The 131141-nt window shown below is 41.7% G+C and overlaps 3 protein-coding genes and 2 long non-coding RNA genes across 6 annotated transcripts; 4 read left to right on the top strand and 1 right to left on the bottom strand.

Annotated features, from left to right (window-relative positions):
- Positions 1-9544: 9544 nt before the first annotated feature.
- tcf7l1b (transcription factor 7 like 1b) lies at positions 9545-40035 on the top strand. Of its 2 annotated transcripts, none has more exons than XM_086313829.1 (12): positions 9545-10554; positions 10682-10754; positions 10872-10999; positions 27968-28051; positions 34615-34750; positions 34990-35092; positions 35692-35775; positions 37570-37710; positions 37821-37983; positions 38080-38187; positions 38378-38429; positions 39037-40035. In XM_086313829.1, exons 1-12 carry the CDS (start codon positions 10369-10371, stop codon positions 39525-39527), a joined length of 1749 nt encoding a protein of 582 aa, XP_086169955.1. In that variant the 5' UTR covers positions 9545-10368; the 3' UTR covers positions 39528-40035. The 2 variants fall into 2 exon arrangements, with proteins under 2 accessions (XP_086169955.1, XP_086169956.1); XM_086313830.1 differs by having other exon boundaries at positions 9547-10554; positions 37824-37983.
- A 3676-nt stretch (positions 40036-43711) lies between these two features.
- Positions 43712-49031, top strand: tgoln2 (trans-golgi network protein 2). Its single transcript, XM_086313827.1, has 4 exons — positions 43712-43942; positions 45940-46664; positions 47132-47215; positions 47301-49031. The coding sequence occupies exons 1-4, from the start codon at positions 43879-43881 to the stop codon at positions 47304-47306; spliced, it is 879 nt and encodes a 292-aa protein (XP_086169953.1). The 5' UTR covers positions 43712-43878; the 3' UTR covers positions 47307-49031.
- Positions 48898-51350, bottom strand: LOC147317147 (dual specificity protein phosphatase 18-like). Its single transcript, XM_086313828.1, has one exon. It carries the CDS (start codon positions 51348-51350, stop codon positions 50679-50681), a length of 672 nt encoding a protein of 223 aa, XP_086169954.1. The 3' UTR covers positions 48898-50678.
- Positions 51351-53121: 1771 nt separating this feature from the next.
- LOC147317146 (uncharacterized) lies at positions 53122-57422 on the top strand. Its single transcript, XR_015131809.1, has 3 exons — positions 53122-53658; positions 54132-54617; positions 55176-57422. It is a non-coding gene; the product is annotated as an uncharacterized LOC147317146 (long non-coding RNA).
- Positions 57423-70863: 13441 nt separating this feature from the next.
- Positions 70864-71502, top strand: LOC147317145 (uncharacterized). Its single transcript, XR_015131666.1, has 2 exons — positions 70864-70997; positions 71412-71502. It is a non-coding gene; the product is annotated as an uncharacterized LOC147317145 (long non-coding RNA).
- The last annotated feature ends 59639 nt before the right edge of the window (positions 71503-131141 follow it).

The following is a 131141-nucleotide window of genomic DNA, read 5'->3' as shown; positions in this document are numbered from 1 at the left end:
CCGCTGATTGTGTGTGAAAGTAAGTGACTGGGACATGGGGGGCTGTCCATCCTGCTGCACAATAAACAGTTTGTTTCCCAGGAGCACCCCTCATGTTCCTGTTGTTGGCTCCATCGGCGCTCACTGGGAAACGTCCCGGCCTCTATTGTCTGCAAGGTCAGAGGTCACAGGATGCTCCTAAAGGCCCCAAAAGGGAGGTAAGAGGTTGGATAGTGAGGCGCCAGCACAAACGCACACACACACACACACACACACACACGCACACACACTTCTTAAAACAAAAAAAAATGTCAAAATCGCCTCTCTTTTGCCTCCCTCCCCTCTCTTGTCAATTCTGAGTCATTATCAAGAGTTTCAGGAAATGAAATCAGGACAATGCTCCAACTCACTATTTCATATTGAACATCCTGATTAGTTTGAGCGCAGCGCTCTCTGTTTTCTGTTTCTCATGTGCATTCTTCGCATATCTTCAATGGACAGTCAACACACCTTCTCGTGCAAAACTTGGAAATCGAATCTTAGCAGCGAACGCAGGATAGTCGTATCAAGGAAGAAAAAGAGTCCAGAAAGGGATTGTTGTACTGTTTTCATTCCTTTACATACGTTAACCTCAGATGGATCTTAAACAATGGCTGTGACATGGGGCAGATGCGTGCCCCCTGATTGCATTAACCTTTTAAGCAGAACTTCATGTCAGATGCAGGTTTTTTTGCTGCTCAATTAAACACGTCAGCTCAGAAAAGGAGACAGTTTTTGACAATACGATGCCCGTGAGGAAACATCTTATACGTCTCTTGACACTCGGTACTGAGCGATAGCGGAGGCTGAGGTTTGTGTCCGTTTGAGTTCCTCCATTTATGCAGCAGCGTTGCTGTAATGTCGTCTGTGAAGTTTAGTTTTAAAATGTTTTGAGCAGTAGTCTTTTATTGCACATTAACCAAAGAATTTCTGGGGCCTGTCCAGAGCCTCAGTGCACTGGTGGAGTCGATTGATTAGACATGCTATTCTCTGGACATTTATCTTCTTTATGAAGCTGAGTAAACCAGAATTTTGAGCTTTATTCCAGATGATTGTTGCAAAGCTTTTTTTTTCTTTTAAATTTGTTGTACTGTATTTATTACTTTTTCCTATTTGTGTTATTTCAGTCTCTGACATACTGACACCGTGACGTGCTGTAATGTTTGGATGGTAGGGCCAGAATTTTGCACAAAGAAAACGAAAGCGTGGATCCATCCTGCCTTGTATCAACGGTTCAGACTGCTGCTGGTGTAATCGTGCAAGGATTATTTTCTTGGCATGCTTCAGTTACCCAGATATGGGCACATTAATATTAACTGAGCAATGTTCAAATGCCACCACAGCTCAGCTTAGTACTGATGCTGACCATGTCCTTGGTGTACCCATCACCTGATGGCTGCTTCCAGTAGGGTGCACAGTGTCACAAAGCTCAGATCATCTCAAATTGGTTTCCTGAACATGAAAATGAGTTCACTGAACTCAAATGGCCTCTACAGTCATCAGATCACAATCTGATAGTGGAGCAGGAGGTTCACATCGTGGCTTTATTTAAGCTTTTGTAAAGCATCCTTGGGTTCCTTGAAAGGTGCTATTCAAATCTCAGTTATTATTATTTATTATCAGGGCTGTGCAGCCAACAAATCTGCAGCAACTGTATGATGTCATCATGTCAATATGAACCAAAATCTCTCAAGAACGTTCCAGCAACTTGTTGAGTCTAATAAAGAGGCTTGTGAGAGAATGTAGCAATATTACATTATTGTTACATCCTAACCCATGCATTGTAGAAGTAGGTCTTTATAGTTACATGGTTAAATTACAGGCAATTATATACTGTGTAGCAGCTTAGTATTAAAAAAAGGAGTCATGGTGTAAGTTTCCGTTGCCCCTAAAACGTTCATCAGCAGTGCGTGTTTGTGTGTGTCAGTGTAGCATACTTAAAAGGAGCTAGCTCTGGTGTATTATCATATAATATTACAAATTTGTTCTATACGTTCTTCCTTGCCGTGTTATTGTTTGTGGGAAGGCTCGCGCTGTGTGATGTAAGATGAGAAGGTGCTAAAGGTAACATGAGAGACAACAAGCATCTTCATTTTTCAACCACGGGCAATTATGAATATAATGCTCATAGTTTGAGTTACATGTTTTGAATCTTCGTCCAAGCCCGAAGCCTGACCCTTACCTCGCCTTGCCCTGTCATATCAAGTTAGGCCTTATACTGGAGCTGGGACGTGACAGCTGGAAATGGTTTGAGGCTCTCCGGATAGTTTGTTTTCAGAGCAGACTGCGGGACTGGATGAGAGACACGTGTAGGTTAGCCTTTCCTTGTAGTTCTTTTGTATCTCAGAGATAGTGTCGCTGCAAAAAACCCGCATTGTAGCATATTTGGTTGCTAGGGGGCATATGATAAACTGATTTGCGCTGTCCCAGCATCCCAGTAACATGTCACTATAGTTAAATGACCTCTTCTGTGTTTTTTGAGCTCTTTGACCTGTTGGGGATTCATTTCCTGGTCTGTTGTTCTTCTCAGTCTGCAACTGGGGTTCTGGCATAATTTGCGTTCTCACCTCCCAATCCTTCTCAGATGGTGGGGTGCTTTTCCTTTCTTTATGACCAAATAAATCAGACTGGTGCCAAAGAAAAAAAAAAGGGATTAAAATTCCCCTTTTGCTGTCTTGAGAAGCCCAGCTGCACTGCACTGTTTGTTTTCCACAGCTCACAGTGCAGCTGCAGAGTTAAGCATTACAGAGAGGTGGGCCAAAGCAAAACAGAAATGACTTATTTTTATTGCCACGTACCTTTCCATTCACTGAGTGATAACTGTATGGTGGAATTAGAACGAAACAAGAGCAGCAGTCTGGTTGAGATAATTTTAATATGGTTAAAGTTGCTCTCTGTTTACAGGTAATAACTTCAAGGTGGTTTTGTTCACTCTGAGGACTTTTTTTTTTTACAGTAGGCTTTCGCTGTGCTGCTAAACCCTCTTTTCTGACCACAGTCTATTTCAGAAGACACACTGCACCAGCCACACTTAACTGTATTATGTAAAAAGCGCAAGAAGCAAAGAACACAAATAGTCACTGTCGCCAGACACAAAGAATGACAATAACCTTGACTTTATGTAAATATGATATTAACTCTTACAGTGGTCTATTCTGGAAGGACTCAGCGAACGTACAGCAGCTATTTTAACAGCTGCAGATGAGCGCCTCACCGTTCATAATGCAGAAAGATAGCGGCGCAGATGCATCAGGAGATAACTCAGGAAGAAATGTGGTGTAGCAGGTAAGACGTGTCTGTGATTCTTTGTAAATGCTGCCTGAATCTGCCAAGCATGACTGTCCAGCAGGTTTTATAGAAGCTTGCTCTCTCAGGTGTACGTGATCGCTCAATACCCACCTTGACGTCAGAGCAAGTTTTGCCCAAAAAGATATGGGGTGGTGCTCTTTACTTACCCAGCCCACTTTGTGCAATTTCTCCCTCTCAAGCTTTTTTTTTTTTTAAATAGTCCTATTTCAGAGTTCGGATGCATCTAATAAACATGACTCATTTCCCCTTAAACAGTACACTGCTAGAGCATCTGCTGCATTTACTAATAGCAAAACATAGCACCTATTTACCCTCTGTGTTCATAACAGCATTAAAGTACCTGAAAATTATATCCATACTTTCCACAGATAGCATCTATCCTCCCGCAGCTCACAAACAAGAACATTTTATCCCAAATAACACAATTTAACTCTTTTTATGTCGAATTTGTGACATAACTTGTTGTTGGACACAGCATTTCTCTGGCTTGTGAATGCGACTTTATTAATTAATGTAAAATGCAAAAATTCACATCTACAAGATCCAGCAGAGGGTTGTGCAGGAATACTGTGGAAGAGAGATTCAGATGATGGTTTCCAGATCCTGTGCATTATTCTGACTGATCTTGTCCTGGATATGGTCATCCTATAAGTAGTTGAAAAAAAGGAGCCATAGAGAATACACTAATAATGAGCAATCCATGTGAAAAACAGAACTTCACGAGGACTGGGAATAACTTATCTTCTCCTCTGGATACTTGCAGACAAAAACCAGCAAGGACGCTAAAAATATGCAAAAGACTTGTGGTGCAGTTTCCCAAGGCCAGAGAAAGGAAATAGACTGACAGTTTCTCCCTGACCCCTTTACTACCCCCGTGTAACCTCCTAACAACCCCCACGGGGGATCCTGTCTCTATGTGTAAAACAGACAGTCAAAAAAGCATCCTGGAAATTCTAGAGCCACAAAAACAAGGGGACATGAGGAAGTCCAATAAGCTTGTATGTTGAGGGCTCAGTCGGGAGATAATCTCGAGGCCACACAGAGCAGGCGCCAAGTCTATAGAGCCTAAAAGCTCCACTGCGCAGCACAGCAGCGTGGTCATTGTTGTCTTTGGAAAGTAAGCAGCTCTAGTAAAGGCCGGTGGTGTGAAAGCCACCTCTCTTCTTGAGTGTCTCCTTCAGACCCTGTTGTTGACATACAGGGCAGGTGCAGCTACTCTCTACAACTGCATCGACTAGAAGCCCCCACCACACACACACACACACACACACACACAGCGCACACAAACACTCATGCACTCACATACACATAGGGGACTTGGTATCACAAGACAGGGTTATACGGACAAAGACAAATCTACCATTTTCTTTAATATCTCTGCAACAATCAGCAAGGGGCTGCTGAGTTAACACAGGGCCCACAGAGATGAAAACAATGGCTGGATTCTTCTGGCTTGAAGATGGCTATGGGAAATGGCAGGGATGCCAAGGCTGATAAGTGACCGAGGGGCTCAAGTTACTTCCAGCTGTCTGCTGCCATGCATGCCTCTGTGGAACGTATGGTTCACACATAATGCAGACCATTTCATTTGCGTAATGCTCATAAAAATCTGGCGGATGTATTAAATAAAGTCAACAGGCTTTTACTCAGGCAGGGCTTACATCACGGGAACTATTCCCCATTCCCCCCCGAGGAGCCGTGCAGTGTGTCCCAAGCTAAGAAAACAGCGGCCTTGCATGCAGCAATGTTAACTGAATCAATAAAAGGAGGGAATATCAAGCAACCTGAATGCAGCATCTGGAAAGAATCTGACTCAGATTATAGTAGCTAGATTGTAGGACTGTACACGTAAACAGTGTATCTGTAGGCATTGTTGGATATGCGTTTGTGTAGACTAAGCAAAAAATACATAAATGTGTATCTGTCTTCAAGCTGTTAAAATTTATATATAATCAGTCGTGTAAAACAATATTATTATTTTAAATATGGGGCTATATTTTTGTGTTACACTTAAAAAAAAAAGCAAAGAAGAAAAAAAAAACTAGAGCCACACTGCATTAGCATCACCTCAATACCAGTGAGGGCCTCTTCCTGTCCATTTGGAAAATATAAGTACATTTTCAAGCTGCTGCACACTCCAAAAGGAGAGTGCTTTTGGCAGGCTTTGAAGTTCTCAGAAATAATGCTCCTTAAAAGCATCCTCCACAATACAGAAAAACATGAACATGGATTTTCAGACAAGAGGTGCGAGCGAGCACTTCTTAGCGACCATGTAAATCTCAGCTGGAGGACTTGGACATGTTTGATGTTTTTTAAAGTCTGATCATCTTTTATACTTCTTGAGAATATCTCATTATAAAGTTAATTTAGTCGCACGTTTATTATCTTTGCTAGAAAAATATGTTAATTTGGCCTGCGCCTCATTGCCGTCATCTTTTATAGCTCGATCATATAGAAATGAACAGAGTCAGCAGTTGTTTCATTAGGGTAGGATTGATTGCTTTTTCTTTTTTCTTTTTTTTTGGCAGGAAACTCTGTCTCATCTTGAAAACAGGACTCTGCTTGAAAAGGATACTAAAAATGCAACAAAGCGCCAGAGAGAAGGAGAAGGGCAGGAATAAAACTTTGCAACACAGTCTTTTATTTTCCCCTCTCTGCACAGTTTAGTGTTTCAGTTACACCCTTTAGGCAGTAAAAACTGTCATCTAATCATATCCTCACACAGTCTTAAATGCCATATACGCCCATACCAGCCTGGAAAGGGGACCTTTCTCTGGATTAAAACGGATATGAGGGTATTTTTGTGAGATCCATGATTGCACGAGGCACTCCCATCTAGACTTAGCGTGATGACTGAGGAGGTGAGCTAATATAGCATAGTGGTGATGCAAAAGAGTTGTGCAAGTTCATCTGCTTTTGGATCCTGCCCTTTGAAAAAAAGGAGAAAAAAATCCTGAAGTGCTTAGTGTTTTTTTTTTTTTTTTTTTTTTTTAAGTCTGTTGATCCTTCTGCAATGTGCAACTGTTGGTGCATGCTTAATTTTTGCACACTGCGGTTCGAGTGAGTGACACTCGCTGAGTGATTTGTAAGCTTTCTCTTCGTGGGTGAAAATGCTCGGCAGCAGATGGGCAGCGGCATGTTTTTACGCAGCGTAAACAAAGCATCTTCTTTGGATTTCGGAATCACAAATATTAAGATACAACATCACATCTATTATAACTGTTCCAGATTCCTGTTGGACAGTTTTCTGTGCTCCAGTTTCAATCTGTAAGAGACACACACACAGACATGGATGGAGACATTGGGGAGGGTTGAACTGATTAATGGAAGAACATGACTTGGGTACGCTTCAGAGACAATCAAATGAGCCCTAAATCTCCTGAAGTGAGATAGATAGAAGCACTGGTAGCACATTGTGTGATCTGACATGTCCTCCACACACTTTAACTGGTATTATTAAAGAACTTGACAGCGCGGGTTTGGCCTGGCAGGGCATGTTGGACACACTGCAGCAGATCAGATAGAAGACAGGGGAAATGCTTTAGCACCTCTGAAACAGTGAGGGGGGTGCGGTGGTGGTGGTGAAACAAAAACGTAATAAGGAGATGGGAATTACTGCTGAATTAAGCACCACTTTGATTGGGAACTGATTGACCGATGGTTGGCAAAACATGAAAGAATGACCTTGAATTCTCCAGCGCGAGTATGGATTGGCACACAGCATCTCTCCATCTCTCTCCCGCCTCCCCTGCTTTCCTCTCTCCACTCTCATGTCTGTCAAATACACACACACACGCACACGAACTACCACAAGTATAAGCCTACTCTGACAGAAGCGCATACATGTGTACACTACTGCTCCCTCTCGGCTTTTTCACACTCTCTTTAGTGAGAGTGGGGAGGGGGGGTTAAAAAAAATGAACACGCAGTCACGTACGACATGCCAGAGTCGAGAGAGCAACTTCAAAGTAAGGCAGATGCAGGGACAGCACCCTCTGAATAAATTTTCTGGCCACCAGTTGATCTGCCCCCGGGCTAAGATTGTGGCTGTTCGCATCTCTCCTGACCCCTCATCAGCTCTCAGTTAAAACCGATCCCGCTCCAACGAGGCAGTCGTACGGAGAAACGGGGATCCGTAGGTTAAAGTCAGAGAGATTAAATCTGCTTTCAGGTGCTGAGGGTGTGAAGAAATTAATTTTTATCAAAGCTGGATTGTTAGAATTTCGCAAAAAGGAAAAGAACAAAAAGAGAGATAGTGGTGAACAAATCAGCATGAAGGCCTTGGCACTATCACAAAACATATTAAAGATAGCTGACGTTTATCATCTTGCAAATATACTCGATGCTGTCCACAGTTTGACCGAGTGTGCTTTATTATCATGCTTGCTTCAACTATTGTGTGTGTGTGTGTGTGTGTGTGTGTGTGTGTGTGTGTGTGTGTGTGTGTGTGTGTGTGTGTGTGTGTGTGTAAGGTTGTCATTATTTAAGAGATACTCCTGTTGGGCAACTGCTTATGCATGTCATTATTATTTTTCTGTGTTGACTTGTTTTAATATTTGATTTCTTTATTAATCATTCATAAGGCTATGGGGCACAAGTGTTGAATTATTGTAATTACACCTGCTGGGACATGCATAGTCTATTGCATCTTTGACACGTAATATCTTTAAGGGGGAGAAATCTGTATTTTTCCTCCACTTTAGGTTTTTTTTTTTTGAGAAGGGGTATAGAAATATGCACACCAGAAACAAAGGGTGTGACTAAAAGGCTGCGAAACAGACTTCGGATAAACAAAATCATCAACTAACCGAAGCACAATTTGGAAAATTCACTCATACTTTTTTTCTGCATACTGTAGCCTCCTACATTTTCCACCCCTTTAAAAAAAAGCAAGGATCTGTAGCCCTGAGGGCAAATACTCACCTGTGTGTGTGTGTGTGTGTGTGTGTGTGTGTGTGTGTGTGTGTGTGTGTGTGTGTGTGTGCAAGTGCACTAGGTGCAGTATGCAACTACAGTATATGTTGCTTTTAACCGAATACAAATACACACACACACTGACAAGCACATACACAAACACTCAGTAGGAATCTGGGGATCTAATGAGGCCCGTGGAGACAACACTGCTGAATTGTCAGTCAGCCTTCAGCTTGCTGACACACAGTCAACAACATCAGTGACTGCTTTTCACAAGCAAGCGAAGAATGTCGAATTGCATCAGAAGTCAGGAAAAGTCTGAGGTCCGCTGGACTTGGAATAAGAAATGCCAAGATAACGTGAGGCATAAAGAAAGAAAAAGCTCCTGAAGAATGAAACCACTTTCCTAAGTGTGTTGCACCTCTGGATAACTTTAGCAACTCTCCATACTTTGCGAGAAAAACAAAACAAACTCAGCTCATTTCATTTGTCGTGGATTTAAAATTCATCCCCGTGTTTAAGATTTGTGAGGAGGTTACTTCATATCTTTTAAAAAAATGTAACCACTTCCCTTGTTCTTCCAAAGCTTGCAAAACCAGGCTCCAGTCCTGTTCCTCAAATCAACAATGGGGCAATGTGCTTGAGAGAGAGAGAGAGAGAGAGAGAGAGAGAGAGAGAGAGAGAGAGAGAAGTGAGCCAGGCATGTCACAGGAGGCCTGGATGTTCAGAGCCTTGTTGCCTCACTGTCATGCCTGGTAGCTGTGCCGTAATAGGCCGTGCTTTATCCCGGGTGTTATTGCGCTTTATTGTTTCAGGGCAGCGCAGACGTGCAATTTAAATAGAAGCGTGTAATTACGAGTTTGTCACTAAAAGCTGGCCTGTTATTTCCTCCTTCCCTGATGGAGGCGGCGTGGTCTCTGCTGCTTACCTGAACAATACTGGGAATATCATCTGGTCGCGTCACACGATAGACTGCTGCTGGTGTTTACTTAAACTATTAAAAGGCGATTAGGGTGACGCGCTGTTTGTGCTTTATTCGCATGTTTAAAACAAAGCGAGTCCACCTCGTAATTTGTCTATAATAATAATAATAATAATAATAATAATAATAATAATAATAATAATAATAATAATAATAATAATAATAATATATTGGGGTGGTGATTTATTTTTGGTCACGCAGCCCTCCAGTTAAAATGCCCCCCCTCATCACTTCATGGTCTGTATGGAGACTGCGCATTGGTGGCTTTAGGGTTAAGAATAGCTGATGTAGCCTACACGGCGGTGAATGAAGTGTCGGTTTTCAGCGCAAACTCCTCCTCTACGGACGGGCTTGCGCTTTTCTTCCACTTGAACAACCAAGTAGTTTTCAGAGCGCATTCCCCGGCAGCAATGTGGAGGGAAAGGGCGAGCACGTCCAGCTGAACCTTTTGTTTTTTTATACTTTTGCACGTCTTTTGTTATTTCTCTTTTTCTAGTTATGAACTTTGTTTACGTTGGGGGCCCACATAACAAATTGTCGGTTCTCGGGGAAAGCAAGCGAGTCCGAAGTGGAGAAAACTGCAGCCCGTGTCGTTGTTGTTTTTTTCCCCTTTTCTTTCCTCATTTTTTTCTTCTTTTTAAAAAAAAACTTGAGCAGTTCTCTTACGCATGGATATTAGGAGATGAAATCGGACGTGTTGCTCGTTCTTGAATAACCTCGCTGTCGCGCGTGCTGTAGTTTATGTGGTCTCCGGACTCTTGTAGGAGGAAAGAAAGTCCCATTCCTCAGCGGCACAAAAAGTAGAGACACACAGGGACCGTAAGTTGTCCACAACCTGCGAAGGAGACGAAACTTTGCCAAGTTTGCGGCGCATCCGGCCACCGACGCCAAGCTTTCATCGATTTTTTCTGTCGCTGTTGCAAACTTTTAATTGTGGATTATTAACTCAAGGCTCGACATGGCGCACGGGATCAAGTTCAGAGGATGAAAAAGGAGTTTTAAAATATGAACATTTTCTTGTAGTTTACTGCTCCAGTGGTTCGCTTGGACTACGCTGATCAGATAAAGAAAGAAAAAAAAGAAGAAAAGGTCAATTGTTGCGTTTGTTTTTCGTCCTCCTTGATACTCTCCACTCGTCTGCGAAAATGCCACAGTTAAACGGAGGTGGTGGGGACGATTTGGGGGCCAACGATGAAATGATATCGTTTAAAGACGAAGGGGAGCAGGAGGAAAAGATCTCCGAAAATGTGTCAGCGGAAAGGGATTTGGATGATGTGAAATCCTCCTTAGTGAACGAGTCGGAAAACAATAGCAGCTCATCAGACTCGGAGGTAAGTGCAGAGCACATTTTAAGTGCTCTCCGCGGGGCTCAGCATTAAAAGAAATGGGATTTAATAGCGCTGAAAGTTTCACTAGTTTCCCCCCTCCTCCTCCGTCTGTGTCTAATGTCCGTTGTAGCAAGCAGAGAGGCGCCCCCAAACCAGACCCGACTCAGAAAGTTATGAGAAAACAAGAGACTACTTCAGCGAAGGTAATGATAACAGTAATAATAATAATGATGATAATAATAAAAAGGAACTCTGGGTCTTTTGCATAGTGCAACTGGTAATTGTTGTGTCTTGCTTAACCATTTTCTTTATCCCTGCAGCACTGAGAAGACAGCAAGATGGTGGCTTTTTTAAGAGTCCACACTATCCTGGCTACCCGTTTCTCATGATCCCAGACCTCACCAATCCATACCTTTCTAATGGTTCGCTGTCTCCCAGTGCAAGAACAGTAAGTGTCTCTGCGGATGTGTTTCCCTCCCCTTGCTCTCTTTTCTTTGTTCCCTCTTACTCTGCAAAAAACTTTGGCCGTGCGTAAAAGTTCCTTGTGCACAACTCAGACCGCCATATTCCCTCCGAGTGGCCTCTCAAGGAGTACTAACTACTTCTTTGTTCTTTTTGGGGATATAAAATTCTCCCTACCACCCACCCCTCGCAAAGGCTCGCATATGAGAACTTCTTATTCAGATGGAAACCTCAGACACGTTGCTCAGTCTTTTTGAAAATAAGGAGCAACTTTGACAGTCCCTTACAAAAACTGTGCTGCAGCTTCACACTGGGTCTTCATTATATACTTAATAGTGGCCTCGCCTTACTAAAGCTGATGTTATCTAAAGTGCTGTTATTCCAGGGACTTGTATTTTGCAGTGCAGAGGCTAAAATGCCATTTTAGAATCGCAAGATATTCTCGTGTTGTTTTTACTTGCACCACATTTCTTTCTAATGTTTTTAGCTTCAGTGGCATTTCTTTTGATAGGCAGGCTAACTTCTTCTGTTGGCCTGCATATTAAAAGCTACTCTGCAAAAGGGGGGAAAAGGCTGTTGGTCAGGTCATATCCTACAGTAACAACAATGTAATACCTCACTCTGACACACACGGGAGGCATTTCACTGCACTGTGTCCCCCGACAGACGCTGTCCAGAGACTTTAAATGTCCAGATAAGGTTGACAGTCTTAAGCAAGTGTTGCTGATGCAGAGTTTAGAGTGTGTCATTTAACCTGTTGCATTGAGGCATTCCCAGCTTGTGAAGTTGTAAACATTTTATAGTGTTTAATACTGATTATTGGTTTGGTTGCTGCTTTTTTGTTGTTGTTGCAATTTTTCTTTTTTTGCAGTGCTTGGCTTCAAACATGACATTTTCACACAGCAGTGGGTAGCCAGTTAGTAATGCTGTGGACACTTAAGGTCAAACAGACACACATTTTAGGTAGTTTAATATTTGGAATCGGGAGACTGTTAAATGCAATGTAATTGGTGCTGCACAAACTTCCTTGAAATAATCTCTGCTTGTGAGCTCTGTTTTTCTTGAGATTGTCCATCCCCCAAGCCATGTCACCCCCCCACCCCAAAAAAAGGAAAAAAAAAAACAAAACAAGTACTTTCGTTAAGGCCTGGCAGGCATCTGACTGAAAAGACCCAGCCCCCCTTCCCTCCCCCTTTATCCTTTTCACTGTTCCTTGCCCACTCCCCTTGCCTCCCTGTACCTTCCATTCAATTAGAAAGGCGTTAGTTGACCATTGTTATTCTGAGCAGTCTTGATGGCTTCATTGGAGGTCTCCATTGGGGCTCATTAACTAAATGGCTACTCTCCTCACTCCATGTGATGCACGCTATCTTGTAGTTTGTCTATGTTGTTGGTTTTGGCCACCAGACTTTCCGAGGAGTGACGTCACAACCCAAGAGATAAACGTGCTCGAATAGAAGTGCATTAGAATACGTTTATTCCCCCCAAAGGAAACTGTGGTAGATGTATTTGGTGTAATTAAGAAACAAACCTAACGGCTTCAACTCTGTTATCTCGTCCCTTGCTTTGTTTTGTCATGCGTGTCTGGTATGAATGCCTCTCTCTTCCTGGTATTTTCTCTAGGAAAACAAGAGCGGAAAATTAATACAGCTTATTGCTTGTGGCAAAGTAACAAATAATTACAGGGGATTTTAAATTCTGAGGTATAATCCTCTATATTTGAAGAAAAAAAAAGAATGGGGTCAATAGGACAAAGTGGGCTGACTGTGTCAATCATCACTGTGGCAGAAAACAAGCAGGCAGACAATAGCTGGCATACTTAGCGGTCGTCTTAAGGTCTCCATATTGTACTGGGCTTTGGACTGGCTTCGTGGCTTAAATGTCGTGAATGTGATTGGGGAAAGGCTCAACGTTTTTCTTTTTTTTTCACCTCTCATCGCGAGAGTCTGATTTATTTACACCTGTGGATCAAGTTTAGTGCAGATAGGTTTACAGAATAATATTTATCACACATTTTACACACATGATGAGCTCTGCAGTAAAGCTTATCACGAATAATCATTCTGTGGAATATGCAGATAGGCTAGTGAGATTAAATTTCTTCCTACAGGGCAAATGAATTTGTTTTGTCACCTCTCCCGTCTTGACATAAAAACCATCCTGGTGCCCGCAAATACTTTTATGATCTTGTGCAGCTTGGAACGCCCTGCTGCTGGAACTGCCACATTTGTTTTACAAGCGCCCAGCAGTACGCGGTTGTACTTGTGCTGCATGAGACGCATTAAAGTTGCGTCTCTCACACAGATCGTGTGATTAGTGCCAGGCAACAAAATCCACCGTTTCCATTTCCTGGTGCAGACTAGGCAGCTTTGATACCTTTGAGCGTAATGTAAATGTTTTTTTTTTTTTAGTTTTGTATGTATGCAAGACATTCATTTTCACATTTGCATGAAACTATTTATAACTCCTACTTGTGCTCTCCCAATCAGCTGTTTTTGTGTAGTAATGCTGCATGTGCATTCAGTGCATATAATAGACGTGAGGTGTTGCTCAAGAGTTGTCATGCAGTAATTTTACTCTGCAGTCTTGAAGGTTTTGAGCCCCTAACTTAAAAAAAAAAAAAAAATTGGGATGTGGCAACCCTATCATGAGCAATGAGAGACAGGCCTACATGGGATCAGCACAGAGTTCCCCTGAGGGCCAAGCATAACTGATTTAAAGCCTGCTCTGAGCTGACATTCCGCTGTAATCCACTGAGAGCTGAGGAGGAGGTTTTATGTTTGCAGAGATGTTCCACCAGACCTCTGCCTGCTGTGGGGCGCAGGACCGGAGCATTTGTTTTTTTAAATTTTTGTTTTGTTTTTTTACCCCTCTTTATCAAAGTTATCAGCACAAATCCAGCTAAATGTTTGCCAATTCACTGATTTGCATTGTGATCGAAGACTGTCAGATTTAACTTGGCGAAACACGCACTCCGCTCCACGCCACCGCCCCTTGTTGCCTTCATCAGCACTTTTAGATAACTCGGCCACTACATCACCATCATCCTCGCCGACGAGCGAAATGCCTCTTGTGTGTGAGAGGTGGCGAGAGAGTGTGAGCGAGGTTAGCCGCTCAAACATATCTTCATCAAATACACGGTGGGACACTCGAACTCCCGAGCATGATTGTTGAATAGAAAATGGTTTGAGATCGAGATATGAATGGAGAGCTTGTATAAGTCTGGACATGTCAGTGGCTACGATTGCATGCCGCATTGGCTCTCACCACCACCGCCACCCCCCCTCAATTCTTTCTGGTGCTTTTGGTGCTTAAAATGTGCAGACAAAGAAAAGTCAACACAGACATTGTCCCGCTGAATAAAAGGGCCTCTCCCTGCATAAGCAAAGCCTGTTTGTGTGGAGATGTCTTTTCATCAGGTGGCTCACTTGGCATTTCACTCACCTTGCTGCATGTGTGTGTGTGTGAATGAGCAAACATGCAACCATGCGTGCTGCACGTTTGTCTGTGCAGAGCCTGTGAGCGTCAGGAGGGTTGGGGGAGTGGGGGCGTTCAGGTGATGCTGTGTGGATATTTTGCAACAGAGGGAACAGTGTACGGGGCGCTCACATTCTCACAACGCTCAGTGTTGTATTCCTGAATGTTGGCGTGCAAATATTTTTATACCCAAGCGCTGTGTCAACACAGCTAACATTTTTGACTAGGTTTATAGTTTTTAAAGGATTTTTTTCCCTTCAAAGGCAAACACATCTACATCAATTTGGTGGCACTATCCAATTAGAAGGAGATCTCGATCGCCCGCAGAAATGCCATCACTGGCTGGGAGCTCTCGCCTGGAGTCATTTTGATAATGAACCCTCTGCTCGGACTTAAAGGAATTGAAAAACAATCATGATTTAGTTGCAGAAGAAGGGGAGAGATGTTTACATTCTCAGTTTCCACATAATGTGTGAATTGGTACATATTTCACGGCTGTATTTCTCAGCAATTAGCTTTTATATTGCACAGGGGTAATCAAGGTCAGTTCTAATTAGTGCAACACAAACCAGTGCAGCTAATAATATGTTGCAAATGTTCCAATTTACACAGAAACTAACCAACAAATCAGTAGATGTTATAACTTTATACCATCTCCAGCAGTGTCACATGCAAATCTTTTTTTTTTGGGGGGGGGATGCATGCATCTGGCATTTGATTTTCAGCCCACGGATGCTTTCTTCCTACCATCCCTCACACACAACTGTGTGAAATGGTGTCAGTCCTGGTCTCTATCCTTCTCTCTCTAATCTCTGTGGAAAGCATGAGCTGGCGTCAATTCCTCCCGCTACCCCATAGCCTGCTGGTTCACTACCTAACCCACCCACTCGCCCGCCTGACATTAGAAATTCTGTTTATAGCGTTCTCTGGCTTCTCGAGCGCGGGGCCCATCAGGAGCATCTCAGCACCCTTTGAGGAAAGGATAACCAACATCTCCCCTCTCCAGCCGCAGACTCCCCATGTTCAGTGACATCAATGAATCCCTTTGATGTGCCAAGATGAATATGTGTGCGAGTGTTTTTTTTTTTTTTTTAAATCAATTTATGTGTTTTTCTCGTTTGCTGCGTTTGGCCAGAACTGCTGCTCAGTTTGGTACACTGCTTTTTCTCCTTTAAAAAGACCAAACAAAAAATGGGAGAACTTGTGTTTAAGTCGAGATACATTTGGCCAAACAGGTGAACACGTCTAGCGCTTCGGAGCGCACGCCGATGTCTCCGCTGTTCTAGTCTCGGAACACAAAACTCTTGTTGAAGAGTTAAATATAGGCGATAGGCGTTCCGGTGAACAAATAGAGAGTCATGTCTACACATGTCCTTACTTTGCGCTCAAACAATTGCAATGCTTAGCGGATAATCTCTGCATCATGAATCTATTGTGAGACTCAAATATAGTTTAGTTAGAAGCAATGGAAAACCAAAGCTTGCGTTCTTTGTCACTCATTTTTTTGGTTAAACTGTTACATATTAAAAAAAGCTGTTCTTAGTGCAAATTAAAGCTCGCATGAATCGTGTGCGTGTCTCTGTCCTCATAGAAACGGAGAAGGAGTTTTATTCTTAATACAGTTTGTCAGAGTTGGAGTCGGAGCAACTCTGTCGGATACCATTTTTAAATGACTAAATTACCTGTGCTAGACAAATGTCGGATGATATATCGGTCGGGCCTTAATTATGCCTGCATCTAACCATAATTATGTTTATGATCCAGCCAGTTGAATGAAGGTGGATTAACTGTGTAATCGCTTGTGTAATACGACAAAGAAAGGAGATGAACTTGTGATTTTTTTGTCTGGATTGGTTAAATTAGTCTTATCGGTTAACACCTCCAGTACACTGCTTCTCAGTGAAAACTGCAGATAAAATCATAATGATCCCTACCACAGCAGTCTAACTGGTAGATTAGGGTAGAGTGACTGTTTCTTTATATAAGTGTTTGTATGCCCATGCATACCCATAACCACTACTGTTTAGGTCGCATAAAGAAATGTTTTCCCTCTATAATTGTACCTTAAACTCCTCGCTAGTAAAATGTGATTGTACAGCAGGAAGACAAAAAAAAAAGCTCTAAACAGGGTTTCATCAGTCTGGTATTCCAAGCAGCTGTTTTCAGTTTAAGCACTGCAGGCAGCAGCAGAGGGAGAGGGAGCAGGCATGAGGAGAGATTGTTGATGAGATGTGGTGGTAGAAGCATAAACTGGGGCAGATACGGGTGCTGCTATTCCTTTGCCTGTTATCCTGTGGTGGGCTGCCTTCCAGACCTTGAGGCACTCACTTATCTGAGGGATTCTGTCTCCCACAGAGCACAGCTTCTTCTTCGTAGACCACAATGCCTTACCATTACCTTACAGTCACAACCCAGTCAACAACAGCAGGAGGATATCAGATCATGTGCATGTAGCATCAGTACTACTGAGATTTACACCAGGCCTCGCTTCGGTTCATATGCTGGGCACGGAAGTGCTCTGTGCAGCCCAATAAAGGCATGCGTATGCGTTGTACCAGTGAGGCTGTAGTGTCATACTAAATTAAGAAGTGGATGGACATCCTTCCAGAATGAGGTTAGTTGACTGCAAGCAGAGCAGCTGTTCTTCTGGTTGAGGTTATAAATCAGCAATGCCGCTTCCCACCGAGTTAAATGGTGGAGCAGGTTTGGGAGTGCTGTTGGAGCTCGTAGCCCACTGACAGATACATGTCACACATCCGCACGTTGCACCCGTACACAACCCGTGACCTGTTCCGCACTGACATTTTAAGAGTTGCTTTAACCCGTGCAGATTTTCACTTTACCCATAAAGCAAATGCATCTCTCACTTTGTCACGCATTTTAAGTTGCCGCATGATGATTTCTTGCACGTTGTTGTATTGAAATAGACCAAAACTTGCACGCGCTTGACTATAGAGCCATCGCTGTAACCGATAAGACTGACGCGCCATCTGCAAACTGAATTTAGCTCTGGTAGCTCGTAAGTAATGGATCGTATATGTAACTGTATAAATAAAGACGGAGAGCTAGTGTCACGTGTTTAATACATTTATTTAGACACACGCATATTAGCCTGGGGTAAATGTATGTCACAGAAGCATTATTTCACTCTGTTGTTTAAGCCATTATTGGAACGTGTCCGTGTAAGCTTTAGTGGTTTACATTTTACCATTAAAAACTGTCTGCAACAGTACTTGTAAAAGAATTTATGCATTGCCACTTTATTGCAACAGTGTTTTTTAAGTGAAGTTTATAAAATGTTCATGAGAGCACGCCGATCTTAGATATCTAAAAAACAACAACCAGGAAACCCCATAAAGTTTGAATTTGAATTTGTTTGTTAAATATCACACATTGACACTTTTCCCATGAGATCAGGCTGCCTGTCCTGATATTGGTATTAACTTAACCTTTGGGTGCCCCTCTCTTTCCCCGTTAGCCTCATAAACCAATTGTACTTGTTAAGAAGTCACAATGTTCTGCGGAGCAGCAAATTAGATTAAAGCCGAGCAAAGGCACAAGTCATCGAAAATGTGTAGCCTCCTTATCTCGGTCCAGACTTGTGGATCCTGTTAGAATAAACAGCAGGAGCAGCAGAAGCGTCTGATGGCCTGAGCTGTTTGCATCGCTCTCAGCCACAGGATATCCCTCTTCCCTGACCTTATCTGCTCAATTTAAAATTATGAGGTAATGTTCTTGATTAGTTATGAGTAAGGGATGTGATTGAGGGCCTTGTGCTCAGCAGACATAAGACACTCTTTACAGATAGCGGGATTCCCCTAACGCCTGCCCTCAGATAATCAGCATGATTAGGTTGCTTTGTGTTGAGAGTTTATCATTTGATATACTCAGCTTGGGTGCTTCTTTAAAGAAGTAAGTGTTGGCATGAGGTTGATCTTGTATCAGATGATAATCATGGATGTGGGGTAGGGTCAGGATCTCCATCGGAACAATTCCCTACATATTTGACTGACTTATTTGCTTCAAATGTAGAGTAGCTACATTAGAAAAAAAAAAAGATCTAATCAAGCCTATATGACATGGAATAGGCCAAGGAGCCCTTTTGTTTGATTTGTACATGGGTTAGAGGAGCTGGCTATTGGAAATCCCTGAAGCAGGCTTTAGGGGCAGGTCTGATTCTCGTGTGAAATGGGAAGGCTCTATAGCTCTCGGCTGACTTGACTGGGGCTGTATGGGTGTGTTGGCAGGGGGAGCGCCGGTCATGAATAGGGTCTTTGACTACCTCAGACTTGCCCTGAAAGGCAGGACAAAGACCCTAGGGCAACGGCTTAGAGCCTCACAGCTGAGCTACAGAATGCTTGGCCCAGTCTTCCTCCCTCCTTGCCTGATTTAAATACTACAGTGGCTTTCAGCATTCTGGCGACGGAGCGATCGCATTCACCGCAGCACATTTACCATCAACTTTTCCCTCTGTTTTTGTTTACAGTAAACCAATGCCAGAGTTGTTTACGTAATCCATTGTACAGAAATCCATCAGAGGTGCGGGTGACTCTCTTTAAAACTGCCTGAAGACGGACTCATGCTGTTCATATTAAGCAGAATTTATTTTGCTGCAGACTAACTGTTGGCATATGTGTGTACCACTGCTAATCACAGCTCCACTCAGAGTTGTTAATTATGGCGCATTTTTGCCTATCCTCATGCAAGATGGAGATATTGGCAAGTAAACGGGATAAAACTCGCTGCGCACCTCTTAATCGCTCGATTATTTTTGACAGATCTGTGTGACTCTTCAGCTTTCGAAATTTGCAGATGGAGAATAAATAGCCATAAATCTTTTCTGCAGAGTTAATGGGGTTATTTGAGTCCTGTCCAGACACTCTCTCCCCACAGAGTGTCTAGTTTCAGATGTCACTCAGAGCTTTGTTTGCCCCCCTGGGTGAAGGGTTAGAGGTCAAGGTTCAGGGCCAGTTGGCTGAGTGGCCGCGAAAGCTCAGGCTTCCCCTCGGCATATCCGATCCCCTCCTCTACATCAGCCCAGCAGCCACAATGAAGGGATCAGTTTGCAGCATTTGTCTTTCCTTTTCATTACCCGAATGATTTTCGACTCATGTCAGAAGTGTAATTAAAAGAGTGCCTTTCACGGTTTTTGCAGTGAGTGGAAAACCATTCACTGCAATGTTACTGCGCTTGTTGTGAAGTTTCACTGCTTTTCCTGTTTTGTCCATTATTACCCCCCAAACCTCCCACCAATCTTTAACTGGGATTATTTGCATAATTTGAACATTTCTGTTAAGACCTTCTTAGCCTTTCTCAATTAAGAATCACACCTCAGCACAATCTCACCCGGCCTCAAATAATATTAATAATAATAATAATAAAAAAAACCTTCTCAGTTTCTTTGTTCAAAACACCTCAAAACTTTCAGCCTCCACCCACAATCTCAACTTTTCTCCCTGCCCCACCACCGCCACCACCCAAACATGTCCTCCAGCCAGGTTTATTATGCCGTTTCACGCAGACCAAAATTGCAGCTGCATGGAGAACAATCTGGAGCACATTAGCTCAGGCGCTGTGATTTATAAATTGTTTCTCAGGCCATAAATCCCTGCTGTAATTGTGCACAAGCACCCCCCCCCCTCTCTCTCTCTCTCCAGTCACCCCCTCCTATTCTCTCCCTCTCTCTCTCTCTCTCTGAGCAGCTTACAGTCCTTGGGTTAACATTTAATTGTTTGCAGAAGTGTGCAGCTTGGATTGAGTGGAAGCTTGTTGCATTGTGGCACAGTATCGCAGAAACAGTTCTCCATGAAAGATAAACTTTCCTACTTTTTTAAAGGCTGTTTGTAAAACCGACTTTTTTTCCCTGTCGCATGGTGTGAGCTAAACGTTCAGAATGGGATGCGAGCGTTTTTGTCTTCAGCTCCCTGTTACCGTGGTTCATGCTCTGCATTCCTGAATACTATGTAATTGTAAGGGGGCCTCTCCTCAACCCTGTCCCAGGGAATCTGATATTTACAGCAGCCCCTGATCATAATCACCTTGCCCCTCTCATTAGATTGCATTGAAAGTGAAAGATAGCAGCAGCTGTATTGTTTTAAGTAGCATGTCCAGCCTCGAGGTCTCAGTGGTCTGGTTAATGCCATGAAGATTTTTTTTTCTACAAAAAGTTGTGACAGCCTGTATGAATTAATATTAGTTGCTCAAAACTGGACATGTTTTCCCAAAATATGTAAAAAGTGATTTAGTCAATATTAAAATAAACTGATATTGGTTCTCTGCTCATGTTCCTGCTTCATTGTTTTGCTTTCAAGAGACCTGGTGAACCTTGAAGAGGTAAAGGACCTAATGACCCATCCTGCCTTGTGATTCCTCTATAGGCTTTTCTTTACACCGTGAACGTGTAGGTTTTGTCTGACGGGTTTCAAGCTTTTCAGAGTTTCAGAGATGTAAGAAGAGCCCTGCATGGGGACAAAGTTATAGACAAGCCTATTGCTAAATCGTGATTTAGCACTCAATATCAGCACGATGAAAATGAAGCTTGCAGACTGTAAGGAAATGACTTCTACAAATGTTTCAGGTATTAAAAAAAACAAAAAAACCCCCGCTGGCAGTCTTCCAGACCTCCCTGCAGTCTGCTGACAGTACGCATAACTAATCCCGGGGAATGTCATGGCAATTTTGTGCTGTGTCACACATTGTGGAGGTTTGAGATTGCTTTTACTGTTCGATTCAAAAGCTACATTGTAGCACATGTAGCAAATTTCTTTCTTTTGTGCCAAATGATTTTTGAATATAGTTTGCATGACTGTTAGAGCTTAAAAACAGCGACATATAGATGGAAATGAATTGATTCCACGTCAAAGCGACTGATTCCACAGCTTTGCCACCTTAAATTATATGGCCTCAGTCCCTCTCTGAGTCCCCTGTGTTTGAGGACTGACTGTGGCTGAAACATACCTGTGGCATTTGAACGTACGTGTGTGTGTGTGTGTGTGTGTGTGTGTGTGTGTGTGTGTGTGTGTGTGTGTGTGTGTGTGTGTGTGAGTAGGAGAGAGCCGGAGGAGAGTGGAGGGAGTGGAGTTTGCAGTGGGGTGATAGGGATGTCAGGTAGTAAAAACTGAGATGAGGCAGGGCCCAGAAGTCTGCGGGGCCTGGAGATTTGCGCTTTAGCACTCAAGAGAGCAAACACAGGAGGCATCTGCAGGCAGCTGTGTGTGTGTGTGTGTGTGTGTGTGTGTGTGTGTGTGTGTGTGTGTTTGGGGGGGTGGTTAGGGGCTGCTGCTGCTCAGGACAGGGGTTGGGGGAGTGGAGCTGGGTGGTGGTGAAGAGACAGAGGGGAGGGGGGTAGGACTTGCAGAGTGAACACAATCAGCCCTCTGTTTTCATAAGACTTGTGGTATGTGAGAGCAGAAACAAATGTGTTTAATTTAGGCTCCTTTTTTCCCTCCTTCTCTCTCTCGCTCTCTCTCGCTTGCCTTCTCCACTACACCCACTTATGCCCACCTCAGTTTTTCAAAACTGACTGCCCCCCTTCACGACGCTTTGCTGCCTCTCCTCTAGCCCTGTCAGCTACTCTTGGGAAGTTAAAAAAAAAGAGAGAGAAAAACAATTGTGCTCTGTCAGTGAGAAAAAAAAGGTGCACTTTTAGACGTACGTGTGTTTACTCTCGGAGGCTGGGGGTAAATATTTATTTGCAATTTCTGGAAAAAGAAGAGAGGGGTTATTTTTATGTCTTCCCTGTGTATTTGGGAGTGATTACCACGCTGTGGTATTTGCCCCGTTCAGCGCGAGTGGGTGGGGGTGCATGCAGAACTTATTATTGCCTCCTAAACGCCTTGGCAAGAAAACGCAGCATTATATTGGTAACCCACGCTGTCTCCGGTCAATTTGTGTTTGGTCATAAATGAAAAATTCAGGTCTCACTTGTGTGTCATTGGCGTAGTGTTGACACACACACACACCTAGATTTGATTTCTAAGTCGAGCTTTACTGTAAACAACCAGCCGACTGCTGGTAACCACGTCGTGTTCTGGAGTTAATTATACAGACGTTTACAGCTGTGAATTTCAATGAAACGAGGCTACTCCCCAAACAATAAAAACGTTGCGTTCCTGCGCGACTGGACAAACAATGCCGCGGGTCGTTGAGCAGAAAGCATATCTTGGACATTAGAGGGCTAGCCTGTCTTGACATCGGATCATTGTGACATTAGCAGGGAGCCGTTTGTGACAATCGAAAGCAGATCTCCAAAGGTGCAGAAAACCACATAACTGACTTCACATAATTAACTTTGAATAGCTTTGCACCCTACTCTCTGTCTTTATGAGATGGCCTTGCTCTTACCAGATGTATAATTATTTTCTCCTGCGTCTAATTACACAGTGAGTTTTTATGTGACCTGCTGTTGTGCTCTGTAACAAAATTACTCACTTATTCCTGACTGTACCCTCACTTTAGCTTTAAACGGCTGATTAAAATGAGCTGAAATCCAAGGAGGAGAACAATGGCGGCTTCATTCTAACACACACATTGCAGTTAACGTTGGTTACACTCTAGATGCAGGAAGTAATAACTCAGGACCATGTCATGCTCAAGGAAGACAAAAAAAAAAAAAAGAGTAGCCTCATGAAACAAATAATTGCTTGAGTTGCAAAAATGCAAACGCCTGCTTAAGTTGCAGCTCACTCACTGAGACAGAATGTTAAAGAAGCTTTTTATGGGGGTTTGTCTTGGCCTTGTATTCTGTTAATGCTGTTTTATTACTGAAACAGCAGTAAATTCACTCCAAGGACTTTTCAAATAAACCCGGTTTGCTGGTGAGTTTGGCCTTGTGCAGAATACACATGAGGTAGTCATATGACGGCATCGCTCATTGAGTAATTTAAAGCTGAGACCTTTTGAGAAAAGCGCAAACCCACGTATCTTGCCTGTTTTCGGAAGAGCACGTCATCGCTGCGTACGTCTGACATACAGTGCGTATCCTGCACGAACCGTCTTGGAAATGTCGGAAGAAGCTTGACGCTGCGCTGTCAGGACCTCCCCGGCGCTGCCTCCCTTCATCGCTTCTCGCTCCCCTTTTTTTGCACTAATAGTTCTTTTGTGTACAAGAGCATGTTAAGAGGCCAATGAGCCTGGCCTTAATAGGCCACGTCGTCATAGAAACCACAGCACTCTGGATGTCTGACCTTTGACCCAGTTTTTCTACTGGCTGTGAATAAGAGTGCAGGACGACCAACCGGGTCACAATAGAAGCCTGGCAAACTGAGGGAGTGCCCCTGTCATAGTCACTTAACTTCATTCCTCTGTGGGCTAATGGACACTTCAAATGTGGTAGCCATTAGCAGCATGCTATTTCCAGTGCAGCAACACGGGCTTCTCACGGTTAATGTAGTATAAACCAAGACGACAGGCTTCAACCCCAAAAGTTTTTTATGGGTGCCTAATGTAACTGTATTTATACTCCATGTATTCTGCAATAGAAATATCACCATAACTTACACTCTCACCAAACTAGGTTTTTTTAATCTTCCTCTAATTAACAACCTCCCTACCACCGCTACTAATGCATACTTACCTCATAGTGGACCAGTTGAAAAGTCCACATTCAGTGCAGGCAGTAGCCTCATTCGCAGACGGTATTGCGGGTATTACCAGCTGAGCCGCTTGTCATTTCCCCATCAATTACACGCTAATTAGCACAATGACTTCCAAGGTTTGCTTAACAATTGTCTGCGTAATTGTCCTTAATGTCGACAAACAATGGCGCTTAATGCAAACTCTGAGACAAAGGCGGGTGCTACCTATCACACTTTCCTTTGTGCCTTAAAGTCTTTAATTGTGTTTCATGCATAGATCAGGTTTAGGTGTCAATAGCCCCGCGTGGAGCAGGTGATATCAGCAGAGAAAACCTGGGAGGGACTGTTCCTGCCGGGAGCCTGACAGGGTTATTGTCTGAAGTTGCTGTTCATATGGGCCGGGGGGACGGTAATTAACACCTCAGCCAAACAGCAAGCTGTGTGGCCCATTTGTTTTCTGTTGGGGAGGAGGGTTAAAAGAAAACAATGGGGAGGAGTTCTCCACACAGTAGGTGATTGACATTATCTGCCGGGGTGATCCATGGAGGCATTCCTGCTGCTCGGCTATTCACCGCAAGTTGGGCGAAGTCGCTTTTACAAGCACCAGGCCGCGTCTGAGCTGCCACTTTATGCATATTCGCTCCTTTATTTGTTGCCTGTCTGACTGTTTTTCTGTTGATTTGAGTGAGTTAATCCAATTGAGCATATCATGCTAAATGGTAAATGGAATTGTGCTCATATAATTCTTTCCTACTCCAGCTGACCACTCAAAGCGCTTTTTGCCACAAGTCACATTTGCCCATTCGCGCACATTCAAACAGCGCTTCATTTTATGCCCTTTATAACTAAGTAACATTTGGTGGGGGCGGGGGTCCATGTATTGAGCCACTTCCTGATCCACCGCCACCAATACATATGCAAAATCCTGCAATCCGTTTTAGATAATATAGCAAAATTAACATTACCTAGATTTACGCTTAACACGACTCCTCAGTGCGACCTTTAAGTTAACAGATAGTTGTTAGCAAAAGTTTGGATTTTTTTTTCTGTCCCTTTGGCAGACTCTCTGACTTAGTTTGACAGCAAATGTCCAGACATCTGTCTCTTCTCCATGCTCCGCTGTTGGCCTGGAGTATGGCAGCGCACACTTCAGAGATGACAAAGACTCTTGGCTGTGTTTTCCTCTGCTCTGTGAGAGCAATGTAACAATTAGAACCCAGCTCTGGCAGGCCACATGCCCCCGAGCATATGTTGTATTCTCTGTGTTCAAAAACCCAAACGCCTCCAGTGCAGCTTTTTTGGAAAATTTCAGTGGCATCACTGCCACCTTTGTTGCATCTGGGTCCTGTAAAAGTAGCACATTCTACTGATGTCTATTCTGAGTGTTGGAGGCAGCAGGGAAGGCTGGAAGACAATTAGAGAGTTACGAAAATGGATCAGCTAAACTTCACTTTAGTTACACACTTCTTTCAGTACTCTGTCCGAGTGTGCTTACCAGAGCTTCCAGCCCCCATGCTGAAATAGGCATTGCTATGAGACCTCAACCATATGGCTGCGTTTGTTTCTAATAAAATAAGGGCGCGTGTAAAGCATTTCCAAATGTCTTGCAGTTTAATTTATATTAGGTTATCTCCTGTTTCACTCTTTTACAAACATCTAGTACCGCTTAAGCCACGGCATTTGAATCAGCCACTTAAAAAAATGCTGGCTCCTATTCTGCAGTGCAAACTTTCTTCTGACACTTTACCTGTTTTTTTTTTCTCTTTCCTTCTGCACTGCAACACAGAGAAAGTTTTTGCTAAGCAGCATGGCCCCCAATTCCTCACCTTTTGTTTCCAGAAGCAACTCACAGACTCGAGCACCCTCCCTCTCTCCCTCTCATGTATGAGTGAGCGGTGTGTAGCTCAAAGTGTGGACTGGAGCTAATGTGACAGTGTGCGGCTGGCATTACCTGGCTGGATGTTTCGGGGAGTGTGTGAACAGTTGCTACATAGGGCACACTGGCAATTAAAAGAAAAGTAGGTGCTCAGAAAAAAGTGCCCGGGGGCATGTTCCTCAGTCCTGGCAGAAGCTGTCAAATAAGGGATGGATTGGGTGGGAGAGCTGGAGTGGGCACGGCCGGGCCAGACCAAACGCTCACAATAGCGCTCGTTTCATTTGTGGAAGGACTCATGATTGACATAGATTAGACAGAGAAAACTGCATTGTTTTGGATTTTCTCTCCGGAGAGTAGCATTCATTAGGCACTATGCACACAGCAGAGTAAAGTTTCAATAGGGAGCTAGCAGCCTTTAAAAGCAACTGCCTCCTGACAGTTGTATGGACTTGGGCCCATTAGTTGGAACCTACGATTCAGCCTTGAGCAGTATAGTGAAAATGAAGAGGGCTGATGTCAACTCCAAGAATTTCCCCCCTTTTCGAAGGGGAAAAAAAAGGTCCCCTCCCCCTACCTTAGTGCTCTGTTGGACCCCAGCTGTCAGGAAACAATACCCTCTGCCTGCTCCGACAAACTAATTCCTGAAAATGTTTTTTTTTTCTTCCCTCCTCTCCCTTTTCCCTCTCCTGCCATAATGTCTTTTCCATTTTTAACCCACAGCCATCCAAGCTTCCTTCCTCCTTACAAACCCGGAGTGATGAATGGAGTTTTAAAAATCAAAACCTGAATGCATGACTCCTCTAGTTTGCCTCTTTGTCATCATTTATCCTGCACCGACTTTCAGAAATGGACAAAGCTTTGCATATAGTCTTTAGCTGATTTTGTCCAGCTTTAAAAAATTTATTTTTTAAATGTTTTTAAGCGACGGGTACTATTAATGACCTTCTTTATTAGCAAGATGTTTCCAGTGGGCGGACTTTTTTTTGCACTGGAAGTCATACATGGAGTCTTATTTATAAAACAATGCTAGTTCACTGCAGACTGATAACAGTGGATGCATGGGGAAATTGCGCAACAACATGTGACAGAATTTATAACGCTACCGAAACAATGACTTGCGAAGGCTTTATGTGTCAACTCGACATGGGCATGAATGAAAAACAAACAACACTACCTATAAAATAAAACTCTTGATTATTTTTAAATTGTACCAGGGAGAAAATCCACATGCATGACAAGCTGCTGTATCCGGTATTTAAGCTGATTCATAAACCAGATGGTTGGAGCTCTCGGGCTTCATGCTATCTTCATTGCTGTGGGACAAAAACAAAATGCTCAGTTTGTTGCATCGAGCAGTAAAACCTCTTCTTGAGCGCATTTCTCACAAAGGGAGAGAAGAACAGTAATAATCTGACAAGCAGTTGCAGATTTCTGTCTAGCAAATGCCAGAAAAAAAGAGTATGATTACTTTCATATTTGAAAAAAGTGTGGAGAAGAAAGAAACGAGCAGGGGCTGCGATCAGGTCAAAGGGCCATACGGATTGAGGTGGGTAGTCAGGAGTCTTTTGCTGATCTTTAGATGGTTCTTCCTCTTCCTTCCAGCTGTCTCTTCCCACCCGCTCAGCGATGGGCGCCCACAGCTGGCCTCTTGTTTTTCCCTGACAAACGGCAATTTCACAGTCCTCCACCAGTCCGTTGTGTTCACATCGCTCTTCCTACTCTCCGCTGTGCCAGAACTCACTGTCAGACTCCAGCAGCACTGCGGGTCTCGTACAGGTGTCTGCTGGAGATCTCTGTGGGTTTGACACCATTTTATGCCACTTTTGCACTGTGCGGAAAAAAAGATTGGTCTGCCTACACTCACATTAGAGAGTGACTTTTGCACACGAGACTCTATTTTTGAATGCGTTTTGTTAAATCCATATATTTTATTTTCAGTTTTTTGGTTGTTTTTTGTAACCCCCTTTCCCTGTAGTGTGTACTTGCTGTGGTTCAACGCTGCTTCTTTTTTTTTTCTCACTTGCAGTACTTGCAGATGAAATGGCCACTTCTAGATGTCCCCGGATCTGCAGGACTAAAGGATTCTCGCTCTCCGACACCTGGCCATTTAGTAAGTAAATCTCAAAACAGAACAAAATTCAACCCAAACAACGATAAGATGTGCAAGCGGGGTTCGACTCTGAATTCTTGGCATTACCGATCACTGACAAACACTTTGGATTGCTGCACGTGCACGCTGCAAGTGTCGGATGTCTTCCGCAGGTTTGCTTCAGTGCGTGCGTCAGAAAGATTGTGGAATAAGTTAAGTGCTTATCAGACAAATCATATAAATGTATTGAGGGAATCAATTTACTGCAAGCCGTATAAATGCTTTAATCAGACCATGAGCGTAATGCGATTATTCACGATAATGAAGTTATCGTGTGCATGCAAATCTGCCAGTTCCCACCCATCCATGTGCAGCTTCCCACCACAGCCTGCAACACCCGCAGTCCAGCTGCTCAGCAGCCTGTCTGTCTTTACCACAATAACTCAGTCTGCAGCATAAATCTCTCAAGTTTGATCCTCCCTGCCATTCCTCAACTTTCCCACACAGGTGTGAGCTAATCATGATGGTGTCTCACTCGGGTTAGACAATGCGGGGTCTCAGCAGACCTGTTTGGTTTGTGGCTTCACTGAGGGATGTGTGTGTTTTTTCAGATGGAAAACACAAGATAACGTGGAGCCTGAAGTTTACTATCTAGCATCTCACCTGCATGATTGTATCAGGGCGTTTTCTGGTTCAGGAAGCCAATTTTTAAACAGTGCAGAGAGTAGGAAGCCATTGTCACTGCTCTGTAGTCGAAAACAGTCGCCGTGACTCAGCCCCCTTGACCTTAAATCCTGACTAGACATGCTTGCTGTGTTTGCGGTTGATCCTCTGAATCCTGTAATTGCACTGATGCATTTGACAAAGTCCTCATTGAGAGCAATTAATGGGAAATTGTGAAGAAAACAGAGTTTGCTCATGGGACTGCAGTCCTGACTTTATGTCTCAATTAAAGATATTCTATTAGGAAAAATGCTGACCTATCAGTGACCCTTTTTGGTTTTCTTTTAGACTCTAAGCAGCTGCTTGGTGAAGTTTTGCTGTTTAGCCAGTACTGAACACTATAAAATTGTCTGAATCCCCATTGTAGTGAGCAATAATTCACAGAAATGAATGCGATGATGGCAGTTGGATTAAAGGAAATTAAAGAACGTTGACTGAGGTTTAGTTCTGCGGTTGGATTGTTTCTGTTCTGTCCTTCAGTAGCTGTTGCTACTTTTTATGTGACTCTATTGTGTCTTGTGGCCTTCATGTCTTTGAATGTCATTAAACCAGAAAAGCTAGTACAGAAAGAAACAATGTAGAAGTCTGAGAATGTGAGGGATCGTTTTCTGGCAAAAACTGTCTGAATACAAAGTATCATTTGTTTTTGTGTATTTCTCTTTGGAAGTTTGGAACATGTGTTCTCTTTTCTTATGCATTTAAATGTTTAAAAAATGTTTTTGTATATGCACAGCAGAACTTGGAAATTGCCTTTAAATTCAACATCTGTACAAGCTCTGTACTGGTGTTGGCGTTGTTAATACTAATACTGTTAAGACGGCTGTAATGCACGGGCGGTGCGCTGTCAAATGTCACGTATGAAACACTTGTGGAAAAAATAATTATGCTTTTTTTTTCGCTAAATCAGTGTCAGTGATGGGGAAGTTCACTGAAAGTGTAACTGCTTTCATTTTGTCATCTAGATGAGCAAGTCGCTACGCTCTATCTTGTGACCTGGGACCACAGGGTTATTTGATGTGGGGTGGGTAGATCGAACGCTGGGTACGGCGCACTGTGGGCACTGAGGATAAAAAGTGAAACACCCCGCTGTGCCCTTACCACCCCCCCACCCCCCCCTTCTGGGCCAGGTGCCCACATACTCCTCTGGTGTGCTGCTGCTGACAGGGAGCCAGGCTGATTATGTGCTCATTACTCCAGCCGAGGAGAGAGAAGGAGAGTGGGAGGGGAGCAGCAGGCTGGCTCCCCAGGCCTGCAGGCTCCCTAGGCCCCAACACTGCACTAATGAGAGCAGGGGGAGCGGATGGGCACACACGGGGGGCCAGGGATTACTGCCCAGGGCCAAGAGGAGCCAGAGAGAGAGACCCAAGGAGACGCTGAGGAGACCCCAGCAGGGACTCCTGAAGCGGACCTGTTCCCTGCGTGTGTTAGATTTGCTTCTTTTTTTATGTGAAGATGGACCACCACAGTTTGGATTATCTGCTGGGGCCTGCTTATAGGGATATGCGTATTCATGCATTTTAAAAGCATGTCGACAACTGGGTTCACTGATAAGGTTTTTGCAGTCTGTTATGGAGAGGCCTGCTCAGTCAGGCTCTTCTGCACATTAATAACTTTTAGCCAGTTGCCACATGTTGATATGTGAAACTTTTTTTTTGGGGGGGGGGGGGGGGGGGACAATGCACTTTCAAATTTCTACCAATCGGTGTTGCCAGAGCAAAATTGCTTTGACATTTCTGACGATTCTGTTGGCGTGAATGAAACAAGAAAAGATGTTGGTGAATAGAAATTGTGTTCGGTGGGTCCGGGGAAAGACCATCTTGCCACAGATTGGGTCCATAAGGCCTGTATGCTAATCGGAAGCCTGCTCTTGCCCGAGATCCTCAATTATTCAACAGACAGGTTTGTTTAGCATTCAGTTGGTATTGCTTTTGGTAGTAATGATGATGCTGGGGTTGGAGGACTGGGAAGAAGGGAACAAGCTTTTTTTTCATGAACATACCACAGCGTGTCTTTCGCGCACACACACACACATGCACACTCGAGTGAACCCCAAAAACCCCCATTTCAGCTCCTGTGTTCAGAGGCTTGCCTCATGAATAACGCATCAAAGGCGCTGCAGGGCCAGGTGATGCAGTATGGAGAACTTGTCAGCCCATCAGTAGTGACCCAGCTGGAGGAGAGGAGAGGAATCTTCTATAATATATCGATTCCCACTTTGCTAATAGTGATCACAAGCCTTGCCGTACTTACTTGCAGTAATTCATTCATTAGACCTGTTGTCTGTCTCATTACTGAATAGTTTTGTTAATCTGTTTTACAGAGAAGCTGTGACTTGTTAATCAGACAGAACTGGCTGTCTGTCCCTCAGATGCTTACTGGATTACAGCACACTCAGTCGTCAAATATGGGCCGATCTGCGCTTGACAGAATCGCCCTCTTTGTTTCAACATGGTATGGAGTAATCACGGCACCAAGGGGCCTGATCCTGTCAGCGTATCACAAGCTACTTAGTCACCGAATTGTTTAAATGAATCAAAGTGGCATGGTAGAGAGCAAGATTCCAGAGATGCCTTTTTGTCTTCCCACATGCGTCTGGTGTAATTTCTACATCTATGGGCTCTTAAAACATTTTAAGAAGAAATATTAAATAAAAACGATACATTTTTTTCCCTCCCCAAAGCGATACACATATTTGCCTTCGACCTATATTCCTTTAACAGACCTTTCACTGGGAGTCCGGTGAGATTTTCTCGTTTTGCATTAGGCAGCGAACAACCGAGATCCATGAAATCAAAGGCTTTGGGAGGACTGTACTGAATACTGATCTAAGGTCTGCAGTCCTGCTGGGCCACTGCAGAGACAGGATCCTCTTCAGAAATGTGATGAGGAACCAGTGCTTTGATTCCAGTCGAACTCTTTAGAGGAGCGTACTCAGATCGAGTGCGGCAGACTGAGTGAAAAGATACTGTTTATTAGTGGCCGATTCACCAGAAAGTAATGTTACTGTCTGATAATTTACAAATATTTATCGCTGGTTAGGCTCCAGAGAGATCTGTCCGTGTTTACAGCCATATTTATGGTGCTGACTTTGCTAGCTCTCTTCATTTATTTAATGACTGCTGAGGATGTTCACTCCAGTAATCTGATGCCGTATTATTCTAACCTAGAATTATAATGCCGTTGACCTTGTCAGAGGCGATGACCAGTCGCAAAGGCGCGCACTGCCTGTGATGAATGGCATACTTTTTGGAGTGGCTGATTTTAAAGACACACAACCGTACGACACGGTCAGTCCCCTTTCACGTCCGCTTCCTGTTGGCGTTGACAAACAAGGCTCGGATTTCTCAGCATGCCAGGCATTCTTTTCACGCCGTCTTTCCTCGAGTTTTGAAAGGCCTCTGAGCCTCCCACCCAGAATCGCCGAGCATAAAGACACACAAAGCTGCGGGGTTATTCAGTTTGTTCTAAGCTCTCTTCCCCATCGGCTGTTTGCCTAGTAATTCAATTCAGATGTGCAGGATCCAAAAACATGTTTGCTTGAATGAAATCCACTCCTCCACCCACACTGACCAAGGACTGTGCTTTTCTTAGCACCGTTCCAAGTTGGACAGCCAGGCTAGGTGCTGCCACCTCGGCCTTTTTAGCTTTAAGCCCTCTTCAGAGACAGACATCTTTTCTCTGCACCGGCTCCGAAACTTTCTGCTCTGGCTTTTTTGTTTTTTGTTTTCCCCCCCATCTCTCTCTCTCTTAAACCTTCCTGTTGCTATTTCAGATGAGCAGCTCCGAGTGTTTTTACTTGGATAGATGAGGGTTATGCACCATTGCAGGCATGTTTGGAACAAGCACATCGATGTAAAGATTTGTATCTTTCTGGCGTAGACAGCGTCTGTATGTGTTGTTTGTATTTAAAACGTGGCTCATGACTCCTGCGGTTTTCCTCTTACACTTGGCTTGTGGATAATAATACTACGCCTATGATGGTTTTCACGGGCTTGAGGAATATTACCCCGGACATAAAGCGAGCCAAAAAAGGCACTGATAAACAAGTTGTTTGGTTTTGAGTTATGATGTCTGAGTTCTGGGGAATTTAATTAATTTAAACTAGCTTACAATTATGCTGATTTCTATTCATTTAATTAAAAATATATGTCGAAATAAAAAAGGAATTTGCTAGCTCAAGTATCCATTTTCATCTCTAACAGAGAAGCTCTAACAGGTAGCATGTAGGTCAGAATAGTTTTGCGTCCATGGAAGCTGCACACGGCATTTCTCTCTGCATTTTGTCAGGCTGGAAGCAGCCTGGATTTGAAACTAGTGCCTTCAAACTTAGAAATATGTTTGGAGCGCCCGATTCATGTATTCCAAGATATGAATTATTAATGTGTATCATTTCAAATTCTCACTGAACTGCTTCCCAAAATGTGTTGGCACCCAGGTCTAGAGGTCTCAAACAGCTCTCACAATATAGGGAAATTCATAAGTCGGCATATTGTACATGAAGTGGAACAACAAAGCACAACTCAAATATACATGACATGTGGGACCGAGGATTTTAACCTACTAAGTCAACACCATCTCTACCACGATCCAAAGCCCTCCGTTCTCCGTATGCATTTACCTCGCGTCCTCCAAGTCTGGAGACATTTTAAAAAAAGAGAACTCTTGTGGAAAGTGATCTTAATATAGCCATGTTTAACACCAGTAAATATTTTCCCCACTCCATCTGGCATTACCTGAATCAAAGCCTGCTTTAAACAGGAGAAACCACTTTGCTAAAGACTTTTTTTTTTTAAAGAGGAAAAGGTTGGACCTTCCTTTTTCTTAAAAAAAAAAGATGCAGAGAAAAAGCTAACATTTGGAACAATTCTTAGCAGCGTGAAGCAAGAGAGCATACAGGACTCTCAATGCAAACCTTGTTCCCTGGCAGACCACGTTAGAGAGAGAGACAGAGGTTGGGAAGGGGGTGGGGAGGGATATTGAAGAAAGGTTAGCCTGGAGGAACAAGACTTCTTTCTCCCCTCCCACCCCTTGACCCTCCCTTGTGACAAGTTGAGCCAACAAGTGCTCTATTCAGCCCTGCAGCCAGGGGAAATGACTGCTAGGCTGAGTGCTGCCTAATGAAAGTAGAGACGCTGGTTATTATTATTGTCTTCATCATCCCTTTCTTAATGCTGGTCAGATCTCACAGAGGATGTGTGCTTTCTTGTTTTTTCACAGTGTGTGAAGCATTGTGGAAATAAGGGAAAGACATACTCTGCGTGTTGCTGGCCTTTCTGCTCGTCACCACTTATCTGAAGTTATACAGAATTTTAAGTGGTTTTCCAACATTAGCAGCATTTGTAATCCGCCCGTGGTGGTTGCTGTCAGACGGAGTGGGAGATGATGGCTCCACATGTTTATGGTCGTTTCGTTTACCTTAGCCCCATTGTGTTTATTTGCGGCTTGCTGGTGCGACTTTTGGACTCGGTGGCACCGTTGTTTTTTCTTCTTGGACTGAACAAACAGTTCTCTCCTCAGCTAAATGGCCGTAATGATCTTGGCATGTGTCCGCGAGGCCTTTTTACTGCTTCTTGGTGCCGGTCCAGATTGCATCACAGGGCCAGTCACACGCATAAACTGTGATGTTTACCATGGAGGGCATTCACAAATTATGGCCTATTTATGGCGTGCATTTCTGTTGTACAATAGCCAGCGTGAATCATGCACTTATGGGAGACAAAATGTTTGCTTCAGATACAAATATAAATAATTCTTTGATGTGTAAATAAAACACTAGTACAGAAAAACACATTAGTGTCACTCTCTTCAATCATGATGTCAGGCACTTGTTGCTCACCTTCAGCTCTCTGTGTCTCCTTCAGTCCAATAAAGTCCCAGTGGTACAGCATGCTCACCATGTCCACCCGCTGACGCCCCTCATCACCTACAGCAATGAACACTTCTCCCCTGGCACGCCGCCATCGCACCTCTCCCCAGAGATCCTTGACCCAAAGACAGGTAAAGCATCTGATGGATGGACTAACCTTCACATGGAATCTTTTTGCAAGGAAAAGTGGCGATAAAACTACAGTTGTTGTGTTATAATAATATGAAATTAAGCACTGAAATGTGCACGGATAAGTGCACATCTTATTGGCTTGAAAGTTTCGCGCCTTAAAAACAATTTGGCATATATTGTGGAAGTTTGATAGACTTTTTTTTTTTCTATTAAACTGATCTTTCTGTGGCCTCCGTAGGTATTCCTCGGACACCTCACCCATCAGAACTGTCTCCATACTACCCCCTGTCTCCTGGTGCAGTCGGTTCCATTGCACACCCTCTCAGCTGGCTCATGCCACAGTACGTTCCTTTCATTGTGATCTGTTTGCATAGCCAGATGTATTACTTAGTTATTTATACATATCATATCTCTTTTAACTGGCTGCAGTTACATGTGCTCGCCTAAAAAATAGATTTTTTTTTGACGACCATCTTGCGTCACGTTCTTGGAATGAGTTCGCTTTGTGGGCGCGTCCACCTGCTGTGATGATGCATATTAACAGACCACCAGAGATGTTAGCTAATTAGCTGCGCTGGCTTAGTGGCCAACTTTCGACCGCTTCTCCCTGATCTAAAATTTAAAAAAGCGCAATAAATGATTTATAAAATTCAAGTCAAGCAAGGAAAAAAATTGTATTTCTTGTCCAGAAAGTTTTTGATTGCTACACCCAGGTTTTAATGCAGCATAGAACTATATCATGACAGTATCATGACAAGACAATTTATGAGCATTTATTGGTTTTGCCATGGGTCCTGTAATCAATTGCAGCGGTGCTGTTCCACAAGCAGGGGATTTGAGTTGATGAGGGGAGGATTAGTGCTGATGGGTTAGCTGTCAGCTGTGTTTGATCCACCTCACTTTGCAGCCTTCGCTCACTCCGTGTACCTCTGTCTCCCAGGCAGGGCCAGCACATGTACTCCATCCCTCCAGGGGGATTCCGTCACCCCTATCCAGCGCTAGCAATGAATCCATCCATGTCCAGGTGAGTGGATCACGTTCAGTAACACCCCAGCCCTCCCGAAGGGAGACATCTAATATCTGTTGCCTCTGTGGCATGCTCTGTTCACATTTTTCCTGCAGTATTAACTTCAGTGGTTAATACTGTAAATGTTATTTGGAGTGGATGTTGCTTTATTTATAGGAATGTAAAGAAAAAATGCAGTATATCCGCTTGGAGAAAACACTGTGAGACGGTGGACAGGCAGTGGTGTCAGGACTACAAAGGGATGTAAGGTCTAAGTCTATTGGAGACAGGTTCAGCTTCTTAAATAGAGCAAATGCATTATTGGCATTCAGGGCTTCTCTCCTGTCTTTTCTTTGAGAGCTAAACTTCTGTGGTCAGGCCAGTGTTCTGAGCCACTCCACATGTGTGCGCACACACACACACACACACACACACACACACACACACACACACACACACACACACACTGAAGAGATGAAAGGGCTGAGAATCGATTAGGACAAATCAAAGCTCATCTGAGCCAACACGTCCCTTCAGACTAAACTCTCTGACCCTCTGTCAAAATTGGAAAGATTTGTAGGGAGCCTTCCGGTGTTAGTATGAGATGAAATATTCAGAGGGTTCTCTGTGATCAATAGCATGTGTAACTCCATCCTGAAATGAACTCGCAACAATCAAAGCACGCCTCACACAAGGTTATTTAATGCACCAGACGCACTGTGTGCCAAATATTGTGCCAAAATTTCTGCTATCATGGAGATTTGAAATAAACTCGCGGTGAGGCTCTCTGACCCAGGAAGAAACCCACTGAAACGAAGACGTTACACGAAACACTTTCGACAGTATCAGTAAGATATAAGTTTAAAGCGTAAGTGTAAAGCGTGAATAAAAATTTATGGCAACAATGATGAACACTAATGGAAGCAATATCTTCAAAATACGGAGCTTGACTGCATGCCATCACTCGGAGCAGCTTGAGTTATTCACTGGGGAATAAGTAGGATGTTTACAAGGATAGCTGGTAAAGGTTTATTACCAGGGGAGTCATAAGGGTCCTGTTTGTTTATGCAGTATAAATTATTAAGAATATCAAAGACGAGGGGGAAAAAAAGGAAAATAACACATGAACTGAGAATTAGCTCCTGTTTACTGAGTTGTTTTTAGACTTTTTATAAGACAAGAAGTTTGGTTTGAACACATGTCGCTGAGTGTGACGGTTAGAAATCATCACATATGTAGGTTAATAAGGCACATATATAATACATATGTGTGGTGTCACTAACGACAGCCTGTGTAACATGCTAAAACACTTAAAAGAGGTGAATGTTCCAGTCTTAACATTAACTAGAGTGACTGATCCTGGCCTGTGGAGCTTAATTCCCCCTCTTGTCTGTTACAATGCTCCTTTGTATTAACTACTGGAAATTGAGAGAAACACTTTGTAAAGGTGTTCTGTGTGGACGGCTGTCAGAGCGCTCTCCGCGGTCTGGGACGTGGTAAGGAAAGAGGTTTCAGGTGTCACAGCCCTGCCGTTGCCATGGTAACAACACACTCCACTTTTCTTCAGCCTTTGGTGAATAAAAGGCCTTTTGAAAACGTCTTTATTTGAACAAAAAAGAAAGCATGTTACTCATTGTGTGTATGAATTTAGTCTAGACGGAGGCAGTAGGCACAGTGAATTTCACCCCGAGGGTGAGGCAGGGCGGTTATGTGCCAGGTTAGCTGAACCTTTTTTTTTATGCCATGTCAAGCTGACAGAGGTACGCTGTTACATTCCGCTGTTAAAACGTTGCCCCCTTTTTGCCCTCCCAGCTTGGTGTCCAGCCGTTTCTCCCCTCACATGGTCACCCCACCTCCGCACAGCCTCCACCAGACCGGCATTCCTCATCCGGCCATAGTTTCCCCGGCCATCAAGCAGGAGCCCAGCGGTGACATCAGCCCCTCGATGCACGCGTAAGACGATTCAGCAAAACCTGCCTTCATTGCTGCTCCTCGTTATGCTAAAATCTACTCGTGCTTACTCGGTCATTCACACGGCTACTTTCATTCTTGTTTTGGATTAGCAGAAAGTCCCCCGTTCCTGCCAAGAAAGAAGAGGACAAGAAGCCTCATATCAAGAAGCCTCTGAATGCTTTTATGCTGTATATGAAGGAGATGAGAGCCAAAGTGGTGGCAGAGTGCACTCTGAAAGAGAGCGCGGCCATCAACCAGATCCTTGGAAGACGGGTAAGCAGTGCAGACAAAGGCGTTGGAGTTTACACATACATATATGTGTGTGTGTGTGAGAGTGTTTAAATGTCCTTTGATATACTCTGTCCACAGTGGCATTCCCTGTCAAGAGAGGAGCAAGCCAAATACTATGAGCTGGCCAGGAAAGAGAGGCAACTTCACTCCCAGCTCTATCCGGGATGGTCAGCACGAGATAACTATGTGAGTGGCACATTTCTGTTCTCAGGTTTCATATCGTGACTGGATGATGTTTAAATTCATTTCCCTTTAAAGTTCAGTCCAGCTATGACTATAGAAACTGCCCTTTTAATCTTTGAAGTGAAGTCGGTGAATTTTGTTTGCTTTCACTATGAAAAAAACTGTTTTTAACAGCATTGTTTCATGTGTGCAGGGAAAGCGGAAAAAGAGGAAGAGAGAGAATAAACCAGACTCAAAACCAGAGGGTAAGGGGCCATTTTCTTCCTGACTGGCTTTATTTGGTTTTTTTTCCCCTCTCACATTAGAGAAGAAAGAAAAATTGTAGGAACTAACAGCGAGGGCTTTATTTTTCTTGCAGAGCTCAAGCCCAACCTGACACTGCACATTTCTTCTGTTATTTTCTTTCCCCCTTTTTTTTATTTCTGCGTGAATTTTGTCCTTCGCTGGCTCTAACTAACTCCTTTCCCTGCTTTTATACTTTGACAAGCAGCTTATGAGGTTCATTGCTAATAGTGGTAGGTATGTCTGCTATTGTGCAATCAAGTTACCACGGCAAATTGGCCAAAAAAGGGAGCTTTTCACTCTTTAGTGCACATTTTGTGTACATTTTGTGTTGTTCCTCTTTTGATCCATGCACACATACCATTCGTATTATGCTGTGAACATCCTGTTTCAGTCTTCTTGTTGTCAGTTTAAAAAAAGGTCTTGTTTCTAACTTTAACATCGTGCTTCATTGCTTAAATAATCACTCATTCACTTCTGTCGGACGTGGCATAAAGGGACTTGCACCAGATTTGAAGTCAGCGGCGGATCCATAATTCAGTTTGCTCACTTTTCCTCGTTTCCCCGCAGACTTCTCGATAAGAAGCAAGAAGCAGTGCGTGCAGTACCTGACCTCGGAGAAGATGTGCGACAGCCCCGCGTCGTCACACGGAAGCATGCTGGACTCACCGGCCACTCCCTCCGCAGCCTTGGCCTCCCCCGCCGCCCCCGCTGCCACTCACTCTGAACAGGCCCAGCCGCTATCGCTCACCACCAAACCGGAGGGGCGCATGCAACACCACTTCTCGATACCCGGGAAAGCTTCCGGGTCCACATCCTCCTCTTCCTCATCCTCCTCTTCCTCCACCCCTTCCTCTTCCTCCTCCCAACCCACCATGTCCATCCCCGTTGGTACTTCAGGTAGCCAGTCAAACACACCCATCCTCACCCGGCCAATCCCCTTCACCTCTCTGCACCCCTCCATGCTGTCTCCCCCTTCGCCCTTCCACCAGGCCCTTCATTCCCATCATGCCCTGTTCCAGTCGCAGCCCCTCTCCTTGGTTACCAAACCAACTGAATGAATTCACAAAGGCAATTTTTCTTTCCTCCCCATTTATTGTGCTGTATATTGATTGCTTTTCTTTTAAAAAAAATAGTTATTAGAACAACTTTTTTTTCTAAATAATGAAAAGGATGAAATATTATTGGTCAATATTTGACCGTCTCCTTTTCTACATCTCTCAATGAAAACAAAAATGTATTTTTTGTAAAGTTTACTGCAGAACTGGTTTCTTTTTTTTTGTTTTGGTTTGTTTTGGTTTGTTTTTGTTTTTGATGCATTTATCCAATGAACCTCTTGTATAAATGAACCTATGTACATAGTTTCTTTTATAAAAGCAAAAAAGAAACAAAAAACACACTTTTACTTTAGCCAAAACCTGATTAATGTTAGTATGAAGTTTAAGTCTTAGTACTGGCCAATAATTGCAACCCCCTTCTCCCCCCCAACCCCTCTTTTTTTTTTTTAATTCACGAGTGTGTGCCCCTTCTCTGACATGTTAAATAAACATTTGAAATTGTTTCTTAAAAGAAATATCTCAAGTCTGTCTTTTCAATGCTGTTTCTGGTCGTTTAACAAGGAGAAATTGCTTTAACGAGGTGATGTGGTTTGGATTAGCGTTCCTATAAAAAGTGACCACAGGGCATGACACTGTAGGTGTAGAAAATCACATTTAAAGACAAGTATGATTCTATCAGGGCTGCATTTAAACTGGAGGGGGCAGCCAAACAAAAAACAAACACAGCTGTCATTTTTTTATGCCTGCATTATCCTTCAGCGCTAACGTGAGAACGTCTTCAGCAAAACCCTCCTGACGGTGGCAAAGACTTTAATGTTTAATAAAGCAGAATTAGGCTAACCACACTGGAAAATGAGTGCCTGAGCCAGGGTAATGGAAATTTCAAGCCCGGTATAGACGCAAATAAAAAAATAATAGCCATCTGCTCATTCTTGGAATGTGGCATCCCTCAACAATGACTAAAAAAAAAAAAAGCAGGTCAACCCTCCATCCCAGTGCACCGTACCCTACTCGGGCTCCCCTTTTTTCCTTTTGCACTTTTGCTGCATCTTTATTCACCGTTTGGCACACTGCTTAGGCTTTAATTAACTCAGAGGTAATGGGATGGAGCCCTTGGGACCTCATTAGGCATTTCAATTAGTGAAAAAATACACAAGGTAGGTTACAGTTTTTGGTGGCTTTGGAGATGAGTAGTAGTGCCAGGGATGGACCAATTATGTGGGAGCAGAGGGGGGGAGGCCGGCCAGGACGAGATAACTTGCAACCCCTCTATCTACCAATTTAACTTAAGCAAGATGTTACCTGCTGCAGGGAGCTGGGAATTGTTACTTTTTCACATGCATTTACATATAAAGAAGACTTAACGATAACACAGAGAACGATCTGTCTGTCTTAGCTGATTTTCTACATTCAGATGAAACATAAATAATCAATGACATTGTCACAGAAGCATCATCCATTTGCCGCCAGCAAAAAAAAAGGTGACCTGTGTCATATATATTTTTAAAATTCACTTTAAACATTGTTGTAAAACTGCAGAGCGGCGGGACTGAGGATGCGTTTCTGTTTGGGGCCTTATATAGTAGAGGCACCAAACTGTCAAGTGTGCCCTGCTGTTTTAAGCAATCATTAGGCACAATAAGCATTTGCTTGTTTGCCATTCTATCTTACATCATTCCAGACACAAACTGCTCGTGCTCTGATGCCACGGCTGCCTGCTCTGAGCCACCTCACCAATCCATCAGTGAAATTACAGGTAATGAGTTGTCAAAACAGTCAGCAAATCTGTCTCCTCGAGGCCATGCATGCAGCCTCAATTCTCCAAAGACAGTACCCCTATTATGAAGCCCAGTCTCTAAGTGAATAAGTTCATATGTGCAGGTAAATACATTTCCATACCCGTGCCTGCTTATTATTGTTATTTTTTAAATGTTAAATTGGTCTTGCTATATTGAAAGAAATATTTTTATTTAATCACACCATCCACTTGAAACCAAACAGAGGCTATCTTGCAGTCAGCATGTAACACACGGCTGTTTATCTCGAGTAACGTGTCTGGATGCTGCTCTGCTCAACATCTGCCATGTAAAGCACGAGGTCAGATTTAATACATGTTAATTTTTGCTCATTAAATTCCTCCAATCTCTTGCCAAGGTTCCTTTTTTGGGCCTTCCTTTGATCTTAAATTTATTCCAGGTTAACCGTTTGATACTTTACTTGCGTAATGCTGCCTCTAGATCTCTTATCTGAGAAGTCACTTAAACTGTGAGCTGCAGCACATTTAAGGCAAGGCCAGTGTTTATGCATGAGCATAATCAGGAAAAAAAAGCTGAACCTATATCTGCCATTGACTCTGTGACCTTATATTCCTACTAATTACAGGATGCTTCACATGCGGTTTCCCAAAGTGATATTAATTGATTGTTTCTGTAGCATTCACTGAGCTGAGCAAGCCTCAGCTGGCTCGTTTGTGAAGACAGGTATGGCTGGCTGTGAGCTTAAGAACCTCCGTAATGTATTATTCATACCCATTTGACCTTAAAGATGGAAATGCAAATGGATGTCAAGAATGAGAGGGATCATCGGACTTTTCAAATGTCAAATAGCCTGCCACAATTAAGACAAATTCATTACAAGAGCCTGAAGGTCTCCTGCACCCAACTGAGATGTAAAACACCTCTAATTAACATTTATATCATTATCTCAGAAACTGCTGAACATGTTCAGCTCCAAGGCCAGCGATATTGGTATTGTCATGGCTTTGTTTTGTGGTGTTTTATTTTGGCCATTGCTTACTAGAAGAAATGCTTTTCAATACCCTTTAAGCAAAGTTAACCTACATAGATAATGGCACAAGTAAAGTGTTTGTTTTTTTAAATTGCACTACATGCCAATACTGCCATCTGCTGATAAGGTGAAATGACACGCATGAAGGAAAAATATCAACAATGCCTACACTTAACCCGTGTGTGGCAGTATAACACAAACGAGACCCCCATCTCTTCTTCTATGGTGGATAAAAGACATTGAGAATAACAAACACAACTTTTTTTTCATGAGGTCAAATAGGCGTGCCCTAAATTTGTGTAATGTGTGTAATTTTAGTGGTTTCCACATAGCTTTTAAATTAAACCAAGTCGAGTAAAGACAGAGCTGCCTCGAACATCCCTGTCTTTATACATATATGGAATTAAATACAGTAATACCTGCAGGCATATTTGGAGGAAACGGGGGGATTTTCCTTTTCTCTGTTACAACAATGGTGAGACACTATGACTGGGAGCAGGACATGAAAAACTGTCCCTTAACCTATAGTGACACGTCTTTATCATAATTTAAGCACCAAAGATATTATAATTGATTATAAGTAAGCTGAAAAAAAAAAGCTATAAGTAAATAAAAATAATAAATATAAAATAACTGTATCTTGTATGGTCACCACTGTTAGCCACAGGTCCTGTGAAGCCTTTCTTTACAGAGTTTGCACGTTATCTACATCCCGGTACTCTGGCTTCCCCTAACAGTCTAAAGACATGCATGTGATTAGGTTAATTGGTCATTTAAAATTGCCCATAGGTGTGAATGTGAATGCTTTTCTGTGCCTGTGTTAGCCATACAAAAGATTGGCCCCGCCCACCCTGCGACCCTGAACTCGATAAGTGGAAGAAAATAGACGGATTGACTTAAAAAAGAGAGAGAAATACAGATTAGTGTTAGTGTCTGTTAATATGGCTTTCCAACAAAAGAAGCAAGGCGAGGTGCACATGTTTGATGACACTGAAAGGTTTTTCTATTGTAACACCTCATTTGAACGTGTCAAATCTCGCCCCACAACTACCCCACCCCCGCAAAAACAAACAAACAAAAAACAAAACAAAAGCAAACCCAACTTAAACAAGCAGATCCACTTTGGTAGTGAGCTGAGACGAAATAAAATCATAATATTGAATCAAAAAATACAAAAGTATAATGATTTCGTGCCGTATACTACCATAGATGGGCTCTAGAGATTCAGCGGTGTCGCAGGCTGAGCTGGGCAGCTGAAATGATAAAACTGCACAATAAGAAGGACGTGAAAGTAATGAAACCACAATCGCCACGCTTTCTCCGTCAGCACGTTCTTGTTATAAAAGCATGTAGCCTCTAGGTGGCACTAAACTTCACTCACGTGTTTACAATCGCAGAAGAAGAGAAATGCCAGCTCGTACACGGAAGCAGGCCGGATCTGTCAAACCTCTTGAACCTGTCGGCCTGCGTTTGTCAGCTCGGATTGCGTCGTGAGCTCTGAGAAGACGCAGCTGAAATTAGACGGATTCGGGTCGCGTTTCTTTGGCGTGTGGACACAGCCGACACGATGAGGACGGCTTTGCTGCTGCTCACTATATCTGCAATATTCCTGTGTTTCAGCTCCATCGGAGGTGAGTCGAGTTTTGTTTTTGCGTTTTTATTTGGCTTTAGGCCTGCGTTGGTTGAGCACTTATGGAATTCCCCACAATCCCTGATAAAGATGATAGGCGATATATGTCAAAACAGTCCTTTTTTTTAAATGGAGAAAGGAGAATAGACTGATTTACACCACTGTAGAAATAAATAAAAAAAAAAGAATAATAAAACAATAAAATGAGTAATAAAAACTCGTATATATTGCCACGTTAATGTGTTGACATTTTTTAAAACTGTAAATTTTAATGTTTTATTTTTATTTTTAATTGCATAATAGGTGCTATTTATTCTGTTTAGTTTTTTATTTGAGCTTTTTCTGTTATTTTAATAATCTTGACTTTTTCCTCATCCTCCTTGAGCAGTCGGTCCGGTTTAACAGGTTGGCTCACAGGTGTTACGTGAATAGGATATCCTTCTGCTTCTTAAGAGCTTGGGAGGGATTGCGCTCATCCAGTCTCCTTTTCCTTCACCGCTTCACTTTTGCGATATAATTAACTTATTGTGATCTCTTGCAGGGGAATGTGTACTTGTGCTGTACTCTACTATACACATCTGTGCATAATATTCCCTGTCTTTACAGTGAATATAGCAAAATATGGATTCACATACAAGGTTTTCACCGTAATCTGGCGTAATTCCTCCCAACTGGAGGCCAACTGACACAGGCGATATATCCATACCAATATTTGGTTATGATTTAAAAACCCCGACAATATTCGGATATATTGGCCAATATATATAGTTTATTTTTCAGACACATGAAACTTAAAGAGATTTCCCTGACATTTGTTATGCACTTATTTGGTATTAGTATTTATTTATTTATTGTCATTGTCAAGAACAATGAAATTGCGTTTGGGGCTTCCATACAACCCAAAAAAAAGAAGAAAATAATAAATACCCCTTTGTTTACTCGCCTAAGCTCTGCCTGACGTTGCTTGTTGATTTTGTGGTACCTGTTGTCAACAGGGAAGTTGTAGACTGCCCTTTAGTTGGCAAACAATGCAACATTAAGACTCCTAACACGATTAAAGGGTGTTTCTACCTTTTTCTTCTTTACTTTCTTTAATCAACCTTTATAACAGGATAGGTGGAGTGCCAGTATCGGCTGATAATATTGACCCACCAATAAATCAGTTGGTCTCTACTACATATATTTCCAAACCTGCTGGATAAAACTGTGGACACTGTTGGATCATTTTGTCCGTAGCATAATGTTAAGAAAATTACTCATGAATTATAACTTATTGTACAGATCTACATTCTTTTAGTAAAAAAAATCTCAGCATTATTTATCTGTTAATCATGGTCTGCACCACTGATCCACACAAGTCATGTGACCAAATACTAATGGCATATAGTGTTCACTCTGCTGATTATTGGCCCAGTTGAAAATCAGGATGATAAAAAATACTGGATTCCTAGTGCGTGTTGCTTATATCTTTGTGTTTTTGTATGATTTTGTAGTCAACCTAACAAATTAATGAGGTCAGCTGACATATTGTAGCCCACTGACCTTTTGCTTTGCATAGTGGGTAATCCAGCCTTGATAACTGGTGTATTAGTCCTATAGTAGTAGGTCTACGCAGTATGTCACATATGTAAGCAAATGTACTCAAAGTGTCAGTGGTCACTGTCACAGTCTAGTATTATCCACGTCTGCTATATTGTCCTTTGATTTCTGGAATGTTTTGCTGCCAATCTTTTTCATGGCAGACATGATTCAATTATGTAATTGAGTAATCCCATTTAATGTAATCACTTGGAGGAAGCTGACAAGAAAAATGTTACGAAGATATCGGGAGAGAAGAGAAAAATAGATTAAATAATATTTCAGAGGTTTGCACTGGAAGAAATAAGTAGTGAGGATAAACAAGCAGATGTGCATGTAATGTAATAAATAGTTAATTCAAAATCCCAGTTAACACATTTAACATTCCATTAATACTGAGGCTCTTGTTTTTGTATTCAGCACAGGGTGAAGTCTCCCCAGATGCAAAAAGCCCACCAGTAAAAGATACAAATGGAACAGATCAATCTCAGTCAAGCGTGTCTGGTAACCACACCGAAAAGGCGGCTAACGTATCAAAACCTGAAGAGTCACTAAGCTCACCTACGAAGGGTGTGAGTACATCAGCTGAACAGCCCAAGGCGGTCGAGAAAAATCCGGAAAGCGCAGGAATTGAAACAGATACACAGAATCAAACTGAAAAACAACAGGAGGATGGAAATGATGAGCACGATGGAAAACAGGATTCTGGTCCGCAAACCCAAGGGAAAAACAAGCTGCCCAATAAGACAGATGGGCAAACCAACCAAGCGGAGCCTGAAACCAAAGACAAAGAAGAAGTAAGTCCACAAGCCCAAGCTCCTACAGAAAACGATTCTAAAAAAAAGCCAATTGAAAGCACATCCACAGAGAAACTTAAAGATGAATTGAGCACCATGGAGGAATTCCAAGGAGGTGATGTAGACGAGGACGATGGGATAGATGACAATGAGGAAACACCAAACCATGCTAATGGCGAAGAGCAAGGAAAGGATGGTGTGGAGCAGACTAAAAGAAAAGAGGTGAAAGTTCCATACGACCCATCCAAAATGATGGAAAACGGGGAAAGCAGCCATTTCTTTGCCTACCTCGTTTCTGCAGCTGTGCTGGTGGCAGTGCTCTACATCACTTACCACAACAAGCGCAAGGTACTTTTGCTGTTAGACCGGCTTGATGTCCCAAGTCTTGTACCCAAATACACACATAGAAAAAGATTTTTTTTTTAAATTTAACTTTAAAGTTTGACTCTGGTGTTTAAACTAACATAAACTGCACCTTGAACCTTGAACTTTGAGCCTAAAATATATTTGGCACCTGTGGTTGCCTTTTGAGGCGCAGGTCATTTCCTGTGTAGAACACACACAACAATTACGTTGAGAGTTGTGTAAATTTCTCCACTGAGCTTAAGGAAAGAAACACATTTCCCAGCTGTTCTGGTTTAATGCTGAAAACCACTTTTACATTAGCTAAAGCTTTTTTTTTTTTAACTTAGTTGTCCATTAATGTGTAGCACACTCAGTTCTAACATTGGCTAGCTTAACTATCCTTATTTTGAAAATCAGACATCTTACAGCAGTCCAAACCAGACTTGCCTGATCTTTTTTTTCGCCACCAGATAATCGCCTTTGTTTTGGAAGGAAAGCAATCCAGAGCCGCACGTCGACCTAAGTCCACAGAATACCAAAAATTGCAACAGCAGGTGAGTGACTTTTATAAAGAAATACATTTCTCTGCGGCTCTTTTCAAGAAATGTTGTAACTTTTCGATTCTTTCTTTTCTTTCAGATTTGATCTCAAGCCAGCTGTTGGCTGTTTGAAATGAAGGAGTGCAGATACCGGTGTTCGATATATTACTGAAGTACTCTGGGTTACACCTCGGGTTAAATGAACATTCTTCTATTTTGGACCTTTTTAGATGTTTATTGCATGACTATGCAGGTGACACGATTTGCCTTATTGAGGGAATGGGGGAAGTGCAATGAAGGTAAAATAGGCATGCCGTTTTTGCACTTGTGTCATTATTTCACTTGTAGTTTGGCCTGACAAAGGTCCTTGCTCAGGATGTTGAAGTAGCAAATTCCAGCCTTACTCCTAAATAAGCCATCTGAATCGTTGTAAAATACTGTAATGTGCTTTTTATTTGCGGTTGTTAAAAATGTCTTTTAGAGTTTAAAAAATACATCAAGATTTCATTAAGATGTAAAAGTGTCATATTGGAGGTCAGACTCTGCAGTGTAGGCCATGTGAATGTTGTAACAACCGTAATCCAGAAGGAGGTAATGGCTTAAATATAACCATGGAAGAAGGAAAAGTCACTGCTCTCATATCTGCATGCTAAATACAGCCACAGCCTGGCACAAATATCGGAAAGCACATCTTTGCTTTTAAGGTGGAATGTAGAATCAATGAGGACTACAAAGTTAGTGTGTGGTGATTGTGTAAACAGTGTTTTATAGCAGTTTCCCAAATATAACTTCATTACCAGACTTGTTATTAGAGGTTGCTCCTTATTAAACTGTTCTACCTACGCTAAATCACCCTATGTGGGCAGCAGCTCATTGATGCACCGGTACAATATTACAATGTTTACGATAAACTGATTGCAGAACAGAATCTGACATTTGAAAGTTAAAAAAGACACTTTGATGGTTAATTAAAAAAAAAAAAAAAAAATTAAAACCATCTTTTTTTTTCGTTTTTGTTTGTAAGACTTTCTAAGCGGGCGTTCGCGTGAACTTTTTTCCATTTGTTCAAGACTACTTAAGTGCACGATTAGCAATGCGCTGCTTAAGGCTGGAATCTATATTTAGTAACACTAAGCTGGCTGTAGGTTTGTGTTGGATGCAGAGATGAACGTACTGTCAATGCTGTGATGCAAACTCGTGGCATAAAGGGAGCAACCGTATGATGGCCGACTACTCCTTTTTAAAAATTGAGACTTGTCTTAGGTTTACTGGGTGCGCATGCTAATCTCTTATTTCAGACAGTATGTCGAGACGACCAGTCTTTTTCAAAGTGGTGTTTAAAGATCTGAAATCTATCCATCATGTCTGTGGTTTAGAAGAATATTTTTACGTTGTACCACTACATGTGTGTCTCGGGGATGACCACTTAAATATAAAGATTTCACATTTACTCTGTAACAGATGTGTGTTTATGTTTAAAAGAAATGACAGACTTGTGCCAAGTTGTGAATGAGTTTTACTGTGATCCGTGGCGTCGCTCAGATATTGTACCCGTTTTCCTCAGTTTCCTCGCTGTTCGTTGCAGGTGGCGGGCACGTAAAGCTAATTGTGTAAGAAATAGAGCTGTTTTCTTTTGACTTAAGGAATCCCATATTATGGTATGAAAATGTATATTTTTATTAAAGAATTAAGTGAAATTATCTTTTTTTGTTTTGTTTAATGAAGCACTGTAATTAGCTAGAAAACATCATGGCCATGTAGACTTTATTTCTCTGTTGTAAGGAGTGACTGTCCATTTAAAAAATAAAAACACAAAGAACAATAAAAAGAAGCTTTCTTGCTCATTAGGGTGAGAGGTGAGCCAGCTCAGTTGTATGCTTATTGGAAAAGAAATGCTTTTTCTACTGTCTTGTCTCAGTTGAGTCGGACTTGTTAACAGCCTTCAGTGTCACAGCTCTTATTTTGACTTTGAGAGTAAAAAGTATCAAAGCATTAATGTTAAATAGTTCAGTTAGCAACGCTGTGAATGCAGGACTTTAACTTTTATCTAAATGTACAATTGATCCACATAAAAAGTATACAAAGAGTTTATTGGAGTTTCTGAACATTTTTAAAAGCAAAGTGAGTGTTGAATCAGAGCTTCCACCTGAGCCCTCAGAGTCAGCTGACTTTGTTTTTCATGCATAAACTTTCTAGATTATTATTATTATTGTTATTATGAACATTCTGAGTTACAGGGTCTCAAAGTACATAATCTGATATCTGACACGAGTCTCCCAGCACTTTTGATCCCTCCCCTTTACATACATGAGATGGCCACATTAAACTTTCAGAGTTGAAAAACGTATTTAAGCTCAGATCCAAGACCACAAACAAACTATTTTCAAATCAGTGACGCAGAATAACAGAAACAAGAACCGATAACCTGGATGTTTTTCTGATGACTCATCTCCCCCCCCCCCCAAAAGTACAATGTGTAAACTTTACATTTTAATAATGCATTTATATAGCGCTTTTCGGGGCCCTCAAAGCGCTTTACAATACCACTATTCATTCACTCACTGGTGGAGGCAAGCTACAGTTGTAGCCACAGCTGCCCTGGGGCAGACTGACAAGCGAGGCTGCCATATCGCGCCATCGGCCCCTCTGGCCAACACCAGTAGGCGGTAGGTGAAGTGTCTTGCCCAAGGACACAACGACCGAGACAGTCTGAGCTGGGACTCGAACCGGCAACCTTCCGGTTACAAGACAAACTGCCAACTCTTTGAGCCACGATTTTGATACTAGGATCATCTTCCAGCAATGATTCCTTATGACTCAAGAGAATTTCATGGCTGCCATTTTTCTTCGATCAGTATCATCTGAACTTAATAGTTCAGATGATACTATTTGCCTTATTGAGGGATTTGGTTAATTTTATGTGGAATAACTCAATGAGAATAGCAATCACTCATTTATTCTGTTGTATTTTATAAGCTTTGAATCCTTTAATATGACATCCTGTAATTTTTCAGATAAATGTTGTGGTAAAACAACATACCACAACATTTATCATTAACAGACAGTGGAGCAGCATTTAGTCACATTGAGTAGAAGCCTACTACAAGCCTATCTTTAGAGCTCCCATTCATGACAAACGTGTTGTGGTAAATCTCACTCTCACTGGATGTTTGAGCATTTTGCAGAATGATGGAGGGTTTATATCTGCAAGCGGTTCCTGAGCTCACCAAAAATCTCACATAATCAAGCAAGAGGTGGCCAAATGCACCATGGGAAAACCACGGCAGGCATAAATTATACAGTAGCTCACTGTTACTCTGCACAACTGCCCATTATTATGAGGGCCTGGAGGGAACGCATTCACTGTTTATGCTTCCTTTCAAGGCTGCACAGGATTTTACAGTTAAGGCCAGCACACTGCAGATCATTGTGAAATTATGTCCCACTTTCCCACCACACACAAAGAAGCGTGCTTCCCTCACAGTGGCATCATATTCCTGGCCTCCTCTTCATAAATGTCAGGTATCTCTCCCATGGATGAGGACACCATGCGGACAGAGTTGCAACCACGAAGCCCGCCCTCATACTGGATGAGCTGTTTCCAGAACCCGTTATTGGGTCTCACGACAGGGCGACAGGTCCTGACCCAGCCGTGGGCCTCTAGGAGGCTCACGCCGCGGTGCTTCATTAGGTAAGCCATGCACAGGGCTGCGGAGCGGCTCACCCCGGCGTTGCAGTGCACCAGCGTGCGGCCGCTGCTCTCCGCTGTAACCTGGATTTTATCCGCCACCTCGTCAAAGTGATCGCTGAGTCGAGAGACCGGGGTATCAGAGACCGGGATGTGGAAGTACTCCACCCCTGGAGGGGGCGAGACGCTGCCCTTTTTCTCAGTGACGTTGATGATGCAGGTTATCCCGCAGCCAGTCACCTGGCGGGGATCACCGGCCGCTCGGGCATTACTCAGGTAAAGACAGTCGGTGACTCGGCACAGACCCGAGAGAGCCGACGGAGCTGGCTGATGCATGGATAACGTCACATTCAGCGATGCTTCACAGTTTGTTCCTTTCCATGATACTAATCGCGCCAGCGCGCGCACGGCTGGGGCAGCGAGGTACATGCAGTGGTACGGCGACTCAGGAAGGCCAAACATCTGTGAGCGCGCAAGCTGGCGCCTCCAGCTGGATGGGGGTTTTATCAAGTGGATACCAAGGTCGAATTAATGAAATGTAAATACCCTTTCTTAGTGACGTACTAGGCAGCTTTATACTGACAGCTATGCAGTGGGTTTAAAGTGTGATCACAATTCAAATAACCTACACTGTGAAAACAAACAAACAAACGTTAAACATCCCAGTTTTAATGAATCATCAACGTTATGATTATCATGTAAATGACTTTTTAAAAAAAATCAAGATTTGCTGTGTGGCCTCAGTAATTGAACCCAAAGTGCAGGACTGGGAACAAAGCGAAAGCACACGACGAGAGACTATCAAAATAAGACAGGAAATAACCAGCACTGAGACCAGGACTGAGACATGAATTTGACAAAGAGATAGAAGATAAACGAGAATGGGAATGCAAAATGGAGATTAATAAACCTTTCACCAACTAAAGCAATCAGGGAACTAAAGGCACAGAAAACAACTGGACTTTAAGTTTCATGAAGATGTTTCCTTCATGAAACTTAAAGTCCAAGAAGCTCTTGGATGAGAGATGAAACATTTTCACGAAACGTAAAGAAGTCCAGTGAGTTCCCCCCCCCCAAGCTCCTTAGCCTACCATGACCTGGAAAACTGAGACATACAGAGCAGAAAACAGGATCATCACCCCCCCCCCCCCCCCCCCCCCCCACACACACACACACACACACAAAGCAAACATGAAAACTCTAAATTTAAAGATAATGTAATTTTAAGTTTATTTAAATGCTTAAGTGACTGCTGTGGTTTTGAAAGCAACTCATTCTTGCTTCTTGTCAGGTCTCTCAGACTAATCTTCCTCCTCAGTAAGTGGAATGCAGCCCAGTTGAACTGAGATCAGCTGATTAACTCAGCCAGTCAAGAATGTTCCAGGTCCTGATCCAGAAAAGCAGCATTTTATTTAGTTGGCAGGAAAATCAAGAGTAAAAGCCAGTGTCCCGCTTCCACCGGCAGCCCAGGAGATCCAACCCCTGGCAGAACCACATTCTTTGGGTCAGGATCTTTGTCCCCGTCTACATATGTTCCTCTTTCTAAAGCTTTTCTCTTTGATAGACACTATTTGTTTCATCCGTTTACCACTTCACCGGTTTTGTTCTTCTTGTTTTATGGAAACTTTTCATTTCTTTTTCTGAGAATTATCGGAGGTTAACAGCTTGTATCGGATTCTCTTTTATGCTCATGATTGATAACACACAGCCTAATGTTGTTCCAGTTTGAGATTTTTACAACTTGTTTCCATTTTTCCCATTGATTTGCTCTGAAATAATTAAGCCCTTTAATTAATAATACCTGAAAATTAAGGCTAAATTAAACTACGTTTGTGGCAATTTCTCGCTTAAATCTGATTAATGTGAGCTCTTTTGCTCATGAACTAAAATCAAGATAATAGCTAGGTGTCTGAAAAAGTATTTAGTTGGCAATTGTCCAGTTTTTTTTTAAGAGCTTTTATTATTTGCTGAGATTTACTGGTAAACTTGGCATTTTTAGTCGAGTACCCGCTATTTGAAATTGAATGTGTTGAATCACAGCACCGAGAAGATAAGAAATATTGTTCAAACACCAGTTTGGATGAGTGAATGAAAAGCAGGCGAAAGAAGAGGTGTGAGATTATGCGTGTGTACGTGTAGAAAGCACCTAACAATGAAGAAACATCAACCACTGGTTATGTTACAGTAAGCAGAATCACAGCACTGTAGTGTGCCTTGATTTGAGGTGGTTGCATGCAGGCCTTGCTGGTGGTGCCTGCAGGCAGTCCTCTCGTTGCCCGGGAAACACAGATGGTGGATGAAGGGGGCGCATACAAAAGACCATAAACCTGTGGCAGCAGCTGGAGACCGAGACCAGCGATTAATTCAGGTCTGCGCGCTGAGTGAAAGAAGTTACTGTTCTCATTAATACCCTCCGCTCATGTTCTTTGTCCCGAGGCTTCCGACTCCACTTTATCCTATTTTCCGTGGACTGGACTCCCGTCAGTGCGCAGCTGTTGTTGGCACTCCCACATCTGCTTCTCTCCGCTCGGCAGCCATATAGAGAGGACGCACAGCCGCGGTTCGTGTTAGTAGCGTGCTGCCACTCGATCCAACCAGCCTTTCAGTGCGGGCGTAATCACTGCGCACACACACGACGCCTGTTTTCCCGTCTGATCGGCTTGCGGTCAGCCTGGTAGAGGAAGACGAAGAAAGCAGAAAAAAAGGCGAAGAAGGAGCGATCTTTTCTTATCGTTTGGTGACAGGTGGACGTGGATCCCGGAGATCACTGGTAGGAAAAAAAAAATAGATAATTTATTTCCAATTATTCTGCTCTTCCGTTGCATTCAACTTTTACCCCCCTCTATCCCTCCCAATCCTTTAATAAGATCTATGTTTTTAGGCAAACACTAACTCCTTTAATCCCTCCAGTTGAGGGCCTAGATTATAGAGAATATGTCTTGTAGGTTGTAGGGTGTATACTCGTTTACCATAGAATATGAAAAATAATCTTGTAGTTATTTTTAATCTCAATACATCTCTCAATACAGCAGGATGCAACCTACCCTATATGTCTTTAATCTGCAGAGAACAAGCTGTAGTCATTATTTTTGCACTGATTTGCCAAGAGCAATGTCAAATAGTCCCAGCCTTAACTTAGATCTTCTAATATTAGAGTCACATCTAATATGAAGTATATATGAAGTATATACATAGTATATAGTATATAGACAAGTCCATTTGACTCAGTATTTTGCCTTTTAGGTACTCCCTGTGGATTCATCCACAGCGCTGCAGACAGAGACACACAGGATGCTGGGAGGATCCAGAAGGGAACCAACAGCAGGACAGGTTATGTGTACAGACTGGATTGTCGTCATTATCATCTCTAGGGAGGTCACACGGAAATTTAATAGCATTACTCAGTCATTTAGATAACTGATATTACTGACTCCTATCCTTAGTGACTCATATGTTTTTACAGTGGGTGTTTTTCAGTCCACCGTGTCTGATACTAAATATAAAGCAGTAAAAAGAAACAAAAAAAAAAAAGATGAAAGAACAACCAGTACCTGGGGGATCTTGTGAGGACAGTTGGGTTGTGTCCCACTTTTTTCTGCTGCTTTGTGTTGTGTGCTCTTCTCCAGTTACATCGATGGAAAAAGCAGATTGTTGGGGGGGCTCGACAGGACTTCATTGTACTCCCGGTGGCTTCGCTCCATTGCCCTCTACTGTGCTGCGTATGGACTGGTACAGGATCTAGCCACAGATTTATACCACTGACTTTTATTCCTCCACATTCACTTTTATGTTGTACACAGTGACTTCTTATATAAGTGCCGATGAATATAAAATACAGAGCCAGTTTTTTATGGACTCAGTCATGCTTTTGTGTGAGTGTGTGTCTCTGTGTGTTTGTGTTAAGCCTCTATGCTGGCACAGAGGACAGATAAATGAAGACCAGATAGAACGTGGGAGATCAGTTATGTGCTTAATCACTGACATTTATTATTATTATTATTATTATTATTATTATTATTATTATGCTTGCTATATGGTACTTTTCTCATGATTATGGTTAAGAGGTGAGATAAACCACAAATTGGATCATGTGACCAAATCATATTAGCATAATCTGCCCCTCGGGTGATTTTATTCAAGATTTTTGTAGAAAAGGAAATATTTGTCAATATTTTTCAAACCAGTACAAAACTATATCTTTGTAATCATGCCATCATTCGCTATATCTATATTATTTTATACTACACTATACCATCCTAATTCCCTTTATTGTGACTTGTCTTGCAGCGATGACCACATGGTGCCATTTTCCCTGCCCTGCACCTTCAGAAGAGCGAGTCCGTGTTCCAGTGTTTCCCTACTGAGAGATGACTTCTGCTTTTGCAAATCAGTGAAAACAGTAGTTCACTTGTTGCTTCGTGGTCAACATCAGTGTGCTCAGATTTAGCAGGGAGATATTTCATGGGTGTTGTACAGAATAATTTGATACAGTTTTTTTTTCTTTTGTAAGTAATAAGCGCGTCCTGGCCCGTTCTCTGACTTTATTTTGCTGTTCAAAAACAGTGACGCGTGCGGTGACCTCTACTCTTTCTAACCCTCTGATGGTTTCTTCCTATATAAGATACTTCAGTCAAAGCGAGCAGTGTTTCACCAAGACTCTATTTTGTGTCTTTTCATAGCTGGAGTTTACTCTGACAGATTTGTGCAAAGCTCTGATATTTGAAAAAAAAAAAAAAAGCTGCTAAATTGTGTGAAAATGACAAGTTCCCAATGTGCCATTCACACAGTATGTTTTTGTTTGTGTGGAAACCTCTAAAGTTGATCACACTTGTGTGTGTGTGTGTGTTACGGGAGTGTCTACGTGAGTGCACGTGTTTCTTTGCATGTACCCTGTACGTATGTCTGCATGTGTCTCTTATCAGTCAGATGAAATGTATTTGTAACGGGCCTGAAGCTAAAAGCTGCTTTACTGTGGTTTTTGTTTTCACAGCTGCACACTCAATAACAGGCCTATATTCTTTTAGCCACTGGATGTACCAGATAAGGGATAAAACAACATTTACAAATGGTTCTTAGCATTTGTTACAACCTCACTGAAGTAGCAGTTATTATGCTGATTTAGATCACAAGGATGCCATTGGAAATTAATGGTCTGTAGTTTTCTAAACGATGCCCGCTGGCATTAATTAAGTTGTCCCGATGCCTGCAGTCCTATCATTTCACACTGAAGCCAATTTCAGCAAATGCTAATAATTATGCGTAAATAGATTTTTACCCACATCTGGGTTGTACTAACAGTATCTCACTAATCTCTAACAGTACTAATATATGTGCTAACAGTTGGAGGATTACTAACCTGTATTGAGAATGCTGTTGGCTGGCATTTCTAACCCTAACTTGACTAACCCTCTGCTTTCTGCCCGCGGTCTGCAGCGCATATACTTCCTTTGCATGATTTTGCATCCCTTCTTTTAGAAGTTTAAATAAATCGTTAAAGTCGGGAAAAATGTTGCACTGAGCATGTCAAGAAGGGTTTCGGGACTTGGAAAGGGAAAGAAAGCGATTAAGCTCAAGGTGAAAAGACAAGCGGGAACAGCTGCTGACATCAAACTGGGTTGACCACACACTTACGAGCAATCATCGCAAAAACGATTGTGATCAGATTCAGAGAGGTCAGCCTTTACATTTGTACATGCTCAGTGCGGTCAACCTGCAGGTGAGTGCCTGGCTTGTTGTCAGCTCGGGCGGTGATGTCAGACAGAAACTGAGCACACCTCAGTGCTAACTCCTGATTGGTGCTGATACTAACAGTCCTGATCCTGTAAATGTCCATCTTACTAATGTCTTTGTTTGCTGTTCTTTGCTAAACTTTGAGTAAATCAAAGCATGCCCAGCAATACCACTGGACAGACCTACTATGAACAACAGTCATCAAAACAATTCACTAACCCAAAAGAAGAGTGTTGAACAGCTCTCCACAAACTAACAAACTAACCTACTAATGAACACATAACCTAACAAAAATTAACTAGAATCAATAACTCTCTGCTCAGAATTGTTGAAGCGCCCCAGCATCGAGGGGATGCGTCACTTACTAACAGAATGAAATTCAACAACGTGCTTGAATGTGTGTGAGAGGGAGAGAGAAGAGCGAGTGTGTACAAGAGGTGTATTTGTGTGGAAATGCAAACAAGTTGCAAACTGGCAGTGAGCACTGCGAAAACCTCCAAATACTCTTGCAGCCTAAATCTAATCCTTGAACCTCTCAGTTTATGTATTATGTGGAAGCAGCATGTTAATTAATGTTTACACTGACATAAATCATGTTTTGAAAAGAACAAAAAAGCAATACAAGCAAAATGTCCATAAGAACAGCAGGAGGTCTAAGAAAATGTGTTAATAAAGTTTAAAAACAATAATTTGATAGTGATTGTATCGTTTACTGTTTCATGAACAATTTCTGAATATTTTTGTAATGTTGTAACTTTTGTTTCTAAAACTTTGTATCCAGTTAATAAATTTTTTTGCAACATAGCGTTTCGTCATAAGTCTGTGGGCCCGTGTTTCCTGTCCTGTTTCGGTCACAGACGGCGTGGAGTTAGTTTTAAGCAACAAGCGCAGATTAGCAATGACACTCAAGGTTACACATTGCTTTAAAATGTGAAGACAATGGCCATCAGAACACAATTGGTATTGCATCTTATAAGCTCCAATTCAATATAAAATACTATGTATAAACCATAAAGTAGACAATATTGCATCAAAAATAATGAAAATAATATTGCTAGTGATTTGTAACATTATTTATTATTAATTCACAATCAGCAATAAATATATATGCATAATATATGTATATGTGCATGTATATTCTGTAAATACGTACATAAATAATATTAGCAATGAGTATAGAAAAAAATGACCAGATTGCTTCATATTTTGCATAAAGTAAATAGCTACTAGTTCATTTTGTTGGGAGCTGAAGGAGTGTTAGTGTAACGATATGTGTTTACGACCCATAAACACTGCAACACACTCATTGTGTCAGTGCCTCAACAACCTTTAAGAATTCAAGAACCTTTTTTTAACCTGATAACAGGGATGACATCATTCAACATTTATCTTTTGTGTTTGTTTCTGACAGCTGCTCAGGTATAAAAAAAGGATCTGGTTAAGGTCAAATGATGAAGCTCTGGTTATCTTGAAATGCTTACATACCTGTAGTACTTTATCTCTCAAAGAAATGTCATGGATCCTTAAATCATCATTAATGGCAGAGAAGCGCTGGCATCAAAGTGGGAAGTGGTTGTATTACTAAACTAACTTAAATATTATGCATGTGTCTGGCTGATCAGTCAGATCACCATGTTCCTCCTGTGAATTCATACATACAAACTGTCTAAAATAACTGCATTGTTTTCATGGATGCAAACTTCCAGCAGGGGGCAGCAACTCATCATGTTGGGAGATAAAAACGATGTAAATTCTAGCACAGGTTTCTTCTTATATTTAAGTCAAGCGGACACATATTTGTGATGGGGCAATGTTTCAAACTATTCTGTTGATACTCCTTCACATTTACATCAGGCCTGCTTCAAACACTGCATTTAAGATTCCTTTTAAACCACATTTTCAGCAATGTTGATTTTACAAATACACAAAGTGTGTTACAACTCAAAGGTGAAACAAAAGTGGTTAGTAATGTTAGTAGGATATGAGTGTATTGCTTTAAAACTCGCTTGTAATGTGTGCATTAGATCCATCACGTCATACAGGTTTGTGTGTCTGCGCCAGAGACAGAAAGAGCGAAACACACACCGCAGTGGACCTTCATTCCAGCATCCTCCTGATCTGCATGGGTCAGACACACTGGGTTCTGCTCTGCCCCCCATTTGAGCCCAATGTGATCCAGATGACAGGGGGGTTTCCACAGGCAGAAGCTGGGGGGCCCGGGGTCTTCATGGGTCAGCGGTAATTCACCGCAGAGCTCTGAAAGCAGAGTCTTAACACACACAAAACCCCGCGCAGAAAAGTGAGGCTCCACTTAAAGTCTTAAATATCACACAAACCTCAGTTCAAAGGCAGGTATGTTTGCATGAAAAGCCTTAATCGGCTTAATGATGTCCTCTAGCGCATGGTTAGTTTTGAAAACACACTAATGCTCAAGTTCATACAGGCTTGGATACCACAGAGACATTTATGTCCCAAAGACAGAGAGAGGCAGAGACCGAGAGCTTGTGTGCGTGTGTGTGTTGATGTAAGCAATCAGTAATTTCCACAATTATCTAATTGTGTCAGAATTTCTGCAAGTTTTTACCAATTATCCATTTCCGTTTTCTTCTTTGTTTGAATAAAATAAGGAATGTCTTAGCACACTGCTCATGTGTGCGTGCGTAATTATGTGTGCGATCCAGAAGCAGCCCTCTGTAACCAGAGCCTCCATCATATGGAGGATGCCTGCTGAAATAACAGCTCCGCTACTTCCAGCGGAATGTGTGTGTAGGCTGTAAAAGATGGCGAGGAAGAAGAAGAAGAAAACCTAAGCCCGGGAAGTATTTCTCTTTGTGGCACTGTAATCAGCAGTGCTCTGCCCTGTAGAGCTTAAAATAGTAAAACCACTGAAAGACAGTTCAAGGACTGAAAAGAGATCGCTCTCGCTGCAAGTGTGTATTTTTACGTGTCGCTGCTTCCTGAATGAAGACGTGAATCTAGTTACAATATTCTTCAGGTTTTCTATTTTTTAGGGGGAAAAGTGATTTCCAGGCCTGCTGTATGTGCGCTGTTGTCGTGTTGTAGAACCTTTACAACCTGTGTCCTGTTTCCACATACATTTGCAAAAATGTATGTGGAAATTAATGGAGACTTCCTATTCAGTTCAGTCTGGATAAGAAGCAGACAAGTTACACATGTAAAGAAGAGGAACAAGCAGAAGGAAGAGGGAGTTCCTTTTCCATCGGGTAGAGAGCAGCTAAAAAAAAGGAGTGCTCGTAGCAGTAAAGCAAACCCAGGGCATTAAAGAAACAACGAGAACTAAAACTGAAACCAGGCTAGAAGTCCAACTTATACATTATATGTACAGGTGCAACAGTCTTGAATCAAATGGTCTCGCACCAACCATCAGAAATCAGTCTTTTCAGCGGTTGTGTCTTGCTGGGAAACGCTGAGTCCAATTCTTCCACCATATCCGGCAACAGTTCCACAGACAATTCCAAGGCCACTCTCCTTGGCATCTGTCTGCACTAGTCATCCTGTTGCTTCCCTGCTGGAGCAATACAGCAGAGCAAGTACAAGTGCTGAAGACAGGGGTACTAAATTGTGGCTCTGGGGTTGTTGGTCTTTCAGCGCACAACATAGGTTTTGACACATGAACTGGGGGGAGTTCATAAAATATTTTTGTGCTGGAACGTTTATGATCTAGCTGATCTCTATTAAGCTTCACTTTAAACTAGAATGCAGGTTGTTCAAAGTGTCGGTAGACTGGCATTTCTGATAACCAGCGCCAACTATTTTCAGATTTTTGGAAAGCAGAGATTGTTTTGTTTTGATGCTAAAATGATTGCACATTTTCTGCAAAATGTTTGCACATTATACAGTGCCATCACAGCATCACAGTCACCTTCCATTGAGCAACTCACCTTATGGACAGCTTCTATTAAACCCTATGACACATGATCTACTTGGTCTCCTCGCTTCTGTGTCTTCCTTCCAAACACTAAGTCTAGTTAATAATGTAAAAAAAAAAATGGTGATATTAAGTGGAAGACCTGGTGCTTCCTAAACGTCTTTCTTTTCCACACCTCCACCCAACTCGGAGACCAGATAAGCGGACAGCTGGAGAAGACCAATCTGTCCTGCTGCCTGGTGAATGATGGACAGTAATTAAAAGTTAGCTAATAACCTCTTCACACCTGACATTTCAACAGGGAGGTCCTGGACACCATTATCTACATATAGATTAAACAGCGTAATTGGCAGAGAGATAGGGTTAGGGGGATCGTGAAAGAAAAAGGAGGGGGGAAAAAAGAAAAGGGGCCAGGCCATCGCCAAACCATTAAGCAGAATATCTGAGTGACACTCTGATTTTGCTCCTCTTGCTAATGCGACAGGAATTGAGCTGAACTAAAACGCTAAATGAATGAAGCCTATCTCGGTGTGGTTATTACCGGGGCAAACATCGGCCGTGGAAAATAGCTTTAATTTCATAATAATTGCTAGAAGGACGTGACTCGTTAGAGACACAATATGAGAGTGAAAGGAGAGAGGGAGGGGACGAAGGAAGGAAGGAAGGACAGGAGAAACTCCTTTGAGGAGGAATGCTGTTAGTTGAGCTGCAGCACTTGTTCTCCCACACACTGCCATTTACACAAACTCACTGATAAGTGATACTGTGGACTGATAAGATGAATTGATAGTGGGGAGGGGGTGATGGTGGGGTAGCTGGACTGTCATTAGCGCTGGAATAGGAAATATTTCATTTTAAAGCTAAAATATTCCTGAATGATTTTCCTCGCAGGTCACAGGTTCCCACAGTATCCGCTGCTTTGTAATCAACTCTAATAGGCTATTACACATTCACTGCACCATAAAATAAAAAATAATAACAATAATTCTAATAGCTTTATAAATGAATGTGATATTTAGCTTAAAAGCACCCCACTTTCACTACCTGTGCAAACTGTTAAGCTTTTAGTCCACCAGTTTTGTAATTTGACATGTTGAAAAGCACAATTTGACTGTTTTTTGTTTGTTTGCAAAATAGATAAAATTGGACTTAAATCAATTCAGGTTTTCAATTCAAACTACAAGAAAAAAATAGTCCAAGGTGCTTTGTACTGTGAACACGCTACAGTATTTTAAAGAAAACCCCAACCATCCGACAACCCCAATGAGTAAGCACAAACTCATTTTTACCAGGAAGAAACCACTATCAGGTATCTGATGGTGACGAGATAGTGAAGACTAACACCACTCATTTATCTTTACGCTAAATATAAACCTAAAAACAGCAGCTGGTAAGCTTGAGGAAAAAAAATCTTGGCTGGCCTCTAAAGCTCACGAGACCCTTATTTACTCATTATATCCTGTTTGTGCATACAAAAAAGCCAGGTGTGAAGGCAGTAGGCAGCAGGACTCGATGCTGAAGCCAAAGAGGAATCACCTTTAAGCACAATGTTGCACACAGCGGCGAGCTCTACACTCACATTTCATCTTCTCTATCAACTTTCTTCAGCTTTTCATTTTTGTCTTAGATGCAAAATTTGGGCCCTCTGCAAAGAGCTGATGGTCATTTTGGAAACGTGTGTTACATTTATACTTATTCGAATTCTTACTGGAGACTTTTTATATCTTCTGCGTGGGGAGTGATTGAACGCCTGCTCTCCCGCTGGTTTCCCACTCCTTAATTCTCCCTGTCTCTGATTTTTTGGAGCTTCTATTTAAAGAACAAGTCACAGTTTGACTCCAGACAATTGCGCTGGGTTTGTTGTTAAGAAGTTACCCCAAAGACGCACACAATTCAAATTTAAGCTTTTGTGCAAGCGCACACTCTGCTGAAAGTTTTACGACACATGATGATGTAGTTCACAGGCCGAATAATGACTTAGTCTTAGCCCACTTTGGCCATTTCTTTATAAAACTCCCCAAAGACCCAAAGATATAATCGACTCTTCAACAGATTCCTTGAAATGCATTTTTATAAATTTTGGCATGTTTGGGCATGTCAGTGCAGCTGCTGCATTATTATTTTGAACTGGACATTTACCCTGTGAAGGAATCTGAATAAGGCTTTGTGCTGCTGATAAGTATTCCAAAATAAAAGTATCACAAGCCAAACAGGGAATAGATTTTGCATAAAAGGATGAGTGTGACAGACAATGCCACAGACGCCTACATTTCCCGAAACACTGAAAGCGAGCCTGTCCACACCTCAGTCCTGAAGCCCTGATGTGCTGTTTGCAGCTCGCCTCATCTGTGTCAGTGGTGTAAAACTGTAGCCGAGAAGAACTAGCTGAAAAACAGCCATCTGCCATGAAAAGAGCTTTATTTCCTTCTCCAGAAAAGGAAAAAAGAAAAGAAAAGAGAGAGAGCCGACAGTGAACAAGAATGACAAAAGCATGCAGCTACACGCGGGTCGATACTCGACTGCCCTGAAGCTATCAAACCGCTAATGGTTACCTTCTAATCTGCCAGGTCACAGCGCTGTGTTTTTCTGACTATTATTATTATTCTGACTATAAATACCTTCCCAAGCTATAGGAGGGTAATTTAGTCAAAATTTGGATGGCTCTTTATTTTTTTGCCCATTATTTTCACTGCCTGAAAATGGGCAATTAGCCGACCGCTTGAGTCAATAGCTTTTACCTAAAAGTTACTTTTTCAGGGTTTTTTTCACATGAGCCATCCATTCAGGAACAATAAAATAAACACACATAAAAGTTGCCTTTCAGAGGAAGACTGTGGCAACTTGGTGGCTTTAACAATTCCCTCTCTTTGCTGAGGGATCGTCTCTGTGGCAAAGGTAGGTGAGGAATGTGGTTGACTTGTGCCGTAACCGAATGTAAAAACTTAAGAAAGAAATGAACACAGCAGCTGTTTTCATTCATAAATAAACCTGTTTTTTTAATATATCGTCCTTTGCTATGACAAAACTGACATCTACTCCTTTAATCAACAATAAAATGTAGACAAAATACTCAGATATGCAGCCTACTTAATGTTGTGTACACATTTTAAACAATTTCAAGGGTTATGTTTATAAATGAAGATTTTAATTTTGATTTGTTGCCTCTAACTTTTTAATTGCACCTGTCACATATCAATGAAAACAGACAGATGCCTTTCAAAGATGTTTCAAGCTAAAGCTGCTTTGATAAAATCAGTGCACGTTCCAAATGCACGTTGAGAGCGTTGGGGAAGTTACGCTCTGTGCCACTAGATGTCCCTGTTGCTTTACTGTAAAGGCTGCTGCAGTGCTGTTGGAGTTTGCATCTGAGCCATCTGTCCATGACTTGTCTCTCCAGACCCTGGGTTCATCCATCATGTCCAGAGGTGCTAGTCTCTTTAAAATCAAACAAGAAAACATTTCTTTATCCCCACTGCTTCATCTGCTCTTTCCTCTTTTTCCTGTCCCATTCTCTGCATTCTCTTCCTACCTCAATCCCACCGTCTGTCTCTTTCTGTCCCTCTGCCTTCAATGAGTGGATCACTTTACTGTTTATACAAGGGGATTGGTGTTGTTAACAGGTGTAGGGTAATGGGATACCGTTACTGGCAGGCGAGCGCAGGAAAGGGTCGCACCCCTCCTCTTCCTCCTTGCGCTCATACTAACTCTAGCTATACTCTGATTCTGATGGATTGCACCCACCATTCATCTAAATTATGCCACTGGCAATGAGCTATCAGCTCAGTCTGGCTCAAACGAAGCACAGGGTTTGTTTCTGTTGACACTTCCTCAGCACTCACTTCTTCTCCTGATTACTGTCAGGCCCTGTAGAGCCGGGCTTGGGGCTTTGCTACACTCTGTTGGTGTTTGTGGTCTGTGCTCTTTGCCATTTTATAGCTGTTAGGAAGCGGCTATCAAGCGGGTAGTTTGGCATTTGTCACCAGCTGCATATGACACGAACCCCCCGATTTGCCGTAAACGTGGTACTTATTATGTTAAACTTTGCTCAAGGTGCAAATGACCTCATTTTTCCAGAGAAGGTCAGCATGTGAAGTCTAATTCTCCACTAGATTCCAGTTAATCATGGCAGAGACATCAGAGCTGTATGACATGCAAGTTCAAACTGGGTAAATAGAAAGGTGTTCTTTACTCCAGCCATTTTAATCCAGTCCAGCCATGTTGGATCCCGTGTTTGTCTTCTCTTCCAGCTTTCCCAGAGATCCCCCCACCTCCCCCTTTCTTGTGTTTAATTCCTTTTTCTCCCGGTGTCCCTTAGAAATACTCCCAGCTGCAAAACAGATGTTGAATACGTTCCTACTTTCCTTGTTTCTTTTTTGCTTTCTTTCTTGATGATGACTACATTTGTAATTCTCTTCACGTAGTAATAATAGCCACAGTAATAGCCACACATAATCCCCACAACAGGTAAGGCAACATCATTTACATTTGATACAGCTGTTTTTTTAAATAATTTTTTCTGTCTTCAAACCTTCCCAATTGGCAGTAAGTCTTGAGGAATTCCACCCTCCTCCAGCCATTGCTTTTGGCGAGACTAGTGATGGGGGGGCCGCAGCGAAAGTGAGCGGGTGCAAACTGTGAAAGTCTCCCCTTCCTCCCTTCATTGACTAAAATTATTCCAGGGATAACGTTGGACTGGTTAAGCATCCTCCTGAAGCTGATTATTTGACCATTGCACTCATGTGGGTAAATTCATTCAACCGTGACGGTGTGAGGTAAAAATCTTCCTCTTTTCCTGATGGCTAACAAACAGCTATTGGTTGAGCCTTTTTAATAGCTGAGCTGGGGGGGAGGGGGGGGGGGGGGCAGCGAATAAGCAGAAACTGAGATAAGAGAAAAAGAGTGCACCAGCATTACGTTGCTTTCGTGATTCGCTGCTTAATTGAGCCTATCTAACATGTTTTTAGCTTGTTATTTCAGATAAATAACCCAATAAATGTTCCCCAGATTATATTATTACAGTTATAAAATGTACCCAGGGAATCAGTTCCTCCCCCATGCTCATTGTTTTTTATTGAGTTCCTCACCCACAGGAGCCAAATATAGAGCTGAAGATGTGATAGAAATAATGTGCAATACTCGGTTTGAGTCTACCCTTCCAAACATTTTAAAATGCATATTTTACCCATGCCTGACAGCGAGTTCACAAGACTTACAAAAGAAAGCCCTTTCATAACATTTGCGTCATTCCTTTGATGTCTAGACATTATATGTTTTTCTTTTCTTCTTCTTCTTCTTCTTCTTCTTTTTTTCTGAGAAACTAAAAACCCTACATCTGACGGACTAGTATGTCATCTCCTAAGAGAGAGGTACTTGACTGAAGTCACTGTGTAGACAGTACAAAGCTTCCACATTGGTCCATATTCATGAAGGTGGAGCTATTACTGACATATTTTCTTATGGGAACAAATCACCAGTTGGGTGTAAAGATGCAGCAGCGTAGACTACAATCTCCGGAGCTTTGTCGCATTCAGCTGATCTCAGTCCAGTGTGTGGTGCCTGTTGTCTGGGAAAGTTCTCATGGATGGGACAGTTTCTGGGCCCACTCCCCAATATCAGAATCTGTGGGTGGATGGTAAGACGGAGGGCTGGCAGGAGATGAGATGTGCAGTGGAGATCAAGGTTTTAAAAGCAAAGTTAAAGGGAGCTAAAAGAGACAGAATGTGAGAGCATCTGTTGTGCCTGGTGTGCTCATTTGGTTTCAGCCTCCACTTTTTCAGGATTCAATCAGAAGCTGATTATCTATTTCTGAGAAGGGTGGAAAAGTCAAATTATGGTATGTGATAAGCAGACAGACCTCCTCTTTGCACTAAACGAAGCTAAATTGTCCTCGCTCAAGCAGCTGTAAAAACTAAAATGGTCACAGCATCAGGACAAATATGTTACATCAGAAAACCTCCAGAGAGGGAGAGCAGATCTGCACTACAGAGCTGCTGTGCACATGCAGGATTTGCTTTGGACCAAGTTGTTCACACTTTGCATTCCAGCTGAAAACAAAAGGGCAGAAAGTTTCTTTCTTATGACAACAATTACTAAAAAGGTCTGTTTCACTTTTAAGTGTTTTATATTTGAAGCCAACTCACAAACGCAAAGAACGAATGCCATTTTTTCTCCTGTGTGTTCTTATGACAACATTTCTGTCTCTCTGCTTGCGTTCCTCCTCCTTTTGATAGCGCTGGAGTGAGGGTTAGCAACAAGTCAATAACCACAACACAGCAGAGCAATGAAGGTTATGGGTGATTGTATGCATGTAGACTGCTAAATGTGTGTCTACCTGTGTGCGTTAGTGCGTTTGCATGGAAAAAATAGAAGCTTCTGTAGTGTGTTACGAGGCCTCGGTATTCCTCCTCTACCTCATTAGTGCTGATTTACGCCACAGCTAGGTGAAAGAAGGCAGCGTGGACCTCCCTCCCCCCACCCTTCCCTCCACCCTCTCCATTTACACACACACGCACACACACACACACACACACACACTGCCCTGCAATCCCACCTATCTCTTCTCTCCCTCTTCTCCTATCTCTCTCCTTCTCATTCTCCTGCCGCGCGCAGACAATGGGGCCCTGGAGAATACCGGCTTGTGCTGAATTATTCAAATCAGCAGTGGCAGCAAGCCGGAGAGCAAAGGAGAGGCAAGGAAGTAGTGGAGAGAGAGGGTGAGAGAGCTAAAACAGTAAGAGAATGCAGGATGATGGGAGGAGGATTTGGAGGGAGAGAGAAGCAGACAGAGACAGAGGAGAGAGAGAGAGAGAGAGAGAGAGAGAGAGAGGCATTGTAGAAGCGGTGAATCTCGTCTCTGCATGCAAATCGCCTCTTGCTCCTCTTTCACTCCCTCGCTCTCTCCCTCTCTATGAGTCACCCCCTGCCCTTCACTGCTTCATTAATACACATCTGTAACCTGGCCCTCCCCTCCGCCTCCTTCCTCCGCTCACTCCTAAAGAGGAGGAAGAGAGAAACAGAGGAGTGGGGGTGGAGGTGGTGGTAGAAGTGATGGTGTGTGTGTGTGTGTGTGTGGGGGGGGGGGGGGGGGGGGGGGTTTCGACAGCAGCAGCACGCTGCTGGCAGGAGGAGAATGCGCCGGTAATTAGCCAGCACCAGTACAAACGAAAAACCCAAGAAGGAGAAAGGAGAGAAGTAAAAAAAAAAAAAAAAGAGCAAAGCTCTAAAAACAAGCCTCCTGCCAGGCTGAACTCCCCAGAGGCAAGACCTGGACATGACGGTGTGCAGTCTGGGAACAAAGGAAGGAGAGGCGAGCTGGGAGGAAAGATGGGAGGCTGAAGAGTGGGCCCATGACAGCACCTGCAGAGATGGAGAATCTGATTTTGTGTGTGTGTGTGTGTGTATGTGCATGTGCATGTGCTTACGTGTGTGTGTGCGTGCGGGCATGTAGGCATTATTTTCTTGTGATTGTGTGCGCCTCTCAGTGAAGGATGCCTTTAGATGTACAGATACGAGATTCATCACCAGTGTCTGCCTCAGACTGCAGAACAGCTATGTTTCATTCACATTATATTCAAAATAATCTTCTTCAAAGTTACAAGACTTCTGCCAAGACAAAGTTCCTGTAACGCTGATTGGCTGTCTAAATCCACTTTCATACTTATTGCTTTGAGGCTGCACAGCATTAGATATTTGGACAAAAACGCTAACAACGAGCCAAATTTTTTCATGTTTCCAGGCAGATCACGAAGCATAATAGCAACAAGAGTAATTGATAATAACAACAGAGGTTTGTTAAAATGACGGGGATATTTTTTATAGCAGCCTCGAACATCAAAACATGTAACAATCCATTTTTATACTTGATGGGATTATAAAAAAAGCAGATGGAGTCGTCTATGATTTCCTTCAACAATATCATAAAAGTGGCTCCTCATCATTCAGGTGTCATTGAAGGTTAATGAACTTGAGTCAAATGAACACACTCTGACCTGTCCTTGCTAATTAACTAAGAGCCTTTAAATTTTGTATCCCCACATTTTTAATAGAGCTTCAAAAGAGAGTGTAAATGGGAACTGTGTGCGTGTCTGTGTGTGTGTATGTGTGTGTGTGTGAGAGAGAGAGAGACAGAAAACTTGACCCTTGAGTCCTTTACTAGCCTCATTAGTGAGAGGACTGGGTTCATTAAATGATGTGAGTGAGTGGCGTGGGCTAAGCGCAGCTCACACACTGAGAAGCGGCCCAAATGCTGGTCTCACACACCTCGGCATGGAATATGACATTGCAAACTGGGTTCATTTTTCACACCTGAGTAAAAAATATATTTGCAGGTATGCAATGAAGGGTATTTTAGCGAGTCACCATGTGGATGTATGTTTTGCATTGCCATAAGTGGGACTAAACATTCGGTTTTATGCATGTAATACAAAAAAAGGTGGAATTTCTTCTCTGTTGCAAGGTTGGACCAAACGCAGGATATTGATTTTTAGCCAAAATACATTTATAATTTAGCTGAACTTTAAAGATACAACCAGCATCTTCAACCTCTGAGTTCTTTAGAAAATAAAAGTATGAAGCACGTATGGAATTTAAAAACTGACACCTTAAAGGCAGCAAGCACACTGGGCTATTCTCCTTTCTTTCTCCCTATCATTGACGCTGGATAGCCTCTCATGACTTGGCTGTGGATCGATGCATCCCCCTGTGTCTGAAAACGTCAGGCCTGTCCAGCCGTGCAGAACCCCCGGAGAGACTGGCTGTGGTTTGACATGCTCCATGCTTTCTTCCAGCACAGCAGCAGCAGCCAGCCAGGCTGCCCAGCTTCCCCGCACACCTTTTGGCGTGTCAGCCCCGGTGTGCTCTGTGGGAGCTGGGCTTGGCAGTCCTAGTTACAGGACTCAGATGGACTGCTGATGGTGCCTTCTGCCCATCAGCCCCACGAGGGCAGGTAGAAAGGGTGAGGGAGACAGGTGTTTTTATGTTCCACTTGTTGCCCCCACCTCCTCACCCGCCTCTGCACACACACATGCCCTGGCATTGATTTCTGCAGAAAACTGGAGAAAATCAGAAAAGGAGAAAGAAAAACAAACCACGGAGGGTATGGCTTGGAGGGCAATAAAGGGCCATGATGATGTGATGGAATGAAAACTAGTTTAATAAAATCTGCTCAATAAAAATCGATAGGAGAGTCCTGTAGGATGCAGTTTGTGACAGAGGCTTTCCTTTTGTGTATATGCCTGTGCATACGGTTTCCTATGCTAACATATTCCCACCCTGAGGCAAGAAACACACTTCCAGGAAATCTATTTTTCTCAAAACTCCCCGGGCAGTCTTGAGTAGTCCCTTCACAGTCATCAGAGCCTTTTTGCAAAATTATATGAATATTACACTAGGAGCAGGCATTATGCAGGGTGTCTAGGTTGACGACTGAAGCGGAGTCAGGTCGTTTGGCCCAGCAGGTTGCAAGGCTCTGAGTAATCAGGGTTTGGGGATTCTAATTAGGACAATTAAGTCCTAATTACAATGTAAACACATACTGCTGCCAAAACCCTAGACCCCTAGAGTGAGGCCTTTGTACCGTAACCTCCCATTCTGCTCTGCTGTCTAAAGAACAGCATGGACCCCATATTGTACAGTTTTAACATGGATAGATTAAAACTGCTTTAAGTGGCAGTAGAATATTACTTTTAAAAAATGCCATTTTTTAACCTTTGACCATTAACAGCAAGCTCACCTATCAGGTAATGTTTTAATCATTTATTTTCCATGTTTTATCCACATATTCATTTTCTTTGTTGCTTGTTGAAATATGGCTACAGCAAAGTCAGTGGAGGCTTTTGAAATGTATAACATCTGAGACATCTTTCATGTGCTAGATTTCCACTGCAATCACAGTTTATGTTAAAAGAGCAGGCCATCGCTGAACTGCAGCACTGGATTCCTTCTAGACTTCCTGCAACATGACTTTATGCGAGTAGCAGCCAATGTAGCCTCAAGCCACTTGCCTCAAGCAGGGACGAGTAGGGGAGGCTAAACTGGTCTAGTATGCTTGCTTGTTACCAACTCCACTACTACTACTTTTCTCTTCATAATGGGTTTGTGCTCCACAGAGGCTGTAAAAAGACTTTACTGTTTCATCTCACCAGATTTCCATAAAGTTATTAATTTAAATGAAATAAACTAAGATATTTAAAGCACCTCTTTAAAAAAACAAAAAACAACAACAATGGGAAGAAACAGCACAGCAATAATTGGGTTATTAGTTCTTTTTGATTAATTCTAATATAACTTTAATAATATTTCTTTTTTTCTGATATTAAGAATAACAACATGAATGATTCATACACGTCTGTGCCATACATAAGTAAATCAGGTTTTTGCTAGTAGCTAAAATGGTGGCTACTCATTAGTTACAGTTTCTACTCAGGGGAGCCACTGTGAGATGAACTTTGGTGTAAGGAGGAAGAAGAATTACCCTTCTGGTCACAAAACAGGTAAAATACAACGAGGTTGGCTCACAGGAACAGCAGTCTGGTAAACGTATCCTTCTAGTTTGATGTCATCAAATGTTAGCTTAATGTGCTATTCTTGCACTCTTTGCCTAGCTTACTTAGTGGGTAAGCGGCGTGCAACATTCAGTGTGTCATTTTGCTTGCAGCCACTTCCAGGTATTTATTGTTTAGAGACTTTAGTTATGAATTAATCACAAATTATTAGGAATTAATACAATTATTAGAAGTATTTTCAAACTGAAGCTAGAAAACTTGTTCATGCTCTCCAGCTAGCTCCCCAGCAGCTATATGGAGACCAGTCCAGAGACTTTATTAACTGTAATCTGCTGTTTCTTTCGACTAAATTATACATGATTCATTTTATTTTTAATATTTTTTTCTTTCTTTACTTTTCAGTTTCTTCTGATTCCCACAGATTCAAAACATGGATTGATATTATGGCTGTATTATTCTGAGACTCACCCATAGAGGAGACGGTTTTACAGGAGTGAGGATTACAGTGAGACGACTGGGCTATCATGTGTAACTGTGAGGCAGCGGCAAATGGTTTACATGGCTCACAGGTCAGGTAGGAGGGCCCCTTAGCAGAATATTGCTTAGGCCCCCAGGAGGGTCAGGACCAGCTCTGGAACTAGTTAATTCAATCTCTTTTTAAAGAAACTGGCTGCCTGGTGCTGATTTTCAGATTTATTGAGTGTACCACTGGTAGAGTGGTGGGATGGCCACAGGGTAAGGCACTAGAAATTTTCTCATATTTTCTAATCTCGGTGTTGACAGATATACTTCAGTTATACTTATAATGTAGATATATGCATATGACTATACTTTCAGACCATTTTAGTGGAGCTGACTGTGGACAGAAATTCAGTGAAATGATGCAGGACAGCATGTAGCAAAAAATACGTTGTATGCAGATGATGGTTTAGAGTAGTACTGTGACTGTTTAAGTAATTATGGATGGTAAGATGTGGGTCTAAGTTATCGATGACTAAATAGCAAAGTCAAGTGAAACTTAACTGAGACTGAAGGAGGTACACATGCAATCGATCCTTACTTGCTGAAGCAGAAAAAGAATAGCACTTTGTTTGGTGATTGTTAAGGTTGTAGAAAGACTTCTGGTCCTATAGAAATATACAGAAAAACAGTTTTCTGTCCTGACTTCTGTAACCAGTTTCCATATTAATGATCAAAGAACTGACCTCACAGCCCATTGTTCATTCAGTGGGCTAGGTTCAGTTACTGTGCGAATGAACCTTTTATAAGGTTGGGGAAACCTGCCTGCCAGCTGAGACTGAAGAAGTCACTTGGATGAGTGACGAAGCGTTTCTCCCACTTAAAACGCTACATCTAGATGAACAGAATCAACCTTTTGGGACCTCTGTAACCACTTTTCTGCTGAGTTTATGGGCTTAATCGCTGGTTTTGGTCATGACAAATAGTAAAATTAAGTCTATTTTGTACATCTTTATCACACCATGTTCCCAAAGGAAGGATTATCTGTGGATGCAGCAGAACTTTTTGAAAGCAAGGAGCAGGTTTAGATGGGCCACAGCTGTGTGGTATTGGTTTCTAAGGCAAACAGAGATTTGCAAGGAAGCAGATGTTATCTGTCCAAGCCGCTGTACGTGATGTCAAGTAGTTTACCTTGTTCAAAAACAGCTATTTGCACATTAAGTGAAACAAAAGTTTACTTGATAAAATAAACTTGGAGAATACTTAATGCAAAAGTACATCTATCTCCTTTAATAAATTAAATTAGTATCTGTAAAAGCACTAAAGGATACTGTAAAAGGATGTGACGCTAGAGAGGATCTCGTCATCATTCTTTATTTTATTCTGGATTTACTGAGACATTGCCTGGAGTTTGGTAAATGTTATTTGCTTTCATCTGATCATGTTTGAACTATTGTAATTGGGTCCCAGTCACAAGTCTATCTCATGCCTCCAACTCATTCAAAACTTAGCTACTATAGCAAGCAAAACCACATCACCCCCAGCCTCACTACACTGCACTGGCTATTTGTCAAATCGAATCAGAATTGATTTTCAACTTTTATTCATTAATTCTAAAGCCTTAATAGATTTGCTTGTACCTACATTATAGATTTAGTCATGGCTAATGAATGAAGGTGATGCCTGCGCTCCACAGGTCAGAAGCTCATAATTGTTCCCACAGTTTGCTTCATTACAAAAGGAAATCTGGAATTTATTTTTCAATCTTTTAACATAGAAAGGCAAATAAAGATTAACACATATGAAATGTTCCAGTGAACAATCAAGAAGAGAGAAACTGTGTTAAAACTAATTCCAACTTTTGCAAGGCTGCAAATTTTGTAGTCATTCAGATTTATTGTAGGCATCTCTCTGAGCAAAAGGACAGATTTTCCTGATGAATGGCTAATGTCCAGTTTTTCACTTGGTTTCACTTGGAGGTGAGTCTTGGGCCATTCTGGTAGAACGTTTGTTGTAAAATGAAGTTTTTTCTCTGAATAATCACTTATTTCAGTGAATAATTTGGTTCTTCACAATTGGAATAGCATGGAAATATTAGATCCGAAGCAGAATTAATGAAACTGAATAAATGAAATTAATTAAATGAGTCAACACTCATTTTTAAATAACCATCTAATCTGTTCAAAGCAGTAATACCAGAACAGACACGTTGGTTGTTTTCTCAAGAGCTCTAGATGTTGAACCTACAAGACCAAATTTGTACCGCAGAATTTGAATTTTAATGGAATCATGAAGAGATTATGTAAAAATAAATCACAGAACCAGTAACATTACCAAAGCAAAAACCTCATCTGCTGTATTGTGTTTCATAAGTTTGGTCTGCAGACAGATCTTTTACTCTAAAAATTGACTGGATTCTGTGCCAGTCCTCCATCTGACTTCCTGACCTTCTCATATACTATCTCATGTACATCTTATTCCCTTTGTAAAAAAAAAAGGCTTAATTTTAAGGGATGATTCCTTGGAAGCGTTGCTCAAGTGATCATGTTGGAACCAGTGATTTTTCCACAGCAGATGTGAATAATCTGGCTTTGACAAAAACTCCATGTTGACACATTCTTTAGTTTATCGCACAAATAATTTCTGCAAGGAATAGAGGGGGAAAATTGTTAACCTTGATCAACATTATCCATGAATCTCCTAGTCCCCTAAAACAGAAACATTGGTAATGCTTCTGACCCTGTTCGAGTTTGGATGAGCTGAAACAGAACTGTTTGGAAACAAATACCAAGAAACCCATCAGTCATCAGTCACAGTAAATAAAACTAAAGGTGTAAAGCCTAAAGGTGTAGACTCACATACCTTTATTAGAAGAGTCTTAATCTCAGTAACAGTTTAACTCTATTGTCTGTTCAGACAAACAAGAAACTACTTACATTCTTATTCAGCTATTTTTTTTGCCTTGAAATAAATACATATTCTTACTTGTCTGCCATCGTCTGATAGGACGGTGGTGGTAATACACCTACAGACTGTTTGCCAACCAGTATTGAAAAACAAAATTAGAAAAAGGTTTTAATAATAACCGGGCACTGGGCTGCTAAAATGTAGAGTGGTAAAGTTCAGATGTCTCCATGCAAACATGAAAACCATGCAAGTGCCAAGAACTACCTGCATAGGAGAAATTTAGTAAAACTACAAATTAAAATGAAGCCAGGGCAAAGCTAGCAAGTTGTAAGTTTACATTTGACTGAAGTTCAGATTTTTTTAAACAGAAGCAACTTTTATGTAACATTTTAATCTAGATAAACAACCTTTTTGAGATTTTCTACTTTAGACTGAGCCGTTAGTGATGGAGTTTATTCATTTGCTATTTTAAGCAATTTGTTCCAAATGTTGTTAGTTACCCATCATAGCAGTCTGTAGTACAGCAGACTGCATTTCCACACCCAGCCCACCTTCAGTACCACATAAGCTTCCTAATTGTCACGCCACTTCCCATTACACATGTCATTCCTCATGCCATGCTCCCATGCCCATGTGCTGCACACAAGGAAGGGAACGTGAAGCAAGGGCAAGTGTTTATATTGGTGTCACTCAAACTTTAGCCATTAAAAAAATAAAATAAAAATAATTTGATGAACTATTCTTCCTCACCAGACTAAAAACATAAAGAAAATCTCTGGAGAAACGAGCAAACATTGTAAATAATCATTTTAATGATAATAATTTTATCACTCTATCCACTCTCTGTTTAATAAAGCAAGTATTGGTCTGTCCAGATGCATTAAAAATGTTATTTTTAAGTTACAGTTTGCGGTATTCTAGCCATGTTAGTATAAGTGTCCTTATATTTTATAAAGGAGGGTGTTGTCATTTTAATGCAACTTCACAAACAGCAAAATTGCCAACGTTACTCAGAGAAGAAAACTATAATCACTGTGAGTTTTCATGCAGCCTCTGGGCAGGAACATCTGGAAAAAGCAGTGTTAAGTACACGAGGAATGCATTAGAACAGCTTGATATTACACAGCTTTTGTTCTGTCTCATTACCTCAGCAAATGTAATCTAGGACTGAGAAAAATATTCTTCTGAGCACATCACATAGTATTTCCCAGGTACACTCTTTCCTTTTTTAGAGCTGTTGCACCTGACAACTCCTCCACCCCAACCTGCCACCATTTGAACAAAAGCAGAAACTATATTTAGCGACTGAGTCAGGGAGCTGAGGCCACATGGTTGACTGGTCCTAAGGTGAAGGCTTTGTCCAGGGGAGTAGGGAGGAGGAACCTGAAGCATTTGAAGCAAATGAGACAGTTTCACAGTAGTGATGATCTCACTTCCTGCATGGCAGGTCTTGTGGAGCGACCTGTGATGGTGTTGCTGAGAGGCTGGCCTGAAGCCACTGTAGGAGGAGGGCTGTGCACTGAAATGTGGGGGCAGAAATTCATACAGGCACACATGACACACATTAATCACCGTGAGAAGGAAAGGGAGAGTGAGAAATAATAGAATTCCTCAAACCTTTTTATTTCCACGAGCCATTTTCAATATCCTTCATGGGAAACATACAGTGGGGAGGGGGGCATTTAACCTGACCAACAAGTCAGCATCCTAAATCATTTTCACAATGTGTATTTGTGCGCGCGTGCTTCTGCTTTGGTTTAATGCAACAATTGTTTTCTAGCAGCTTCGAAACTAGTGAGACAGTTTAATGAAAAAAAGAGCAGTTAACAGCGACAGTTACAATTATAACAGCGCCTGTTTAATTCAAGCTCGTTCAGTAATAACTGACAAACATTAGAAAATAATGAACAGTAGGAGTTTACTGGCTTTTTTCAGGGGGATAAAATCTTAAATTGGATGGGAGCAAACTGATCATTTTATCTTGCAGATTTTCTTGTTTTTAAAAATTTCTGAACTTATGTTAAACAGCTGCTAATGATTATTTCAGAAATCCAGCTCTTTAATTTGGCTTTTGGAAAAGTTATGTGATTTGTTCTTACTGCTTTCATGAGCACTGCTTTAGCTGCAGAAGGCAGTTCCTTAAAGTGCAAACTGCAATACTTAGCATCAAATAGCAGATGGGTGAAGTTGGCACCTAGCTACTAAGCGTAACAGAAAAATGCTACACGTATTCACAATGTGTTTACATGAAATGACTTAACAGTAACAAGTCCTCCAATCACAGTTCCAGAAATCTGCAGCTATAGTTTACATCAAAGGTAAAGCTCTTTAGCTCACACTTAAAAACAAATGTACTGGACCATTACCCAATGTAAGGTTTATGCCACAGCTGAGCTAAATAAACCTAAATAAGTAATAATTACCACAATCCTTGTTTCTGTAATGGTTAATCCACCTGCATGCACAAACTGTTTAATCAGAGTTATATCACTGATGCTAAAAAACACAGGGTTTGTCAAAAAGAATCATCAGATTTAAAATTACTATACTATTTAAAAAAAAAAAGGGCATTGGAGTTTGCATCACATTTAAAAATAAATGGCTGATTTGGCCATATAAAAAAATAAAACTGAAATGAATATAATGTTTTACAATAAAAACTTACAATGTTCACGAGTGCTCAGTGTGTCCCCCTCTGGACACGTGGCATATGTCTACACTTGTCCCATAGTTTTTCAAGCATGTCTTGAGTCACTGCAGCCACTGTTGTTGCTATGCTACGATTTTAACAACCTTGTATTTACTGTATTAAAGATGAATTTTCAAATTTACTGTTTTGCAAAAAATGAACGAAAAAAATAGTAAAGCACACCTTTACTATTGTAATTTGAAATGACAGTTATTTACTTGTATTCTTGATCAGAAAAATCAGTTTTAGTGGTTGAATGTTATGCTTGATCGTATAGGTTCTCAGTCATCCAGGTTATAGTAATCTAAGGCGCTTGGAAGCAAAAGCAACAGGACTTCTTTAGTTAAGTTACTTTAGTTATTGTTAAATTAATACTTTTACTTCAGAGAAACACTACGTAGGCTACTTTTGTCCTTACATTTGACTTATGCTGTGTCACTACTATTGCACTATAATGCTGCTACTGCTGGCACCTTGGATCAGTAGATTCACACTTCAGATTAGGAAGTGTGTCATCAGTGACTGCAGCTCATTTGAAAAGACGGATGGAAAATGCCCTTTATTTACTCAGAGCTACGGATTCTGCTGCCTGCCAGCATCAATAAAACATTCAATTTTTCTTTTTTGTCACAAATATTTTTATTGCAAATTCTCTTAAAATATTGCAATATCATTTAAATGCTATATCGCCCATTCCAATTTTCCATAAACTGTGTTGTTTAAGTTGCTTTCAAGGTGCCAAAAAGTCTACTTATTTTTCATCTTGTGAAAAAAATGATCATTGTCAGTTACTGCACGTCTTTTTCCATTTTTATCATTATAATTTACCATGTAAGTTCTATAGCAGTGGTTTATTTACCAAAAAATACCAAAGAGTTAACATTCAGTTTAAAACAAGCCAGTCTGAAATCATCATAATGCATGATGAGAACTGTTAACTTATATTTTGTCTTTTTCATTTTTGTGCATATCAATAAGTCATGTGACTATGGTAAAGATTCTCACCTTAGGAAGGATTCTTAGTATCTGTAAAATTATGATTTTATTCAAACAAAAGAGAGAAATCTATAAGTAATTTGTCAGAAACTGAAAGGTTATATTGGCTTTATATTTCTTATGTCTGTAAGACTGCAGACATTTAAAGAGAGGAGATTATCATCAGTAATGTTAGTTTGGTTTAGCATCTTAGAACATCCTCAGGGTTTCACATCTTTTGTGTAAAGCGTGTTGATTTAAGCTTTTCATTACATACAGTAATGCTTAAACATGACGGATCATTTGAATACCCTGCAGCTGGTGATAAACTTTTTTTCTGTCTGAAACATGGTTCATAAAACAAATTGTTATTATGAAAGACATAAAGACATTTTGCGAGCAGCAGGTAGACTGTGGATCCAGAGATAGCTGAAAAGGACATGTTGTGTGCAGAACCTTTCCTGTGCTTCTTCCTCTTTTATGGTTTGACCTTTCTCTTAATTGGCTGCCATGTCTTTACGCTAAGATTCTGTTGGTCTCCTAGCCAATTTTTTCTCTTTTTTTCCTCAGCTAAAGCGTCTCCTTATGACCTATAAATTGGAAGTACTTTAACCTTTCCTGAGTGTTCACTTTATAGTGCTCGCTTTATTCTTTTATTATGCAGATGAGATGATTTTTTTCCCCCTGAGATTTGAAATTCCCACTTATGTCAGCCACACCTGTTGTCTATTATTTTTATTTTTATTTTTTAACATTTTATTGTGAAATCACGTTTTAAAGACTGCACTCATAGCAAAATATATGTAAATCCATTAGCAGGTATTCACTTGAGTGTAAAGAAATACATTCAAATTCATTTTTCCAGATTGCTCAAAGATTATATTATTGTCAACAATTTCTAGCTTAACTAAACGTATACTATCCCTCACAAAATAATCATGGCATCTTATTTTGAATGTATTATCCAGTTTTGGATCAAAACCATTACATGTGCATGAATCAACCGTCTATTAGGCTAAACAAGGTTCATAATATATCTGTGAGAGTGTATGTGTGCACTCATAGTGTAATATACTTGATGTATTGATATGTTTATTTCAATTTATTTCAAGACCTCATCCTGTGGCTCTGACCCTGAAATCAATACCTTCATTTATGGTCCACCACCTTCAATCAATTGTGCCCCTGTCTCCTCCCCACAATGCACTGCCTGTGACTGGACACATGTAAGCAGAGCTCCAGCTCTCTGTCTCTCTCTTTTCTTGCCCTCTGTGTCGCTTTGCTGTGGGAGGTAACTGGGCACTCGAGTCTTAGATTGGCTACTGGTCACCATCCTACAGCTTTCACTTTGGTCTTGTGACCCCCTTTCATTGGTGTCCGCCCCCAGCTTTCACCTTCCTGCTCATGCCCGCGACAAGCAGCTATATGGCTGAGCTTCATGAAAAACAAAGTGCACAGCTGGAGGAGGAGAAACGAGAGAAGCACGTGCAAAACAAATGCAAAGGCTGCCTAGTTCTGTCATGAACCTCTTCTCTCTAACCGCTGAGCTTTTTCGTCTCACTGTTTCTGGCGCTATCAGCAGAAATGCATAATCTTATTCCTTTGAAATATTGATGCTGTGTACATGGAGATATGGTGTGCCATCCTTTTGACCACAATTCAAAATTCTATAAGCAGTGCTGTTAGGACCATCGCCGCAATTTAGGCGAGGTCACCTCCTTTTAGAACAGCATAAGGTCGAAGAAAGCCAGGAGGTTTTATTCTTCTTAAAAAGCATGCATGAGCTGGTAGTATTGCTCAAACAGCCCTTTGCCTTCTCTGGATTTATTAGCCAATTTCCACTACCATTGTCTTTCACTTCAATCTCAGAAGTGAGGGTGCAGCGGGCAGAATATAGGGCTGCAATCATCCAAGTGTGTGGCGACAAAACCTCCAGCGCTTGCACCTGGAACTCAATAGATATTCATGAACATTCTCGTATTTAGAGAAGGAAATAACTTAATACCGACAGTGTCGATGGAATAATAGCCATTTCCTGCCTGACTTGCAGCCCCTCAGAAAATGAGATTGCGCTGGCCGTCATTTTTCTTGTCTGCTGGGTGTTTCCACGCTGAAGTCTATGGCCGCCGCTATGCTCCCTGCATTGGCAATGAGGTACAGATAGAGAGAGGGCGAAGAAAGAGCGAGGATGAGTGAGAGAAAGGGTGACTTTAACAGTAAACAGAGGATTTGTTGTCAGATTCACAGTGAATAAAAATGAAGGTTAAAGAGAAAATAAAAACATAAAATGTAGCAGAATCATAATATGTATAATTTTGTGAAACACTAGTACGGTGTATCACATCCCACCCCGGTTTCCTGTGGTAAAAGACCTTCTAGGCTTTAGTGTAAACAGGAGAAAACCTGATCCAGCCCAGAGAGTGCCGTTCCCTCCGTGAGCCAAGGCAAATATTGCATTCGAACCATGATTAAGATTGATTACTTCTGTAAGAGATGGGGAAACGAGCATATACACTAAGGGAAAGAGACAGAAAAAAAAGGAGAGTGAGAAAAAGAAGATAGAAGAGGAAGCTGAGTGACATGAATGGATGCCTGACCTGAGAGACAAAGGAATCTCTCCAACTATTCCCTACCATTACTTGGCCTGTCACGTTACCCCCACCACTGCTCTTATAAATTAACCAGCTCACAGAGGACTTCAATTCTGCAATCCTCTCTCTCTCCTACACAATTAGGTTTCTCTCTTTGTAAGCTTTCCCCGACTCTTTCTTTTACCAAGGCCTTCATCAGCATGGACATATATCACAATTTTCCCTTTCTTACCATTTTTCAGTCCTTTATCCTCTCAATTCATCATGGTTTTTGTGAAGCAAGGGTTATAAATACTAGGACAATCAAAAATCTTCCACAAACATAAATTTGGACCTATAAGAAGCAAACACAGGCACAATTTTCTCACCAAGCGATGCATACAATGCCAAAACATATCTTTAGTAAGTTCAACAAAGTTTTTCATGTTAAATTGTAGCTTATACTGAAAGCTCAAGGGCTATTTCTGAATATAAGCCACTCAAATACTCAAAGTTAATAAATTAAAGGTAGAGTGTGTAACATCTCATCACTAAATGTCAGTAGATTGCAGTCAGCTGAATTCTGTGTTCTTACCACTCCCAATTCAAGTACGTAATCCTAGCTACGTTGGCCGCTGTAGGGCAAACAACTGTGTCTGCTGTTCATCTTTGTAGGTTGTCATCCATTGTTTATCTCAGCTGTCAATATGTGTCCATGCCTATTTACTCTCGAGGAGGCAGTAAAACTTCGTGAAAGGAGCCCGATATGAGTCGGTGAGTCAGTGAGGCTATCTTCTGTCCGATGACAGTGAAACTAAGGCGAGCTGTTGAGGATATCCTAAACTTTTTGCTCAGGAAGCATTGCAGTTTGTAAAATATTACAACATTTCTTTGACGTGGATCTAACATTGTTGGACTCAATAAACTCATACGATGTGAGAATATAATCACACTGTTCATCAGAGGGAAAGTGTGTCAGCTGCCCAGAGACAATATTGGGGATAAATAAGCACTTTTATGCATGTTTTCATGTGTTAGAGCCCTGACTTCAGTTCAGGACATAAGTCTTGAGGTGAGGAGAAAGAGAATGAGGTGGAAATGATGAAGGAGGAAGAGCAGCGCTGGAGGAGGAAAAAGGCATCATGAGAAAGAAATTATGAAAATATGCATGTTGAAATCTTAAATAGTGATATGTAGTTTGAAAGAGCTATTTGTGATCTTTAAATTAAAGAGAACTTGTATGTGGCCGGCCTCTAGCCACATACCTAAAATGCAGTTAGGTGGATGTCATACTAGCCACTGCTTTCAAGATGGCGGTCGACGTGGAGGCTTTTTTTTACGTTTAATGGATTAATTCTAACTTTATGATAACACAGCAAGTTGTTAGAAGACATATTTACACATTTATCGATGTATATTTATGAATCCAAAATATTTTTTCAATTATACAACCTAAAAGATTCTTTACTATAGATTTGAGAACTGAAAAAAACAACTACACTAGCAAATATTTGGACCTCCTGAAAGAGTTATTTGATTATTGTTGATTAAAATAAATGTCTTTACAGAACAAGTTACCGTAAAAAAATTACAGTTCCAATTTACTCATTTCTGTTGTCTTAATGCAAATGTATGTGTCTGAAGTCATCGTGTGTGGAGTAAAGGGTGAGAAACCCATCATTATCATTATTAATCGTAGATAGAGTGTAAGTATTATCAAGAAAGGCAAGAGGACATCTAATGAAAACAAAGACCAAGCGATTCCTGTTTTTAGCTTTCATCTGATTTTGTCTGTTTATAATGTCCAGAAATAAAGTGTTTGGAAAGTTCCAGGTTTTCAGTAGTCTGTGGATATTAGCTAAAATATTATGGGTGTTGCCTTACACCAAGCAATTCTGTGTTTAAAATATGCTGCAAAACTGTACTTGTGACAGGATTAACGTTAGCAAACATTTTGACTGATTGTAGTTCTTACAGTTTCTCAACTCTGTAACCACTGCATGCTTAGGATCCTTTCACAGTGTCATTGCATTGTGTTTTTTTTTTTTAGCTATTCATTCATTACTGTCCATAATATATTCTATTGTTTGGTTGTAATGCATATCTTCAGATTAGAGCACTTGTTTGCAAAACCCAATTATCCGTTTTCTCACCTCTGCCATGCCCCCAAGCTCAAGTATACTCTTTGTAACAAAAAAAAAAAACTTTGACGATAACCTGTTTTTCTAATTCATACTTGAAATAAGTATGTGGCCAACTGTCTTCTTTTCTTGACAGTGATTACCTAAAAAAATCCTATTGATTCCACCATTTAAAAAAAAGAAAATTATTTTCATACTTACTTCATTTATTTGTTTTCTTCACATTGCAGCTTCATATGCTTTTGTCTTCTGCTCGAGGCTGCACTGAAAAACGTACACTTTTTGTAGTTGTTACGTAAGGCCCAAAATGGCCTCCGTACAAGAAAGTAGTAGCTCTAATATTGACCAGTAACGAACCACCACACGCACACTGTAATGGGTTACACAAGATTTATTTGTTCTTTCTCCGGGTAAAACTACTGGCTGAAGACACAATTCTGGCCAGGAATCCAAGGCCCAAAGCCACCGCGGTCAGGGTTGTTAGCCTTTTCAGGCCTGACTTCGTTCGAGGCTGGGTCTCCACATCACATCCTGGGAGCTGGAACTTCCCCAAAACTGGTCCAGTTTCCTTGTCAGGGGCACAGAGAGTCTCCAGTCCAGTGTTTGTTTTCCTGCCTTCCAGCACATCCACTCACATCCCAATAAGAATGAGTCCTCCCTCCAACATCCTCAGTTTATTTTAAAAGCAAAACCAGGCCAGGTTAAAAATCTTTTCCATTAAAATGTGCACACTTCATCCTGGATCTTCGAGGCTTCCCTGCTTCACCAGTGTCCTACTAAAAAACAACGACAACCCCTACTTCCTGTTTCCTCTCCCCTTTATAGAGAAGGGCTCCAATCCTCCCCAATCAGCTGCTCCCTGTATTCAACTCCAAATAGCTGGCAGCTGGACTAGAGTAGAATCTCCACTCCCACATGGGTGTGGCCCACACCTCACATCAAACACAAAAAAAAAACACCAAAGCATGCAATTAATACAAAACAAAATCTAAAGAAATGCCAACCCAAAAGCTTAGTGGGGGATTCTCTCCATCCTTTTCCACCATGCTATACTCTGTAACACAGTAGTACAGTCACTAAAGACCTACCTTCACCTTTAGGACAACTTTAATCTCTTTTCATTATTTATTTTAAACCCTTTTCCCAGTTGGTCCAGACAAGGTGCACTGTGACTGCATGAGCTTTGGCCATTTCTGTGTGCCTCTCTGCTGGGTACATAGAGAATAATCTGGAGAGGAAAGTCCTGCTATTTGTGGCTACATTGAAAGGTACCGCTTAGTCTGTGTATGTGCATGCACATGTGTGTGTGCGTGTGTTGTTACTTCTTGTGCAGTAATAAAATAAGTTTGCACTGTAGGAGTAATTGCTTTTTTTAGAGTTCAGAACAACAATAAAGAACATATGGACAGTGAATGAGTGTGCGTTAGAGGTGGCAGTCGTATCTAGGGAGTCAGGGGTTGTGAAGGAAGTGTGTTTAAATAAATTTGATCTTCGAGGCCTTTGAGACAGGACTGCTGTGAGCTCGCCGTGCGTACAGACAGTCTGAGCAGATTGCACCACTGTTTTGTATTCCAAATTAATTGGCCTCTGAAGATTGCCCGCCGCCCCTCATTGCACTATGATGCTCATTTTCCTCCCTTCAATTAAACGTGTGTACCCCACATGCAGCCCTCTTACCTTGTTTCCAATGACTTCTCTCTCCCCTTGTTACCAAGAACAAACTGGATCATCACATCTGAGCTCAGCACCAGTGTGGGGAAAAGGACAATGTAAAAGTAAGAAGCTCAAGAACTTATACAGTCTATTAGATTATGCAGTGATTGTCACTAACTGTAAACAAATGATAAAGCGGTTTTTGCCTTTTGAAAAGAAATAGCTTGCCTGTTAATAAATGAATTCATATATGTTACTTACCCCTGCCATTGCTCTTTACTATTAGTATTAAACCCCCCAGTGATCCTTTACACAAGGGAACTTATCTTCTTTATGATCAACAGAGGTACTGCCTTAAAAAAAATCAATCCCACAGCTGCTGTATTGAAGTGTCACTGAAAACACTAGAGTGTATAAATCCCCTGCCTAATTAATCTCATAAAAGTATCCAACAATGAACTGACCGGTTGTGTTCTGACATTACCAAGAATTTTTTTTTTTAATGAAACTGTGATCTTCCATTAGTTGGAACTGTCAGACTTACAAATGCCACAGAGAGAGGCTGATGAAACAGTAAACTGTTGAATGACAGAACATTTAGCTGGGCTTTAGGCCTGGTTTCTGGCTCTTTATACAGGGTTTAATGAAATGAAAGAAAATGACATTATAATCTGTATATGATTCAGCCAGTCTTTAATTTTACTAACATGTTCATATCATTACATGCATAAACAAATTATGCAACTAATGTAAATATTATCTTTATTAAAATGTTATTCATTTTTGGTCCCTTGGTATGTATTATTTAAGTAGAAAGTAGTAGTTTGGTAAATGCATGTTTTTAGATGTATTAATTGTATTTTACAAAATACTACTCAGGGATCAGCGATTGTTCCCGATGGCCATCAAAAGAATGCAGCTTTGGAGCACTTTACAGCACAGATGTTAATAAGGAATTTTAAGTGGTAAGTAATTCTCCTTTTTTGTTAAAGTGTTAAAAATGTTAACATAGATGTGTTATTATAGATGTTAGCACACATTAACGTTAGCATACTATTAGCAGTTACTTAAAAACGTCATAAAAATAGACAGTTAAAGCAACAGTATTGTTGCATCAATCACAAAAAATAAGATTGCAATGATATTTTAACAGATATTCGTGAGCTGCTTTATGTGTATAACAGCTGTTATAAGCAATGGTGCAAAGATTCAGTTACTCAGCGTCAGCAGAAAATTGTCCTAACTGCTTATTTTCTGACAACATACACAGGACATATAAACATGTTTTGAACAAGGTTGTAACTGAAAGACAAAATCACCATCATGTTCCACAGTAATAAGTTAATGAACATTAAATATCTCAAACAGAGAAATCATTGCTGTTGAGGCTTTAGGCAACAATGTGATCGGATGGATCTGAGAAGTTGCAATGTCCAGCAAAGAACCAATAATCATGTTGTTAGTAAGTGTACAGGTTGGTGTCAGAACCCGCGCCCTGGCATGCAGAGAAGAAAATACCCACAAGCACCAGACTGTGATAAGCAGGGGGGCAGTTTACAGCTCCACCTGCAATGCACACAAGAGCATGCTACTTATCCGGTCGTTAAGTCTGATGTCACTAGCCGTGTCTGGGCCTAAACTCCGCTGCAGGTCCATATATCAAATGATCACTATGGCAGAGAGTTGAAAAACTGTCTAAAGTCTTTCATCTTTAATAAAATGATCAGCGTTCTGCTCTACCAGGTGTAACAATTGAGTTTAACACCCAGGCATCCATGAAAACGGAATTTATGACATTTAATGGAGTTAGAAGTTAGCAGGACGTTAGCTCGCTAGCTTCTATCTAAATACAATATAGCATGTCCTGACTGCGGGGTTTTGGAAACAAATTAAAACGTACAGCTCTGTTATCACTTCCAACGTAAATGAAGACAGAAAACTAAACAGCAGTGACGTTTGTAGGGTTACTGAAGTTTGGCTAGCTTGTATATAATGATGACCGCTACGTGACCGCTAGCGACACAGCTATGTTAGCATAATATAAACAGGCTAACTTTTTTTCCACTCGATAAAAGTTAACGTGAGTGTTCTCGGTGGTCAGGAACAAATGTAATCGCATGGCAGGATGCTGTAAAAGGACCAAACTTCAGCCAGGAGAACAACTGAAATAATCCATCCACAATACGAGGTTAGTCATTCATATACTGCTGCATGGGCTGGGCTGTAGTTACATCCTAAGGTTTTAAAAACTGAGCTTAAATAAATGATTAGCGGCAATAAAAGCCAAGGGAGGTCAACCTGGATCACTGACTGTTTTAGGAGCTTTTTGAGATTAAATAGAAGAAAATACAAAACAATAAACATGTTAACAACACAAAAGCCATATTAAACGCAGACTACTTTAGGCCCGGAAGTAGGATTCGTCACGTCATCACTTAACGACCGGATAACTGAAAGCCGTATCTGCTATCCTCACAGCAACAATACCATGAATAAAAATACGCACATGTGAGGTCCTGTGTTTGATCCTTTGTACCACAAACTTATCTGTACAGGCAACAAAGTGGAGAGGTGGTCTGTCTTCAAAGTAAAAATAGTAGAAAAGTTCAACTGACATATTTGTTTATGAGAGTTCAGAAGTTTTGAGGGGATGGGAAAAAAATGTAGGATAAATCTATTTATTGAACAAAGGACAGCAAAACACCACAACAAACATCGGGTGAAAACACTCAAGATCCAAGATATTTCAGTCGGGAGAGATGTGAAAACGTTCTCAGAGGAGAAATGCCCCCGCGGACGACAAATGCCAAAACAACTCTGACAAAGAAAGAAAGGAGGAAAATATGAGTGAACAGAAGGAACAACAATTATTTATGTAAATAATGTGCCATTGCTGCTTATAATTAGTGGGAAAATTAAGCAGAAAAGAAAGAAAAAAAGGGGGGGAGGGGGGGGGGGGGGAAACATCACGCATGTCACCCAACTAATTTTTCTCATGCAAATTAACAATCGAAATTATAAATGGAAATGGTGTTGTTGTGATCGAGAGAGAAAGGGAGAGACCATTGAGAGATGCCCTGCTTTTTCTCTCTCCCCCCCCCCCCCCTCTCTTTTCTTCACTCTGTTTGGAATTCATTAGCTGGTGAAGCAAGCACAGGCAGATGTAGTTTGACACAAAGGGTGAAGTCAATAGCAGAAGCAGGAGGAGAGAAGTTAGCATTATTGTTTTGGACAGAATGGCTGTATATAAATACGGCTACTGTATTCCAACCAAGAGGAAAGCTGAACGTTGCAGTGATTTGATAGACGTAAAATAAAATCTCTGCTTCTCATTTGTTATTGTCATGTTGATTATTACACCTTTAACACCTCTTTTGAGCAAATTAAATCTACACACCTGGACTTATATTTAAAACAGAAACAAGCCAATTAAGCAGGAGTGTCTTTTTTTTCTTCCTTGATATATTTCTTCTGCTTTGGTCCACCTATACTGGCCCTTAAGAGTCCTATTAGTCCCTGTCCTAACACCCACTGCATCAGTAGGTGCTAATCTGCTGTGCTGAGGTGCTGACACAGTTATCAGACACAAAATCCCTGCCGCTCTCCCAGTGAGAAGCGCTGGTTGCAGGGACTATAAAGGCAGTGTCATTGAGGGTGTGATAACTGTGAGAGTCTGTCTACATGTGTCTCCTGTCGGCTCGTCTCTCCTGTTCCTCCAGCTCACCACCAGCACCTCACACACACACATACAACTGCGACCTGCTTTCTGCCTCCCCTCTGTCATTGGGAAGTGTTTTTAAAAGAAGGAGCTGGGATCAAACGAAGTCGGAAAATGCCTGTCTGGCGTTCATCTGACAGCCCTGCATCCTGAACCCTTTTAAAAGAGGGTGCAGAGGAAAAAAGGGAAAGGAAAATAGGACATATTTTGCACAATTTATGCAGCGTTAATTTTCCAGCCCCCGCGTCGACTGTTTACAGAGTCCTGTGCATCTCAAACCTCCCTCTCTTCTTAACTCCCCCCCATCTTGCTCAAACCACAATCCCTCCTTTACTTTATCCTTCCACCCCTCACTTTTTTGTGGTTTATGTTATTCTGATTTTTTTTTCTTCCAGTCGTCTTTTTTTTTTTCATGCCACTAGTGAGGATGCTCTCCCTTGGGGTGGCTAAATTTACATCTCTCCATATGACAAACACAAACAAAGAAGCAAAATAAATCAAGTGCGAGGAAAAGAGAGAAAGAAAAAAGGGCAAAGAGAAGCTTTGGATGTCAGTCTCAGAACATATATATAAATAACCATCACATTGTTGATAATCTATGAATAGATTATAGTTGTGCAACGCTGCTTGATTTCGTGATGATTGAAATTGAAGCCTCTGTATCAACCAATATTTTGCTTTGTTTTAGTGCAAGTATAGAACCATTATGGCACAAACAGGCGTGAGTCCTCTCATCCTTGTTGCTTAGAGGCTTATGGATGATAACATGTTAAAAATCGAAGCACAAATAGACATGTGGTTGATTTTAAGGCCTACCACTAAGAGACTCAACTGGACAAGAGAGGCCATTACTTGTTATTATTTGTGTGTTTAAACTAGTCTCATAGAGGTCATGAGAACCTAACCTCATCGCCGCTCCCACTCCTCCCAACAACAGCTCTTTTTACTATAAAATTTCACTTATGTAAATTCATACGTCAGAAACAAAGCCCTAAAGAATAAAGTTCCTCCTTTCCTGTTGTCTCTGCGAGTTTTTGCAGTAAGTATGTACATGCATGTACGTACAGGGCTTCAGCAGGATGAGGGATTCATCAACAATGGACTGACACGTGTATTCAGAGGCTGGTGTCTATTTCCTCCTGCTGCTTCTGTGTCTGAGGAGAGATTTGGGTGGAGGCTTCTGTAGAAGGAGGGCGGGGGGTTGATCAGTCTCTTCTCGAACGCGTATGTGTGTGCGTGCATGCGGCAGTGCTTATGACAAGCCGAGGAGCCCTGCTGTGTCTCAGCGCGTCCTCTCTGATACATTATTAATTAGGCAGCGTTTAGAGTAACGAACAGAGCATTTGAGCCCCGTCTCCCACCCGCCCTCGGTGACACGCTCCCTGGGAATCCGCTGTGTGACTGCAGATCAGAGGAAGCGACAATCCGACACTGCATCACCACCTTCCAGGAGTACCAGAGAGCCGGGCTCTCGGGGAGATGGAAGACAGGAAATATCACAGTACTTCCATCGTCTGCGCGCACACATTTTTCGTGGTTTGGAGGGATTTGTCCACTAACAACATGCAAACTTTTTTGTATCAGACTGCAACTAAGAACTTTATCTTAACTACAAAGTATTTAAATATTACAGTGTAGTCAAGCAATTTCTATGTTAAACTCTCTAAGGGTAAGTAAGCATTTTGGAGTATTACTACTCAAGTTCAAGGTTGGGAATCAAATGGACTCCAGCCCATAAGTATTTGGACAGTTGTGCAATATATTATGTTGAAAGCTATATAGTACTACAGTGTATTTTAAACAATCAATACATGACAGACTTAGCTTCAATTCAAGGAGTTTTTACAAAACATTGACATTAACTATTAAGGAATTACAGCCATTTTATACACAGTCCCTTGTTTTCAGAGGTTCAAACTTAATTGGACAATTGACTGACAAGCAGTTTCAGGGCCAGGTGAGACCTGTTCCCTAGTTATTTCACTACAAAAGAAGCAGACATAATATCTAAAGTTGAATCAAAGTGTTGAATTTGTATTTTATAGGTTCTCATGGTAATTTTAAATATGAGATTCAAAGAGATTTCAGTGCAAGTTAAGGAGGGCCTCATTAGGCTAAAAAAATCGAAATAGTGTGAGAGCGAAAACCAAAAACCAGTGTTCAAATCATCTAGTACAAGCTTAAAAATAATGGTTTTAGCAATACCAAAGAGCCCAAAGACCACACAACTAAAATACTAAAAACAACTTCAAAACTAAAAACAACTTCAAAACATCTAACCAAGACAATAACCCTCTTGATGATTACGGTGTATCCCTTTCAAGGTCTACAGTTAAGAAACGCCTTCATGGAAATAGAAATGCAGAGGCTTTACAAGAAAGTGCACTTATTACACTTAAACAAAAGGGTCAGGCTAGACAGTGCTAGAAAACACCTGAAAGAGCTTACATAGTGCTGATAAAAATCTTTAGGTAGATGAAACCAAAATTAACTTGGACCAGAATGATGGGAAGAAAAACTAGAGGGAAGAGAAACAATTCATGATTCAGAATCATATGATGTTGTCTGTCAAACATGGTGGAGACAGTGTTATGTCACGAGCATATATGGCTGCCAGTGGACAATGTAACTTGTGTTTATGAAGTAGTAAGATAAATTTTGAAGTGTACAGGGCTAAACTCTACACTTTCATTTTGGAATTTCTTTCAAATATTAAAAACCGTTCGTGTATTTAAAAATGTTAGTTTGTCCAATTAATTTGGGGCCTCTGAATGAGGAGTACTATGTAGAAAAATGTCTGTAACTCCTGAAAAGTTAATTGAAATATTTTGTAAAACCCCTTAAAGCTGAAATACTGCACTTCAATTACATCTTTATTCTTAAAAGCCACTGTATGGAGTACAGAGGCAAAACTACAAAATATCTGCTATTGTCCAAATACTTAATGCATACAACGGTTTTCTAGTCTTACTGACCACTTAAAATGCAGAAGCATAGAGACAAATTTCACTCATACCTTGATGCAGCACTTTATTCACTTTATTCGTGTCCATGGGAACTTTAAAATAACCAATCAACCTAATGTGCACATCTGTGGCTTGGACACTGGACACTATGTGGAATGACTAGAGATACTAGATATTTTATTTTCCATTAGCTCACTGTGAAAACCCCAACCAGTTGCATGAAGTTTCTTCATGTTTTTCCAGTGTCACCAAGTGCTTGTTCATAGGGGGTCATGTGATTGTTATTTCTAATACTGTAAGGCAGGGGTGCTCACACTTTTTCCGCATGTGAGCTACTTATAAAATGACCAAGTCAAAATGATCTACCCACTACAAAAATCCAAAACATATACTTATTTATAAATATATTGAGGATTCTTTATATCTACAATGTATACATGCATAACCGCAATATCCAATATTTCACAACACAATTAACTATGTAAATTTTTTGTCATTACCTGAGTTTACTCTGATGACTTGCACTGAATTGAATCAGCCAGGGATGCATAGTCCGGACAGTAGCTGCTGACGGCCAGGTTTAAGAGAAAAAACCGAGAGCTAAAAATTGGAGTTAACTCGCTGACTAGCTTGTCAGTTTTACTACACTTCGCGCCGCTGTTTGCGCATGCACAGCGACCTAAGCGTCAGAAAAAATCTGATGTCATCTGACTGGCTTCCCTGTATCAATCAAGTGACGGGATGGATGATAGGCTGGCATCTATTTTTTTAATGCCATGCGATCTACCAATACTACCTTTGCGATCGACTGGTCGATCGCGATCGACGTATTGAGCACCCCTGCTGTAAGGTCTTTAACATATAATACAAAGCACCTTGAGGTGGCTGTTGTTGTGAATTGGCACTGTACACCCATCAGACAGAACATTATGACCACTGACAGGTGAAGTAAATAACACTAATTATCTCTTCATCATGGCACCTGTCAGTGGGTGGCTATATTAGGAAGCTATATTTTGTCCGCAAAGTTGATGTGTTAGAAGCAGGAAAAATGGGCAAGGATTTGAGTGAGTTTCATGATGTTAGATGACTGGGCCACAGCATCTCCAAATCTCCAGATCTTGTGAGGTGTTCCCGGTCTGCACTGGTCAATATCTATCAAAAGTGGTCCAGGGAAGGAACAGTGGTGAACCAGTGACAGGGTCCTGGACAGCCAGGGCTCGGTGATGCAAGGCTGTTATACCACACAGGACAGCCACCAGAGAAGACTTTCTGTTCATATTGCTGAGAAAGTTAATGCTGGTTCTGATAGAAAGGTGTCAGGATACAATGCGTTGCAGTTTGTTGCGTATGGGGCTGCATAGCCACATAGCCAATCTGTTTGGCATCCCTGCAAAGAGACCTCTCACTCAGACGCAAAGCAGCTCCACAGCTCCTCCTTTAAACAGCTCCCCGGCTGCTCTGCTGGCTCTCGCACCATTCGCGCTGTCTTCTCTGCATCTTTCCCCTTTTCCTCTGGTAGAGTCGGACTCATCCAGAGGAAATATTCCTGTTTACCCTCAACTTTCTCAAGATGTTTGTCCACTTGTCTGACCCTTGTCCACTGCTGAAAGTCTCAACAAATGAGTATCAGAACTGGACCATGAAGCAATGTAAGTGTCCTTGTCTGAAGAATCACATTTTTTTTTAACTTCGTCTGGGTGGGCAGGTGTGTGCTTACCTGGGGAACAGCTGGCAGCAGAATGCAACAATGGGAAGAAGGCACACTGACAGAGGACAATATTCTGCTGCAGTGTTGGTCAAGTTACTTGAAAAAAGTAACCAGTAACTAATTACTGATTACTTACCCCAAAAAGTAATCCCATTACTTTACTGTTTACTTATTTTCAAAAGTAATTAATTACTTAGTTACTTAGTTACTTTTTAAAAACATGATTTACAACCTGAATAGGTAAGAAAGCGATAGATCTTTCAGCCTAATTCTACTTTTTCTGCATAATCCATCATACAAAATCGAAAAGTCTCTTTTTAAAACTTGTTTTATTAGTTTTAATCTTTTAACTTTATGCATGAAGCAAAGAATTTAATTATATGCAACATTCTCTGACTGGAAGAAATTTGTTTAACATTTAAACCTATTTTCTGCACATTCCAGCACATAACATAAAATATTTTTTGTGTTTACACTCAGTCTTTCAAATAGATGCAAGTGAAACACAGCAGAAAATAAATAAAGTCAAAGACTCAGCGGTCCTTTTGCTCTATTTTCACCTGTAAAGCAGGAGTAGGGTAGGCGGAGGTTTACCCTGGTGCAGGTGTGCCGCAGCGGTCAGTTGAAGAATCCGCGAGTTTCTCTGTGGGTTTCCCATTATGTCGTAGCGCACTCGGTGCTTGCTTGGAAGTTTAGGGTTTTCTTCTTTTTCGCTGTAAAAAGACGTTTTCTTCCCACGCACAACGGACACTAATGTTTTTGTCACTTTTTATGGAATCAAACTCAAAGTACGGTCAGTACTTCCACGCTTTAAACGCTGCACGGTCATTCTCTCTCCCCGCTCGATATATTATCCATTGTTGATCTGCACACAGCTGTTGTCATGAACGTCGCACTCGCTTACGTCACTCTCATGAGACATTCTCGCAAAAAAATCACGGTTTTAGTAACGCAGTAACGCAGCATTCCTACGGGTAAGTAACGGTAATCTAATTACCATTTTTGCAATAGTAATCCCTTACTTTACTCGTTACTTGAAAAAAGTAATCGCTACAAAATACAAACAAAATGAAAATATTCAGTCGCGTATTGGCCAGATGTGTCTTGGACAATAACACATCTGGCCAATAGGGCTGAGTATCGTCACTGATTTCTAGAATCGATTCAATTCCGATTCACAAGGTCCCAAATCGATTCGATCCACGGTTCGATTTAATTCGATTCGATTCGATTTAAATCTGGGAAATTTTGACAGTCAGAAGTATAATTCAGATCAGCACATTTACATATTTTTGTATCTATAAAAAGGAAGCTGACACTCGCAAGACTTTATCCAAGGTGTGAGCATCACAGCAGATGCCTTTGTGTCAAAGTAGCTGAAGATAAAACACAGAAAAACATGAAGGTGGTTTTCCTGGCCTGGGATTTTATAAAAATATTCTGCAGTACATCAAAAACGAAAGAAAACCATTAATTAATGAACATTGCCTCTGACGTTACAGCGGTTTTATTAGACACACGGCTAAGCATTTTGCATTTTGAATAATATTAAAAAGTTTAAATTTGTTCAGTATTGAACAGCAGAAATGAGGTTTTCTTTTCGGAAGAATGTAAAAGGGAAAAAAACAGCGGCTGACAGCGCTGTAAACAACAGTAGACTTGTGCGTAACAAGCAAGCGAATAATGAAGAAAGCGAAACTGTTCGAGAGAGAGAGAGAGAGAGGGGGGGGGGGGAGGGAGAGAGAGAGAGAGAGAGCTGCGCATCGCAATGGAAGCAAAACAGTAAAAGAGTGAATTCATGACGATGTTTATGTGAAGCGTTTGGATCTTCTTTTGCTGCTGGTTCGGTCAATATTGTTTGGAGAGAGATCAAACTAACAGCTTTAGAATCAGCGCATAAAGGGCGTGAACACAAAGCGCGGACCCGGATCAGCGAGCTGTCGGCTTTCAGCCCCGACTGTGAGAAAGGCGACATCTAACTGATTCTGATCCGCGGGTCGCGCTGTGTGTTTAAGTCTATGTGCAGAATCCCTGTACCTGCTCTCATTTACTGTTTGGTGGTTCTTGAAATTTTGTGAGATGTCACCAGAGATTCTGGCATTTCGGACAAAATAAATTTATATTAAAAAATCGATTCAGGATTTTAATGAATCGATTTTACGTTATCCAAGCCAGAATCGATTTTAATCGATGAATCGATTATAAAAACCCACCCCTACTGGCCAACACATAGTCCTGTGTTCTGGACTAATTCAGAAGATGGAGTTTGCATCCAGTTCATGGCTAGTTGTTAGCCAGCACAGACCTTTGGCATTAAAATTTGTATAATAATGCAATACATGTACCAATGTATAGTTGTTATTCTCACTGCTTTATATATAATTGATATAATATAATTTCATTATTTTCATACATTTAATTGGTATTTTTTCATTAAAAGGGCTGTGCTTTTTTGTCTAGTAGCAGCAGGATCAACCAAGTAGCAACAATTTCATTACTAAGACTAATTAAAAAAACAACAACGCTGCAGACTATATTAAACATTATTTAGTCAGTGAAAACTTCGGTGGCTTTGCAAGTGTGACAGTGTGTGTATGAAGGTGGAAAGATGGTGGGCGAGTTGTGGCACTTTGAGGATCAACAGCATGTTAATGACTCACAAATCCTCCTCTCTCCTCTCCTCTCCCGATGCTAATGCAAATCAACCTACCAATTCAATTATCACCATCATTTCTATTTGCTCTTAGTTCTCCTTTTGTTTTGCACAATTTTATATTTTTCTTCCCCCCTTTACACACACACACACACACACACACACACACACACACACACACACAGATCCACCGCACCTCCTGCCCGTCTGCCCTTCAAATCTTTTGGGTCTGGCTGAGTCTCTGTTGTCTGCCTCATTACTGACTGCTCAGCCATTTGATTCTCTGAAACGGCTGTTGTGCAGCCACGCCGAGACCTTCTCATCCCTATTATTCTCCACCAGACATACAATCACACACACACACACACGCACGCACGCACACACACACACACACACACACACACACACACACACACACACACACACACACGCACACGCACGCATGCAAAAGCACAGACCTTTAAAGGCACAAACAGCCTTCCCATGTTTTTTCATGATGCATGCTGTTATCAGCGAATATGTGGAATTTCTGTGTTTCTGTTTGCCTCATGCGGAGTGCCCAGACGCCGGACAGTGTTATAGTGCAGCAGAGCGTGATGGTGACAGCTAAGATTTAGCTTTTATTTTTCCAGGGCTACTCAGCAGAATGTAAAAAGTGCCTCCATAAAGAAGTGTATCTTAGAGCGACTGCGTGTGATTCCACACCACAGTTGGTGATGACACGACCATTCCTCTTGGTGACGGATGCACTGTTGCATCCTCCCAACTCTCTGCCCTGCTCTGTTTATGAATGTTGCTGGCATAGCATAGACACACTGGGGCAAGTCTTTTTCTCCTTCTTTTGAAAGCCGAAATCCACAACAAATAGAGTAAAATAATCAAAGGCGTCAATGCTTTGATCATTAAATATCTTAATAATCCAAACATATGCAAAAACAGCACCTTTAGAAGCTTCTGTATCATTTACCTAGGCATCGTTATCGCAGAAGTCTCAGCTTGGAAATTCCCAGATTGGTTTTCCCTCACAACACGCTGGGCGTCTCATCACGACCACCATCTACCATAATTTCACCAGCAGCAGCAGGTAACACTGAGTAACTGTGTGAATTTGCTGGGGTGTGCTTGAAGAATTGCCAGTCCTTCCTTCCTTTGCTTTCTGATCGATTGGCTGTCATTTTTTCCCGCACCTTGCTTTGTTTTCCTTTTCTGTGATTGAATCAGCATACAAATTAAGCTCAAGTGATTGAGCAGTGAACTACGGGTTTGGAGGCCTCTTGTCTTTCCCGGTGACAGATGTGACCGCAGGAATATTTTATTATTGTCAAACAGTCCACGTGAAATTCTGTTATGAGAGTTAAACAAATGAATCATAACCATCATAGTTAAAGAAAGCATGTGAAAGTAGTTTTGCCTCTACATAAAATATTAATATTTCTACATGCATTATCTGTCTGTGTTCACGCACACTCACGCGTGCACTTGCACACACACACAATTTCACACACGCTTGCACCTGGACACACCTGCATTCAGACTATTCATTATCTAGGCGCCTAGAGCAGTCCAGAGGGGCAAACTGTGTGGCCACTGCAAGCCAAACGTGCTTGGAGGCTGCAGGCCACAGCCAAATGGGCCAAGCACCTGCCCTAGGTGTCAACAGGCCTCCTTGGCCCTGAGTGCCAGGCTTCCTCCTGAAAGAGAGAGGAGATGGAGAGCCAGATAGAGAGCCATCTCATTACCTACTCCCTGGGGCTGCAACTAAGCAGGGGATGGAGAGTGTGAGGACCATGTCACCTCTGTGGACGGCCCTCATGAACTGTGGTTAATTGAAATCTGATATATCTGAGTCCCTACTTGGCACACTACCAGTCAAACAGCAGGCTGAGCTTCATCCTGCCAAGTGAGGCTAAAAAAAATGGAAAGAGCACCATCTTTCATTTTTTTCTCCACATCTTTCCCAGGTCCAGTCATGCAATCCACAGAGTTATTGATTTGTTTGTGAGCTGTAAACATGGTCCATCATTGACACTGCTCTAGGATGGTAAGAGCTGATCACAGAGCACAGTTTGATACTAACTTGGTGTACTGTGCGCTGACCTTGGCTGAAGTACACAATGCTGAAATCCCAGCCTCTCACAGAGGTGGATGCCAGGTGGGGATACAGGCAGTGAAGACACCTCCACACAAAGAGCTGTTTAACTGTCCAAAGGCCCTCTGGGTACTCCACCTTTCACTTTATCCTTTTAATATTTCATGTCCTGGCCCCAGCCATGCTCTGGCCAAATGCCTCTGCCTGGGTTACTGGAATATGGATGAGAGTACACATTTACCCATTTACCTGGATGTCAGTGGGAAGCGACTCTAAACAATACCTCCCCCCATACACATGCACAACCTACCCCGCACCCATAACTTCACCTCTGCTCACCTCACTGGGTCCAGAGCTAGCTTGTTAGAGAGAGAAGGAGAGATCGAAGGCAAAGGAAAATGGGGGGAAGAACTACAAACAGGAGCCCTGGGATGGCAAATACACAACACTTATGTGGAGAAGATGTTGAACTGAACAGGAGGAACATTGTTTTTGCACCTAAAGGTGACTGGCAATATGGACATACTATCTAATACTTTTAACTTGAAGGAAAGACAAATATGTGGTGGGTAATTAGCAATGGTGGATAGGGTTGAAAGTATATTTACATGAGTAAGTCTTGCAGTTTATTTGACAGTGTTTTCTTTTGTAAAACTTTATACTTCAACTGAATTTGATTTCACGTTTTACTCCCCTTACTACAGTTTTTCTTATTGCTGTAGAGCTGAATTCACACAAAACACGTATCCCAATCTTTTGCAGTTTGAATCCTTGCAAAAAACAGACAATTAAATAATTGGAAATTGCATTTTCTACTAGTGCATTTACTTTTAATGCACTATCTAGCTGAAGAGAAGCTGACCTGTTTGCTTAAAGTACACCTAAACTTGCATAATTTAGCGTTAACTATGTTGATACTGTTTTTCCTGGAGCAGCTTCTCAATCCAAAAAAAAAAAAAAAAAAGAAAACGCCACCAGTTGAATGCTGGTAGTGCGACTCCATAGCCGTAGGAAATGCTCTTTTTGTGTTAGCAGTAAGTGATGTGGCAGGAGAGTGAACGGTAAACATTGGAAACTGTGCAGGACTGCATGGTTCATTTCCTGCAGTAAATGTGAGTGCAGCACTGTAAAAATATAATGATGAGATGGTGAAATCATTGGTTTTAAATACAGCGATACAAAAAAACGGAAACCTAAAAAAATAAAATAGTATGGGAAATTGAGGTTTTATTTTATTTGCCTTTTTTCAAAATCTCATCGTTAACGTCATTCATTTTTCTGCTGAGTCCTTTGTACATCTGCTGAAGTATTTTTTAATATGGAAGTCTTTAAAAATGAACTTATCATTCACTGGTAATGAAGTTTCCTTCCACCACGCATTTTCCTTCTTTCTTTACGTACCTGCCTAGTTGGTTAGTTCAGTATACTCTTACATCTCTTGCGCACTAATTGCATAGAATTTAAGATTGGGCAGCCTCTACACAAGACTCCATTTAATGCAATTAGGCTGTGGTTTAATTGTTCTTTAATATCTATGGATAGAGCCAGTGCGGTACATAGAGTAATTATGGCTAATGACTGCAGTGGGAGAGAGGAGTAGAAAGTGGGGTGTGCGTGTTGAAAGAAACCAGTGAATTCATTTTTGTCTAATAGACCTTTTGTTGAATTGGTCCGTCCGCATGTGATAAGGGTGTTAAAAATTAATGATTTATAACTATTGAGCCAGCAATCACATTTTAATTAGGCTGTAATTTATGATAATTTGTCTTCTTTCACAGCAGAACAGTTAATAATGGTTAATTAGCCGCTGATGATTTGTCCCTTTGAACATATACACTAATGGCCAATTTTAAGCCTATGAGCAAAGACCCCTGTGAGAACCATCCGAGTACGGGTTTAAACACATGTGAGAAGACAGACGTGGAAAGAATATAGAAATATTAAACAAAAACAGAAAACAGCAACATGTCACGTCCATCTGTACCATCTCTGTGTTGGCAAAAGATTTTCTCGCATCACCAGGCTGGCTATGCGCGCCTGCCAAGTCCATCCATCTATCGCTGCCTCGGTGTGCCAAGACAGAAGAGAGAGAAAGAAGACAGGAACATACTCCAGGAGAAGTTATGCCAAGTGGAGAAAAGTGGAGAAAATGTATAGAATCAGAGAGAAGGAATGCAAAGAAAAGGAGGGAATTATACCTTCGCCAATCTGTTATTTGTTTAACAAGTTCAAGTGGCTGAAATTGTCTGTGCGTCCAAGTCTTTGGCTTTAGATATTGACCCCAGGCTGCTTTCGCTCTAAGTGCTAGCAGATTGCTGCTGGGGCTTTCCATTCCATACTGCGCTCTCCACTAACCAGTGCTGTTTTTTATTTGCTGTCTCCATTCCCTCACTTTCCTCCTCTCTCTGAGAACCGCAGACTCTTTGTGTTTACTTTAATGTGCACTCCACTTTCCTCTTGCATGTGGTGATTCACGCCGCACGATTTTTGAAATTAGGTGAATCAGGTAGATGGGAATAAGAAAGGAACCGTGTGAGGATACTACAGGTTCTTTGTGAAGCATCCAACAATGGGGCAAGTTAGAGAGGTTAGAGGGGCGAAGCATACAGGAGGTACCACAGCATTTTCTTTTTTGTGTGTGTGTGTGTGAGCCAATAGAGGACAGAGCTGTCAAAAGACTGCATATCAGTTGGATGAAAAGCAATGAGGTGAAGTCAAGCTAACCCCTTTTAAACCCTATGACTGATTTGAACTTTTCATTCATTCTGCCAGCGTATTCCAGTCTTCAAAGGGTCGGTGTCAAAGAGGCAGGGAGGAGGGTGTTCAAAAAGGCTGTGACAATCAGGGAAGTCTGTGGATATGAAATAAATTTGGGTTCCTTTGTAAGATCTGGCCTCTGTTGGCTGCTCTGTTTGATAAGTCAAATACATCTTTAAGATATTTAACAGGTATAAAAATTAATAACAGAGTCTTCCAAGTTTTAGATATATAAAACATATTTTAACTTCTCCTCTAGGACATCTTCTTTTGATTAAAATAGCTCTCTGCAGTTGTTGCCCGTCATACGGTACAGATTGTCGTAATGGGAGGGAGTGGGCTGGGAAAGAATATAGTAAATTTTATTACAAGGATGATTGTATCCAGAGCCACCTTGGATCGTTAAAGACAAACATCCTAACTGTCTCTGTAGGCTTTTTGTCCCTATTCACTGTGAACTTCCTCTTCCACTATTAGAAGTGCTCAACTCAAAAAGAATTATCTGTTTCTTCAGCAGCGCCTGCTTAGCTGCCCTCCACGTTTCTTTCCCTTCACTTATGCAGAACTCTTGTCTTTCTATATAGATCAATAGTAAAACTGTTCCACCTGCAAAACTCAACTCGAGGGTCATCCTTTTAGCATGCTGTGTAGCCGATTGGCTGCCTTAATAGCGCTCTTTGTGTCTCTGTTTTTAAACTGTGGACTAAACACTGAAGTCACTATAGCGCCCATTATTGTAATATATTTACCTTCTGACGTTAGAGAGTATTTTAGTTGATGTATATTTGTGCCCGGGCAGCTTCGTTTGACAGCTCTGCACTTAGCATGTATTAGCACATACCACATAATTACATATTTAAAGGCTTTATGACGTTGATCCTGCAGCTACTGCATGAAAAACAGAAAGCGTCCTTTCACATATTTCCTATTTAAATATCGCGTACGTCAGAGCAGTTCTAAAGAAAGAGCAAACAGGAAGCTTGAGTCCAGGTTTGCCCAGCGTGCATTTCAACTCTGTGACCTGCTGTTCTTCAAGACCGGCTCTGTGGCCTGTGGTTGAAACACATATTTATCCGTGTCGGTACGAGCGGGATCGCACGAGGGTAATTATGGTGACTCAGCTAAGTATTGTCATATGACGGGCTTTATTGAGGAGGCTCCCATACAGCAGAGTACATGCATCTTTTGGCCCCCTTTTGTTTGAAGGCATACCATAACCCTGTGCACAGAAGGCAATGCAGCTGCTAATTAAATCAATATGAGATAATGAAGTGCAATTAGAGGCACTGGCTGAGCAGATCCATTGCTGTAAGCACTGCTTCCCCTCCCTCTGGGCTCACACCTCTTTAGAACCTGTTAGTTTTTCCACTTCCAGGAGCCACAATCCCCACAGCAACCGTTTGGAGGAGTGATCGCTGAGCTCCCGAGGCTGCCGACGCATTCTGACACTCAAACGGGAGCTCTGCTCTCCATTTATCCTCACCTACCGCTCTCCGAGCACGGCACACACGCATGCCTTTCGTGCCCTCTCCACCCAGACTTCCACACCTCGATCGCTTTTGCTTCGCTCTTTTCACATTTTCACCTCCGCTTATTATTTGCTATTTTTTTCTCCTTCAAGTTAACTTTTTAATAAACTGTTTTTGGGAGTAAAACTATTTGAAGTGCTTTTTAATTATAGACAGCACTGATTTGAGCTGAAATGTTAGATTTGTCCAAAAACACGTTACGGAGTCTCTCAGAAATGTTTTCATCATTACCTTAAATGATCACATAAATTAATTTTTTTTATAGTTTGTCATCACATTCCTTAAAGTCACCAGATGGCACTATTTAGCTTTCACACACTGTAAAAAGAGCTCAACAAGTACGTGTTAATGGCTCTTTCCTCTGATGCAGAACCAGCTTCCTCGTTAAGTTAGTGGTCATGCGTGACCTCTACAATTACGGGATAATACTCGGTCCTGCAGTGTTACACTCTGAAATGGTAATAGGAAGCCAAAAGTAAAACGCTCTTGAGAAGTCAGCTGTCACAAGCTAAATATCTGTGTCACAAGATGAATATGGAAAAATGTCACATCCTGATCTGAGGTTTGCTGCAACTCTCTTAGATGTTTACCGCATAAAATGAGCTGAAAAGTCAACAAACACATTCAGATGGAATTGTTCTGCATCAGGTCTGTCTTCATGCCTTTCCTTTGGCATCAGGAGCAGTTAAGACTGGCGTCTTCGGCACGGCGCGTGGTGATGTCTAATGGGCTTTTAAGAGCGTCGTAAGAGGACTATTTGTGTACCATCAGCGGATGCCTGTGATCGCTATGTGACAACAGTATTTTGAGCGAGCTCCACAGCAGCACAGGATGTATACCCTGAGCTGTGGCTTTCCCCAGGGGAACGTATGCCACTGAGATCTAACAGCTCAACTTCTCTCCCACTTTCCAACTCGGGTGTCTGTTTCCAGCGAGACAACTGAAAACTCTTGATTTCTCCTTTTCACCTAAAAATGTGTGTTTGTGAAGAAATAGAACAAGACTAAACAGGGTGTTTTCGGCACGCTCACCGCAGTAGAGAGGGAAAAGTTTTGATTTGTTGCAGGAGATGTTTGGTTTTCCCCAGAGACATATGAGTCACCCTTTTTTTTTATTATTTTCAATTGACTCTCCCACATTAAAACAGCTCCCTTTCTGCAAGTAGGTAAGTGCTTCTCAAGGACTTTATACTGCTGCCATTTTTATCAAGCAGGCAACACACAATGCAACCTTCAGAAGTTCAACATGCATAGGATGCAATTTACTAGACTGTTAACAGTTTGCACCTAAAATAATTGTCCCATTTGTCTTGTACTATATTTGACATGTACACAATGTGGCATCATTGATGCACGAAAGACTTTTTTTAAAATTCATTTTATTTGACAAACAAATATATTCCAGGTAAGCTCAATATAATTAGCAAAATGTATATATAAAAAAAAGCAATTAAGCCAAAACGAAAGAGAATAAGATGATCAGTTTAATAATAAACACTTAGAATTTTGCTTGTGTGCTGCTTATTTTTCACTCATATACAGACCTTCGAGATACTTTTTCCCTTTTTTAAAGATACTTTTTACGTTCATATGAACAATTAATTAACTAGTAATGAATCAGCAGTACAAGTGTACAGACACGTACAAGCTCAGACTGTTTGTGAGTAAAGGACCGAGTGAAAATTCAACGTATCTTTTAAAAAGCATGATGTCACAAAGAACACAAATAACCTCAAGTAAATGTTACTTTACTACTAATTTCTGAAAACTGGGATGGAAGTCTCAGAAAGTTATCTTCTGAGTAGTTAAGAGTGGACATCTCACTGTATACGATGCATAACCATGTAAGAACACAACAACCAGAACTGTAATTTTCAATGCTTCTGTGTACGGTAATATGTTGAACAACTACTATGTTGCACTAATTTCAGTAATAATGCTAAATCCCCCAATAAACTTGCAGACTTTTGGTTGCAAATGTCGTTTTATAAACCCATTCCCAGCAACGGCATAGCGTTTCCCTCTAATTACTTCTAATATCTCTCACTGGGGAACATGCAAGCACCGTCAGTGGACACTATACAGTAACTAGATGGTAATTAGTCGCGTGTATCCAAATTGTCTTCATGCATATGTGTTTATGTTGAGTGCGTACTGTGCATGCGAAATAAAACAATTATGAGGAGTGGGAGTATAAATGGTGCAGTCTAATTGTTTACTCTCCTGTTGGTTATAATAAAGTAAAATATTCCATCGCTCACCACTGCTCTCTTTGCATAATGAATTCCTGGAGAATAGAAGTGAGGAGGGGACCTGGGCTTGATCTGTGATGAGGGGCCAATCATCCCCAGCATCACTTCATCAAAGGAGAGGTGCAGGCAAGGGGGGTGGGGGGGGCACAGAGATTGAATCTGACGCGTTATAGAAGTCTAAATTACTCATCTGTGGTAAGAAAAATATCCATCCGAGCAACTTGTGTTGATGCGATCCGTGATCTGATTTTTTTGTCTTTTTTACAGAAAGACTGCAAATTTGTAAAAATATTTGATCAAATAAAGCATCAAACTGAGACTCCAGCTATCTTTTTTCCCCAACACTTTATTTGTTGAAAAAGATGTTTGGCACTATTTTTATTTCTATGGCGGAAATTAAAGACTTACCTATTTTTGGCCTTTGCTAGCTTTTCTTTTGGTGAAAAAAAGAACATGCAAATCTGCCTTTTTGTGATATTTTTTTTCTTAGTGTCTGGTGTAAAGTTTGTGATAGCGACAAGACAGCAAGGGAGCCAAAAGAAAGAAAAGTGAGAGATGGGAGGGAGATTAGGATTGCAGAGTGTGGGATGTTATCTCAGCTGTGAATGAGACAGTATAATTATGATATGGAAATGATGCTGAAAGAGGAAAGTTGGGCAGACTGGAGCTTATCTTGTTAGGATGGCACTTTGCCTACCATCTCCAATATCAATTACTAATGTCTCAATAACAATTACAAAATAATTTATATATGTGGGATTCTATTCTGTTCTTTGGTAATATGTTATATAGCCTACTTGAAATCAATTTGCTGTGCTTCTTGAAACAGATAAATGAGTTTAATGCTATTCATGCATTGTTTACTTCGGTGACAGCCAATAGTGCTGAGTGTGATTGGCAAAACATTAGTGAGATAGAAACAACTAATCAGGGAGAACTTTTGGCAAGTGTGTGCACGGAATACACAAATAGTCTCTCCTCAATCTTTCATTGGAGAGAGAATTCAAAGTCTTTTCACCCTGAATTTTAACACATGCACACGTTTGCAGGAGTAGACTCACACACTCTCTGTCTCTCTCTCTGACACACACACACACGCGCAGAGTGAATCTGCCATTTAATAATTATGAAGCGTAAAATCCTTGCCAACGGCGAGCATACTGAAGGATGTAATTATGACCTCTTTCAGAGAGCCCACGCTCAGTGGCAATGCCTACATTTCCACCCAGAGAGAGAAAAACACTCCCAAGGAATGACGGGAAGACGTGCCCTTCATTGCAATTAAGGACAATAATTTTCTGCAAGAAAATTGTTTCAATTGCTTTTCAGCCCAGGAGCAAAATGGCATTGATGGGGGTGATGGTTTGAAATGGGGGTGACAGTGGGATGAGGACTGACATTTTAGATGGTGGAATTGTTGGTTGAGCGTGTGTTAGGAATTTAACTGTATGAGGGGTTGGAGCCAAATCAGGAGGTGTGAAGTAGAAACAGAAAAAGGAAAAAAGAAAAAAGCCCAGGCAAAAATGAGTATCAACATAATACATGTATCCTTCAGGCAGGGATCAGGCTACGTCAGGATGTGTCATACAGTTTGTTCTTGTGTTTCATTAATCTGAAATAAATCTGTGCATTTTGAAGGGAGGTACTGTGTTGGCCCTCAGCTCACTTTTAGCTGTATTTTGTTCTTTGAGGAGTTGAAAGTGTAACAAATCTTCCTTAATTTATTACTTTTTTAAACATATTTGGTGAAAAAAATAATAATATTAATATAAAATTCACATTTTCCCCATTAAACATAGAGCTGAACGCTCGGAACAAAATGCACAATTTTAGGATGTTTGACTCCTTATGATGCTCATTTTTTGACAGCAGATGTCTGGCTGGCGTATCCTCTGTGCTGTACTTTCTTTAGAATATGTTTTTTTTAACTGTGCACGAGAAGTTGATGTGAAATCCCTTCATTTTTCTTGTGCTGCATAGCAACCAGCACAAGTTTTGTTTTGTAAAAGCTCCAGTGTGGGCTCGACATCTATCCCTGTGAGAAGAACAAGTATTGCATATACAATCACTGATAGATGATAGATGATGGGGCAGCAGCATGGAATTGTGTCTATGAAGACACTTACTTAATGAAGAAAAAGCGCACAAAAGCACTGAGCATCTGAACCCCTGAAAATGCTGTTCAATCCCCGTAGACTCCAGAGCCAAAGTGTTGTGACTGACCCTGACCTTTGCCCCTAGTGCACCAGCAAAAGGAGAATTTCCTTCAGAGATCAATACCGTATTGCATATTTATTCTTGTACAAAGGCCTTTAAATTCAATCTGGAAATTATTAGATTACAGATATGAATAAAACCGATTTTATTGCCTTTTTGTTATGCCTGAGCTCTTATGTGATTTACTCTAATCAAATAATGTCCAACTGGCTGACAACAGCTACTTTTATCCTTTTAGTTTCTAGCCAGCCTAGCAGCTCTTGTAAGCAAGCAACATTAAACAACTGGATTCTGAAACTGTGAGATTAAAACAAAAGAATGCTTGCAAAAAAAAAAAAAGAAGTCTGTGGATTATGAAGACTTTTGTTGTTTGGAAAATTTGAAAATGAGATCCTGAAGCGTGACAGCATACAGCATGAATCTGATGCACTTTCTTGTATGAGTGTAAAATCTGCCTAAAGCCACGGCGGCATTCTTTACAGCGTAATGGTCAGGACAGCTGGACTGTGAGAGGGGCGGGTTGAAGGCGGGCGGCGATCCGGATGCTGTGTTTGTGTATGAAATCCTGCGGTGGGATTTCATCTGTGGTAGCTGGTGGAACAAAGGTCTGAATGAGGAGAAATGGGCACCAGAGGGAAATGGAAAGCAGCTTTAGTGGAGGGAGGCATGCACACACGTGCGCTGGCTGTTTACATTGGGACGGGACGCTACACGCTGATGCATTCCAGCACTCACGGTGGGCTCACCAGATCCGGATCCTCGTTTTCATGCTTGACTTTTCATTGACTAAACATGTGCATAAAAGTGTGCCCGCGTCTACATCGTAATATGTAAAAAAGCAGAAAATTGATTCTTTGCAGTTAATATGTGAAAATCAGGTTCTCCTGTTGGCATGTCTTTACAACAGTTTTTTTCTTTGTCTGGGGTCATTTTCATACATCATACGTGTGACACGGCAGTCTGGTCGTTTGGCAGCTTGACAGGGAAGCAGGCGTCTTTGAGGTCACTTGCATCCCACATCCATTTTCTGTCTCTAAACAGTTAACACGGCTCTTGTCCTCCCCACAGCAAGCAGAGGGTCTGCCGCTTTTACTGCAATCAAAATTCACAAGAAAATGGAATCCTTTATATGCAAAACAAACAATGCGGAGGAAATAAAACATTCAGGCGAGCTGTCAGGTCCTTTCAAGAATCAATACGAGGCTTTTCATCTGCGTCCCAACCTCTTCCTGGTAATTATCCTGCATATTTTATGCCCCCCTCTATGCCTGCTTACACACAAACTTATAACTTACCACACATAAACACACACACTCACACACACACACTTTGCCAGAGTCACGAATGACTTCACGTACACATATACAGAAACTGAGTGAAAACATACAAGCACAGTTTAAATACTGGTTTGCATGAATCTTTCTATTGTGATTGTTTTGTAAGACTGATGCATTTTAATGTCAGAATTTTTCCAGTTTATTCTAACAAAAAAAAAAATTCTTGAAATTTCTCACTCATTTCGACAAGGTGCTTCTTGTGCCTTTGTGTGTTTGTATATACAGCACACACTACAGTGACAGGGCAGAGAGAAAGTAGCGGCCACAGAGACACCTCGATCAGTATTAAAATATTGTCAGTGACAGAGTGACACGCCCTTGAACAGAATCACCTCTAAAGTGTACTGTCATCACATTCCTGCCTCCCTAGGACCGGAGCACCTTTGGGACTACACTGCGTGATCGGGCAAAGCCTTCCCTTTCCTAACCAGGCTTGAACAGCCCGCTCCCTGAAGTCAGGAGAGGGATTAAAGAAAGGGGAGGTAACAGGTGGGATCCTTTTGTCTCCATTTGGGGAAAAAAAATATTAAACTGCAAACAGTTAGGGTGCAATCAAGTCCTTATTGGTTGTCTTAAACACATATTTTGAGACCATGTAATATTATCCTATATACTTTGACTATTGGTTGGATAGTAACTCTTACTATGAGCATATAGTAAGAACAAATGAGAATTCAACACTTTTACACTGAGATCTTCTTTTTCTCCTTTCTTGGACTTTCTTAGAGAAAAACTCTGGAAATTTTGTGATAATACAACTGTAAAGACGTACACAAAGAAAGTGAAGCAAACAATCACTTGCATCCTTTGCACAAATTTGAGCAGGGGACCGTTTGTTTACCTCAAACACTGAATGTACCAACAATGTGTTGGCTGGTGAGTATGGTAGCGAAAGTTTGTGTTAGTGTTCAGCTCAGTGTCTGACTGAACTCAGAACACCCTGTTTAAAAGGGTGTAAAATACTGAATGTTTATTAAAAGCTTCTTTAAATAAGATTTAAAGATTTACTTACTTTAAATTAATGAAAGAACCTAAGTGGGTAGGTGAAAAGTAGCCTACTAACACATCTTGCTCTATTTATCTGTCTCATTATGACCATTGCATTGTAATAGCTCGTCTAAATTCTCTCATCTTACCGTCTCCACTTTCATCTAAAGGAAAAAGAATTTTGCAAAATGGCACGAGCGTGATCGCATACTTTTCTTTTTACCCTTTTATATTTCTAATGAGTGCACATGCTGATGTAACCCATTCAGCACTTGTGAAAATCAGTTTGGTATAATACAAAAGCGTTTAGTGACTGACAAAGTGTGAAGCATAAAGTTTTTTTTCTCCCCCCTTTTTCTTTTTAGCTTTATTTCAGTGCTGAAACAGAAAACCTGGCAAATGAGAATCCTCTGAGACAGAAAGACTGTGTGCTAGTGCTCATGGGCCTGGGAGGGTATGATGGAAGGGCTCTAATGAGCCATAGCAGAGAATGAAATATTAAAGTTTCTAATTAAATAGATAGACCTCTTCCACTCTCGTCAAGGTTGTTTGGACCATTATCTCTGCCATGTGATCAGGAGTGACCCGATCCGTTTAGGAGTTCCCTTGTGCTGGAACTGACAGAGTGCGCGCGCACACACACACACACACACACACACACACACACACACACACACACACACACACACACACACACACACACACAGTCAGTCGGCAAGTGTACTGTACACACACACACACCTATCACAATTCTCCAACAACTTGCTGAAGAGATATCTCCCAATTCAGTGCCCTTCAGACTGTCTACACTTTATGAAACCGATAGCCAAGCAAAGAGTTAGAATGTTTCTAGCAGCTATTGCTCCTTATATTGAAAAGAAACATAACAAGGGACCAAGTGCAAGAAAGAAAGAAAGAAAGAAAGAGAGAGAGAAGGAGAAGCTTCTGATGATTCAGATTTTGTGCTAGAGCTAAGGCAACCCTTCATCCAAAAGTCTTCTCCGCGGTGGAGCATGAATGTGTGAGCAGCTTGTTTTCTCACAACTGTTGAAAATGTAGAAAGACCTTGCTCTTTACAAGCACTGAGGCCTGGGACAAAGAGACCTGGGGCCTGCATACTGCTGTATATTAAGCAGACAGCCATTGTGTGTGGAATAACTACCATCCTTGCTTGAATTTTAATCATACTGTTTTATTAAGCTCGCTGGGATTTTTCCTCGACATAGTTCTAATGATTTGCCCACCATGCCCGGTCTGTTGTATCCACATTCCGAGTGGGTCAAAGTCGCAGCATAAAGAAATACATTTCTCATACAAAATACATTTGATTTATCCTTTTATTGACATGTTTGGCCTTCACTGCATATAGCATAGATTTTTATGTAAGAGTTAACATTAAACCCTCCACTTTTTATTAATATTTGATCCTACTTATGTAGATGTTTATATCTGAAGATCTAATTAACCTGACAATATACAGTAATGTCTGGGTCGTCGAATCAACCTTCACCTACTGTAAGTGTATTAGGCTTCATACAATCACAGTAAATGTATTTACATTGGTATATTGGTTTTTTTCACACTGAATTATAACCTTTGGCTTCATACACAGCAGAGTATATACTCTATGTATATCTTGTAGCCAACTGGGCACCAATAGGTGGCACTCTGTCCCATGCGGGAGTAGGTGCTCACTGGACTCACTGAACAAGCCTGTGTGCCCAACAGCACAACACTTTGTCCAAGTTTCACTGAAAAAAAGATGGGCCACCCCTCCCCTGTCGCACTAAAACGATAAGATGTCCTCTTGGATGATTTCTTGTAAAAAGATCAGCATTTTGTTGAGACGGTGTGTTACATGGACAGCACTGTGAGATAAGAGGGAAACGTAAAGACACATTGTACACGAGACATTGTTCTGATATCTGACTATAAAAGTGATTTTCTATAATGTGTGTGTATTAGTGGAGTGTAAAGTACCGAAAGCTACGTATTACTTTACCCTTTGATATGATTTTAATTTATTTATGTTGCTGAAGTTGGAAAAGAGCTTTTAATGCTAAGGTGCATTTAGACGAAGAGCAGTGGATGCAGATTAGACTAAATATCCATTGTGACTTTGGGAGCCCTGGTTGATCAAGGCCTGTAGTAACAGAAGAAGTCTCGGACTGATCTCAACAGAAAATTGAAAGGCTGGGAAAATTAACAACTTCTCTGTTTACTTCTTGCAATCCATCCACCCACCCTTTCATCTTCATTCATAAATTGTAGACTTTAGCCAGAGTCTTTCTTCTCATGCACAAAGTAGCATAAAGAAAACAAATCAGATCAGGTCTAAACACAACCCTCCACACATACACACACAGAGAGAGAAAACTTCACATCCCTTTCACATTAACTGCCTCGATTCTGGCAGTGCGCAGGAACATCAAGTATGCCGTACTTGACACCCCCTGCTCCTGAACGCACCTCTAATGGCATGCATGGGCAGAATATAGCATAGCATACACAGATAGTTCCTGTTGTTCTGTGTTGTGCTCTTAACTTCCTTCCTTCTCTTTCTCTATTCTGTTTTCCCTCTGGAGACTTCAATTCTAAAAGAGAAATCGAACATAGAGGTCAAAGAAAGCCTTCAGGAGGTCCTGTGTGCGTGTGCATGTGTACATGTGTGTGTGGGTGTGCTGCCGTGAGCCTCTGGTCGATTCATGTGCGCTCTGGTAGTTATAAAAACACACGGTTCCGTATGGTAACAGAGATTGCCATCTTGCGAGTGAGCGTCTTATGAACTAGAAAGCCCACTGATTGCAGTTTATGCTGGAATTTATTGACATATAGTTAGCTGCACCATAATGGGCTCAAATAATAAGCGGTGCCGTGTACATTATTAACCTTTCGTTTACAATGTATCATTGAGGGGCTTTATCACCATGTGATCACCTTATTAATCATACTATATGGGACACCGGGACTCGTTTTTTGCTGACTTTACCGCTGCTGTGTCCCACCAATTTCGCAGCTCTAGGAACATGCAGTACAATAGTAATAGAGGCTGCCATGCCAGGGTTAACTCCACGCTCAGCCATATAAGCACCGTGAAGTCAATTAATTTCTAGCTGCTTAATGACTTGGAACTGTGGTGATGCCGACACCCCTCCCCTCTCCCACATCTCTAGATTGATTGAGTGGATTTCTTGGACATGGTGCAGAATCCACAGATACGCTGTGAAGAACGATCATATTCAATTTTCATATTACTTCCATGTTTAAATGCCAGCAGGATCCTATACCAGCCTCTAAAAAATAGATAGAGAGAATTAAACTGTTAATGTCAAAATGTGACTTTCCATATAAGTATTTTTGTGCATAGAAGCCCATCATATTGTACATGAAATAACTATCCTCATGATGTGTTTGCCATAACCTATAAACTATAATGCACATGACACGCGTGTAGTATAATGTGAAGGTCACTGTGTGCTCTGTCTGCATGTGTGCACATGCCAGACTTTTTTTCTTTTTTTCTCTCAGGATATCATCATTCTAACTGCTCAATGCAAGGAGGCGAATAATTACGTCACTCAGAAAGCCATCAGTTCTCCACGCTTGGGTCACTTACTTGTCCTCCCTCTTCTCCCCCCCCCCCCCCCCCCCCCGCCCCCCCTGTGTCCTGTTCTTCTGCCCCTTTGCCACATACAGTAAATGTTTCCTTGACAGGGTGGAAAACTGCCCACAGACTGTCCTCTTATTTATTTCCCGTTATTCCTCTGAGAAGCAAAGAATGCACTGATCACTATACCTGCTGTTCAAGGCTACCTGAAGGTTCTCTGTCTCTCCTGGGTGGGGGAGGATGTGGGGAGGGGAGATATAGAAGAGAGAGAGAGAGTGAGAGAAAGAGAGAACAAAAATGATGTGCGATAAAGAGAGAGGGGAAAGGGAGATAAGGCAGATGTGGGGAAGCAGGTGATCTCAGGAAGTGAATAAAAGTGTCTTGGTGAAGGAAGGTGGGGTGGGCAAGCCGTGAAATTGCTCCAACAGTGGCGACACTGTTGTGTACACTGTTCCCACCAAGGCCTAAGCCAGTCTCCTGCAATTGGTCCCCCCTACCGCCCCCAAACCTTCAGCTCCCAAACCCCAGCCGCCCTCCCCTCTGTCTATCTTTCTTTTTTTTTTCAGGTCTGTTGCACACGGGGCGGAAAAGATCGTATTTATCACCTGTCAGCATTTGGCAGCCCTGAGTTACGCGACGCAGGACAGCATAAAATTATCATACACAGGCATGAAATTACAAAACCGCCCGGGGACCCCACAACAAAATAATTTCATTTTTCCCCCTCCCAAAAAAAGGATGGAGGGTATTTGGTTGGGAGGTGAGGGGGTGACAGGTGAGAAGTGGAGGTGATAGACAAGGGGTGCAGCAGAGAGATGTGGGAAGTGATGTGATGGAGAGAGAGAGAGAAACTCCACGAGGACGTGTTGGGGAAACTGTCCTTCATACTCTGTGCGTGACAAAATAAAGGCATAGCTCAGGCTTGGTGGTGATGACGCCGCCACCTTTGGTCAAAACAAACTTCTGTAGAGGGTCACTTGTCGGCTCTTCACCTTTATTGTACGTCAGCTTTTAACGCTCAATATTTATGTGGTCATCAAGTCACAGTCAGAACTCCTCACCTGCATCTTGGTTCTTTAACAGCCTGCTACAAGTCATGAGGAAATACTCTGGCTGAACGGTTGGACTGTGCACAAAAACTAAGGCTACGTTCACACTGCAGGTCTTAATGCTCAATTCCGATTTTTTGATCAAATCTGATTTTTTTGTCTGCTTGTTCACACTACAAATAAAATGTGACAGCAAACGCTCTCTAGTGTGAACCCTCAAAGCGGCCCGCATCTGCAAAAGAAGACGTCACTCACAACGTGCTCTGTTTAGACCCAGAGCAAACAGTATTGTTTGAATGATGGCCGTTAATATAAAGACTTGGGATCTACATGGGATGGTCAGGAAGCGTTCACGGTGTCTTCACGGGCGCTGATAATTGGCGTCTGTCTTGTGTCAGTGATGTAAAAGATGGACTTAATGTGACCTGACCGTTCAAACAGCAGTCGCTTTCTAAAACATCAGATATCTATCGGATTCAGTACCACATACGAAAGTGACCCAGATCGGATTTGAAAATATCGGATTTGTGCCGTTCACACTGTCATAGCATGATCGGATATGGGTCGCATAGGGTCAAAAAAGTCGGATTTGATGCGCTTTCGCCTGCAGTGTGAACGTAGCCTAAGGCAAGGTTTTGGGTCTAAAACAATGATTTCTAGTACTAGGGATGGGTATCGAAAACCGGTTCTTGTTGAGAAGCGGATCCCACTGTTTCAATTCCTTGGAATTGTTTGCCATTTTTGCAAACGATTGGAAAACTTCCAAGATGGCGCATAAATTATCTCAGCACAGGTTTCTTATGTTTCTCTAAGCCTTGGAACAGACTGCTTCTTCAAATCTGGTCTGACACTAGGGCTACTAGTGGGCTACTTTTAAATCCTTGCTTAAGACCTGCTTTGACAAACAATGTAATCCAGTTTGAGCAGAGACGTGATGTTTACAGTACCTACATAACAAATAAACAGAGAATTTTCTTATGATTTACTTTATGCATTTACTTCTGCTGCATTTTGAAAGCTCTAGAAATAAACCAAAGATAGAATATAAGTATTTTAAGTTAGCAAGAAAAGGCAGCTGTTCAGGGGGACAACCCCCCCCCCCCCCCCCCCCCCCCAGAACAAAACAAAAAACAGCCGTTAAGTCAGCTGTAAGTAGATGTGTTCACATTCTGCTTTGCTCTGGGAAATAGTTTTCACAGTTCACTCTTATAGTTCGTTTAGAAGAAAAAGATTCTTATTTATTTTTTGTACTACTGCTAAAATAGCAATTTAAAGTGACCTTTCCCCACCTTTGGGAAAGCTCCTGGCACCTATTGCGTGTGTGTGTCTTTGTGTGTAGGAGGGACTGGCATTGACAAAGGGAGAGGTGGCTTTACATAGGTCCTCCATAATGCTGTGGGTATACTAAATGCTTCATTAACGCCAAACACAGGAAATGGAGGGTCAATATTTATAGACCCTGCTCAGAGCACTATGTAGATACGGGATCTATTGGCCTGCATTCTAGGGAGGGGAATCAAATTAAGTCAACCAGGGACTGGAGTTTTACTCTCAGCCGCTCCTCTTCTATGAGACTGTCAATTTCCCAATGATCGCTGCTGGTGGCCGGTTGCCACAAGCTTGACCCCAAACGTGTGAAGAAAAAGATGAAGAAGAGGCGAGGTTGGAGTAATGCAGAAGCCAGTGAAGGTGGCACTCAGAATAACCTTTGGATGGTGTTAATGGGGATGGTCATAATCAAAAAAACACCCTTTAAACCTCCATTATATTAGTTTCTCTACTTACTTTGCTTACATTTATCAATGTATTATATTTTCACAACTTCACATTTAACATTGCATTTCACAGAGTGAAAAAAAAGAAGGAAAATAACTCTCAGACTTGGACTTCAGGGGGTAAAAATGCCCAAATTAAAAGAAAAAGATGAAGAAGAGAAGGTGAGACTTTGTGTTACACTAGGACAAAGCGAGGGATGAGGGAAAAGAGACGAGAAGAGAAACAGAGAAAGAGCGTGTGCGTTTGAGAGCCGGAGAAAAGAGTGAAGGTATTGCTATAATTCCTGTGCGCCGGCATGGCTGTTAGGAGCTCAGGTGGTTGAGCGTTTGCCCCGGCCAGGCCTCATCAACGTGAAGGGCGATCTCATCCTTTCTGCATCTCTCCTCTCCTCTGCTTGATTAATTGGGTTCCAAATACGCCCGTGGAATACATAATGTGCCCCCCACACCTTCAAACCCCCACCCCACCACCTCTCCCGCCCGTCTTCCTTCACCATCGACACCCCCCCCCCCCACCCACACCTGCTTCCCAACCTCATTGCTCTCCTTTTACTCTTTCCACCCCCCACCCCACCCCCTTCTCTCTGTCTCACCTCCATCTCCCACCCTCTCCTCATCTCAGACCCTCTCTCATTCTCATTCCTCTCTACCTCTCTCCGTCTCTGTGTGCGCTGGCAATCTCCAAAACACATTAGCATACACTTGGCATTCCAGGCAGTCAAGGAAGGAGGGGCGTGAGGTGGGAGAAAAAAAAAAGAAGAAATATGAAAAACAATTTAACAATAATAATGACGCTGATGATAAAATTAATTATGCCCAGGGATGGTGGATGAGAAAAAAAGAGGAGGAGGCCTTTTCAGCAGTCGCTCACTTAATTTGATTCCCAGACACTGGTGGATATCAGGTGCCAATTGACAAGCAGACACAATGAGTGTGTACTGCAAAATCTCTACATGGCCATGGTGTACGAGTGCGTGCGCGCGTGTGTGTGTATAAGCACCAGCGTGTTATCCTCAAGAAAAGTGCCTGCTACAAGTCTCTAAAACAACACACGGGGTAGTTCTTTTTCTTTTTCACAGTATGTGTTCACAGTGACATTGTGTATGACGGCACACCCTGCAGACAACACAGTAAAATGTACATGTGGGCATGCGTACATGCCAGCCCACCCACATCTCTGCCTGCACATCCCTGCTGGAGAAGGCTGAGAAAAGGAAAACACATCCTGCTTTTCAACTGCAAACCACATCTGTAGCCTGCACAAGCACACAACTCTGCAAACATGTTGCAGTGAGTGATGTCGCCTCCATCTAACAAATGTAGATTTTCCACAACATGTTTTTATTTCCTTAGTCTTCTGAAACATGCAGCTTCTCCCCAGGGACATTGATTGACACACACAGGCTTTGGGGATAGGAGTCAAGCATGACTGGCTCTCCTGGGGTGGTGGTGGCGGTGGTGGTGGGGTGTTAGCATTTAGAGTATTTTTCCCATAACTGCTGCTGTAGTGATACTCTCTTCAGAACACCTACAGTAACTCATCTCATTAGGAGAAATGGTGAGATCATCCTGGGTGGGGTTTGTTTCAGTCTCTTTACATCTCATGTTGCATTATGACGCCTGTCAACGTTCATGTGCTGTGCTGTGTCCTTAGCACTTCTATTTTTTCCCTCCGCTATAATCCCCAAAGTGTGTAGTAGCAGAGTAATAAAAATGTCCTTATCTACCTTATCCAGAAAATCTTTAAGGTTCAAGCTCCCAGTCTCTCTTCTTCTGTAGGTATCTTTTTGTGTGTGTGCGCGCACCCATCTTTTTTTTGTGTCCACGCACGAGAAGAAAAATGAGAGTGAGAGAGAAGGAGAAGGGGGGGGGGGGTGATGGAAGTGAAAGGGGGCAGAGACCAGTGGCTGCATTGATTTAATTTGCAGAGGTTTGCACGACGGCGAGGCATCCCTTTTAACGATCACTAAATTGTTTTCTGACAGAACCCCACCAAGCAATTTCTACCCCCCACCCCCACCCCGACATTTGATTTACATATGATCTTTAAACACCAGTGAGACCGCGCTAGCTATTTGGTTATCATTCAAATCACTCTCCTCTGTGTCACACTCTGGGATAGGTCACTCTCCTCATGCCGGCTCTGAGACAAGACAGCGGAGAAGGAGGCGAGAGGGAAAAGAGGAATGTATAACTAATGAAATAAATTGATTAAGGGGCGAAATCAATTGGTTTGCAGCCCGCAATGAAGATCTAGTGTTTAATTTAGCATGGTCCCTGCGAGTCTGGGCATTAGCAGCAGAAAGGGAAATGAAAATCTAATTGGCGCTAAATGAAGTATACAGTAATGGACGCGGGGACACTAAGAGAGGTTCCCATTTTCTGCCTTCTATCACCACCCTGTTTGAGCGCACTCAAAGTGCACCTTAACTTTGGTCATCCTTAACTGTTTAATAACCCTTGTTTGTGGGAATGAATGTAAGACACACAGAGTGAAGTCTGGGCATGGGTTGAAGTAGATTCTCCTGCTTTTGTGTTTTGACACATGTGGTTAAATGTTATTTGGATGCCTTTCTGAGCAGCGCAAAGTTTGTGACACAGATGCATATTACATTTGCATGCTTCTGTCTTTCCACTCTGTTGCAGTAATTGACAGGACTTGGCAGCAATTTCTAATACCATGTTGCTCTACAAAAGGTACATTTATAATGTCCTTTCACTGGCGTTTGCACAATAAACTGCAGAAAGGTTAAATTCAAGCCAATTAGAGCCTTGCTGAGGATGACAGGGTCTTCCTGCACACTGGCACAATTAAGGCTGATCTTTAAGATGAGAGGCATCGCTGGCCAAATCTCTCCCCCCAGTCAAAATGGAGTGACTGCAAAGCACAGTGGCAAAATGACATTATCTGGGTGCTTGTTCTACACCTCAGCTAATGTAAAGTGAGGTTCTGACATTAAGAGGAGTCATTTTGAATGTGGTGCTAAATGTTACAGAGAGGCCCTTTCATATTGACTAAATCCAGTCATGCTAAATGTTAGCACAGATAGGGCAAAAGAACTACAAGTATACAAATTGGATATGATAAATGTTTTTTTTTTTCAACATTCAGAAAGACACGAACCAATTGGAATGAAAAGGGAACATAGAGTACTTACAGCAATTTGCTCGTTTTGAAGAGAGTTTGAAAAATATTCGGGGATTGACCCAAAAGATGAAGTGCGAACAAGAGGATTTTGTTGGAAAAAAAAAGCATCGAAGCGTGGTTCATTATATTGTGACGATCCATCCTCGAAAGCATCGCCAGATATATTGAAATATAACACATCATTTTGTGATTTTTTTGCGGTTCACTAGACAAAGTGCACACGGTAACTTCAGTCCAAAACGGGCAAAATTTGTGACCGAATAACATCAGGGCCAGCTTCAATAAAATTCATAGGTGCTGAAGAAATGGGCATTGATTTTTTTCCCTACTCTTTCTCTGTCTTTTATAAATGTGTTCCACCTCCCCCCCCCCCCCCCTTTTTTTTTTTTTTTACCTTCCTTGGACTGCTTTTTACAAGACAGGTTTTAGTGAGTCGCCATAAAAGCAATGAGGAGCTACTTAAGTGCACAACAGGGACAGGCCCCTGTAAAGATCATCAACCACCTTTCTCAGCCTTCAGTTCCTTTAGAGGAGAGAGTGTGGGAGGGAAGATATAGGAGTTCCAAAGAATGCTAGTAAATAAAACTGAAAGTAATTGTGAAAAGCCGTTTTCTTAAACCTGTTTTTTTAGAGGCATGTTAAGCAGCAGGAATGATAGGGAGACTTTACATGTGTGTTTAACCACAAACAGAAGCAATAAACCACCTGGATGTAATCTAAAGGAGAACACATGGAGCCTGATTAAAGCCGGAGTTTGCTTCCATCTTTCCTGATTACAAACACAGTTGTAACTTTTGAATTTCTTCTCTTTATTGCCGGACAGTCGTTTAAGTTGCTTTTCTTTCGTCCTCAAAAAAATGACGTCTCAATCCAGATGCCTTAAGAGAAACCAAATAATCATAGATCTGGTGCTGTGGAAATGGAAGATCAGTTCTGCTTTAACCCACCAGCCACCTAATAAACATTTGGTGGGGTTTTTTTCCATTAGGAGCGTCTGTGCCTTTGATAGCATGCACATCATTTGTTGGCTGTGCGTGAGAATGAATGCTAAAGCGGGCCACCTCGTATCTCACTCAAAGTAAGCAGATCTAGACTGAGTATTAACACCAAGAGTGGAAGCTGCAGGTCATCCGTGATTACAGTGATTTAGTTCGATTATGGATTGGGATATACTGCCTGCCTATTAAGCAGTGTCTGGATCTTGTTGTATGTTCACGTTCATATTTTTCTAAAAGGAAGAATAATGAATTATGAGGAACAACATGTGAAACTATTGAGATGGAGAGAGAACGAGAGAGGGAGAAGGATGTTACTGCGAGCGGTTCGGGGGAAGGAGAGTTATCAAAGTGGCTCTATGCATGTGAATGAGTCTATTGATCGCCGGGTGGATCGATGCTGTATTTATAACACACGGGAAGGCTGAATCAATGCATACTTAATGTGTATAGAGGCGGGGACGCTGGGGCAGGGGTGCAAGATGAGGGCAGGAGGTGGGGAGGAGATGAGGGGGGGGTGTGACGATGGAGAGGCCGGGGCTCGCCTTTGCATTTTCTGTTTACTCAGCACTAGCGGGGGTCTGTGCGTTTGTAATGTTGCGGCACAGGAATTTAAGCTTCCCTCATATCAGAGCCTGTTGTTCTGATGAGCTGTCAATCAAATTTCCATGTAGTGTTCTGCACATCCGCCCTTAAAGGGGCAGTTCACATTAAGTTCCAAGCTTTACAGCATGCTGTGACGCACGCTACAAAATAAATCCTTTAAAAAGGCCCCAAATCCCTGGCTTTTTTCGCTTCCTTTCAGTGAGCTGCACTACAGCATTCCTCTAGCTGTCACACAGCAGATGCAATAGGAGTGCTCGTTGGAGGAGGCTCTCAAGGAAGGCCTCCAGACTCCCCTCTCCACATGTTGGTAGCACACAAAACAATTAGCATTTTAATTGTTTTGTGTTTTCTTTCATTTGTTCCTCTTTGTTTTCTCTTCTCCTGCATGGGTGTATGCCTGCAAGGGTGCATAATTACTATAATATCCTCTGGTTTGACAAACATTTCCTTTAAATGGATCAGTAAGGTTTCCACAGTCAGTTTGGTTTATCTGAAAAATGTAATTTCAGCTCAGAAGAAATGACACCAGGGCGTGAACGAGCAGAGCCGCCTAGGAAAACCACGTCACGTGTTCTGAGTACGTTTTAAGCCACACACAGACGCACACAGTCAAATAAAACACAATTAACCCAATTCAACATGTAAAATCGGGCCAATTCCTTAGTCAGCCTTAGTTTTGATGTCAGATGACAGGAAGTGGCAAATGTCACAAGCTGTTGCTTCCCCCGTGGGCACGTCATGTGTTGACGGCCAGAGTGGAGCTCAGGCATCATGTCATGTTAAGGTTCTTCCGTTCAAAGTGCTCCCACAGAGCACATAACATTTTACTGCTTTCTCCTGGCTGGGAATTTTTTGGTAAAAATACTCCTGTGGGTCTGATTTGGTTTTTGACTTTTATAGCATCTTACTGAACACTCAAGCGAACTCACTCACTGCCTGCTGTAAACACATATGCAGGTGGACACACATGCACACACACACACACACACACACACACACACACACACACACACACACACACACACACACACACACAGATGCTGATATTCATGGTAGTAAAGGAATATATAGACTGTTTCCAATATCCTTGCCTGAAATGTCATCTTTATTATCAGTAGAGGGATACCACAAGAGTTAAAGGCTGTGGTGTTTTCTACATTGACCATGACCTGAGGCACAGCATCATTAAACTAGCTGTGCATCCTGGCTAATTAAAGGTTAAGTCAATACAAGAAAGAGGCCTTGAAGCTTTCCAAACAACTCCTGAGAGCTAGGACTGGATAGAAGGGAAAGACACCAAATAGGACCAACATTAATATCTAAATTGCATATATTTACAGTATTTGGTATTAGTGCTCACCATAACAGCAACATGGCTGAAGCCTTGAATGTATGTGTAACACATCCAGTGCTGGGAGAGCTATAAGTGTGTTTTAGTTTGACCTGGAAGGAAAGTCCTGCCTTGAAAAGTCGTCTCAGCTGTCGTTAAAGCGTTCTTGTTGCGGTGAGCTGTCTGGCCATCTAGCAGGTGCTGCGGAGGACAAATATTTCCCAGAGATTTATGTCCCTGAAAACCCTACTGGGAGGAGGTCATTAAAAGCTTACAGAGGTCAGGGAGCTGATTCAATTTCAAGTTCTGTGTTAATTTTTTCCAGCTGGATCCAATCAAATTCTACAAAAGAAATAAGAGTAGAAAGTTTGGAGTTTTTATCATTTCAGGTTTGAGTTCAGTCGTGTTTTGTACATGAAACACATGACGTAAAAGACAAGGCCATTGTAGTGTCATTACACGTGGCTGATATTTAGAATTTGGAAAATGTACTCCTCTGTTTTCTTGTGTTATCAGTATGAAGCTAAAGCCGGGAGCCAGTTAGCTAACTTTAGCGCAAAGGCTGAAAAAGAATACACTAACCAGGCTCTGTCCAGAGATAACCAGCTTAAAACTATTCTTGTTGGTTTTGTGTTTTTCTCCTGATTTGGTTTGGGTAAACGGTGCACAGCTTTAGGTTTGGACACATTTCTCCAGAGTCTCTTTTCAATGAGAAGTTTAAAAAAGGGTTTTAGGTTTTAGAACAGTTACAGTTTTAGAAAAGTAAGGGAAAAGAGAATCGCATTTTAACATCGCTTTACCTGGTGATGACATTTGATGTGTCAAAACAGTCATACATCCTTTCTCTTACGCTTATCTAATTCAGGGTTACAGGGTGGCTACAGGGGGGCTGAGGCGGGGTACATGCCAGACAGGTTGCCAGCCTCATGCAGGGCTAACAGAGAGACATACAACCATTCACCTTCACATTCACACCTATGGGCAATTTAGACTCACCAGTTAACCTAACCCTACTTCCTGCATATCTTTGGAGTGGAAGCACCCGGAGAGCACCCACACAGCCATGGGCAGAACATGCAAACTTACAGAAAGGCTAGTCCAGCCAGAGGGTGGACCAGTGCTAACCACCTCCCCATCGTGCATTATGTTAAAACACTGGAAACCATTAACATTACAGGCTGAAAATGTTAAAATTTTATGTGCACTTTTTACATGATCATAAAAGGTGGTCTCTTTCCTGGAATGGGATCTTTTACAGAAGGACCAGGGAGTGTTGGTGACAAAACATAACCAACGCTACCTCAAGTGAATGACGGTATTTGTGTGACCAGCATGACGAAGTTCAGTAACTGACTTTTCAGTGACAATGCTTCCATCCCGCTGTCATGTAATTTCAACGTATTATGTTAAAATGCTGTGCAAGATAGTTGTTTGAGAAACATGTTACACACTGTGAACTAACACGCTCTGTGCAATAGTTGCAGAAAGAGGAGGAGGTGTACAGATACAATGTCTCCAGTGAGCAGCGCTGCAAATGTGCCTGTCTGACAGGCCTTTGGCCTTGACTTTGAGTTCTGGATATATGCTTTTTATAGTTTTCCCCCCATTTGAAATTCACATCTAAAAAGTAAACATTTCTCTCTCTTTGTTCATGTGCACAATCCGGGTCCTTGGTCTCCTGCACATGTTGGCAGAAGTCCAACACTAGCATCTGCTTTCTGTGTCCGAAGCTCCATCCAGTACCAGGAATCCCTCCTCTGGATGGAATGCTTGTGTTGATGGGAAAATAGATCCTTGCAAACTACTGAAACGGTATTCAGCCGGTTTACCACCTTAGCGGCTGTGAGCTGTTCATGACAATAAGACCTTTCACAACAAAGAGGGCTTTCGCACACTCAGCTGAATGTGAATTGGCAGGTTCAATAAGCCATTAGTGCAGTACTTCAAAACAATAGCACAAAACATGACATAAAAAGTCATAACAATTCAATAATACTCCCTGTTATCATGATACAGTACAAGCAGTTGATACCTTCAGTCGGTGCTCTTATAGACTGTGCTTCCTGCTCTAGATTACTGTACAACATGTCATGTCCCACATTAAGTACACTCAATATTCATTTACATTGTCATGCTGAGTATTGATACTGCATATGTGGTTATAGTATGTCATTTGGCTGGCTGTCATTCTACTTCTCGCAAAGAGCCTTTGAATGTCAAGCAGAGGTAAACTCAAATTAGCATTTGCAGGAAAGCACAAGTGTATACACCTACCTACAGCGCATGCATCCGTGCACATACCCACACACACTGAGCGCAAAGGGAAACATATCTATAGCTCAATTTAGAGTGGAATGTTAAAGTGAATACACAATGTGAAAAATGAGAATGCAGTTACGCAGCTGAAATATGGATGTTCACAGGTACATATATTTGTCTGCACCCTGAATCATTTTATCTCACCTCTCAGAGACTAGAAAATCCTTTCACAAGTAAATTTATTCTGTGATTAATCCTGGAACTGTAGGAAAAATATTATTCATGATATTTTTTTCAGATGTTCTGCACTTTCAATTCGGCGCAAGAAGAAGAAACCTCAGATGTGCTTGGTAGCAGTACTGAAGAATATTCATGTAGACTAACATTAACAAACACTGTATCTACCTCTGAATATATTAGTATTAATCAGTGCAACGGCTGATCTCACAGGCTAGTGGTGAAATCTACAGACTGTCCAAAAAATCTATCAAATACTTTCCTTTAATCCATAAATTTTAAAAGAAAGTTAAGCCAATTTAAGGGGTAACATAAAAAATACAGAAACCCGCAAGAGCGCAGACTACTGAGATGTGTATTTCGTGTGGAAATAATTATCAGTATAAAGCATATTAAAACAGTGGGGGGAAACAGGAAGATCTGAAGAGCTATGCGTGGCTGACAACAGACTGCTGATATATGGCTTAGCAAATTTCATTAAGTGTAAGAATGGCCCATGCTAAAGCCCAGAAATATCACTGGTGTTTTTTTAATTTGTCAGGTAATTTGTTACAGTGTGATTGAAGAAACGGCTCATGTAATTGGAAAGAGTCAATCTACGAGTGAAGAAGGGGCGAGGACAGATGAGGGAAGAGAGAGAAAGAGAGAGAGAGAGGGATGAAGGTGGAAGGGTTGGGTGGAGAGGGGGGAGAAGGTGGGACAGATAAATTGGAGGCAAAGAGCATGTTTAGCCCAGACAGAGACTAAACAGCAGCAGCAGAAGCAGCAGCAGCAGCAGCAGACTGAGATATAAGAGGAAGGGCGAAAGAGGGAGAAGAGATAAATAGAAATGCATTAGACAAAGTGAAAGTGAATAAAAGCAGAGCATGGATAAACAGTAACTCATTTTAATTTGTAACTGCAGAGAGCATCCGAGGGAGACTTGCTCCCTTTTTGATACATTACATTAGATATGTGTGAAAGTGCATGCCGGTGCTCCACAGAGGAACGTGGGCTGCATGGATGTGGCCACTCACAAGAGTCTGATGGCTAACAGTTTCCCAGGCTTGCCACAATTACATGAAAGCTCATGTCACCATGGACAAGTGACCCTGATGAATCAATTTCAACCTTTTACTAAGCATCCAGGTCTCTGGGCCAGGTGCAGTGGTGATTGGACCAACATGAAATATATAGAGGTTCACGTCACACAAACTGTTGCTACTACAAAATTACAAACTACAGAAACTCAGAGTTGAACTGCAGTTGGAAAGTTAAGATGTGGGAAATTAAAATGATTTCTATGACCGACTCCAGCTCTTCCAAAGTCTCACTTTTGTTGTTTTGCTGAATTCCCGAGGTAAAATGACAGGTGTTTTGCATCTAATTCTTTCCAAATGCTGTTGTCTGGATGCCACTGATTGTAATCAGAAGGACTGACGATGCTGGAGGCCTTTTCCTTTCAGTAACTTCGGGGGTCTTTCAACCAGCAGGAAGCTTAAATTGTGAAGTGCTTTAACCAACAATCAGACGCCAAACATACACAAACTGACACGGTTTATTTGAAATTTATGATCAAAAAACAGCTGTTGAATAGTCAGTATGAAGCAGCATCACGCTTTCTCACAGTAAACAAAAACATGTTTATTTCACAATAAACATTAATTTGAATCACCGGGAGAAATATTTTTTATTCTATAATATTTTATTCTTTTCGATGAACTACAGAATACCCATTTAAGAAAAACTAATTGCAGTAAACAATAAGCCAGAAGTTAGTTAGATAGGAATCATAAGTGTTAACAGGTGAGACTGTGTGTGTGTGCATCCCGTAGGAGAGATGAAAACTTAAGCATTCAAGGATTTTACAAGCATGCGATGGCACATATTGCAAACCATTTTGTGCTTTTCTGCTTACTTGTAACTTAGTGACATCTTACAAATGTGTCTGGTTCTTATTTTTGAGATACAAATGTGTATTTGCTGGAAGCAAAAAAGAAAAAAGAAAGAAAAAATGGAGTTTTGCAAAAATGGAGTTACGGGTGGTAGTGACAGCTTCGAATCTGTGCTGTCTTAGCTAATGCTCGACCAGATAGATTGGCATTAAAGAACGGATTGTTGCACGAGCCTCAAATTTATTATGTTTACCCAATGCTATAAAAATGCAACTTCTCTATTTCTGTTGCATCATGTTTGCTCACCCAGTTTGATACAGATAATATTTGTTTGGAACTCAGGCGACGGGCCTGTGACAAAAACATATCTGGTTATTTTTCCCTTAGCATAACAACTCTGAGAGAGCAAACATCAGTCTCGAAATCAATTAGACAGAGTCTGGATGGTTTAGACTTGCTTCACGATAAGTGCTCTATAGCATAATCGCACACTGAATGTGTTGTGTTTGACTCTACACCAGATGTACAAACGTATCAGGACTTCCGAGCCTCCAGGAGCAGTTGACGCTACACATCTGGGACTTTATGTTAGTTCCTTTCTGACCAATATGCCCCCTTTTTAGTGATAAGATGTTTGTATTGAAGTGAAGACGCACAAAAAAAAATCTACTCATGAAATATGCCAGATTTTTCTGTGATCTGCATTTTCACAGTAAATTCCACTAAAATTAATTACATCTTCTGCAGACTCGAGTGGCATTCTCTTGTTATATTCCAGCTGAGGTTTTGTTACTCTGGCATGAAAATGGGAAGTTAAAGCGTGTGCATAATGATGGGGGTGCACGCTGACGAACGGAGACTCACAGTCACACGCACGCAGACAGTGTTCATATATCTCAGCAGGCTTAATAGGTTGTGTCTGTCATTTACGTGTTTAATGCACTGGTGGCGGTGTGATACTGTATGTTGCTATGGAAACATAGTAGCATATCTCTTGCTATGGCTCTCTGTGCATTTCATCACATTCATTACAATAATAAGCATAATAAGGTGGGTGGCGAGAGAGTATTTTTAAAGGAACACTTCACCCCGAAATTAAAGTCACTTCGTTCAGAATGACAGCGCGCTGCATCCAGATTTGAATAAATGCCACTGACAGCGAGGAATAAAGACCTAATGCGTGGTAAGAAAAAAAAAGACATTCCAGGCGTCAGGAGAAGTCTGTGTGTAGAAGCTGTTATTTAGCTCCAATTTTGTCCTTCTCCTTCTCCCTTCCACAGCTTATTGGCCTTGGCCACCCTGTAATGTGTGGTGCCTACACTGCCACAATTCCTCCTGGCTCTCGGCTGAGTACGTATCGATTGCTTGCTGGTGTGTATTACGCTGAGGGAAGGTGTCAGGGAGAGGGAGAGGGGGAGAGGTAAAAGACAGAGAGGGGGTTAGGTGGAGGAAATATCCTGACAGCTCACTCATATGTACGACAATAACACCTTCAGAACTTCTCTGGAAATGCTTTGGAACAGAGCTTATCAGTGCTGGGTGTTACAATCTACCTGCACCTGCGTCTTCACCTTTCACTGCAGTTAATACTTCATTAAAGGAGAAACCTCATAATTAGCGCTATAAATCTGTCACTTGGTAAACTACACAGCCGTGAGCAAGGTTCACATTCGGAATTCCTCCCGTTCTCCGCTCTCTCTGTCCTTCTCTGAGGTCCAAACACAGAGACGAGTTTCCCATTTATAATTCAGTGATGCGATGTCAGGCTCTATCCCCACACTGCCTGTCTACTTTCCACTGGTCTATGATTACAACAGGCTATATATAGGATAATCAGCGTATGGGACTTCCCTCATTCTCATAAAGGGAAATGAGGCATACGAGTGGTGCAGCGTAGCTTGGCTCAGCATGGTGTAACGCAGCCTCGCGTGCACGCACACAAAGACGGGATAAAGAGTGCAGATGTGGGTGAAAAGTGGGCAGGAATAAAGCATTTTTTGGATGAAGAGACAAGTATGTAGCAATACGGTAGGGCTGTAACTAGCATAAAAACTATTCAGCACTTAGTCGCACTAGCAGGTGAATAGCTGCTAATGAATATTTGCTCATCTATCTGAATTGACAGAACTGATTAGCTGTTTCAGCATTTCTATACTCCACCACTGTAACAGGTCAGTTTACCCACCGGGATTATTCAAGTTCCATCTGATCTGATTCAATCTAACTGAATTAATTATGCATAAATAGACTTATACGTATTAACAGAGAAAGGCTCCCCTTTCCTCCCTCCTTTCCTTTCACCTGGCACTCGCGGACTCTCCCCCGGCAACCTTGGCTGCTCTGGCAAGATACAAAAGCATCACCGCAATCAAGTGAAGACAGTATCTGGCCATGAGTATCCCGATGCAGCACAGCAGACAGGGGAGTCTGATTCATAGTGGGCCACTCTGCTCTTCATCACTTTAATAAATGGCCCAGGGCACTGGGGAACATTTTTGCCTGCTACAGAGGTACTGATCAGAATGGGGACTTTAAAGCTCTCTGTCTCTGCCATTCCTTTTTACCTTGCCTACTTCCTTTTGTGTCGCCGTCTCCCTGCTCTCCCTCTCTCACGCTCTCTCTCTCCTTTACCATCTTCTGTGGCCATGTCTGTCTGGGTGTCTGCCTTAAATAGGATAGATTCTCTCTGTGCTTTAAAGGATGGCTACATCAGAGGGCCAGTTGGCCTCGCTCCTTCATCAACGACACTGACCTTCTGCTTGTCACCGCTTAAGCGGCCGTCACATCCACTCCACAGTCTCATCGGCCACTGCCACAGGGAAAAAAAACGCTAAAGAGCCACCTTAATCTAAAACGCCCGAGAGCCACATAAACAGCCAGTGCTTTATGTACTGGGGTGGATGCAAGGTGCAGCACACAGGTGTGAAGGACCAGAGATGATAGTTTGCCTTCGAACCGTCTCTCTGCATTGAGGTTAAAATGTATGATTGAACTAACCTGTAAGTTTAATGGCTTTGTCACGGCATGCAGGTGCATAATCAGCTGGCAGTGCCAGATCTGAGATCAAATTAAAAACAACCAATTTAACAAATAATAATCACATCATTTAAAGATCTTTTTACTCTGGGAAAGTTTATCACACTCAAATCATGCTGATAGACCACTGCACTTTCATGTAACTTTAGCCACATGCAAGGTGGGGTAAAAAAAAAGAAAAAAGATACTCGTTCTTTAACGACTCCTTCACTTACAGTGCCTGGGCGACCCTCGCTCCTGAAAACTTACTGACCTAAAGATGCAGTGACACAAAAAGCTCAAAGATAATTAAATATTGATTTTTGTTTTCTAATCCTATATAAAAATTGTCCTGAGACTCCCAGCGGTAGTTTTCACCCTCAGTAAAAGACGGGAAAAAGTCTGGATTGGCGGTTAACCTCTATTTCACGTAGGGGGGTGTTGGCGAGGGGGTGAGGGGAGGCGCGGGTGGTGGTTGGGGGGTGGGAGTGGGTGATGGGAAGGGGATGGCTGCTACGCCGATATGTTCTTGGCTCCAGCCTTGAACCTGGCCCGCACCATTACTCTCCTGCTGCTGATGACACTGATCCCTTCTCTAATCTTTCTCCTGAAGCAGACTGTGGCAGGCTGCCTCTACGCCGCATGCCCGATTGATATTCTCCTCATCCAGCTCCCCCCATGTTGAATTTACACCACCCCCACCTCGTCCCCAATCCACTCCCTTTTTTTTTTTCACTACCCAACCTTTATACCTCGCTCCATCTCTTCCTGCACACAGAGGAAGAACTTTGAGATGACATGGAGCTTTCTCAAAAAATGAAAAATCTCTTTCAAGTGTTCTCTGCTTCTCTGTCACTCACACCAGCAAACTCCACCACAAACAAGTGCCATTGGTAGGCACAGTCCGAACAATTTTTAAAAAATAGCTACCGGTGATCATTAAAGTAAATACAACTGTAATAAAATTAACCAACAGTCTGAGTTGGGGACATGAAAGCATGAAAGCTTGTGGAAATTCTCATTCAAAGACACAATAGTGGAAAGCAGTGCTAAATGAAATACGCAGTGTGCAATATGGTCAAACTGCCTCCTATTGTCTGTGTGTGTGTTTCAAGTTAGCAAATCATAAAGTAGCAGCACTCAGTCAGCATAAAGATGTCCTCAGTTTATGCTGTGAAATTTGTCTGTCAGGAAACACATACACACCCACACACAGACGCGCGCGCACACACACAGACACACAGAGATTGGGCATGCCCTGCAGGGGGCAGCAGTGACCAGCCCAGGCTCCTGCTCAGCAGTGCCTATGCATTACTAACTTTTTATCCCCTCCATCATGCATGCAGACAAACAAACACTCCTCTGGGGTTGTGGGCCAATAAAAAGAGATCTTATTAGCCCCCCCTGGCTCACTGCACCATCAACCTCACCCCCCTCCCTCCCTCATCCTGTGCCTCTGTGGAACATACAACAACCTGCTGTCATCTCAGCCGCCAACACCACCACCCACAAACACACACGCACACACACTCTTAACTCCTGTAGCACCACCTACACTAACCCATGTGTTTAGGGTTGTGCATCCGGATCCTCTACTTCATTAAATAACACTCCAGCACTGCCACTATGGCCTTCACTTGCTAAGTGCTCGCCCATCACAACTCTGCTCGCCTCCTGCGTGGAGCTGAATGGATAACCATGTAGGTAAAGGAAGAAAAAAAAGAAAAAACAGCGAGAAGGGCAGATCTAATCCAGAGATTGAAGTTGCACTTGCACAGTAGTTAGTCCCACGTGTGTCTGTCAGAATGGACAATCATGTTGCACGTGTGGTTTAACAGATTATGGTGAACAGTCTGTAGGGTAACAGAGAAATAAGTTGAGACATCACATAATTATTTGCAGTGGCTTTTTTTTTTTACTTCAGCAGATGTTTGTTGATTCTAGGCAGCATGCGAAAGCACCCTCATGTTTTATTTACAAAGCTGCTGAAGTCGCAATTAACTTATGTGAAAAAAACAAACAAACAGCGCTCTGACCAGCACCAAGGTGATTGGGGATAAGATTGTTCCCTTCAAACTTCTAATGCAGCTCTTATGGTGAGACCGCTGCAGAGAACCATTCATCACGATTTGTTTCATAAAGTTTATATAACAATGTTTACCCATTTGCATTTAATGAGCTATCTCAGTAACTGCTCCTTAGTTTTGAGAGCTGAAAAACAATGGAATTAATTATCATATTAATGTGTGTTGTATGCACATGTGTTTGTTTTGGTCATTAATAATTATAAAATACATTGTTTTTTCTTAACTGGTCCTTCATTTCAATATAGTGCACGCTCAGATTTGCAGGCAACCAGATGCACAAGAGTGGCATGTTGCAGGGATTTAATATGCATCGCTTCACCTCTACGGCTGCAGGCAGCACGTTGGTTCTATGTGCATGCAGGCCTACTGTGGTGAGGTAATTCTGTTTGTTACCTGCCTCTGTTTCTCATACCTAAGCTGTCATTATGCCTCAGTTACACAATATGTGGCGATGTGATCACTGTATCAAAGCCCCAGGTAATATTGTATGGCAGTAAAGTAAGAGATTATTCAGGTCACTGTGTGAAACACTGTTCAGCAC

Source organism: Aulonocara sp. 'chitande type north' Nkhata Bay, linkage group LG12, assembly GCF_057382095.1.
Source record: "Aulonocara sp. 'chitande type north' Nkhata Bay isolate Kocher_YH1m ecotype deep benthic linkage group LG12, A_spYH_male_GT1.1, whole genome shotgun sequence".
Taxonomy (NCBI): Eukaryota; Metazoa; Chordata; class Actinopteri; order Cichliformes; family Cichlidae; genus Aulonocara; species Aulonocara sp. 'chitande type north' Nkhata Bay.
Note: the sequence above shows the minus strand (reverse complement) of the source record. Positions and strands in the feature narration are given on the sequence as shown.

Excerpts from the sequence above, each read along its gene's own strand:
- tcf7l1b (XM_086313829.1), top strand. The coding sequence starts at position 10,369 with ATGCCACAGTTAAACGGAGGTGGTGGGGACGATTTGGGGGCCAACGAT. Across the intron at positions 35,093-35,691 it reads CTCAGCTGGCTCATGCCACA|GCAGGGCCAGCACATGTACT; the intron begins GTACGTTCCTTT and ends TCTGTCTCCCAG. Across the intron at positions 37,984-38,079 it reads ACCAGATCCTTGGAAGACGG|TGGCATTCCCTGTCAAGAGA; the intron begins GTAAGCAGTGCA and ends CTCTGTCCACAG.
- tgoln2 (XM_086313827.1), top strand. The coding sequence starts at position 43,879 with ATGAGGACGGCTTTGCTGCTGCTCACTATATCTGCAATATTCCTGTGT. Across the intron at positions 43,943-45,939 it reads GTGTTTCAGCTCCATCGGAG|CACAGGGTGAAGTCTCCCCA; the intron begins GTGAGTCGAGTT and ends TTTTGTATTCAG. Across the intron at positions 46,665-47,131 it reads CTTACCACAACAAGCGCAAG|ATAATCGCCTTTGTTTTGGA; the intron begins GTACTTTTGCTG and ends TTTCGCCACCAG.
- LOC147317147 (XM_086313828.1), bottom strand. The coding sequence starts at position 51,350 with ATGTTTGGCCTTCCTGAGTCGCCGTACCACTGCATGTACCTCGCTGCC.